A 122703-nucleotide genomic window follows, 5' to 3' on the forward strand; every position below is an offset into this window, starting at 1 on the left:
CTTAAAATATGACGGTTTATTAACAAAAACAATGATATACTCGCTATCCCGCAATATTAAATGCGCTGGAATAGCGCTGGAATAGCGCTGAATGATTATTTCAATAACGCATTCTCTATTCCGTAGTCCTATTCCGCACTATGTGATTTTACCCTTCGGGTGAATTCGAAATCCATGTGCATTTTTTCAGACAGAATAAGCTAAAATGAGGTAGAAATTGAATTCGACACATAATGGTTCCATCAAATTACAATTTTCATGCAATATATTATTTTTCATACATAATTATTCAATTACAATTTTCATATAGTATTTAATCAATTATTATTTTTAATTTACTTATTATTGTTTAATATTATTATTATTATTATTATTATTATTATTATTATTAATGTGAATATTATTTTTATATAATGAGTTCGTTAACATTATATTATTATATAATTTTTTAATTTAAAAATATACTCGCTATAAACAATTTTCATGACACGATCGAATTGTCTTTTTTTTAGAAAAATTATTCTGTAGCTTTATAAAAACTCAAATTTATAAGCGCCCTTTCCAACCCACAACATAGCAGCGAGTCATGTAACTTGGGAATCAACATCAAAGATGCTGACACTCAGTGTCCATACTGTATGTACTTATACTGTGCCACGAGTCTCACATGATATTGTAGAAAGGATTAATTATATTTTATGGGAAGGCGATCCAGCCATCTAATCTAACCTGCAATTTCAACTTACTGAAGGCACCCATATTCCCGGTTGGAAATCGACGCATGCTCACTAAAAATTGGAGACTACATAAAAAATTTAGTGTCCATACTGTACATACTTAAATTGTGTCCCGGACCCTATTGATTGGGTCTGAGCACAAGAATTGTCATACACTTACTTAGACTTATAGCGTTTTTGGCCCGACCAGATTTGCATCAACTTGGGTTAGAAAATGCTTCGCTATTGGTTGACGTTACACGCTCTACCAATAAGAGAGAGCACGAAACATCATTACTTCAACGCAAGTTAATGCAAAATGCTCGGTCGGGTCGAAAACGCTAATAAATTAAAGACATACGATTTATTGCTCTTGGAGACACGACAATAAGTTGTACGTCATACGCCAAAGCTTGTGCGTTACTTACATCTACAACTTAAGTCTCTAAGTAAGTGTTACAACAATTCTTGTGCTCAGACCCATATGCCCGTATTTATAGTCCGACCTTATACTTGGCTTCCTCAAATTTATCCTTAGATGCTCAATAGCCAATGAAATAATTCGTAAAGCATCTAAAGATAATTTAAGGAAGCCTTAAGTACAAGGTCTGACTATAAATACGGACAATAGTCAATTATTCTCTTCGCATTCGATTGTAATTGGTCAATTTCTTACGGCTTAAGACTTAAAACATCTATTGTAAATCCGGAATCCGGACTTAAAATACAATTGGTATAGTAAGTCTTAGGCCCTGCACACAATGCAAGCAGGAATAAAGAATAAACTTTCAACCTATCAGAAATTGGATACATCGTAATACACGGTTTCTGATAGGTTGAAATCGTTTATTCTTTATTCCTAATTCCTTCTATATATTGTACACAGGGCCTTACTCCCTTACGCAAAGGTCTCTACTCCAGACTTTACCTGACGTATTGTTTGCGTGATGAAAGAAATGTCATGTGTATATATATATATATCTTTTTTCTTTGATGTGTCGTCAGCTGTCACCCATGAATGCGTAGTCTATCTACAATATCTGTATAGATCTATGCATGGCATGGCTGTGACAGTTCATTCAATTGCATTTAATTCACTTTTGTGCGGACCTGTACCACTGACGTCTGCTGACGTCTGCTGGCGTCTTAGTCGTACACGTGCGCAGGTGGTCAATTAATAATGATTTGGACATGAGAGAGGAGTTTAGGATTTAAACGCTCGTTTTTCGCTCGGAAATTTGGGGCTGCGAGACAAAGCAACCGTGTACGGAGCAACGGTCGACATCGGGATTGATCGGAATTGCTGTCATGGTACGTAGACGACGCGATGCGACGCAATGTGAGGACACGATAACGTAGTTTGCAGATCAATATGCTCCAGCTCGTGTATTGTTCCTTGCCGAGCAGGAGGTAGGCGAAGCGCCGTGCGATAACGACCAGGAGACGATGGACGACGAGCGGCGACGACGACATTCGCGGGCGCTCTGCGAGAGCGACGAAGTCGAGAATTCGGACGAAAGTAGCGAGAGCAGACCATCCGGGGAGAGATGGGCCCCGGTCGGCGCGAACGACGGCGACGAGTTCGCGGACGAGTACAAATACGTCAATGCCAGCATGGAGAAGTAAGTTTGCGAAGCACCTCACAAGTCTTCCTAGTTTCTTCTCGAAACGCTTGCCGTAAAATTCAGATTAAGCAATTCTCCAAAAAACATATGCTTTGACTGAGTTACTCGAGATGTCCAATGGACATTCATTAGTTTTCCCAGATTCCTTTCAGAGAATACACTCCCTTTATGCTGAATATGAGTGTAAAAATTCAAATTAAAAAAGTATTATTTTTGCCTGCTGTTCTATATATTATATATTTATATGTTGAATCACTTTTTGATGGATATTCTCGTTAATTTTCAAAGATTACTTGAATATCTCCTTTATATGGCAAGGGTAAAAAATTAAATTTAGAAACAATTACTGTTCTTTTCTTATTGTACTGCACTTAGAGATGCTTCCTTTACATATAAATGAAGCTTGTAATTATGAACGAAATTAAAAATAATGAATGATTTAACTGAAAATTAAGTTACTTATATGTAATAAACGTGTACATTAAATTTCATAAATTTTTATGATAAATACATTAAATTTAGTGTAATGTCATGAAATTAAGTTTAAATTATGTAACTTAAAAATATATTGAATTTTTGAATATTTTTTATACTTTCAATGATATTTGCTTTAATAGAAAAAAAACTCATTATTAGTATTGTTACACATCGTGTAATGAGAAGAAAGTATAGGTACATCTATAATCAATATTTATGATATTATAAATGATTTTATTAGAAATGATTTTTGTGTCGCTAGCCTCGCATACGACATGGAGAGAGTGAAGATGCTGGAGGAAGAACAGGAGATGCTGAACTCATCTCTGATAGCCTTAACTACTCACTTTGCTCAGGTGAGAAGGTCGAGAACGAGCTCACTTTGCAATCGCCGTCTTATACTTGTGTGTTAATGAAATCCATACGTAGGTTCAGTTCCGTCTTCGACAAATCGTGGACGCGCCAGCCAGCGAGAAGGAGACGCTGCTCAAAGAGCTGGAGGAATTCGCGTTTAGGGGAATACCGGATGTGCCGAATAACTTATTGTTAGACAGCAGATCTGTCACGCCGATCTCCCCCATATCCTGTGGTCGAAGCGTAAGCCACTAGAAAGCGAACTTTTTGCAATTTTTCACTATAAGCGAATTTTCTATCGTATTATTATTACTTTTCTACCGTCTATTATTATTACTTTTTGATAGGACTGTACTTTATACAATTTTGAAAGACTCGAATTTTGAAAATTAATTGAAAGTTTGAAGCACTTTTGACTTTGAAGGTTCGGAGTTAACTTAAAAGAAATTTCTTAAAAATTTGGGACTTTTAAAACTGTAAAAAATGAGTCCTACTTTATAGTATCCTTAAAATTTTTTATTGCTTTGTTTGGTGGCATTTTTATTGTTTTGACACATTTTTTTATCGCTTTACATATATTTTCTAGTCATTTTAAAGCCATTTTTATATTTTATTCTTCTTTTATTCTATTTATTTTATATATTATGTATCTTGTTGTGTTTATATACGATATAAATCATATTTATATTTTCTACTCTTTTTATACTATCTCTGAATATGCAATAAAAGTTTTTCACATATTTTTTCTCTATTTATCCATTTTATTTTAATACCTTTACGCATCCGATCCTTCACTCCGATCAGTTGCGGATTATAGTATACTTGCGTTTCTTGTCACAATTTAAAAAATTTCTTTCAGCTGTAACACAACAAACTATAGAGGGGGATATTTTTCCACAGCTATTCATTTAATTTTAACAGCTGCTCGATCACTTAATAGCTCTTTAATTGCGTTGGATGTAACGTAACTAGGTGACTGGTGTGATTACTGACGCGGAGGTCGAATCCAAAATGGCATTGCAACGAACGAAGCAGAGAGAACTGATAAGCCAGTTGAAGTCTCAGTTGGAGGATCTGGAGAAGTACGCCTACGAGACTGGCGACGCCGATCTACCACAAAGCGTCATCCTGGAGAGGCAAAATATCATAATCAGTAAGTGCCAATTGATCGCTAATAGAAAATCTGTATTGCAGAGGAAAAGGAAATAAAGCAATTGACGATGTTTGTAGGTCATCTAAAGGAAAAGTTAAACTTCGATGTCGATGATCTATGCAAACTACCAGCGGATGATCTCAGGTGGCAAGTCGATTACGCCATAAGTCAAGTATGTGTAAAGCGATCTCGAGATCAACGCTTATTGTTAATCCCAAAACTACTTTATGTTCTTTCATCAATTTGACACATAAATTTCTCCTCAGTAACTAATAAATTTTTAATTAACATGATGAAAATAAAAAACAAAAGAGAATAGATTTCCTTCAGAAGAAAATATATAAAGTGAATATATCAAAGCGATTAAAAAAGCGATTCTCCTATTATAGAGAAATAATTTTTAAATAAGTCGATAACGAGTCAATGGTTGTTGGGACAAGCTATTGTAAGATACTATTTAAAACAACTGCATCCTTTGTATTACAGATTGTCAGCCCATTGAAAATGAAGGAGCAGCTGGTCTCTCAGTTGAAAACGCAGATCGCCGATCTGGAGCGTTTCATAAACTATCTTCAAGGAGAAGTCAGCACGGAAACTTTAGCATGCACGTGCGCGTGTCCAGTACACGCTGGTGGTTCCGGTGCATCATCAGCTTCCTACGGCTCCAAGCGGCGCTTTGAACGTGGAAGATCCATTGAGGAAGAAGCAGGTGCAGCTAATCGAACCAAAACTCTAACTGTACGCAAGGTGGTCGCGCTTCTGCACATGTTCCTGATGTCGCAGCTGGGTTGTGGCAGCGAACGGGTACGTCGGAACTTCGGCGGTAACAGCAGGAACCCGGCGCACAATTGGCGCGATCTGCGCACCAGACTGGACATCGCCGTGGAGCACGTGCTGGAGACGATCGCAGAGACGTCGCAGCAACAGCAACAGCTGCAACGTCATCCCGACGACGAGGACGATATCGACGACATCGACGACAACGAGAACGATTACACGTCCGATTCGGACTCGCCGTCGCACGCGAACGCGAAACTCACGTCCGCCGTGAGGAAACACCTTGCCACCTCGGTTAAGGATCTCATGCAGCATGGCCTGACCGCGGACGTGATGCGTTCCGGGTCCAGCGTGGTGCCATTCGGCAGCTGCTTCCCGCAACGCGACGTCACGTCGGCGAACTTCATGCACGCCTGGGAGTTGATACTAAAGTATTATGAGATCAAAAATGGACGTTGTTACAATTCCAGTCCCGCGCAGAAGTTGTCGCAGAGCTTTAATCTGGACCTTGCAGCTGGGAGAATAGCTTCTTCGAAACAGGTAGGCTATTCTCACCTCTAGGCGAGAGATTGAGTATCCAGGAAACTAACGTCAATTGGTGAGAAAAGATGAAGTAGAAAATAAATTCTTGATTATTGCAATAGAGTTTTTGAAGATCAACTTTTCTCGCCTATATAATTCCCTGGACTTTCTGAATTTTCACATTTCAAAATGTGTCTTTATATGTTTAATGTTGCTTTTCATCTTGTTTGTTTAGAGCTTACTGACGACTATAGGTAATATCATCACTTCTCATAGTCCTTACAAGAGAAGTTACGACTCGCACTTTAAGGCGTTTGTATGTGCAGCTTTGAAGTAAGTAAATAATAATACATTGCAATCAAACTATTAAATTGTCTATCATAGCTATTTATGATATAATTAACTGTTAATTATAAATAACAACTAATTTATCGAATTATCGTTGTATTTTCAGCGCGAATAAACTCGTGATATGGCTGAAGTTGATCCTGCAATGTCAGTGTCTTCTGGAAAATTATTATCTCTCGTGGAGTTACGTTGTAAAGACAGGTACATCACAATTAGAATAATTTTATCAGATCTATTCAATTTCACTTCCAGAGCTAAAAATATAAAGCCATTTATGCAAAAAAATCAATATAAATAAGATTTCGGAGACTGTAAAGTATTGATACGCATCTAAGCGACGCTTATTAACACTTTACAGTCCATAAAATCTTACTTTGAATTTTTTTACGTCGATGGCTTTGCATTTTGACTTCGAAGCTCAAATTGGACAGGCTTTAATTAGATTAAACGTAAGCGGAATTGTGTTTTTCACAACGAAACTTCCAGGTTTCCAAGATGCATTTCACACTTTGGATCGCCTTACCAGTTACAAGTTCGATCTACCGGTGGACTTAGCTGTGCGACAATTTCAGAATATCAAAGACGCGTTTTGATTGTATAATCTTATCGTTATCGTTTCGTGCAAATGACAAATGTAGGATGTAGAACATATATGTACTTTCAGGTACTTTCTGTAACACAAGCCATAATATTATAAAAGTGAGCGATAACGGTATGCAAGCCAAGTCACTAGAAATAGAACACTTGTGTGAATAGCTCTCTTGGATTTAGAAAAGTGCGAAGAAATATGATAGAATGCGATTAAATGATGCCAGAGGATATTTGAACGTAATTCTTTCAGAATTTTATTGATCATTAATATCCTCTTTAATGAAATATTTCTACGCATAAAAATAATATTTCAAGCAATTAAAATTATAAAAATCATGTTTTATACATTTTCTTCATATTTTCAATTCACGAGAGACATTTAAGTGTTTCATTTCTAATAAGTCATGCATACAGACGCGTAAAGAATCGTTTAAAGTTTAATATCACAAAAGCATTTCTTTTCTTAGATCCTTAAGTATTCACTGTATCAAATGCATATAGACAGTTGAATTGCAATAACTAATAGGTGTAACAATTATTTATTTTCTAAGGTATCATCAGTATTTGTATAGATCAGTTATCAATGTACAAATATACTTTTGTTTTTGCTTGTGAAGATAGAAAACACACACACACACAGCGCACACCACACACACACACACACACACACACACACACACACACACATATTTGCAAACTATATATATGTATGTATGTATATGTGTATATATATATATATATATATATATATATATATATATAGCTTGCAAATTTTAAAAGAGCTTAATCGGAATCTACAACGTATCGAAATATTTCCCATCGTAACATAAATTTCACAAGTTAAAGCTACAAGAACTGAATCAAGCGAAGCTAGTCACTTCAAAAGAACCATTCCATATTTTGCATTTACGCCGAGTATCACTATTTATGACATGTTTAGGAGGAAGCGTACCAAAGAGATGCAATATCATAATATTGCGACTAAAGACTTGCACTGAACACTGTTTATATCGTAAGGCGTTTTATGTATACGTACACAAATGTAAATTAGTATAAGGAATAATATAACATGTATATATGAAATATGCAAACCAAATCTGCTTTTTATAAAAAAATATAATGAATTATTTTAGATTAGTTCCGTAGATAAATAGATAAAGAAAAGCACATACGATTCCAAAAAATATACTTATGATGCAAGTAATAACGTAATCATGTACAATAATATCTCCTGTTAATTATTATAATAATTGATTTAATTCCACACTCCACAATTCGCGTTTTAATTTAGATGATAATCGATAATTTAGGTGATCATTTTTTCCTGGTATCCTGGAGGATAATCCAAAAAAAAATATATATATATATATATCTTGTATGCGACACACAAAAGACAGAGAGTATAGAGAAAGTAATCCGAAGTAATACGAAATTGGTTGTTTATTTCTTGCCAAGATTGCACACATCGGGATAGAGTTTCATACTTTCCTTCGTGGTACAATTAGACCGATTATTGGATTTCAGCGTGACACAATTAGAGTCTACAACGGAAAGAGCGATCGGAACAATAGACAATTGTTACTATGTAATACAGTAGAAATATAGGTATACAAACGGTATTGTCAGCGGTACAGAGACTCGTGATAGAGACACGTTATCGATATTTACAAAAATCATTACACCGATTATCTGTTGGAAGAATTCGCACGAGTTACGTTACAGTCATCGGGTTGCCGTATATTCACGTCGAAGAATGAGGCTTGCTGTGTCAACATCGGCACCGTTAATGTACGAACCCAACCAGTATAGGTATATACAGAGCGTTAAAAAATACTTTCAGCATTTATGTGCTGGATAGTACACATCATACTCGAAAAAGATCTTAATATAAATCGAAGATTTAACTATTTGTGAGATATGCAAACGACTAAATTTTCGACCTACGTTTAACAAGGTTTTTTTAACTCAATATGATAAAAATTGCTTGTCAATTTAATTTAATTTGTGATATTATTATAATAGTTTAATTGCATTTATAAGTCTTTGGAAAACCAATTCGGCGCGCAGTTCGAATAACCATAAATATGGTACATATGCATGCATATAATAATGGGTATCAAGATGCTTTGAATTAGTTCGAATATATCATGAAAAATTCAAATTAATTCGAATACGATTTGAAATTATACAATTTTAAAAGTTTCTTGAAGATTTTGAATGTTTTGAAGTCTTGAATATCTTCAAAAGTTTTGAATGCCTTGAAAAATTCTGAATGTTTTAATAAATTTTAAACAGTAATTTTAGTTTAATTTTAAAGAGTAAAAAATATTAAATAAATATAAATAATTATAGTACATCAAAGAAATGACGTTCAAATAAAAAAAACTTTTTTTTTAACCGTACAGCAAATTCAAATTTCTTCAATTCAAACAAATTTTTTTTAATCGAGAATTATCAAGACATCAAGACTTTCAAGATTTATCAAGACATTAATAAGAATATACATCTTCGAATAATATTCGAAATGTCATGTGTGTTTCAAAGCAAAGCAATGATTAAATTGATTAAAAATTCGCAAGAGATATGATTGAATACCCATCACTACATGTACATATAGTATATAATTATATATAGTATACACATTAAATTATTTAAGTATTAAAAATCCAGCTTTGACCGTTTAGACATTTAATTTCTAATTCATATTGATTGTGTTTTCACGGTCTAAAATAAGATTCTTATTGTTAATATGATGTGTATTATCTATATCATATAAATGATGAATAGAGCTTTTTTGACCTCTGTATAAAGGCAGTAAATTTTCTTGGTCGCGGACGCACACACGCCTATTACACCGATAAGATGATTCAGGATTTTCACAGAAAAAGCACATTTCAGAAAGTATATCAGATCGTTCGAAAGGCATTTGTTCATTTTTTTTCTTATACGATCGTTATAAACTAAGAAAACGATACAAAATAAATTCATGATCAAAATATCGATGGAATCTTCCATTCAAAATTAAATAAAGAAATTACAGCTTATTAGTTAAAGTTTAAAAAGCCCGACAACATGATTATTCAAATAATTCTATGTTCCATTGATAAAAAATTAATACTACAAAGTAAAATTAATGGAAGCTAACATTACAATAAAAAGCAGCTCAACTCAAGGTCGAACTTGATCTCTTTCTATTTTCTAGATGACTGTCTTGCTTGACACTTTCGCAATCAAAATGGATCGTCAATTTAATAATACATTACACTTTCAACTTTGAAATGTAAAATGCAATTTGAATATCAAATAGTAATTGAAGTTTCAAAAACATATAAAAGCGAAATGTATAAAATTCACAAAGATTATTGAAGATTCTATCCGATAATCGAAAATGTCAATATTTATCCATTTGCTCATTTTAAAGTATTCTCTTCCTTTTTTTGTGAAAATTCTGTACATCCACGTACGGCACTACTTACACAGAGAATACAAATATACAATATAAAAAGGCTTGTACGTGTGGTATGTGTATATGTGTGGAAGATATCATCAATCGAGGAGCTCATTTCTAGAACGTCTTGGAATCTTCTTCGGAAAAAAAGAAGCTACAACGAGTTTTTGTGATGCGTAATCTTCGAAGATACGAATCCAAGATATTCTGAAAAATGAACTCTTTGATTTTGTCCTCGGCGCGATGACACACGTGGTATTGTGAAAAAAAATTGTGATGGCAGTCTTAGCTTTATTACCGGTAAGCATATCGTATTTTCTCTCGTTTTCGACGATCAGTCGGATAACGGCGTTAACATTACTCGCTAAAATAAAAACGACGCGAACGAAGACTTACTTATTACGCGCAGTCTATATACTCTTATACGCTAAATAAAAAATACTTCAAAAAAAGAGAAAAGGAACGTTCGTTGTACACGACACTTGCAACGTGTGATATGAACAATTCCTCGCTGCTTAACAATAAACGCTTCCTGGAATGTAATCGCGGCAGTGATGAGGCGGCTATTCAGTCAGTGCATTTCGCTAAAAATCACAGCAGGTTGAACAAAACGGCGAATTATCTTTCTTTTCAAGATTCAGTCAACAAACCGAAGGTCGCGAGCTACTAAATAAGACACAATTAAATTAGCTCTTTCTGCAGGATATTCTCTTATATACGCGACGCGATAAATTCTCACTCCTTTGTATCTTTTCGCGAAGTATATTTAGACATTAAACAATAGCTTGTTCAAACAAGATTACGTGTGACGCAAACGCTGTAATTTAAAATTATGCGAATCCGCAGTAAGTCTGTCGGTAAAAGACTATCGCGATGCGCCTTTCTTCTTACTTAATTTACAACAATTCTGTAGTGTACATTCATTCAATGATTCGCTTAACATTCCTCATAATTCTCTTCTTAATTTCAGCACATTAAATATAGATATTATTTATGCCTTTCTCTGCCCTTTTTTGGTACAGCAAACGATCTAACAACCTAACACACGTCTAACAATCAAAGAGCCTCTAAATATAACGTTCGCTAAATGCGCTTTTATAGTCACATCGCTTTTATACTATTTGTACAGACTCGACAGTGCTTTTACTCGCAAAAAAGCGTTGCCTGAATTCGGACGCGGTAATTAGGACCGCCACATTTCTGCGTTATTTCAAAATTATAGGGCATTGTTAGAAAGTATTATAATGAGAGAAAACCATTCATAAAACAGAAATCTAATAATAAATATAATACGATTCGCAAACGCTTTCAAAAATCTTCCTAATAAATATTATATACTTTGATTTTTATAAATTAAAAAGGGACAATAATACTCCAAAAAATTGGAAAAGTAGCAGTCCTAATTGAGAATAATCTGAAGCTAATTAAACAGTAAATAAAAATAAACGTGGTAATCTCCTCGAGCTAATGCGATATTCATGTTAGAAAAGATCCGGGGAAGTAAATTTGCAGCATTATTCCGACAGGGACGTCCATTTCTAAAGAAATAGAAGAAAAAGTTACATACATCGTGTAATATCGCGCCTCCATTTTATACATTGGTCCTTTTCTCACTTCTCGTGACTTATTCAGTATCGAGGCGGATCCAACTAAGAAGGCAGGCAATCCACATCACACTCATGATACACAATACAAAGTTATTTAGCTGGAATCGAAGAGTAGTAAGTACACACAAAGTGACGTATCTTACTCTTGATCGTCGCGCAGAGTGAAATTTGTCTGATCCAAGAGAACAAAAATACTTTGGTTACAAATAAATATAAATGTTTAATTCCGCCTATTATTTCATGATTTTATATATATGCTTACACAATGAAAAAAGGCTAATTTTTTGTGAAGATTTAAGTCCAAGATAGAATAAGTTTTTTTATAGGAATGAAATAAAAATATAAATCTCCCTTCTCTCTTAACTTGTATAAATTTCACGCTATGCGCCTTTAAGAGAAATACCGATTATTATCATTATTATTACATTCATACGCGGATACGTAGCGGAACGCTGTCCGACTTGCATTCTGCCTCCAGGTCCTGCTTGATTCCGTCGAGAGTCTGATAGATCGTACGGAAAGTAGGCCGATCGGATGGTCGCCTGTTCCAGCAGAGCTTCATCAGATCATAAATCGACTGTGGCGTATTGTCCGGACAGCGTAGCACTTCGCCCTCCTTGATGTACTTGACTACCTCCTCATGCGTCATCCCGTAGTACGGCTGCAGCGCGAAGCTGAAGATCTCCCAGAGACACACGGCGAACGCCCACACATCTGATTCGACAGTGTATTTGTTGTACAGTATACTTTCCAGCGGCATCCATCTGACGGGGATGGCATCCTGCTCGTCCCCTGTATTATTAAAAATTACAAGTAATACGATGACAAATTTTCGTAAAAAGTACAACATTAAATTAATATAAAAGTAGAAATAATTTTGTGTGACTTCAAGAATAAATCATACATAAGTAAAATATCAATATAAGCCTTCGAAGTTGTTGATTGCCTTATAAACAATATATTTATAAGACGATAAGATACAATTCACAAACAACTGAAATGTACCAACGAAGCTAATTGCGTTTCGACTTTGGAATCCTTTTCAGTGCGGAAGTTAAGTATAAACTCCGTATGTTGTTGCTCATATTAGCATTTTACTTGTATTTAATACAACTGTATCGTTCTCTGCAACAAGTTCTGTAAATACATTCTACACAATAAAAATAAGAAAAAAACCTTTATAATAATCCTGCAGGTATATCTTTTGCGACAGCCCGAAGTCAGCGATCTTAACGATCATCTGGTCGTTTATCAGGCAATTACGCGTCGCCAAGTCGCGATGAACAAACTTCCGGTCGGACAGGTAGACCATACCGGATGCCACTTGTAGCGCGATGTTGATCAAATCCATATGCGAGAGCCGCGAGGGCTCGCCCACTGTCGTGCCGCCGTCGTCCACGCTGGGCACACGGATGACATAATTGCTGGGCGAGCAGGAACGCAGGAACTCGTTGAGATCACCACGACCCATATATTCGAACAGCAGGCACATCGGCCGTCCGAGCGCGCAAACCCCTAGCAACTTTACGATATTCGGATGATCGAACTCGGCAAGGAGGCATGCCTCTCGCTCGAAATCCCGCAACAAGTCATCTGACGCTTCCTCTTTTAGCATCTTCACGGCGACATTTGTGAATTCCTCACCTGGGACTAGCCCCGGCGCCTTCGCCTGGAACACGCGGCCGAAGGCGCCCTGACCCAGATCCCGTACGTAAATGATATTATTCCGCGGGAACTCCAGTTTCTCCAATTTGGGATTTAGTTGCGCGCTTGTCTTGTGATACGCCTCGTTATTTGGCAGCTTGTCCAGATCGATATTCACGTCCTGCAAAAAGCGAGTAGTTTGAAAATTATAAGTCGAAAGAAGAATTAAAATAGCTATTACAAGATCATGCTAACTAGGCATAAATACTAATAAAATAAATATGAAGATACATTTGATAACATAACTTTAGAACAATTGATTTTATATGAAGAATTTTTTAAAAATTATTGTATATACAAAAGAATGAGCTTATATCAAATTGTTTTTGAGAAGAGTTTTTCTTTGATAATTTTATAAAAAGAGACTATCTTTTTTTTATTAGAAATACAAAACGATACATACTTTAAATTAGATTATCAATATATTAATATTGCAAACAATATTATTGTAATTTAAATAATTATCCAAATTTATATATACATATATCATTTTGTATCCAATAAATTTAAATTATTATTTAAATTACAATAATATATACATATAATTTTAGAAAAAATGTTTGAGTTAACATTATTTCTTTCTTTTTCATTACAGTTATATTTTATAATTAATATTTGATGAACAGATACTTGATTATCAGTCGGATTATAGCCTCGGTGACGTTTGTGCAGTCTTTGACTCAGCAGAATAGATAATAGCGCTCCAGCTACAATTACAAAGCCCAACGCTGACAGTATGAGTACCAGTGTGTTATTAAATAAAGTATCCATCATTATATTTTTTGGTTCGATCTCTACTTTAGTTGTAACATTATCTAAAAAAAATAATAAAACATTATTATACGAAATCAATCATATATCATGTTGAAACAAAAAATATTCTAATTAAAGGTATTATACAAAATACATTTCCTAAATAGTGATGCGAGTGAATGAAAAATATTTGATTTAAATGTTTCAATTAACGTAAGAGAAAAGAAATTATTAATACAAATTATACATATATTGTATTAACTAGAAATTCTTAGGCTGGCATTCATAGTCCGTTCTTATATCCAAGACCGTTTTAAGTTCTGTCTTGAGATGTCACGAATCAAAAGAGCCGCATTAGCGCCTTAAGACATTACTTAAGACGGTCTTGAAATATCGAAGAACCGACTGAATATCAGCCTTAGTATATTTTAATTGTACTTACCACATAGAGGAATATCGCAATGTTGCCAGCGTGTTGATGGATCAGTTGTGAAGCACCACGGCATCGGCTCATCGCCGCCCGCGTTTCTACAGTAATTTTCACCGTGGCGAATCTGCGGGAAGACGTCAGGCGGTTTATCGTGACTGTGTGGTATCTGAGCGCTCCACGATTGGCAATCCAGACCATATTTAGTCTTGTTTACCATCCCCATGTAGAATCTACCGTTACCTCTGATGCAATCGTCTAGAAAAGTCGATCAACGTTATCCAATTAATACTTAAAAATTCAATTACAATAGCTGCGTTCAGCAGAGAAAGCAGCTTTGCAACTGTTGTAAAATTCTTCAATATGATTGTTTTATACATTTAAATTCATAAGGAAAAATTAATCGTATTGAAAAATTTTACAACAGTTAGAAAGCTGCTTTCTCCGTTGAACATAGTCAATGTCTTTAGTATTATTTAAACGCGATAAGTGAACTCACAAGTGACGATTTCCTCGTCCATATCGGTCAAGTGTACATGCGAACAGGTAGGCGTCTCTTTGTTCACTTTGGGCAAACTCTCGCACTCTGGTAGCACAAAGTGTCCACGTGAGCGAATGTAAATGTCTCTCTGCTTGTTGTCCTCGATGATCGCCCAGTCGTTGAAGCAGAACTGCTGGCGTACAGCCATGCAGTCTTCGTAGCAGAGAGGCAGGCCAGTAGATTCGTGGCACAGTGGAAACGCATACATGCAGAGCATTTTCTACATAAAAAAAGTAAAAGAATGATAAAATTATTTCACTACAATAAGAGATTAATTTCAGAGATGTTACACACCAAGGAACAACAGAATTAACTCTTGTAGACTTTCTTTACTCTTATAAATATGTTTGCTTAGTAAAACGAGCGTAATTTATTATTAATGATAAAAACATTTTTCCTCGTCAATTCCAACTCGCCTTCTTAAAGTTATTTAACTAAAACTATCTTAAATTTTTCTCAAGGCTAATGTCCGTATTCATAGCCAGGCCTTCCATTTAAGGCTTACTAAAATTTATCTTCAGATCTCTCTACGAATTATTCCATTGGTTACTGAGCATCTAAAGACAAATTTAAGGAAGTCTCAAGTACAAGAACTAATTATAAGTCTTTTTAAAAGTAATTTTATAAATATTTGGTAAGTAAGTAGTTATTCGGTTTAGGCTTCCTCAACTCCAATATTGATAAAATTATGTTGTTTTTAAAACTTTGGGTCATCACACCTCTGCTGCTGAACGACATGGCTCCAGAAGAGTTCCTATCAGCTCTTCCCAGAGGTTCGCTGTGATCTTCTCGTTCAGCCATCCTCCAGGATTATCATTGGAGTCGTTAAACCACACCTTCCCAATTCCACTGAGATATTTCTTGCATATCTTGCCACTGTATGGAGCGCAATAACCTTGCGACTCCGGCTCTGATAAAAGACAGAGAAAAATTAAGGAATATCAAATAAGCTTACAAACACTTACATTTGTTACATCGATTATAAACGACTATTAGAGCAATATAGACATACGTACTTGCTTGTAGGGAACCAAAACGTAGGAATATCGCCAGTGAATAAATGACGGCCCAAAACACCATTATTTACAATCATCTATATATACATACATATATATACACATATATTTATTTATTTATATATATATATGTATATATGTGTGTATATGCAGATATCCTTTTCTTCGTGTATAATGTCACAAAATCCAGGGAATCCAGAAGAAGCTCACATGTTTGATAAAGGAAACAATGTTGATATGGTCCCTTGTTAGGTTTGCTTAACGGTTAACATCGAGCCATCCTGACCGATCAATGGAACTCTCGAATACGGCGATGGCCGTCTTCTTCGGGCAACGATTATACCATTCCAAGCGACGTAAACACAATCGCGTATACGAAACTCGATAATTCTTCAATACTGATACCTCGACGGCGCCGATCAGCGGGTCAGATCATGGCGGTAAACTCCCGATCTGTTTAGTAGAGGTTACGATGGAGCTATTATCTACTCGCGTTAAGAATATATACAGGGTGTCTGAAATTATCCGTATAACTTTTGGCTTTTGGTAATTATTTAGAAGATCCCCCTCAACTCCAATTTATTTCTTTATGTGTTGTATATATAAATAACGCTGAAAACTTCACTTTCGTATATTTATTTAATTCTTCAGAAAAAATTGTCGAAAAATTTCAAATAATCTGACTTGCGAAAAAATGTTATATATATGGACGTATTTTATATATAATAATATATAATTGTATGTAAAACATGTCAATTTTTTATATAATTATATGTCATTTTATATAATTTTATATAATTATATATGAAACATTTTTTCCCGGGCTTTTTGTCTTTAACTCCTTCAGACCTGATTTTATTGGACCATGTTAAAAAAAGGGTTTGAAGACCTCAAGGATTTACCGACTTGTGCAGTCAATAATTTACTGCTTTAATTCTTTAAAATCGAAATGATTATAGTTATTTACATCTTTTCAAGGCAATGGACACCTTGATTTCAGACACCCTATATATAGGTCTGTTCGCATTGCTTGAAATTTTCTCGCAATTCTGAAAAGAACAGACCGCTCTTATGAGAGATTCGAAAAAAGAAGCAGATAAACAGAAAACAGATTGCACGATTCACGTGGTTCATGCCGGGAAAAATTAATAATTTTACGATATGGATGACGTAAATTCTACGGAGGATAACGCGGTTATGGTCGCGGATAAATTATCCGAGCCACCGATAAATATGAGCAAGCGTCAATTGAAAAGATTGCTGAGGGAGAAGAAGTGGTTGGAGCGAAAAAGCGAGAAGAGGTTAGGAACTCCTGATGTCACGCGGCAGCAACGTACGAAAATCTGTAAATTGCGATGATCCCATCGCGTCATTTTATCCCAAGGCGCCTACAATAAATCTCCTTATTTATAAAAACCTGTAGGGTAAAGTAGTACAATTTCAAAAACGGTTTAATTCTGAGCAACATAAAATTAAATTTGAATCCAATTGTCGAAGTTAAATTTTTTCCCTAATTGACCAACATCCAGTGAATTTATTAACTTTGATAGTCTGCATGTCATTTCAAGATACACAACTGATACACTACAGTAAATTTGTCCACTTTTTAACTTTTACTTTGTTTCAAGATCCATAATTGATCCCCTGAGTTATCAAACTTGAACCTCAAAAATTGGGTTATTTTATTTTGTTCGGAATATCATATTTCAAATTGTATCACCCTATACATATATATGATTTTCACAACATTTATATTAACTTGTAATAGTTTGCAAGGAAGAGATTTAATATGCAGTTCCTGATTTTTATATTCATTTTCATTTGCATGGAAGGAAATTTATTTATGCAGTCTTTTCTACTAATTTTTGTATTAGTTTCTAATTGTATGTTTGTCAATGCAGATTGCGAGAGAGGATTAAAGCAAGAGAGAAACGTGCGTTTGCACGTGCAAATAACTTAAGTCTAGGTCCATCCAGAAAGTTCTTAAAAAAAAGCACCATGGCTGAAAGTGCTTGCTCGCTTACAGTAACCATCGACTTGTCATTCGATGAGTTAATGATCGATAAGGATATCGCTAAGCTAACGAAACAAATACTAAGGTGCTATACTTTGAATAGAAGAGCTACGGCACCTATGCAATTTTCCCTCACCAGTTTTACTGGCAAATCACGAACCAGCATGGAGAAGCACAATGGATATAAGCATTGGGATGTATGTGATTACATATAAGTCAACACTTTCTCTCACTTTTAATGATTAAAATTGACATTATAAACATCTGTCCATTAAAGGAAGATGTTAAAAAAGGAGTAATTGTTTCTAAAAAGATGTAAGAGCAAAATGAATGTATAGATTTTGTTTTCTTAGATACAATAAAATTATTAAAAAGTTTGTCAAATATTTAGGGAACATTAAAATTTGATAAATACATCATGCATATTAAACTTGTTAATCATTGGGCAAAAACCGACTTCTTTTTAACCTTCTATCAAATTATAAAATTGGCTATTAAATTTTATTGAATTATACTGGATTAAATTACATTGGATTACTATTTATTAAAGGACCTCGCACATTTTATAATAAAGTTTACCTGGTATAAACATTTTTCATTTTACGCGGAGAGTCCTTTTTTAAATTATTAAATTAACTGTTAAATTTCATTAAATTACAGGTGAGCTTTCATACGGAGCCGTACATAAACGTTTATCCCAAAGATAAGATCATATATCTCACGAGCGAATCAAATAACGTGATAGATTGTCTAGAACATGATTGCGTATATGTTATAGGTGGTCTCGTTGATCACAATGCGCATAAGGTGAGATTTTTGTGGCTAGTCGTCCTTTTTTACGAATTTCTATCAAAAGTTTAAATTGTAGGGTATGTGTCATAAATTAGCGAGAGAGGCGGATGTCAGACACGGCCGATTGCCATTAGATAAATTCCTACAGATGAAAGCAAGAAAAGTGTTGACTATTGATCATGGTAAGCATTATGAAAGATAAATTTTTTAAAGATTATATTATTGTTGATTTCTATAAGCATCTCCAATCTTAGTTTGATAATTAATGAGAGAAATTAAGAATATAAATATATTTTATTCTACTAATCAAATTTTAACAATAAGTGAGTCATTGAAGTTTACATTTTCAAGAAATGATTGACTTTTCCAGTTTTTGAAATACTGTTGAGAGTCTCGGAGGGTGATACCTGGCAAAAAGCATTTTTAAAGGTGTTACCGGAGAGGAAGAACGCTCGTCCGATCATTTCTGTGCAATCCAAAAGGGACGAATCACAAGATTCGAAACCTGTTGATGTAAATAATGCCATGCCGGTTGATGTAAATAATGCAGTGTCCATTACTGTAAATAATACATTGACGGTTATAAAAGATGTTAAGGAGAACGATATCAAACCTGAGTGCAAAGTAGATTCGAAAGAAATCTTAAATGAGAGTTCCTGCATAACGTAGAATCGCAAATGTGTGATTAAAAGATGCAAGTAAAATATTCAAAAAAAATTCGCGACGTGCAAAAGGGAAAATAAAAAAATTTTAAATATAAAAATATGTACACAATATTTATGCGTACAAGAAATCAAAGTATAAAAGATTTAATCAAATCAGATTTTTTACGTAAATATAATGTTAATAACATTTTTAAAAATTTTATTTCATTTTGACGTTATTCCTTTTTGCTATTTCGCGAATACTGCAGAAATCAAAGAGAATCTATTTTATTGTATTATTTTTAAGGCCGTGTATATAATAACAGCGTATTTTTGTATCATCTGTCGTGTATTTTCAAATATATGAGATGCGTAGACAAGAGAAAAACGGCAAACATCAATTATAAACGGGCTACAAAAACGCGTCAGACTCGACAAACACTTCATCGATATTTCACGCGCATTTGTTTTTTTTTTTACACATCTCACAGATACATGTTACAATATAATACATTCTTACATCTAAAATGTTGTTTGCGCTACCAGAGTGCAGCTTTTTATTGATCGTATTTAGGTACCTTTCGCATCCTTACTGTCGTACAACGCCGTCGCAATTGCTTAATTGTAGCAATTAGGTCAAACTGACTCTTCAGGTTAAAACGTTTGTACACAGGTGCATATTTATTACATTGCAAATGTACATACGCCTATTTAATCATCCAAAGACATTAAATACAATACCAGTGGTATTGTACATATATATGTATCTACAGTTGAGTCCCCTTATTCTTTAAATCCCTGCCTTTCTACTCTTCGTTACCTTTCTTACAATGAAAGAGTAGCGCAAGACTAGATGCGGTAGAGAACAAAGAATACAGGCTTTCGACTGAATTCGTCTAAATAAATAAATTTTGCTTTCTTCGCATCTTCGACCAAGACCGATATTTTGTACGCGCGCGAGTACAACGTTGCGCTCGGGAGACAATTATATAACTTAAATGATATATTATTTTCTTTATCTCAATTTACCATCACATTCGGCCGAGACGATTGTACTTCAAGCGAAGTCGCTATTGATTATCGTTACTGGATTAAATTTTTTATCTCGTTCGCGGCCGGTTACAGAGATCAGAGATGATTTTCTTTCAGCTTTACATCATAACTTAATGTCGCGCGCGATAATCCCTCCATATTTTTTTGCACCTCCGAATTTCATCACATTTCTATCTTTGCTATTTCCTCCTTATCGATTATCTCAAAGTCGCTATCACCGTTGCTCTCATCGCTGCTGGCCGCGATTTTCTTCGCGTCGAAGACTTCTTCCTCTGAAGAGGACGAGGAACTCTTCTCGAAGTGACCGCTCTGAAACTTTATACCATCCTCTTCGGCGTCGTTCTCGCCGACACTGAGCTCCAGTTCCGATAGTTCGACACCGTCAGTGCTACCCTCTCCATGGGAGGGCATATTGAACGCTATCTCCTGAAGACCCTCTATAAAATCCTCGTCGTAAAAAGAATCTGCAGGCAATGCGATGAGATGTAAAGATGTAGAGAAAATTGAACGATGGAGATTAAAAATTTTATTTTGCTTTAGATTATCGAGCAAATAAAGCAATAAATATGAAAAAATGCGGAATCGATAATCTCTCTAAAAGTTACATCGAAAATATTTAAAATTCAATATCTGAATCGCGAGTTTTTTTTAGGATTTATACTCGAGTGAAAAGTAACTCATCAAACACATACCATTCTGAGTATCCGACTGCACACTCGTCGGTGTTGGCGAATGATCGCCCGTCTCCCCCACCCGAGTTAATACTAGCAGACTCGCCTCTGTTACCACAGGTAAAAACTCATCCTCGATTTCACTGTCACATTGCCAGTCTGAAAAATAAGTGAGATTAATCAAAAATGTTTCCTCATGTAAATGTTAATATGACGAAATATTGTATTAAATTGTGTGTAAAAAAAGTTTAATAAAGATTTGAGTTCAATGTCGAAGTTCAATGAATGAGAGATATAAGAGAAAATTTTTTCAATAAATTTAATTCTGCTTTCAAAACTAACAAATAATCGACTCGTAGTTTGCTTAAACTGGAATTTATAAAAATTTACATAAAACTATTATTAGGTAATAAGATTCGCTTTGATCTCTCGAATATGTTCTTCGGTTATTTGTGTTGAAATTAATAATTCTCTTAATTAAAGATTAATACGATTCCTTAATTACATCTCCCAATCAAGTGTTAAAGTTAGATAATTATACATTGTACATAATTGTATTGTTAAATAGTTCAAAATTGAAGTTAATTAAGTTAGATCTAAAAACTAAATCATTTATGTTTAATCGTTTACATTAAAAGTATTAACATTTCTTATCATTAAAAGGATGAAGCGAATAAATTATTGTGAAGATAAAGAAAGTGATGAAAAACCAAATATTTCGTCATTATAAAAAAATATATAATTATAAAAATAAAAAAATTAAAAGCTATTTTTATACAAGAAATATAATACTGCTATAATACTAATCTACAATAAAAAATCTAGCTATCAATAATGATCCTTGGTACTTCTAGAGTCAATCTTTAAGATTTAAGATTCGAGTCTTCTGTTCTGTCAGGAAAATTTCGACGTTTTCGATTACCTTTGTGTGACAAGAGGTACTCCCGTGCTTTGTCAAACAGTTTTAGGGGAAATCGCAGTAGCATACATGCCAGTAACATGCCGTAGTACATGAAGCAAAGGGTTGACGTATGGACGTGGTCGAGGAACCATAGGAAGAAGGCCACGAGACAAAGGACGATGCAATGCTGAAAAATTGTAAACGGAATATTAAGATTAGAAACAGAAGATTAGAATTTTCGATCTTTTCAAGATTCCCTCCTTGTGAGAAGACAAAGAGAATTTTACCAATCCTGGTTTTTCGCTCCGCAACTTCTTCAAGGTCTGCCATACCCAGTGAAGTCCACAGCACTCCCTTTGCTCCCTACATTTATAAAAGATCAAGATTACTATTGTTTTTTTTTGTTTTTTATTCAAGTCCTTTTCAATTGAGAGCGAGATTGTACGAGCGAATACTGAAATATCTTCGAGTTCTATTAATATGTAATTTTACTATTAATAAGCAGATAATTGACAAGTACAACCACATCGGAGATAATTTGACGATGGAAATATTATAAACGTTATTCAGCGATTTATCTCAACTAGTATTATTCAGCGAATTATCTCGACTATTATTTTTCCACGAAATAAATATAAGTACAACGTAATGAGCGTGTGATGCAATAATGCGAGCAATAACTTTCTTTCGATAACTTACACTGCAGGGGCTAAGGTGTCCATGAATTTGTAAGCGATTATCAATTGGCTAATACAATACACGGCGACAAGTTTATATGGAAATAATGGTGACGTCATTCCCATTAAGGTATAGATCCTGTAACAAGCAGCACGTGTTACAATTAGGGTTATTTTGTGTGTACAAAATGCATTAAGCATAGTATAGCATAAGACTGTTTGGATCAATGAGCAATCAGAAAGAATCGTGATACTAATTTATTTAATACAATGAAAAAATAAGGATAAGTCGGTCGCATGTCGTTTTATTTCTTTTACCATACATTTTTCCAAAATTTAATTTAATGTTATTTATGTAATTTATGCATATTTATTTAATATTTGTGTTTACATTGGTTAGAGAATAGAAAATTTTCTGGCAACTCAAGAATTTCTTAGCCTCAATCGACACATACACACATACATATAAAAATTTGTCGTATAACAAAGGAAATAATACCATAAAAAAAAGGAAGATCTATCTGCTTGTAGCTAAAATAACGGAGAATTTTATTTGTTTCTCCTGAAAAAAAAATTCTCAATACATCTTACATTTTTAAGAATTTCTTTTATTTTAAATTTATGAATGTTTCTGAAAATATCTTAAACTTCTTCAGAAATTATAGAATAAGAAATCTTTGAATATTTCGGAATTTATATGTATAAAAAATTCTAAAAAAAATCCAAACTGTCTCAGCATATTTGAAAAGTATGCTAACTCGTATAAAAAATTAGAGAAGTTTTTTAAAATATTTATAAAATTTTTATAGAAATTTTGAAAAATTATATAAAGAATTTGAAAATTTTTTACTGAGGTTTCTTTAAGTACTCTGTTTTCGAAAAGACGTTTCTCTCAACAAAATTTAACAAAGATTTGATTAATGAATGTCTCGAAATCTTGCAACGATCAAAAATATCGAGTGTAAAAAGATCTAAAACAATCCATTGATACACAAATTCTGTAAAAAGTTCGAAATTTAGCAGTCATTCTCGTCAATGGGCTTCCTGCATCTATTTCTATTTTATCTCGACTGAAAAAGGCATCAGGTTTCTCTGTATTTGTGAGACACGGATTCTTCATTTATTTCTATATTATTATTAAGTATGTATTATGCATATATATTATGTATTACGTATATAACTCATTACAAAATCATTTCTGTCAATCTTATCCAATGAACAATTCGCACACTGGCACGATAAAAATCAACACGCGAAATAAAAGATTTGATGTATCAAGAGATTTCGATGCGTAGCAGGTGTCACCTTCACTTTATTTAAATTTATAAATTGTATCGAGAGGAAAACAAATTGTACGTGCCGCTCTTAATGATATTTACATTCAGATCATTTTCCAATCTTTCGTAAACATTTATGCTTAACTGGATTAATCGCGTCTCATTGAAAATTGAACTGAGAAAAACCGCTCAAGAAAATATCTATACTAGAAAAAAATTATTTATTTGATTAAATTAACTTAAATTAACCCTTAGTACATACCTTAGTTTTGGGTATCCTTACTACACACGTTCGGTCATTCGTATTCTGGATTAATTTTCATCACTTTTACAAATATACAAAAATTATTAAACGATTTTTACATATATTTTGATATCTTGTATTAGTACAGTTGTATATATTCATAATAAATTATAAATAAATTGTTATAACTAAATGTTGTATAATTAACAAAATGAGAAAAATGTACTGTTTCATACAAAAATGTAAAACTGAAACAAAAGGAAAAGTAGTTTAAAGGAAAATGTTTAAAGGAAAAATATGATTCAATATTTTAAAATTAACATTGCAAGCTGCAAAAAAAATAGTTTAAGTGTCGACTGTTCAAAAAATTTAGTTATTGAATAACCTGAAAATTATGTTTTTTTTTTAATATGCATGAATGGCTACAAATTGAAGATATATAGCATTTACATTTTAAATAATGCATTTTATGACTGCTATTATGTTAAAAAAACTTATAATTTATTAGGAAAATGTTCTTTATAACATTACAGACAACATTTAGCACAAGGGTGCTAAAAATAGTGTTTATTAATATGTTCTTTTGAGATTCTTTTTTTAATAAAAATCTTAAATTCTTTTTTTAATTATTCGTGAAATATTCCCGCAATACAACCGAGAATTAGTTGGATATAAAGAAAAAAATAAAAATTTTTTAGTTACAAAAAATGTACACTCTGTACACACGTTGAGTCATTTGTAACCCAGAAGTGAACTTCGGAATTATGCCAGTTACAGGATACGCATGAATTGAGGTCGGCAACGCACAAAACTTGTTCTCTAGAGATGCCAAACTTTCTTTAGGAATAGAAAAGAGACCAGAGAGAGATATTTAATCAGATAATATTTAAAAAAAAAATACACAGGACATGAATGACCCAAAGATGTGTGTATTAAGGATTAATTTAGCTTGTCTTTGTTACTTTTGTTGGAGAATATTATATCCACACAGCACAAATTAAAACTGTAAAAAAACAAACTTTATATTTGCGAGCGTAACTTTTTATATTATTCTTTTATCTAATCGAACAAAAATTCGGAGAAAGATTAAAAAAATTACGCACATACGTCGCAAACGCGTTTTTCGCGAGAAACAACATATTATCTAGGAAGGAAGCGAGATAAAATAAAAACGTAAATAAAAAATGAAAACTTAAATCAAATATAAGAGATATAAATTAAAACCGTAAATTGGATGGAAGTCATAAAAGAAGCTTTAAAACGCAAGTATGAAAGAAGTAAGCGTGTAGATAGGAGAACTCGCATATCGGAAGTGAAGCGTGCGTCAACATATGTACGTAAACAGCGGACGATGAAGTACGTCTTGTTGACGCTGATCGTCATTCCAAATAACACCGCGCATTTACGCGCTTTACTACGAATAATCGGACACGCGATTACGACACTACACACTTGTCCGATTACGCGTGCGTGTGCGTGTGCGTGTGCGCTGGTGTGCGCGCGTATCGCGCCAATTCCCCACGAGCGTCCGTTCGGAAAGGGGGCCTTGACCTAGAAGGCGAAGTTACTCTTGTGCACACGAAACGTAAAACAGCTGTAATGCCGCGCCGCGCGCCGTGACGTCACGGACGGCCGGAGGCGCGTCGCACCAACGTGCACACCGTGCACGTGAAGACGGGAAAGACGCAACGAAGACGATAACCGTCAACGTAATAACACGCCGTAGTGTCGATCGCCTAGAGTGCCGACGACTAGAGGAGAGTGAATGGGAGAAACCGTGTCCTTTAAACGCATAGCTCTTTAAATGGAAAGAAACGCTCTCTCGCGAATTACTGCGTAATTCTCCGAATCTTCCTGCGAGTTCCCTTTTTCTCCAACTAAATCATTCCTGCAATATTGCAGTAATGTTGCAGGAATAGCAATGATGCAAGTTTCTGTGCTGTATGAATAAAAAACAAAAGTTGACAAAATTGAAAGTATCATAAAATAGATTACTCGAGCAATATTGCAGTAACAAATGATTGCGTTTAGAAAATAATACCTTTGCAACGGTTATAAAATACCTCGATGTAATTTATACATTTAGATTTCTCGTAAGGAACTGAAGGCAGAAATCAATCGTATTGAAGAATTTTAGAAAAGCTGCTGTCTCTGCTGAACGCAGCTAATATTACAGTAACGTTTCTGTAAGCTTAATTCTATGCTACAAGAAATAGGCAGTCGACCTATCTGAAATTTCTGCACGTGACTTCTAAGGTTGAAATTTAGTGCTTGTTTCATTTTGTGCTTTATTCTAATTATATTGAACCTTTTGTCTGGATATACCAATGACAAAGAAAAACTAGTACAGATATAAAAGACCTGAGCTTAAAGACCTGACCTATTCTTAAAAAGGAACGTATACGAAAACCTATGTAATAGTATATTTAACGTATATTTATACTAATACCCGTATTCATAGTTAGACCTTATATTTAAGGCTTCCCTAAAATTATCCTTAGATGCTCAGTAGCCAATAAAATAATTTATAGCATCTGAAGATAAATTTAAGGAAACCTTAAATACAACAGGCATTATATTCTACAATAAGCCACTAGTCAGAAGCTAAAGATTGACGATTGTGATTGATCAATTTCCAGCTTTTAACTTCTGATTTATGACTAATAAGGTTTATTGTAGAAGACCCATAAGGCTTGATGATTACGAAATACAGGCATAAGTATTTCCTTAGTTTTTCATGTAACTCCATTTCAAGAATAGAGGTCTAGCGGAAGCAATGCTTTGTTGAAAAACAAAGGATAAGAGACAAATCAGAAGTAAGAAGCTGAAAATTGACCAATCACAGTCGTTAATTTTTAGCTTCTGGCTTCTAATTTATGACTAATGGCTTATTGTAGAAGGCCCCCATTACGAGAGAGATCTTCTTTGACGTGAACGTCGCGAACAAGTGAGCGAAACTGTCGGTGCGACCAGCAGATGAAAAACGAGTTGACGAGCGCGGGAGTGCTCGAAAGAATGTTTCCTTTGTCCGCTTTTTACAACGTAGGTCGAAGGAAGCGGCTTTGGAACAACAGAAGGAACAACGCACGCGCATCAAGACCGGACTGGACCGACTGACGACTGGCGACTGGCGACTGGACTCACCAGAATGTCGCGATGAGCACGATAAAGAGGTAGAGGTTGACGAAGAAGGCGCTGTTCTCCCAGAGCAGCGTCTTCTCGCCGGCGGCGATATACCGGCACACCTCGCTCTTGCATCCCACGGATGCTGGATCGGTGGGGCCGTCCGACGACGCGGACGTCTCCTGGGACAGCAACGACGATGACGCCGCTACGTTGCCGTCGACGTTCTCGCGTTCGATTCCCATTGCTCGCCGATACATCCAGCACCACACATCCAAGAAAATCCACTCCATGACACGTTCCATGACCCGGCGACCGGCCAGAACTCGATCCCACGCCCAGAGTCGCTCCATCATCTCCGGATCGGGGTGCATCATCGGATCTCGTGCACGTCGATCGACGTCGTCGTCGTAGTAGTATCAGTCGTCGGCGGCGTCGACGGCGCTCCACGACGTCCAGCGTGCACGAGCGCGCCTTCTTCCTTCCTCACTCTCTCTCTCTCTCTCTCTCTCTCTCTCCTAGTCTCCTTGACGGCGCGGGCGATACGTTTCCCGGTGCAGGCGTCTCTCCTCCGCTGATTCGCTTCGTCCTACACGGCTCCTACTCGCCGTGCATGGCACAGATACTCCCCCGCTACCGTCCGCGCTCGAAAGACGCTCGTGGACGACTGCCGTGCGCCACGGAGGGGTATATTAATAGCGCGCGTGACAACCTCTAGGGCGAGTGCGACGCGACGCGACGCGGCGCGACGCGACGACGACGTGCGCCCCGCCGAGAATCTTCCTCTCAGCTGCTGTTGCTGCTGTTGCTGCTGCTGCTGCTGCTGCTGCTGCTGCTGCTGCTGTCGTCGCCACCACCGCCGTCTACGGCGGGGGGAAGGGGAAAGGATGGAGCGTAGAAGCGAGACGGAGAAAAAACGGAGCCACAGCTACAGCTGTTGGCCGAGGAGCAACACACCCCTTCACTCTGATGGGCCACCCTTGTCCATCTATATGTCACTATTGTCACTCGACAATGTTGCCTCCTTTCTCTTTCTCTCTCCCTCTCTCTCCCTCTAGTTGCCTTTTAATAGGCTGTGTACCTGCTCCAGTACGCACGCACGCAATTCGATCTCTTTGTCGCCGCGCACGTCGTCGTTTCTTGGGGAACGAAGTCGCGTTCCGTTGATGTCGACGATGTTTGATGACGATCGCACTAATGATGATGACTGGATAAATAAATCCGAGGCCGACACGGATCTTTCGCGCGGAATCTATGCGAAATTATGCGCTTTGTGCGCCGTTTTACACGACCCGATGATGACGCGCGCGCGCGATGGAGGCCGACTGACGTATACGCTCTACGAGTCTAGTATTATTTCGTTCATATATATGTGTATATACGTCGCGCTCTCTCCACCGCCTGATCTCCCACTCTCTCTCTCCCTTTCTCTCTCTCGCATTCTTTTTTTCTCGCTCCTGTCCCCACTTTGCATGTAAACATAACACGTGACAGTCGCACGCGAGTCGCGCTTATCACGATCGCGTGATTTTACGTATGAAAAGAAGAAAGGATCTCGGAAAGTATCTTGGGCAAATATCGACGTGAAATCCTCCCTTCTCCTTTCTTTTTATGCGTACTTATATGGATTGGCAAGAGAGGGACAGATATATGAAGTAGGTACTTTGCCTAGATAGCATACAATAATTAAAAAATATTTACGAAATATTTATAAATATTTATTTAGATTTAAGGCTTATTTTAAATATTTTTGTAAATATTTTTGTGGTCTTAGATTGCATAAATCATAAATAATTTATTATAAATATTATAAAATATAATATTTGGACATTTCGTTATTTGACATCGTGCAAATCAGATGCTTGTTACCTTTGAAAATTTGCTTATAATAACTTATTAAATAAAAAGACTATTATATTGTACCACGCGAAATGGACTACAATCTACATGCGTTTTTTTCTCGTTGTTTACTAATGGACTCTTAACACCTATTTTTTTATTTACTAAGAATTTTCTTATGATTTTATTAATTCTTCATAAAAATGACTCGCAGCGTACTACACAAAATGAAAAATTTGATATTAAGGAATTATAATAATATTGTAAGAACCATGTGCATATTTTTTATTTAGAACGATGTTTACATATTTTAAAATTGCATTGAAAATAATTCGATTAGAATTGAAACGTTTATTTATTATAATTGTTTTGTATTAATTTTTTTTATTTAAATTAAAATTCTTTTATACGTTATTGGCTCTTTGCCCTTCTTGCATACTTTTTTATTATGAAATACTTATTGTGTAAATCTTACTGTAAATGCTATGGAAATATTTAATAAGATAATTATAATTCAAATAAAAAATACTTTGAAATATTTATACTTATTATAAATATTACATTAAATATTTAGCTTTTTAATAATATTTCGAATAAAGTTTTATAATATGTGTAACATATTTATATAACATTTATATATTTATACAACATTTCAAAAAAGGAATAATAAATATTTATCATAAATATTCTGTGCTATCTAAGTAATTTAAAACATAATATTAATTTGCAATACAAGTATATTTTGTATTTAAAATCAAAAGGTTTAAAGTTTTTATATTGTATATATTTTGTAATTTAAATAATATTATGATTGTCAATTTTAGTATTTGAAATACAAAATACTTTTATATGCTCCCATAAAATATAAAATGTAATTGTCTTGCAAATACTGTTTTTCAAATGAAAGTATTTCAAACAGTTCTCTACATTTATAAAGTCATTAGAAGATCTGTTCGTGTTGCTCAAAATCCTTACAAATTTTTTTGTAATTATAAAACGAGATAAATATATATTTGTATGAGGGAGAGGGAAGGTGAAGATTCTGAAAGTAAAAATTGCATGTCAAAACGAATTTAATGTCATAAATTCTATCATCGCATTAATCTTATATGATGATAGAATTTATGACATTAAATTACAATACATACAAATGTAAGATTAATTTTAATCTCGATTCAATTTATGCCTGGTTTATGCTTTGCACTTAATCTTAGTCTTAGAATTAGTCCTAACTTAATGTTAAGGACTAAAGTTAAAAGATAGAAACTGTCTTGAGACTAAGATTAAAACTACGGTTAAGACTGGGGAAGCATAAATGATCTTATGGCATTCTATATTGCCAACTTTTAAGATTAAGATTAAGACCGAAGCATAAACCAGCCATTATTCTTTATTTTTTCGTAAATCTAAAAATTAGAAGAAGATAAAGAATAAATTGAACCGAGATTAACATTAATCTTATATTTATGAGATCGGGCCTAAGCAGGATTAACTTTAATCTCAGTTTAACTTACTGTTTATCTTCTAATTCTTATTTATGTTTCGGTCAATTTTGATCTCAATTTAACTTACTCTCTTCATCGTTTTTTAATTCTATAAAAATAGAAAAAAAAATGAAGAGTTTTCCTTATTCGATTTTTTTACTATTAGTCTCTTATGAATTTTTATGTACATATATCGAAACACTTCTTTTATCTTCACGTTTTGATAAATGCCTAAATTTAAGTATAAACGCACGTCATTTATTTTTCTCCGATGTCGAAAACAAATTTCTCATGCATAAAAGAAATATATGTCTAATATAGACATGTCAAGAAAAAAAATTTTTTTTTTTTAATCGATTAAACCATTTAGCTCAAAAGTTTCCATTTCATGCCAAAAAAACATCCTTAAATTTTTATTAAAAGAAAAAAATTAAGATTTAGAGATCGCTAGTGAACGATTTTTAAATCAAAGTTTCGATTTTCCTTAATAGATGTTTGATTTGATGCAAAATTAGCTTAATCTGGATTTCAAATATGGTATGTTTTTTTGATCACTGAACATGATGCAAAAACGGTTCATTTAATTCTACGATATACGCTTTAAGAAATATAACCTGATTAATGTGAAAAAATACAAAAAAACATGATTTAATAAATTGAAATAAACTACATATTATATATATATATGTGTATGTAGCATATATTTTTATTATGTATTCATTTCATTTACTAATAAAGAGTTTTTTATTATCAAATTGAGACATTTGATTTGAGGATGTCAAAATTATAAAGCGATATACTTTAGAACTTGTAAAAAAAATTTTTCTATCTTTAAAAACGTTTTATAATTCAGTTAAATGCAATTTTTAAAGGCCCTATAGGAGGTCCGGGAAAATTTCAACTCTTATTCTGGGTGAACAGACTTACAATTTGAAGTAATGAACCCATTTGAACGCTTGGAATCTTGTTAAAATCGACCTTGAACTCGAAATTTGATCATTTTTTCACATTAATCGGGCTGCATTTCTTAAACCATATATAGAGTTAAATGAATGAATTATTGCATCGTGTTCAGCGACCAAAAAAATATACAGTATTTTATTAGGGGGACCGGAAAGTAATGTCGTTTTTTTACATTAAATTCAAACAGATAAATTTTTAACAAATTTTTTATTTTTAATCAATGATGTAATCACCCTCGTTATCAACAATCTTTTGCCATCTAGTGTGCAAATTTTCAATGCCGAATCGATAAAAATCAATTGATTTTTGAGCAAAATATCTGGAGATGGCATTTTGGACGTCATCCAAATTTTCAAATTTTTTGTCACTTAGAAAATGTTGTAGCGATCGGAATAAATGGAAATTCGATGGCGCAATATCGGGCGAGTATGGTGGGTGAGGCAATACCTCCCACCCCAATTCATTAATTTTTTCCAGGGTTCGTCTTGCGCAGTGCGGTCTTGCATTATCGTGTTGCAGAATAACGCCTTTTTTGTTGACAATCGCTGGGCACTTTTCAATTAAAGATTGATTTACTCGATTCAATTGTTCACAATAAAGATCTGCATTCACAGTTTGTCCAGGTTTCAGCAGTTCAAAATGAACGACCCCGCGAATACTCCACCAAACACACAAAAGCGCCTTTTTGGGGTGTAAACCTGGCTTAGCTGTACTTCGTGGCGATTCATTCGGAGAGAGCCACTGCCTTTTGCGTTTTGGATTATCATAGAGGACCCATTTTTTATCTCCAGTGATCAAGCGATCAAAAAACGCTTCTGTATTGTGTCACTGAAGCAATAAGTTGCATATGGTGGACCGGTTAGCTTTGTTTTCTTCGGACAGATTATGCGGGACCCAAACACCTGCTCTGCTTGCTTTACCAATCTGCTGCAAATGTTCTTGGATGGTCGACCAAGGTTGGTTAAGAGCGTTTGACAATTCCTCGATTGTCTGACACGGACTTCCACTTCCGCCCTTAACATGTCATTGTCTAAAGTTGTTGGTCTTCCTGATCGATACGAGTCGAAAAGATCAAAATTACCGGATTTGAACTTAGAAAACCACCTTTGGCATTTACGAACGTCTAATGCACTTGGATAAACATCGCAAATGTTTTTGGTAGCAACTGTTGCGTTACTACCCTTGTGAAACTCAAAAAGCATACAATGTCGGATATGTACCTCTTCTGGTATTTGGCTGGCCATTTCACTATAAATTATTTAAAAAAATTTAAGATTTAATTATTTACGAGTAAACAAGTCATTCTAACCTTAAAATGTCTTTGGCACTACTTTGTGCACAATGAGCTGATAAATGACAAACGAATATCATGCGCAGAAACGACATTACTTTCCGGTCCCCCTAATAAAAATCTGGTTTTTCATTTTTGCATCAAATCAAACATGTATTAAGGAAAATCGAAACTTTGATTTAAAAATCACTATATATAGCAATTTCTAAATCTTAATATTTTTTGATAAAAATTTAAAAGTGTTCTTTTATGGCATAAAATGGAAGCTTTTGACCTAAGTCAATTAAAAAAAATTTTTTTTTTTTTGACAGTCTAATATATTATATATATTTAATAAAATCTATATAAAATAATTTTTTTCTTGTCTCTTCTTCCAAACAACAAACTCAGTTGCGTAATCCAAACAGCACAGAATATTTATGATAAAATATTTATTATTATTCGTTTTTTGTGAAATGTTATATAAATATTGTATATAAAGCTTTATTCGAAATATTATTAAAAGATAGTTTATTAAGTATTTAATGTAATATTTTTGATAAATATAATTAATATTCTGTAAGTATTTTTTATTTGAATTATAATGTCTTATTAAGACTGCGGGTTACAAATGCTTCGAAACATTTTTTGATTTGCCAATTAGTAAAATTCTTTCTTCTGATTGGTCAATCAAACGCTTCGAAACATTTGTAGCAAGTAGACCCTAAGTATTTCCATAGCATTTATTACAAGATTTACAATAAATATTTCATAACATTTATTAATGTTTATAATCTATACAATCTAAAACCGCAAAAATATTTACAACATATTTAAAATAAGCCTTATAAATATTTATAAATATTTGTAAATATTTTATAAATATAGTGTGCTGTCTGGGAAATATTTACTTTTTTTATGATCCAGCAAACACAAATATAATTGCTATGTAACATATATATAAATTAATATATATTATTCACATCTACGATATGTAGCATTATATTCATAGTTTGCTGGGATTTTTTGAGATCATATTTACCAATCTAGATAAACTTTAATCTCGGTTTAATTTATTGTAATTGTTTCTTTTTTACTTCTTACAGAATAAGAAAAAAATAAAAAATGAGTACAATTGAGATTAATATATTAATCTACATTGACAGGAATGAATTACATAAGTCGATTATCTTTCTCAGTAGTCTTGGTATGTATTGTTTAATCATTCTCGATTATCTAATTCTTATTATTACTTAATTCTCAAGAAGTACGCGTTATGATATGCGTTTCTTAATGACACATATACACCTGTCGGTATGTTACAAACTGAGTAAGCTTTAAAATATCGATAAACCGGTTTCCTGTCTCCCTTCTCTTTCATATCCGCGACACTTTAATCGAGTTAAAATATTCCGACAGCTGCGACAGGTTTTCCGACACGTTTCCTTAAACGAGCGCATTCGTTGATTTAATGCTAAATGTTCAAGTTAATTAATCGCATGTAGTTGAAGCCATGATGTAAGAAGACAAAGTATATCGTTCCTGAGGATGCGCAGAAGAATGAATTTGAGATCAAAATTTGATTGGCTGTTCCAATATGCCAGCGCTATTATACACAGGAAAATGTATAGAGGCCAAAATTTGATTGGTTGTTTCCAGTATTGCTATCGTTATTATGCGCAATATGGGAGACCTTGTATTCTTACATCGTGGTTGAAGTTACATTGAAATAATAAGAGAGAGATATATCGATCAATCGCGAGTCGAGTGCTGCACTACGCCATTGAAGTCTCGCGTATCGTGCACGCGATTGGTCAATTCCACTCCGTGCACTTTAAGTTTAAAAGGAGACAGTGGAGTAGGTCAGTTTTCTTCAGCTCTTTATAAAGACTCGTCCCCTTCCTCTTTCTAACGTTATCATGAGCCTCTTTTTTTCTCTTCTTCATCTTATCTTGTTCTTTCTCCGATTTTATGGTACTTTATTCTGGCAAGGACAAAAATTCGTAAAAGAAGAATAAATAAGACAGTATAATATCGGAACATAAGACGTCCCAATTTTGGATATTGTCTGAATACTTTTTCTCTATTTCTCTTCTTGAGCTTAAAAGCCTCAATTCTAATTTGGTCTCAGTTTATTTCCCCTAAATAAATTCCTGGCTACGCTTATGGATCTAACCGGATCTAACCATTAATTTACACAATCTCCCGCACCGATACTCACGAAATTCCTGTTAACTTTAATTATACAAAAAGGAATAAAGGTACATACTTTCGCTCGTTGTGCCAAAACATCTAATTCACAGCTTATTGTTCGCTTTATTCGATTTTTATTCGAAGAACGTAGTACAGCTATTGAAGTAAACACAGGATGAGTCATCGACTATACGCGTCATTATATTAAATATACATCTCTCTATCCTCTATATCAGATAAACAAATTTGATGAGATAACAAAATATGACGCAGTTCAGATATTTTTAATATCTCAAAATGCATCTTGTGTGTTCATAAATATTTAAAAAATGTATCTTAATTATTCACAAATACTTTACTCGATTTTGAAATTTCTTTTTCGGGATATTGAGACAGCGATATAATGATGTAAAGATAAATTCCTATAAACATAAAAAAAGTAGAAGGTAGTTTATTTATTTCCAAAACGCGTTTCTATTATTTCTAAAGATATGCGATACCTATGAAAAAGATTTCCAAATTCAAAATCCTATTCTAAAAATAAAATAAGATCAATAAGGACAATCCTATTTATTATTAACAGAGGAATATTTTACTTTTAAATAGAAAATTCTTAAATTTAGAATAAATAATAATTTTGGATATCGATTTCAAATCAAATTGGTGTCAGCACAAAGTTTACAACATTATTGCAATGTTTGCAATTTGACACCAATTTGGTTTGAAATTGATATCCAAAATTATTATTTATTCTAAATTTAGGAATATACAGGGTGTCCCGAAATTCGCGAATCAAAATACACAGGAAGGAAGTTTTTAAAAAATTGAGTAAAAAGTTATATATAACATTTTTATTTCAAGCAATAGTTTTTTCAGATATAAAGGTTTAAATATAGCTAATTACGAAGATTATACGTTTAGACGGTCACCTATCCAATCGCGCGTACAATAGTATCAGTAAGTGCATACTTCAGCATTTAAATGCAGTCTGTAATTGGCTATATTTAAACACTTATATTTTTCACAAATTATCGCTTAAAATAAAAATTTACAAATAACTTCTTACTTAATTTTTTGAAAAAAAATTGTTTATTGTATTTTTATTTGCAAATTTCGGAACATTCTGTATATTGCTGAAATGATCTGTGCTGTATAGATTGTGTTATAACATCAGATACGGATTTATTACATAAACGTAGAAATATGTATAAACTTAAATTTAACAACAATAAAAGGTAAAAAGAGCTAAGAAAACTTAAACTTACTTAAATTTATATTTGTTACTCTTGTTTTAACGCAATAAATTGATCTTATATTAATTATTAATTCAAAAGAATAATTGATCTGATGTTAATATTGTATTATTAGGTGTTGGAATTAATTCGTAGCGTTTTTTAATGAAAGAATGTTATTTATTTCACATGAGCATTAAAAAATACATTAATGAAAGTAATTCCCATCACTTGTAAAACGCTACGAATTAATTCCAACACCTAATATTATTTCTGTATACTGCATAAGGTTGCGATAAGATTAATACGTCAAAGATATTTTTTATTTCGTTATCAGAAATTTTTTCTGATAACAAAACAAAATATACTCTTAACGTGTTAAGAGGGGACAGCTTATGGTAGACAAAGAATTTGTAGATACAAATAATACTATTCTAATCTATTGGATAATACTATTCTAATCTATTAGACCTTGACGTTTTAATCAAAGTAATACACACAGTAGCACTAATTGATAAGAGAAATATTTCCGTCTAGAATGGAAATGTTTTTTTGGAGAATTAGGTTATAATTTTAGAGATGATACTTATTCTTCTCCTCACGTATACGATAAACGATTTTTTATTACGGAAAATAAACAGAAAATAGACAATATAACACAGAGAATTTTGAAATCAATTTTGATCATTAAATTCGAAATTTTATCGCCTACAAATACAATATATTGCTAGTGTTTTCTCCTTCAAATCGAAGCATGCAATGCTCCGTCTCGGCACACAACGAATACAAACAGGCCCGGCAATTGTAGTGTGGAATCGTGGAGCATTCTGCACCCAAAATTTAGCTTAATGTGAAAATCCACATCAAAGGAATTTAAGAATTGAATTAAAAACTGTGAACTTTTTAAAATGTATACGCGAATGCCGACCGATATTTGTGATGACAGCTGCATAGCAGAGAGTCAACTTTTAGGCACGTGGATTCAACTTTTATACTGTAAGAATTAACACTCGTAATAAATGATTCCTTACCGACTGTTAGACAGATTATCGCAATTCGTAATTGTAAAAAAGGGAACAAATAGCACACAAAATAAATAAAGAGTAAAAAAATAAATAGAGTCGACATTTTGTAACAACTCCTCCTCCTTCCTCCCTCCTTCTTTCGTTAGTTAACAATTCTATATTCACGGGCAAGATAAGTTGCCAGCCCTGTATACAAACTACAATACAAGCACCAGTTGTACAATCTTCGTCGACACGTGCGTGATGATCTATTCTACGAAACGTCCTAAATTAAACTAAAAAACATATTGATTCTCCGTTCTTTAGCATAACACCTCTTTTGTTTATCCACAAGACTGACTTTCCAGATTGACTTTCATTCGAAAGCAAGTGCTATAAAAGAAGAAGAAGACTGCGAATACATGACTACATAATTAGACGGGCCAAATCAGAACTATGGATAAGCGAATCAAGTATCTTATATCCAAAAATATGAACAAAATACTTGCACTAGAAGATACATCTACGCGGAATAACGCGCAGCGTGCTAGTTCATCTCGCAAAGCAGAGTGTAAACAATTATATGATACGTTTGATAATTCTGTAAGTTTTGTCTCTATCTGTCTAAGTATATTCTCATTTTTAATGGATATTTCTGATTATCAATTAGAATTGTAGTACTTATGTTTTTAAATTCTTAAGTAATTCAAAATACTTTCGAAATTCTCAGGCTTGTAACTGGTAACTTGATTAATAGAAGTTCTGGTCAAGTCATTCAAGAAAATCTGTTTGCTTTTTTTTACATCGAAATTAATTAAATTATTCTAATTCTTTCCTTTAGCCTCTTTATAGATTTTCAGCATATATCTCTTAAAAAAAAATATATATATATATATATATATATAATAAACTTATAAATAAATATAATAAATTTCAACTAACATTCGTGTTCTTACACGTGTTTTTTTTTATGCCTTTGACGCAGATTCCCACCGATCTTGTGATAAAAGTCGGAATGCGATCTATTTATGTCAATAAGTTTGTGTTACAAAAGAGTTCTTTATATTTCAGAAATATAGATCGATTTATAACATCCGAAAACGGTCAAGAGTGAGTATTGTGAAAATAAGTAAATGTTATTCTTATTAAGAATATTTTATATTTGATTCGTATGCTTCTCTCTTTATAGCGTTATCAGGTTCGATCAGTTTTCGTATATCATTGTTTACAGCTATTTAAAATATATATATACCGGCGAGATTAATCTTGTATCTTTGGACAAGAAATTTGGTGAATTTCAGTTAAATACGCATAATTATATACGTTGTTGTTTAAAGTTCACGACTAAAATTATTTCATTGCAGATCTCTTAATAATGGCTGAGAAGTTCAGAGAAATTCATTTGATAAAAAGTTGCTATAAGAAAATAAAGGAAGAAATAACTAAAGAAAATATGATCTCTGTTTATAGAATAGCGCAAATATATAATAACAAGGTTATTTGACAGTCTCGAATTTTCCTTTTTTTTTCCTGTTACTTTTTTGGAAGAAAGTATCATGATCTATATTTTATAATAAAATTGATGTATTAATATTTAGTTCGATTGCAATTTGTTTTTATTTTTGTTTTTAATGTAGAATATTTTTTCAAATTCTTTTGTCATTTACGAGTTAGGAGGATGCAAAATTGGAGATTAGTTCCGAAAATATCGTTAAACAATTTTTCTATTCTTAGTTTGTTTTTTAAATTGCTTTAGAATTCATTAACTGCAGAAATGTATCTTTATTCCTTATTTATTTATATCTTCAATACAAATGAACGCCGTATTTTAATAATATTTATGTATATTCTCTATAATTTTCAGGTAGTGCAGGAATATTGTTTTGAATTCTACATAGAAAATACTACAGATGTAATCAACACAGACAGTTTTAAAAAGTTGGATGAATATACGAGAAGCACTTTTATAAATGAAGCAAAAAAAACTTATGGTTATTACAAGCTATGATTCTATTTGTTTTAAGAAAGTAAAATTTTGATAGAAGTAATCACATCAAACTTTAATATTAATATTAATTCATATTTATATTAATATTACTATTATTTAATATTAATATTTCTATATTTTATAATATTAATTTCTACATAAGTAAAACAAAATTATTACGATACTATTTTATAGTAAAAAGTTTTTTTTGACACCGTATACTAATTATTAACAATGTAACTGACAAAAATTTTACTGAAATTGTGAATTCAAATAAAAACTTTCTCATTAAAAAATGATTGATCGTGTACTGCTATAATTAATTTTATCGATATGTATATTGATATCGATACATCCTCACGTATCCCCATGTAAGAGTAGCAAATAAAGAAAGTCCTTTCAGCAATATATGGAATCGAGACATCATAAAGAGACTTACAGCGGATAATTGATCAAAACAGATAGAGCATGTAGGAGAGATAATCCATGTTCTCTCTTTCCTTTTCTTTCTTCCTCGTATTCTTTACGTTCTCGTTGCATGAATACACACACACGTATGACGTTATTCAATATTCTTACATTAATTTAGCCATAAATCAATTTTTCGTGCCCTTCTGCCATTCTAGCTGACACAATGATCTGTGATATCCCCTGGTAGTTCCCAGAGCTCCTTCAGATAGAATACAAATCATGAAATTGCAAATCTATTCTTTTTCCATATCCTAAGATTGAACTTGCACAGTTCATCTCTCTTCTTTTTTTTCACATTAGAGAGAAAAAGATAAAAGATGAACTGTGCAAGAAGTTCAGTTCTGGGATATGTAAAAAGAACAGGCCTATCTTAAGAGCTACCTGGGCAATCTCCTGTAAATTAAAAAACGACGGCGTTTTACTAACACATCGATTTTATTAGTCCTCGGACAGGATTTTACATATAACGAGTCTTGCGAACTATCGCACGTGGAGTAACATCGATTATAATTAATTCTCGTTGGAGTTATACAATATATATAAGTATATAAAAGAAAGAAAAAACGCGATTAATGTCGCGAGGACGCGGTTAGCGATATTATAAAATTAGCCATCAAAACATCATAAAAAAAGAAAGAATAAAACAGTTTAGCAAACAACACGATAAATGTGTACATAATGATCGCGCGGCGAACTTGATATTTCGCGTCTACCGCGTCTATTGTTATTAGTCTCTTTTTCGTGGCACAGTGAAGAAAAGGCCACTTCTGTGCTCCTAATCCTTCCAGATCAATCTGACTCCTTCGTGAGATTCACGAAAAGAGATAAGACTGAAAATAAATAATTCAGCTGTCACACACGTAACTGTTTACTTTCAGAATTATTTATACTTTACGTATTCCGGAAAATTCTCGGTATACTCCTCTACGTTAGAAATATCAGTCGTAACTGATTACAACTGACTACGTGACGTACGGAGGGGGGGGGGGTAACAATCCTTAATTGTATGTCAATTTCCTTGGGGAGAATTTGCAGTTTGAGAGAAACACTTCATGCCAATCATTCAGGCTTTATAATTGAAAAAGTGTCTGTCTTTCATTACAATAGTTTCTTTTTCAAAATGAAATTAAATGAGAGTTGAAACTTGAGTTTTTCAACAATCAGAGTTAAATTTATAGAAAAATATATATAAATTTATAGAAATATCTCAATTCTTCTTTTACTCGATTCTGAGAAATTACAATGAAAATGTAAGGCATTCATAAGATTTTCTTTAATTTAGTATTCGATTAATAAAATTTTATCCGATATTTTTTCTTGCACTTCTAGATTCTTCTTCCCATAAAGAATTAACATTTAATTAAGGCGCATCCTACATATGTATATATATATATATTTTTACGAAATAATACGCGAGTCACATAATCGTGCAGTTATCATCATCGAGCTAACGTTATAACACGGAGTAAACTTATTTCTACTCGGGTCGGGCAGTACTTTATACATTTATACAATTTCCTATAAACACTTTCGAGTCTCCTTAGTTGCGCAAAAATATACTCTAACGATTAAAACAATTACATTACAGGATATAAAGTTCGCAGATAAATGCAATTCGTCGAATTTCGCTGCGTGAAGTATCTTTAGTATACATTACAGATTGCACTAGTAAAAAAAATAGTATAAAACTTTCAAGATTCGTTTCTAGTCAAAGAAACAATGTTTTCTTTCCATGTGTAGCCAACATAACGTAGTACGAGATATAATTTAATATGCGACATGTATTATGAATTGAACTAACGATGAAGAATAAAATAAAAAATTTATACGACCTATTTCGCTTCATCTCGGAATTACAACTACTTTTGCATCTCAAACTATTACAACTAATTGTCTCGAAATGGTTACGAATGCTCAGTTTCGTATCTGCATAATTTTGCTGACTAAGAACGATGTTCGTAGCATTTTATAAGTCATTCTACAGTTTGCTTTTTTGAAAAAAAAAAAAAAAAACATTATATAACACTCGAAATTCTAGTAGTTTGCCGCTTTCCAATATTTGCCAAGATTTTCTTTATCTTGAAAGTGACATCGGAAATTTATCGCAATACAGAAATAGCAAACTTGCATATAATGTATCTAAACAGCTGATATAACAAAGCGAAATAGATCCATGTATAGATTTCTCTCTTGTTTCTGCACGGGTTTTAAATTCATCTCTAAATTATATCTCACATATCAACTAACATCCCGTACATTGTTATATAAATAATATTGTAAAAAAGGTAAAAAAAGAAAAAAAAAACAGAAGTTAATGCAAGCGTATTACGATACTGACGTTAAAGGCACTTGAGTTTCGGAATTAGTCTAACTAGCATGGTTCTTAAAACATATGATTGCGATAAAATTACGACTTCGTAAACAATTAGCGCGTTTCACACGCGGATGCATCCGAAATGCAGTCTATGTTATATGGCAGTATTAAGTCGTTCTTTACAAATATCTCAACAAAAAATAGAGCATACCGTGTATATATATATATACATATATATATATATATATATATATATATATATATATATATATATATTTAAATATTAGTTCCTTTAAATAATTATATACGCTAAAACATTAACTTTAGATCTTGTTATGCCGTTTGAAGCTTTCGTGTAGTTCAAACTCTTGCTAAGTTTCGAAACAAGATGCCGAATCGCATGCGATCGGCATTCACGATTATTTGAAATCGCATTCTGTCGCAGTGACGATGCGATTCTTTTTTTTAAATCTCACGTTATCCTTTTTTTCATTTCGAGACACGTTATTTCCCGGCATAGGTCGGATTCTTGAAGGTGGAAGTCGCTTGCTTATAGATTGGATTCTCTCCCTATAAAGCGAGCAAAACGAATATTTTATACTAATTTGTACAGAATAAATCTTACAAAAAGTAGTACTTGAGAGTTTGATAATTAATTTCATTGTATTATCTTTTTATTAAATTATATATTTTACTTTATTTTTTTATATTTTATTGCATTACGAGTTCTTTAATGCCTTTTAATTTTTTAATTATACAATACTTTTTCAAAAAAATAATTGCAAACTTATTCTGGTACTCAAGATTTCCCTCTATTTTTGATAAAAATTGATTTGAGAAGTTTAATTCTTAAAAGCTCGATCTGATTATAGTTTATAATATTAGAAATACGAACCGTATCCCATTTTGCCATCATTCTCTCCTTTTCAAATCGGGCGAATTCTCGTCTATCGTGTATAGTCGTCAGCAGCTTCCACAGCAGTAGTAATGCGAGACCGATCAAGACTACCGCCGCGATCACGCCTAGCACGATGCCTAGCATGTAGACTTGCGGCGGGCATTCACGCTCGTTCTGAGCGCGCACTTGCAGGCAATTGGTCTCATTGTAGTAATAGACGAAGTTATACTTGCAGTCATCCTCGTCCGTGCCGAAGCATGGCACCTCATCATTGTCCACATCGACGATCACTGTTTCGACTCCCTCAGGTACAAATTCCTTGCAATTCCTCGCGCATTCCTCCGGAACGCTGTAGTTTCCGGTGCCGTACATCTGGCACTGTACACAGGGCTTCAGCTCTTCACAGCGACTTGGGCAGGTCGGGCACTTATTGCAGTGTTTACCGGAATATCGAATGCTGCCTTCCTCGTGACAGATGCACTCTCCGCAAATACAGTCACCCTTTATAAAGAAAAAGATGAGATCTTATAAAATCTCTTAATTTTTGTAATATTTCCAAATTTATAACTAAATATCCTCTTCTTTGATTATTAAAATAATGTGTAAATATAAATATAATTATTATATTTCACTGTAACTAAAATTATATCAGAAAAGAAGGATTAAATAATAACTGTAGTTTTCTGTCATCATATACAGGGTTGGCCATATTCGACGGAAAGATGTTTTTTTTTCAATCATGGGAAACGTCGTTACTCGATCTAACAATCTCTGTCAAAAGTTACAGTGTTGCCAGATCTTTCCGTCGAATATGGCCAACCCTGTACTTTCAATCACTTACATGACCTGAGCAGAGTACACCGTTCGTGGTCCCTGGCGCGATGCAGGAATCATTAGAAGACCTACAGTTGCAGGATGGTCCAGTCCAGCCAGAATTACAGACACACTGACCGCATTCGCAAGTGCCATGATCAGAGCAGAGCTTACCTTGATCACGATCACAAGAGAAATTGTCGCACTCGCAGAAATGTCCCGATATTATCTATAAGAATATAAATCTACATCGCAAATATTCTCCACGTGAATATTGTTAATTACGTTTATCTATTCCATTTTGTTTCACTTCTAATTATATATCTATTTTCTTTTCTTTGCATTTTCTTATATATTTCTTGTATATGTTCCGCTGTGTGTAACTATTGTTACTTGAGATAATAATTAATAAGCTATTAAAAATTAATAAATAAATTTTGCAATTATAGATGCAAAGGTTAAAGAAGGTCATATCAATCGATGGAGACTCCAAAAAAAAGGTTAAAGAAAAATGTCTGTCATACAAGAATTTATCTGCTAGAGAATTCAGGAAATACCTCGTCCGGATTCTCCCGCTCCTCGCACTCGCATTGACCGCAAGCACACGTGCCACGGCCGGAGCAATCAACGAGGGAGGTGTTGTCAGGACGACAGGACTGGAAGTGCTTGTCGAAGCCAGTAAGTTCCTGGTGTGAGCTACACTCGCAATGTTTGCCGAAAAATCCATCGTAACACTCGCAAACACCGCATTTGAGTGTGCCCATGCCATTGCACTCTGGTGCATGCTCCTCATACATGTGACCTTGACGCTCGCACTCGCAGTCGCACAGCATCTCCAGATTCACGGTGAGGGTCTCGTTGATACCGACCTAGAAAAAGTCCGATTAATTACAACAATGCTAAAGTAAAAAATATAAAAATAAGATAAATATACAGGGCGTCCAACGTAACTGTAATCACAATTTTTCCGGCAAAAATTATTTTGAATAAAAGTTAGTCAGTTTTCAATTGACTACAAATTGCAATATTAAAAATATTTGCAAAATTCTTTTTAGGAAAAAAGTCAAGGTCACCCTAATTTTTTTAAATGGCATAACATATATTTTACTTTATAATATTGTAATTGATGTCAAGATGAGTTCAATGACCTACTATACTATGACCTTGAGATGACCTTGAAGTTCAATGAACGGAAACGTTTTCGTGAAAAATTATTTTATATTAAATTTTACATGTTTTTCATTACATTGGTATCAGTAGTAAAAATGTACCTGTAGACAAATTGAAGAACCGACGTAGCCATTTCTGAATTCGTAGTATTCTCGAATATAGTTCACAATTTATTACACACGTGTATGTATGTAGTATGTATAGAAAAAAATGTTAACATAATTTGTAGTACTTGTAGTATAGCTCGAATGTTGTCACAATAGTTCTTTGTGTTCAGTCTTAATTTGTCATTAGAGCAAATCATAGTTCAGTCTCAGTTTGTCGAAAATGTATTCCTACAATAAGAAAGTTGATATGCTGCTAATAAAAATCTTTTTCTACTGTAGAATATGTCCGTATAAAATTTAATACAAATAAAATAATTTTTCACGAAAACGTTTCCATTCATTGATCCCACATATCTGATTTTAAGGTCATCTCAAGGTCATAGTACAGCAGGTCATTGACTCGTCTTGACATCAGTTGTAACATTATGAAATAAAAAATATGTGCTATTTAAAAAAAATTAGGGTGACCTTGACTTTTTTTCCTAAAAAAGAATATTTTGCAAATTTTTAATATTGCAATTTATAGCCAATTAAAAACTAATTTTTAGACATCGGAAAAATCGTGATCATTTTACGTGGGACATCCTATATAAATGTAGAAAACAAAAATAAAACAATAAACTAACTGAGACATTTTTCCAATTGACCAATTAAGTTTGCATAATGATTCGATTTACCGGATAAATATCAAACTTCTGTTTCCATTCCGATCTGTTGGCCGGACAGCTGGTAACCTCGATCTCCGCGATGAATTCCACTTTCGTGCCGACTTTCAATCCGTCACATTTCGACGTCTCAACCACCGGTCCAGTGCCCAAGCAGCTTGAGAAATATTTTACCTTGATTGCACTGCTGGCTGTGTCTTTCATCTCCACCGAGCTTGAGATAGCGTCGTATTGTTCGCGGATCAGTTCCACAACGTTACTGGAATCGTCCGAGAGTTTGCCAGCAAAGGAACCTTCCACCTGCTTTGTCAGTCGCTTGTAGACATTGATCTGTTCCTCGGTGACTGCCCATATGACGTTTATCGCGTTCTGCTTCACCTTCAGATTGATCTGCGAGATGCTCGGATAGTCTTGCAGAGACGAGTGGGTATACATGCCACTGGTATCCAAGTGGCAGAAACCATCATTCGGTTTGATAATACCACCCAGCTTGCCATCGCCCGCGTAATGAAAACCGGCGTCTGTTGAGAATACCAACAGCCGGCGCGCCTTCTCGCGCCAACCGATCTGATTTCGGCAAACTATCGCCTGCATGATCGCATCAAAGCCACCTTCTGGGGCATCAAGGTTACCGGATACTGATGCGTTACGTACTAATCCCTGTAAACAAGAACGTCTCACTAGAAAAGGTAGAGAATAAGATTTTTTTATTAATTTCAATCCAGAATTAATGAAAGTTTTTCTAAATCTAGAGAATTAAATTGTAAAAATAAACTACATTAATAGAAACGAATTAAAGTTAGATTTATTAAGTCAGTTAGATTTGTATGTATGATTAAAAATTTGTATATTATGCTAAGGTACGGATATTTATGTACCGCAAATTTGCTTGTGTCCTGAGAAAGCCTCATGATGTTCTTGTATCCGTAAGGCGCCGCGCAACCGTCACACGGTTCGATAAGACTGAGAGATTAAAGATTTAAAAAATGAGTAATGGCACATTGGACAGCATGGTATACTTTCTTCGGTTTATCTCGAGACTTACGATTTCGGCACCGTATTGACGTATGGCATCACGACTTTGTCGACAAAGCTACCGAAACCCAGACGAAAATTGCTCGTAATCTTGCTCATACTCTCGACCAATAACTGGCCCAAGTCAGACAGTTTTTTCTTGTCGTCCTCCATAGATTTGCTCAGATCCATAAGATAGTAGAGATCGACAGGATAATCCTCTGCTTGCGAATAAGCGAAATGCATTCCGTAAGCTTCATCTAAAATAAAAAATGTATCAAGTTAATAAAATAAAATATTCACAATTTTAGTTTTATTTTTTATTTTCAAATAATAATAATAATAATTTACTTATTCTAAGCTTCAGATTGACTTCTTGCGGCCACATTTGCACAGCTTCTTGTCTTCTGCTCCCACTACCGCCCCAACTCTCTTTATGAGAATGCGAAGAAGATGAGCTGGAAGATGAAAAATTGGAATATGAACTTTCGATGCTACCGTATCCTCCTCCTCCTCCGCCACCAATGGCGTAACCACCCTTCGTCAAGTTTCGATGTCGCAGTCTGATGAAGACGATATCTGGATTCCATATGGACTCAGGAGGACACGTCGCAGATATCTTAGTATTGATATTCGGCAGGAAGCACCTCTTCTCCGAAAATTTCTATGAAAGCCAAGCCACTTTAGAATCCATATTAATAAAATATCAAATTACAAATTTATTCATCTTTCTGTCAGTGAAAGAACTACATAAAGAGAAGATATAAGAATTTTTGATCAAACTAATATAGACTTACTGGCGCTGCGCACCAAGCGCAATGCGGAGTCTGTATGCATTCATGACATGTCTGTTTACTGATACATGGATTCATGCCAGTTAATCTTTCTGGAGGAGGAAGAGGATAGTTTGCTTGCGCAAACGAGGCCGATAGGCTCGTCGCTAGCACCCCCAACACGAGGATCCATCTTGAGCTGCCGAACATTCTGCAAAATCATAGATAAGCAATTAATCTTTTAATTTGAACATTTACATAAACAAATATTTAAAATAAGAAAAGGTAAGAAATTTAAACATTCTGCAAAATCGCAGGTATATAATATTGTACCAATACACACTAATGCATCCAACCAATTTTGTTATAAGAGGGATCTGTGTCAAAAAGAGTTTCCAGGCTGACGGAGTAACATGACTCAGATTACATTAAGATAACTATCTCAAATTAGAAGACAGTCTCAAATTTTAATTCTTCGTTCTATTTTAAATTAATTCCGGAGTTAAGAATGTAATTATAAATTTTTCCTCTTTTGTCAAAATTACGTTATTTGTCAAAATTAATATATACGTAATAATATTATATAGTACAATAATATAATTTTCAAATAAAAAGTCTGAAGAATTTTGATTTATTTAAAAGAACCCAAAATCATTCATAAAATACACTCAGTAGAATTAAGAAAAAAAAAAACAAAATGTAATCTCGTAACTTAATGTAATTTTTCTTATGATCTGATGTAATGTTATACTTGTGTTAATTAGTTATTTACAAATATAATATTATTCACAAGGTTCATTAACAATTATAAAAACGTTTATCCATTAAAATTTAATTACGACACCACTGATTTTTGCTTAATGTTCCACTCTCCCGTATTAAGGAGTTGGTCATCTTAGATTACATACGATTTCGCTTCCATTTCCAGGGAACCGTTTCGACGCGAAACGGAAGGATTGCGATCAAGTCTTACGATCGGCCGGGAACTGCTTAGTCGTGCACGACATGCACCCTCTGCTTATTCATACGACGGGGACGATGCCGTCATCTTTATATTTGCCAAGCATCATCACTCCAATGTCTGCTCACGCGTGCAACCGAAGCGGACGATAAGCGGCGGAGTTCGTGTCGTAAGATGCAGTCAAGAGTCAAGAGAGGCAAAGAGGAAGCGTGCTTACTTATTTCCGTGAGACGGAGTGTCTTTCCTCCTTCCTTTTTTATCCTCCTCCGTGTTGTTCTACAGCATTACAAGCGTAATGTTTGGTTTGATGTTTCCCTCGTCGTCACTCGGGATCACCATAAATGGCAATCCATCGAACGAACGCACCGACGCGCACGCAACACTCCGTAGGGAGTGTTCGCTTCTCTCGTTTCTCGCGTCGCGTCGCGCGTCGCGCAGTTAGCGCTGCGTCCGGTCCATTGTGAGCGCGGCTACGTTCACGCGGCAACGCGGATTGGTCTGTTACCCGCCGCGCAATTAGCTGCGTTCAGCTCGTTGCGAACGCGCCTCGAAGCTTTCTAAAAAATGCAGAGTATTTCATTTTATTCTTTTATTCTTTTATTTTTTTTATTATATTCGAATATTTCAAACATACGCAGAAAAGTCTATGATATAGATGGAAACGTACAATCGTGACGTTGCTATATTATAACTTTACATATTTTCAAAATATTTAATTAATTGCCTAGTTAAGATTAAAATAAACCACTGTATATATTTAGATGAATTTTTAGTCAATATTAATTTAAATTATTAAAATTCACTATAAAATTTTTTAAATTATAGCGTTGTATGTAATTATAATTTAAAATTCTTCAAAATACAAAGGATTTTTACAAAAATTTTGTTTAATTTTTTTATTTGTTTTCGATTAATAAATTATAAATAATCTATACGAAAAATTAACGATTTCATAAAAATTACTAATTTTCAACAATAGTTCATAATAAATGTAAATAATTAGAAATCTTTTAGAGATAAACATCACACATATTACTCTTTTTAAAGTAATTTGATCGAGCTCAGAATTATTTAAATGATAATAATCGAATAAATATATACTATATAAACGCGCCGGATGTAATTACGAATTTTTCATTGTTTAATAATTTAATTATTTAATAATAATTAATGATTTGCAGGATTTATGCTTATAGATGCAATATTAAATTTTTTCGTATTTTTTAATTCAACTTAATTTGATTCCATTAACGTCATGTTGCGCGGCATCGGAGTGAAGTTAGCGTCACTTTCAAATTAGTGGGTCAGTAAACATACATAAAAATACTTTAGTAAAAAGGCCAAATCAAGCTGCAGATTGATTTATAGCATTCCGATGCTATAAATCAGTAAGTATAATTTGTAATTACAATACAGGTGAGATTCATTAATCATATGGTACAAATTAGGAATTCGAGCATCGGCGATTTATCAAGCATGCATCTCGCAAAATTTATTCCATCGTGCGAAAGGAGGATGAGAAAAGGGCGTAGCAGCCATTTCGCGATGTTTTCATGGAGCTGTTCTCGTTTTTATTTCTCGTTTATTCATTCATTCCTATTACAGTGGAAGATGCTAATTGTTTTGGAAAATGCATCAACTTAGCAAGTGTGCATGCACGCTAATCGTAATCTCTTTTACATACTAAAATGTACACGTATCGATGAGTGTATACGAAATCATCTCACATTTCAATTAGTCCTTTAGATACAATCAGATTTTTCAAAAAATTGCATGGATCGACCAAGAAAAAATTTTTCATGCATGAATATATATAAGTATGTATAAACATACATAAACATGTATAAATATTTATAATATGAATAATTATATAAGGTATCCTTAAATTTCAGCATCATTCGTCCTGAGCAGGTAAAGCGGACTAAATTGAGTCGAAAAGTCCTTTACCATTTTGCGATTTTCGCATTGGTTAATGAGATATTAATTACTAAAAATCGCTAAATATTGGTTTTCAATAATTTTTCACTCTAATACTATCAATTTTACAGAAAAATTGCAAAAGACAAAAATCATTAATTTTCTTCTCATAGAACTTTACAAATTTTTTCAGAATTTTTTATCAACTTTTTATTATTGCATTTTCTTATTTTTACTACCATAAGAAAATATAGTATTAAAAAATTCTAAAAAAATTCTGAAAAAATTCTTAAAACTTTATGAGAAGAAAATAAATCATTTTTTGTCTCTTGCTGTTTTTCTGTAAAGTTGATAGTATTTGAGTAAAAAAAATATTACAAACCAATATTCAGCAATTTTTAATTAATAATTTTATAATATATAATTTAATAATTAATTATTTAATTTTTAATAATTTAATAATTAACTATTGTGAAAATTGTAAAATGGCAGAGGACTTTTCAACTCAATTTAATCCATTCTGCTGCTATGCGAGAGTTTTGTCATTAATTAACAAAGTATTAAAAAATTTAATCTAAATTCACGCTCGTGATGATTGCAAAGCAATAAACAAAACAAATACAAAAATCATAGATTTAAACGAGCATACCAGATGATGATTAATTTATAATTTATTCTATTATTTCGCTTATAATAAATATAAAGCATGCACGTACGTTTCGCACTTAGCCTTCCTTAGCCACTCCAAAAAATTTTTACATTAATTTAATATAAATATAAAGGACTTTATTTTATACATACAAATAAAAGTAGAAATGCAGATATCACATAGTGCTCTTGTATGTCAGTAAGAAGTCAAAATGTATGATGATGTCTATATTATAAAATTTATGTTGCAAATCAATTTTTTGATCCGTGGTGAGAACTGAAGTAACGTCAAATTATAAAATCCTTTATGTGTCACCAAAAATTTACGGATGCACACAATGTCAGAAAATTAGTTATAGTCATAGGAGATTATGAACAAGAAATGTTGAAAAACATATTTAGAGCTAAGAATATAAATTGTGAGATCAATTTATTACACCGTGTATATGTTTATGAATATTTATACATGTTTTACAGTGACGGACTAATGCATAGAATGTATAAGCAAACAAGGCACTTACCTAGAGCGGCAAATTTGAGGGGGCGACAAATTTTTCAAGACAGAGTTTTCACACAGTTGAGATAAATTTTTAATAAGGAATAGAAGTAATTCATTACTTGTAATTGAAGTTACAGTTATAAATTACTTTTTTTTTGTTAACTTTATTGATAATTGCGTTACTCTTGTTTTCTTTGGTAACTGTATAATGGTAAGGAAGTTACATTTTTTGGAAACGAATTTTACAGTTACTTTTATCACGATTGTTATTTTGCACACTATTGAACACAAGCCAGTCATAGCGCTTGAGACTAGAAAGCCCCTCTGTTGTGAATGGTGGTCATCGATTTTAAAAAAGTAACGGAAAAGTAACAAATGTTACTTTCTCAAGTAATGGTAACTATAACTTTTAAAAATCAATAACTAATAACGGTAATAACTTGTTACTTTTTCTATTAATGAGTAATTTGTTACTTTTAAAAAGTAACATTCCGTGATTTTTAATTTGTTAATCCAGTTAATCTAATGTTTTTGCACGAGTTATACGGGGGTGTATATCATTTGCTCGCATTATTAATTGGCTAATTTAAAATAATATAATCTCATTGGTAAAGCAGTAAAAAAAATATTAGGAACCAGCCTATATGAATAGTATAAAATGTGTAATAAAACTGTGCAAGTGCATTGCTTCCGTTACATCGAGCATATTTTATTAGAATGACATTTTACCCTTATTATTTATTAGAATTAGAACATTTCTCAGAAAATCTATATCTATATCTAATCTTTTTTCAGAATTTTATATATATATTAATTATGAAATATCATAAGATTTCTAAGATTTTTTTTGTAAGTATAATTTCTGATGAAATGTTATAAAATCTAAAAAATTTAAAAATATTTTTTAAAAATTATGGGATGAAAAATTTCAGAATATTTCAGAATTCACTTGAAAAATTTTGAGAGAAGATGTAAATTTTTTGAATATTTCTGAATATTTCTGAAAAATGTTCCAATTTGTATAAAAATTATGAGAAAAATTTTCACCAGGATAAATATACAGTTAAAAATGTATATTTATTATATTTATATTACTTATTAAAGATTATTGAATATTTTTGTCAGCTGATGCGGGGATATAAATCATTTTTTTAAATCCATTTTTCCTTTTATTTTTATAAATTAATAGTCACCTAGCAAACGAGAATGGATTGAAATAAATTGAAATGGATTCAGATTTTCAGAAATATTAATTCATGAATATTAAAATAAATGGTTTTCAATCCTGAATGCATTTTTATTCATTTATAGGAAATTGCATGGAGCATATCTCTATGCTTTTCAATCTAAAAATAATATTAGCTTTTTCTGTGTACAACACACATTGTGAATACTGTTCAATTCAAAATTTTGAATAGGAAATGTAGTTTTCAATCAAATTGCATCCAATTGAATCTAATTAAATCTAATTAAATCCAATTAAATCCAAAAAAATATTCGCTATTTAATACGCATTCGGATAGAAAAAAATTTCAATCCATTTTAATTTCAATCCATTCTCGTTTGCTGGGTATTCATGCATGAAAAATTTTTTACCATGTTATATCTACGTAAGATATATCTATGTAAGAGTTTTTATTAGAACTTACTTATTTGTGTGTGTATGTGGACGCAATGTGACCACTACAAGACGTTGGTAAACAGTTTGCGCGAGACCGGTATTTTCATTATATAAAATGTAAACGCGCGCGCATGTTTTATAACGTTTTCATAACGATTCGTAATCTTCTTGTGCCATAGTGTACGTAAAATAGTGCAAAACCCGCAAAACCGTTTTGTCATAGAACGGCATAGAAACTATATTTTATTTCGATGAGTGTTCACTTGTCATTCACGAATTTTTACGGACAGAAATTGTAGACGAGGAGATTCGAGACAAACAGCGCAGTGCGTAAACACGTCAGTCGAAGAGGTTATTTTGCCTGACTAGGGAAAAACGTCGGCCTGAAGGTTTCCTGCATTTAGTTAGTACTCTAGTTCTTTTTGATATTATATTTAGTATTACTCCATATTGGCTCATGTTATATTATTCTATTATAGACGTCCTGCGAGCTAATATATGGTATATATTATATTTGAAAATCTCAATGTTTGTTAATAATTTTTTTCAGACTGTTATATTGGGTCATCTAAAAAGTATCTGCGGTTTTTTGTCACTAGATGTGTGTTGATGGTCATATATCTAGTGACAAAGTACCGCGGATACTTTTTAGATGACCCAATATTTTAATTTTTTAGAATTTTTTCAGAATTTATGAATAATTTTTTAAACTTTTCAGATTTTTTATACAAATAGGAACACTTTTTAGAAATGTCGAGAAAATCTACACGTCTCACAGAATTCGTATGCAGAAAAATTTTAAGAAAAGATATAGACTTTCTCAGTATTTCTGGGATGCATTCCAAAACTTAACTCTGTCAACTCTGAGTATCCTTTATCTTTATTTAACATTCAGTGACCAACAAAGATAAAATGATACTCGGAGTTGACAGAGTTGAATTTTGGAACGCAATTCTGAACAGTAGGTAAGTTATGAACCAATGACCAAAGGACGATTATGGTATATGTATCTTCGATATGATAGCTATATGTTTATCATACACACTTTAAGTCAGTTCTATATTAGTTGCAAGCTAATCGCAAGTTTGTTGCGATAGCCAATATGAAGCATTGATTTCAAAATGCAAGTTTCAGATTGGCTATCGTAATAAACTTGCGATCGACTTGCAATTAATGTTGAACCGGTTTTAGGAGTTCCGCACAATAAAAGGAACAGGGAACAAAATAAGAATTTCAACCTATCAGAAACTGTGTATTCCACAATACATGATTTCTGATAGGTTGAAATTCTTATTCTCTGTTCTCTGTTTCTTTTAGATGCGTTCGGCAATGTAAATCTGAGATGCAAACTAGCAGTGCGAGCTTGATCACGTGATCTTCGAGTAATCCGAGTGCCAAGAATTAATTCCGAATATACAGAGCTGTAAACTGTCCTTTAAGGTTAAATTATAAAATAAAATGTTTATTTTTATGAATAAATAAAAAATATCCTATTAATTGAAAATTTTTTTCACTTTACTGGGAACTGATAATAGTCTTATATATTAAAAATAGATCGTTACACATGAATGTAGCAGACTCATATGCAAGGTATGTTTTCTTAAAAGAAAATACTACATTGCAAAATAAATTTTTGCAATTTATAAGTTATATCACTTGATTTACATTCGTTAGTCTTTAATATATTATAAAGAGGAAAAAAATTAAAAACTTACTTTCCTCATTAAATATTGTACATAATGTACTCCATCAATTTCTATTTGATAGCATTATTATAAATATACAGGTTATGAATTTAATTTAGGCGCGAAAATCTGCATTAGCTCTGCGAGCTCGGTCTTTGAATCCGGAGTGGATCGAGCAGTTCGATTGGCTCTAGAAATGTTAATATCGAACGCAGATGAGATGACATGTAGCAGAAAGATGCGAGTTGCCGAACGATTTTCGAGATAAAAGAGCAAACGAACACCTCCGATTTGCAATGCCAAACGCATCTTTTATTGTGCGGAGATTGCGGAGCCCTTTACCTCTCCCTCTCGTTTTATTTCCTTTCTTCATGATAGATGGCGCAACGATGCACTTTCCGATTTGTTTTCTTGTGCGCTCGTTCAATTTTCCAGTTCTCGATTTCTTCTGATTCTTCAAATACCAAACGTCATTTTCAGAAATATCAATTTTATCTACCATTATTACAAAATTCGCTATTGTTGAAACGTTGTCTTTAACATCGTAAAAGAAATTGCAGCTTCGATCTCTAAAACAATCACTTTCATCACAAAACATTCATAATTGTCGCAGGTATATAAATTCCAATTCTTCTTCCGCCGCGTTTCCCGCAAAAATCGTCTCAAGCAAGCAACCTCGTTCCACATTAGAATATGTTACTTTTTGTGTGATAATATTATGTTACTTTTCGAATGAATACTGCAAGGAGAAATATTTCAAACATTCAAACCGACCATCCATGATGTAATGAGAATGTCAGGTATAACTAATAATAGCTGAATATAATTTGGCAGGATTGAATTAATATAATTTCAATTCCACAAATAAATACTTTTAATCAAACTACTTAAATTTCTTTAATTGTTATAACGTACAAATATAAGTAAAGTTAATGAAAAAATTGTTAAAGGAAAAAATGTATAATTAAAACTACAATATTTTTTATTATGCAATTATATCTTATTTTCATAATAAACATTTTTTCCATGATAAACGTAAGAAAATAAATATTTATAATTGATATTAAATAGATTATTATATTTAAATCTCAATTTAAAATCAAAATTAATATTAACATTTTGTGTCGTTCCTATGCAACTCGTTGCCGTTCTTATTCAAATCTTAAAAATAATTGAATCTAAGTTAATCAGATTCTATAATATATTCTGTTGGTTATCAAAATATGTAAAACGCGTGTCAATAAAACTATTTGGCTTAAAATTTTAATTAAAAAATGCCGTCTTTGGAGCCAATTTCTGGTTGGTCATAATTGTTTTACGGACTTTGGTGATTCATAAATAACGAAGGAATATGGATGTCCTCCTTCATCATTTCCTCCATTGATTATTCTCGCGAAATATACTCGAAATGCATCGGCAAATTCAAGTAAAGGCGAGTTACTGATAAATTCAATTGATTGATTACATCGCGTAGAACCCTACTTCAGCAAACACCATTACTTTGAACAACTATGCTTTCACCAGAATGTTACACCTAATATTTTTACATCATGGAGTCATCTAGATGCATATAAATAAAAACAGGATAAATAAACGAGGAGAATTATGATGATACAGTTTATTATCGTTAGCATTGTTTGAGGTACATGCGTCGATTTGCGCGTTGTATATCGCGTTGTATATCTTTCCTTTTTCTACTTATTTTTGTTATTTTTTTTCTTTCTCATTTGTGTCCCTATTCGAATTTAATTAACGAATTGGACCTGGAAAGGCGCGTTCAATTGATAAATATATAAAGGTGGAAGTAGAAGGAAGCGTCATCGATAGATTATGAATTAAGCGCAAAAGCATTAATTTACAGATAAGAGGGGAGGGAGATAATACCACAAAGCTCTACGAGATAATTGTTAGTTAAAATAAATAAAGAAGCGATTGCGTTTCTCTCGAAGAAACGGTCGGACTTCGCCGATTCATAAATAACGAAGGAATGCGGGTGCCCTCCTTCATCACCTCCTCCATTGATTATTTTTGCCAAATATACTCGAAATGCATCGGCGAATTCAAGTAATGGCGAGTTATTGATAAATTGAATTGATTGATTACATCGTGTAGAGCATTACTCCAGCAAACAACACCAACTAACAGCAACGTTTGCTAGTTATATTTTCCTCATTATATAATTCAGCAATCACTAACTAATATTAACTAATAATAATTGAGGAGCAGATTTTCAAAATGCGTTTTGTCCAAAATTTCATTTTTTTTAATTGGAAATGGCGTTTCCAAGCATTCAGTGTTGAGTCATATTATAAGCTACTCTGAAATGTTCAGAAAGCATTTTTTCATCGTTAATTTATATGCTGAAAATTCATAGACATTTCAAAGTGCATTATATTTTTTAATTAGAAACAAACAAAATACATTTAACGTTTTTAGCAATTGTTTAGCAATTTTGTTTAATATTTTACATCCTACTGACGTATTGTTATTTTCTGTAAAGTGCGTAATATTCTTGTATGCAGAATTCTTTCTTTCTCGTTTCTTAAAAATTACAAATTTTGAAAGTCAAAACACTATTTGAAAGTCTGCTCCTCAATTATTAATGTAATTTCTTACTCAACATATGTGTTATATATTACAGTTATATTGTTGAGGCAAATTAGAACTAACAGTTATGTTAATTTTAGTTGCTATCTGCTGAGAACTGTGATATGTGCTCTTTTACAAGAATTACTTAATTTTCGCTCTTTAAAGTAAGATTCCATTCCAAAAATTTAGAGAGCACAGTTATATTATTAAGTGGAAAATTATAATTAACAGTTATGTTAGTGTTAGTTGGTCTTTGCTGGGAGTTTGACGCTCGACACTATTTAGATAACATAAAATCTAAAATTGAGACATAAGATTTTTTTTACGAGCATCATCTAAAACTCGTGTCACATTACATTGGAAATTGAGGATTGCGAATTGAAGATTCAGCCAATCAGAATAAAATAAAAATAAAAATGATCTGGCTCGAATTCTTGTCTTTAATTCGCAATCCTTAGTCTTCAATGCGTATTCCCTAAAACTTTCAATGTGGATTTTACTCTAAAAAGTGAAATCTCGCTCTTAAAATTGAAAATTGAGCCACTCTTTTACAAGACTGGCTCAATTTTCATTCTTTAGAGTGAATTTCATTTTTAAAAAATTCAGAAAGCAATGTGACACCAAAGTGCTTAAAAGACGTCTTTTATTCCAATTTTAGAGTTTGTATTGTCAGATTAGATCCGTCCGCGTTGCTCGTGTTTTTTGCACTTTACATCTTCACTTTCTCTCTCTTCAACATCTGAATAAATATATAATATATTTATCTCCTTTTTTAAGTACAAACATTTTTCCAGAATTCAGGCAACGTGGACAGATCTCATGTCTCTTGATTGTCTCGAGAACGGATTCGGCACGCGCGTTCCTTCGGCTTAACTCAACTAATTATAGTAACAATATTTGGCGACAGTAGTAATAACAATGATAATAATAAATATAGACGAGGCCAAGTCAATAGTTTTCGTATTCTAACTTGGATCGCGCGCGATCGAGATCGTCTTTCAGTCGCTTGTTGTTCGTGATTTCTTGCCGACGATTTTCCATTTTAAACGCGATATATTTCGTCCCTCTATTGCATACTTTCCTCACGAAATCTTCGCGCGTAGTCCATTAGTGCTAGATAAATTTTTTTACGTCACAAGAGCATCTGCGACGCAAGCGAGGAGGAGAGCTTTTTCTTCGAATCTTTTTTTTTGTTACTCTTTCTTTCTGCCTACTTGTGTCTTTTGTTGCTGCTTTATTATTCGATCTGTCAAGCACGACCGAGAAAATGGTTCGATTGGTGTCAATTAAATAATTGGCGCACAGCTGGTCAAGTTCTTCCACTTCTTTTCTTTCTTTTTTCTCATTGATTGATATATATGTAAGTGTCTATATATGTATAATCGTCCAGCATAGCAGAAATCTTGCACATTATTCACTCTCATCAATTTTCCAATAGCGACGGTTGTCTCTGTCACGTTTGGTCAAGCAAAAGATCTATCTGAATAATTTTCCCTCAGAATTTATTTGTAAAATTAATTGTAAAAATATATACATATTTTCTTTCAAATAATAAAATCTATCATTCTACTCTCTAAATTCTTTGAAGTGAGCTCTCACTCTAAAGAGTGAAAATTAAGCCAGTCTTGAAAAAGAATGGCTCCATTTTCAAGTTTTAGGAGTGAGATTTCACTTTACAAGTTGTAAAAGTGTACAAAGTAAAATTGAAATGAATCGAGATATTTTTTCATATCAGAATATTGAAACTCTTTTTAAATCCATTAATGATCATCGAGATGAACTCTTCTCGGGAATTATTTTTATTGTGATCATTCAGAAATTGTTAATTTGATAGCTTGTTATGCTGAGAACGATTTCTAAAGCTTACTACTCTCTAAAGCTCTCTAAAACTCTAAAGAGAGAGTGAAATCTCACTCTTAAAGATTGAAAATTGAACCACAAGGCTGGCTCGAGAATTTTCACTTTGTAGAATGAGATTCCACTCCAAAGAATTTAGAGAGTAGAACTTGTAATAGGGGGAAGAAAGTTCGGGACCAAATGGTTAGCGTATCCATAATATTAGAGGAACATTTAAATATTCGATAAATACATAAACCATTTATTTTCGGCATAAATCGTATTTATTTTTATATCATAAATTTTCTAATTCTTTTGTTACAATAATATATATTATTTCTCGCCGAAAATATTAATTGCTTACTTAATCAAGTCCAATCTTACTCAATTATTTAATTGACACCATTTTTCCAAACGGTCGATATTTTGCAAAAAAAAAGAGAAACTATCTAATCACTCTCTCTCTCTCGTGTTTTACCATCGATGAGGTACTTTTAAGTAAGATTTTGATTTTCATGTATCGATCGATTTAATCGGTTATTTATATAAAATCCGAGCAACGTTTTTATATTTTTTTTCTTGTAAAGAGAAATATATAACAGATTTTCCTCTTTTATCATTAAATCGAGATACTCTTAAATCGAGTTATTAATTCAAATTTTAGTTGTGATTTAAATTCACACATGATTTTCTTTGCCCTTTCGTTTTTTAATTCGTCAGCAAATTATACAGCTACAGTAATATCATAATTGGCTGCTTTTTTCCTCGTATATATTTCTCATAGTTTAAAAATCAGCACTAAAAGTCAGAATCTGTTAAGACTTCTACCCTACTTTCTCTATTTTAAAGACAACAATCCTTTATAATTATTAACATTATTAACATTATTAACTTTTGAAGAATTTAATTGATTTTTTTGTTGCTACCTTTACTCTTTTCTTATCCTATTTTCTCCTGGAACTTTTCATTACATTTTTTATAACAAGCTCTTTTTCAAGAATGGCTCAATTTTTATTCTTTAGAGTGAGATTTCACTCCAAGGAATTTAAAGAGTACCCAGGACAGTATCCTGGACTAGCGCATCTCTCGCGTGCATCATTCTCGGAGTGGTGCGAATCCTTACTTAACTGTACCTCGTCGTTGATCTTTCGGTAATCTCAGTAAGTAGTTTCAGACAACCGTAGTCAGGCAGCTCGCGCAGCTCTCGTCCGAACCAGTCAGACGGTGTGCCTTCGTTCCGGCGGCCGAGGACGGTTTTTTTCGACATTAATTCGAACGAGTATAACGTTTTTTTTTTACGTTAATTTTTTTTTTCTACACACGCACGTTGTTTTGTACGACGATGCTTTGTTACAAACAGGAAGGAGGAGGGACTCGATGAGGCTCGACGTTCGTTAATAGAAACGCTCGTCGAGCTACTTGCGTGATTCACGCTTTTCACGCTGTAACTTTTCCGCACGTATAGATCCAACGTGACGTGTGTATATGTGTGTAATACTGGTAACAATCATTATCCCGAAGGGATAGCAAGGAGGAGCGATAATTTTTCTGTAACGATGTATCACGTTTTTCTCGTCGCAAATATCTATCTTTCTCTGCTTTTACATTTTTTATCGTATCTTTCAATAAAAAAGAATTGAGTACTTTTGTTTATATACTGAAAAAAAATTTACTCAATTTTAATAAATATTTTTATCTGTAATACTAATATAATACTAACTAAATATTTAGGTACTAAATGTAAATATATACTTATTCGGTACAGGGAAAACTATTAATTTGATTTATCATTTTTATTGAGTAAATATTTATTGTAAGTAAATACTTTGTTAGTACGATTTAAATAAATATTTATTAAAATTTAAGTAAACTTTTTTTAATGGATTCAATTATTGAATATTTTTATAGAATTTAGTTTTCAGAAACTCGATTTTAGAGATGACAAGTTTTCGACTTTTTTCTTTCTTTTTTTAAATGAAAAGTCGGATGGAGAAGAAGCATTGAAACAACTAAAGACCGCTCGTCGTTGCTATCTTCTTCACTTCGATTTTTAATTGATTGTAGCAAGATGTGTTTTTTTTATTGATCTGTTACTTAATGTTTTTCTTAAAGCACAATGAGGTCCCCTCCCAGCTCCTCAGCTCCTCGCCGCATCCGCCGTCCGTTTCGAACTTCTCGCGACTGCCTTTTACGGAGATTTATTTTGATTGCCTCTTACGTCCCATATTGCAGATCTTGAAGTGGCACAGGGACATATCTGAAATATAAATCGCATCTGTTACTCGCCGTTACTGTAGCTGCATCTTGGCGAATGCCATATCGCTCTAATAACGAGCAATAGCACTCGACAATGATTTTGTTTAAATGGGTAATTTTGGAGAAAGATGAATCTTATGTATTTGTGATGTTAAAAATGAGATAAAATTTATCTTACAGGCTCCAATTTTTTGTTGTAAAAGATCAGATATGTCCAACCGACAAATCTGATCTTTTTACAAAACTTATACATTTTATTAGCACTTTATTGTATCTTGGGATCTTTTTCTCATTTATTTTTGTGTGAAGTCTTTTGTAATGAGTAGAAAATTATGTAGGTTAAATTCAGTAGGTATTCCCTGCGAATCATTTTATTGTTTGTTGAAGGGATAAGTACAGGAATTTTTTAATGCATGATACTCAAAAAGCTTTTCTCACATGTGACAAACACATTTAAAATTAGCGCAAAAAGTTCAGTAAAATCATTCTTTTTTTGCACTCGTGCTTATCAACAAATAAATATAATTATTAATCGTCACGAGTTAATCTATCTATATATTGTTCTTCTGATTATGATTATTTGTTAATATATATATATTTCTATTAAATTTTTAAATTTAGTTAAATTTAATTTTTTAATTTATTATTTATTTAATTTTTTAAAATTTATATATATTAACAAAAATAACGATTTTATTGAAATGTCTAAAAATTTAATTAAGTCAGATCTGAAAATAATTTTATTGAAGCATCAAAATAATTAAGGATCTTCAAGCTAGTTGCTGAAATATTAAAATTTATTGCAGCATTGTTTATTATGCTTGAGTCTCTTACATAATTATTCTAATGGTCCAATAAAATTATTTTCTACCTAGCTTAATTTTTATATATTTTGACAAAATCGTTTCCATCACTTTTCACATGTCGTATGTTTTCACTATTCAAGAGCAGCACAGATCGTCTCGGTTGCTTAAACTGCATTCTTTTTTAACTGAAATGTGAAAAGAATACAACATCTAATGTGCCTTTATATTAGTGGTCGCTTTTTTAGATTATTATTAGATCGCTTGCACTACTGTATCACGTGACGTATTGTAAACGCAACGAATGACATTCGAGGCCGCGGTGAGAAAATATTTGAATTAAAAATGCTTTCTTTGTAAGATTAAAACTAAAAGCAAAACTTAATTTCTACACCTACTCACTTCAAATGAAATTAAAGGCTCTTAAAATTATTACTTGTATTAAATACATCAATATTTTCGAAGTTGCATTTATACATTTAAAAAAATATTCTTAATTTTTAGTTGTCACAAACTATTCCTGCTGTAAATGAGAAGACAAAAAGTTGCTTTCGTTTTCTTAACGAACATAATTGTCAAAAATATCGCTTGTTTAAATGAAAAATTTACGATCGGTGATCTCCCTTTCGAACTCGAATCAAGGAATCAATTTCAAGGAATCAATCAAGAAAGACACGCAGACGAGAGAAAGAGAGATAAAAAGAGAACGAAAGATATGTAATGGCGTCACGCGCCAATTGTTTCAATCAATTGTCATCGATCGCCTTCGATCAAATCAAACGCGGCGCAGATTGCCATGTATACGTGTATGTAATACGTATTATACATTTATTGTCGAGAAGAATTTATTCGTGAAATTATCGATAGTCGAGAAACGATCTTTCGGTTTTTCTATATAGTCTCCCTCTGATACTTATCGCCGAAATAAAGAGGAACATTATTCTCGATCGTCTTCACCAAAAATGAAAAAAAATTCTCTCGAGATTTCCTGAAACGTGAGCGGCATAAGCTTCCAATTTTCGGGATCCAGTTAACTAATCCTGGAAGAAACGATAATTCCGAGTCATTTCACGTGGCTACGGAAAATCCGCGAGAAATACCACGAAAATGATCCCGAATGTCCCAGACGTATCTTCTTGACGGATATCATCGGTATATCGCAATGTTACTAGAACGTTTTCGTGTAAGATTCTTCTTGTGACTCTCGCTTTATTCTCGTTTTTTATTTATTGTATTTTTCTTCATGTTGTTTCTTCCATTGTTTTTTTTTTCATCATTTCGCGATGTGAGACTTAATTTTTTGTCTCATAAATTTTGATTAGTTTAAATCAAATTTTGATTGAGAACGACACAATTTTTTAATAAAAAAATAAGAAAGTTTTATAATTCATATATCAACTAAATTATGGTTATTCATACAAATCTATTTTTTAATGTAAAAACAGATTTAAAAATAATTGTGGATCATCAAAATAATTATGTAGGAAAATCAAATATAATGAGTAATGCTGTCAAAAATGTTGATATTCTAACACTCAACTTACGTTCTATATAATTATTCTGATAAAATTATTTTCAGATCTGTATGTAGCTAAACTTTTAGATATTTTAATTAAATCGTTCTTTTTGTATGCACATATATTTCTATAAAATTGTAATAATTATAAAAATCAGAAGTAAATGGATTAACTCATGACGGTTGATAATTAAATTTATATGCTTATAAGCAGGAATGAGAAAGATTGGTTTTGCTGAAGTACCTAAATATTTAGCTAGATCTAAAAACAAATTAAAATTATTTTGTTAAATTATCAAAATAATTATTAAGTAGGACACTCAAACTTTTTATGTCCTCATCTCTTGTGTGTATATATAATTATTTTGATAACAAAATAATTTTCAGAACAAGCTAAATATTTAGATACTGTAGCAAAACCGTTCTTTTTGTATATCGAGATTCGTATTCACGTGATTTATCGGTTCTCTTCTATAAAAAACAGAACAGATACTTATCACAAATAATTTTCGCTTTATCCTCTTTCACGCGAGATGTGTCTCAAGAATATTACGACGTTCTGATGTGATTCTATTGACTCAAACCTGCATCTTCCCTTTGCAACAAAAATAAAGACTGTCAGAAATACTCACAACTGACTGCATTCACACCTTGTCGTTTGCCTGGATGTTGATGATCGTGGATCATAGCCGCGGGTACTGGCAGCGCTTCCGGTTCCGCTTCTCCAGAGGAGTAGTCCGGTGGCGGTTGTTCCATTAACATCGCACGCTCTCGTTCCCTCGCCTTCGCCTCCAGGAGTGCCTGGATCTCGATCTGCTCGTCGGTGATCTCGTTCTCCTGCTCGACTACTCGATGCTTTTTCTCGATCAACTGCTTCAGGTGGTTCACCAACATCTGTGCGCAACCGAGTACAATAAGATTCGAGAGATATGATACAAAATAATTAAATTAATAATATTTTCTTGAATTTATGCACCATACAAGGTGAAATCTGTTATGAATCCTCGGCAATGCTGGACTTTAAAGGCACAGTCAATTTTTAACTGTAAATAAATATTCTAAAGGATTTTAAAAAACAAGAAGAGAATTTTCCACATTGATTTAAAAAACGAAAACTTCATATGAATAATGTCCGAAATGGCTTAATTTCAGGAATAAAAGATGGCAAAGATTTAAAAAGAAAAATTTCGTTCTTTCTCAAAAATTTCAAAAATTACTTTAATTACTTATAAAATTTTGTGTCTATGTTAAGAATGTCTATTTGAAGCCTTATCTTTTTAAAGACGTCAGTGAAAAAGTAAATCAGTAACTTGTTAAAACTTTATAAAAACTAGATATAACTTGTGAGTTAGACTTGAGATTTGACTTGTGATTTGACTTTTAATCTCACTTTTTTATACTCAATGATAATATAATATAAAAATAATTTTCTAGCTATGATTAATCATTAAACTAATGGTTTCAAAAGATGAAAAACTGTTAACGTTACCACTACAAAAGCATCAGTTTAGCAATTAATAGATATAAAAATAGAATTATTATATTATCATCAGGTAGCTCAACTATTATAATTAACCAGAAATTAAATGAAAAGAGCATAAGAGTATATACTCACGATATCCGCCTCATCCGCGGAATCGGCGATGAAGATACCTGGCGATTCTGCTCGCGGAATCGTGTAAGCCCTGTTGCCACTTGTGATACAGGACAGCACGAGTGCCGCCAGCAGACACAAGCTTGTCCTAGCGGCGGCTCGTCGGCTACCTCTTTTCGTCATTCCCTTGTATCTCGTGCTCTCTGCGGAAATGAGAAAAAAAACGCGCTTGTACAGATAAGGATAACGTGGAGAATTAATATATAAGATATCGGGATTTGTTGCAAGAATTCATACTCGTACGATCGTAATGACGATTGATAGAGATATTCGTATTATGAAAGAATTATGAAACGTTTATTACGGTAATTTACGAGTTAAGAGTTTTATCTAGTTGAGTTTTATCACTCCCAACTTCCTTTCCTTACAGAAATCTAATTTACTAGATGCATACGTTAATATTATAGATTATTTACTTTGAAACTATCATAGAAATGAATTGATTTACATTTTGACATGTAAATTAAAAATGACAAAAGTTATTTGATTCAAGGACTTCGGTTATCTTCTCTGATACACTAAACCAAAAATTTATTAAATTTTAATAAATATTTCTTTGAATAATACTAGTTGAATATTTACTTACAATAAATAAATATTTAGATAAATAAAGAAATGATAATTAAAAACTAATGGTCCTTGTTTTTTTTTTAAATATGTGTTTAAATAAGTAAATATTCAGCTAGTATTCAAAGAAATATTTATTAAAATTAGTAAATTTAGTAAATTTTTTTCTACAATAAGTCATTACCTAAACCAAACCTGTCTAATTTGAGCACCGCAGCCAAACGTAAAGCTATCGACGTAAAAAAATTCAATGTAAGATTTCATGGACTGTAAAGTGTTAATAAGTCTCATTCAATACTTTACAGTCTCCGAAATCTTATCTATATTGATTTTTTTACGTAGATGGCTTTGCAAGCTTTAAATTTCAAACCGTAAGAAATTGACCAATATCGGCCAATTTATATAAGAAAAATATGTAACAAAGTAGGGAGCACAAATAAGTTTAGAAAAACAACTTAGTACACCCGGGAAGAATTTTCGCTACGTTGGTACCTCGCAAACAGTGAGGCTGAGAAAATTAAGAGAAAACACAACCATTGACGATTATATCACATATGACTCTGATGTTCCTCTCATCTCCGGTCGAAAGATAAAAAGTTCTCGCGGGTTATCCGTGTATTCAAGTTGCGTGGGAGGTTCAAGTAGAAGGCATTTGTGTCGGCGATGATTAAATCTCGTATTGGTCTAATTGATTTTTGCCCCGTCGTGGACCGAATCTTAGGAGCAAGCAGGCGAGAACGGGCGGGAGTTTTGATACGATCCGCGAACGAGGGTCAAGGATTATCGCGGATTATCCTCTTGACCGATACGGCATTATCGCGTGACGGGCTGCGTGTCACGTGATAACGAAGTAAAATCTAGTGCGCGAGAGAGCGGGATCGTCGGACACGAAATTGCGCGATATCGCGCGTCACGTACGGATGGTGATAGCGAGAAAGCGATAGCGACAGATGTGCGGGAACACGTCGCGCGTCACGGCGGTAATCATAACAATGATAGAGGAAAATAATGAATGTACTCTAAATTGCTTGAGATCTCAGTGAAATCTCACTCCAAGAGAGTGAAAATGCAGCCATTCTTTAAAAAAAAAAGTGACGATCTTCACTCTTTTTAGAGTGAAACCTCAATTTTTTTTTTTTTCGAGTGAGATTTCACTCCTTTGAAGTGAAAATTCACTGAAAAGAGTGAAAACTGTCATTCTTTTTCAAGAAGTGAAATATTTTCACTTTTTTTTTCAAGGGTAATTGTATTTTCACTTTCTTGGAGTGAGATTTCACTGTAAGAAATTTAGAGTGCACCAGAAATCAGTGGTCACAACGGGAGCAATTGCCACTGTTTGAAAAATGAAAGAGAGAGAGAGAGAGAAGCGCCTCGTTTAACTATTATTTATAGATTCTAGATGGATTTCGCGCTATTATTCGCTGGTCGCGAGGACGAGTGCATTGCGATGCTCGCGTTGCAAACAAAACGATTAGAAATCAATTCGCTCGCGTTCGACGCAGATGATCTGGCGGTTTATTTACTAGAACACAGAAAGGACGGTTTTGCTAAAGTGTCCGAAAATTTGGATACAGATTTAAAAATAATATTGTCGGACCATCAAAATAATTATAACGATAATTGGCTTTATTGACAAGCTCTGAGAGAAATGTTTTGTACTTTTTAATTAAAAAATTTTATTGTTCTAGCGAAAATCTAATATTTTGAAAATATTCTATCACCATTTTGGAGGCTGTTCTATTCCTTGAATTTGAAATTGAGACTTTATAAAAAAATATGTATGTTAGACTTGTGTTCAACGAACATTTCAGAGAGATCAAGATCAACTTTGGCCGAAATTTAAAAAATGTTTAAACAGCAGTATATCCAAAATCAGGATATGAGACATCATAAAACATCTCTGTGCTGACTTATTTAAATTTACTATCTTATCATTTGAATTAATATGATTATAAAAAACTCTAAAAAGTAAAAAATTTCACAGAAATAAACATCGTACATTAAGAAACGAAATCATCAATACTAGAGAAAAAAATTTAAGTTTTTAAATAAAATATTAGTAAGATAAAAAAGAAAATAAATTTGGGATCAAATAAACCCGAACAGATCAGCAGAGATTAATGCTCGTTTTTATTAATATATGTAATTTAATTTTAATCTCAGTTAATTAACTCTTCTTCTTTTCCTAGTTCTAAAAATGAGAAAAGAATGAAGAGCAAGTTAAACCGACATTACAGTTAATCTACAATGATAGAAACGAAGACGCCTTAAGCTCTGAATTTTGACATACATGCTACCTGGGCATTTTATCAAAATTCGGATCAAAATCACTCCATTTTACGGTATCGTTTAATTGAAACGCGTCGAGGGATACAAGCCGTAGACGGAAATACCGCGCGCGGAAGTTCTGCCAGGACTTCAGTTGAGATCGCGCGAACGTAACTTACTGTGGTCGAACCTCGCCGAGAACTCGCGCTCTATCTCGCCGACGATACGACACGCAGTGGTAGAATGAGCTACGAAGGGCTGTTGCACCCTCTATTATACCCGCGCAGGTGTCCTCCTCCGCATCCCTCCTGCCGCCCTCCGCCCTCCGGGCAGATCTCACCTAACCGCCCTGTAGTAGGTGTCCGACACGACGCAGAAAAAGAAGAAGGATTATTCGCAACCCCCGCCTTCGCGTGCACCCTCGTTTCTTCCTCGACAAACGTCAAACAGCGAATATACGCGACGTGCACCCCAAGCACGTTTACTGTTTACAAACAGTTCTCCTTGACCGCGTCGTTAGAATTTCATAGCACTTGGTATTCTAGTCGGTTTCTTCGAATCCGAGGAAAATCTGGTATCGTGTGAACGGAATTATATACATATAGGATGACGTTGTTGCATCGAATAGTTTTCGATTTTTCTTTGGTGAGACGTTTCTTTACGTCGAATCGCATTTGTGATTTGTAATTTCTTACGATCTACAGTTATCATATCTAAATCGCAAGAAAAAAGTACATATGTGTATCTTAAAAAAAAAAAGATAATTCGGGGGCGAAAGAAGGAAGTACAATTTCTTAAGCATTAATTACTGGTAATCCTACTTAACAGTAGGAAAAATATTTCGTTCTATGATCCAAAATTTTGCTATACTTAATAACAAAAAGTTGAACTAATTTTTTGCAAATTAAATTGTTTAGCTAGTATAAACAAATATTTTTGTTATTTGCATAGCAGAAAAATGTATTTTGTACAAAACAGAATATTTGTGTTAAAAAATGCTACAACTAAGTTTTACTGAAAATAAATTTGCTGATACTAAATTTTTCCCTAATAAATTTTGAAGCATCTAATACTAAATACATAATAAACGCAAATAAAAAATAAAAGAACAATTTTTAGACTTTGTAGATCAAAAGTAAAAAATAATAAAAGAGAAATCTTTTTTGTTATCTATGGCAAATAAAAAAAAAATTAAAGTGATAATCTTTATAAAGATATAAAGCGACTTTCGGTGTAATATTTATATTTGTTTTTTTGTACGAATTGTGTCATTTCGGTTCTTTGAAATTAATTAGTCTTTTAATTAATATAAATTAAATTGGTTTTTTTAATGAATCAGCTTTTAATTAACGTAAATTAAATGCGTTTTATAGACTCAGTATCAGTAACTTTATTACAAATTTTGGCATGTATTAATTTGCTTAATTTCGCATTTCCCTGGAATCACAAATTCGTTTCCTCATTATTCTGTACATGAAAGAAAGTATTCGGATAAGATAGTAGAAAATGAATGTCTTACAAGAAAAAATTTTTATCTCATATTTTTTGTCCAAACGAGATAACATATCGCGTGGATAAAATATTTCAAAGTTTTTCTTTCGATAAATCTTCCTTTAATAACTTCGCGTATGAAATGAATACAAGAATGTACATAAACAAAAAGTTATGAATGTATGCAAAAGTACAAGTGAATTATCTACTTTAAGAACAAAAATTTTTATTTGACTAGAATAATTTAGTTTATCTTTATATTTCTTTCGTTGGAGAATTATTCAATCACTCAAATATATGTTTTTCAACGAAAGATATAAAGATGAATACATTATTCAAATGAACAATTTTTTCTTAGTGTAATTATCAAAATGGAAAATCATTTCTATCTTTGACTTTAATTGTTTGCTGTGACGCAAAAGTTTGTAGTACAATTATTGACACTGAATTTGTAAGATCCATTTAACTTGTTAATTAAAAGGCACTGATTAATTTCAAAGAACCAATTTAATGTATGTTGATTAAAAGACTCTTATTAATTAAAAAAAATCAAAATGACGTAATATAAAGAATGAATAAATATTCATAAAAAAATAATAAATATTATTATAAGTAAGTATATTTTAATAAAAATAATCCAAATTTGCAGATGTAGCATAAAAAATTGTATGTTTTATATTTTTTACAAACAGATTTATAATATTTAGTTTAATATATCTACCATCATCGAAGAATTAAGTGCTTTTTTTCTTAGTGAATATATATATTAAAGATTTTATTAATCACTGATTTGATCGTCACGTATTACAATTCGTTATTAGCAAAATCTCGCGTGTTTATTACTCCATCGGAGATAGAGTTACCAGATTTTTAAAACTTTTTTTAAGGTCACAAAATTTCTGCTCATTAGTTAACATATGCATTTATAAAATTATATCGAAAAGAATTGATAATAAAAATTATGTTTTAGAAATTATTTTATTTTATTAAATACTTCAATTTTAATTTAACGTGTAAAACAATTATATTCCCTTCCCCTCCATTCCCAGATTATCATTTTTTTAAAAGTATATATATATATATATGTATTCTTTTTTGTAATTCAGATATAGTAATCCTAATCGGGGATTGTTCGAATCCAGTTCGGATATTTCCGCTTTAATTGTCTGTCTCGTGAATTTTTTACTTCATTTATTTAACTGCGACGAGTTGATTACAATGGTGACGAGGAAAATGATGCGCATTATAAGGCTACCGATAATCTCGACGCAATGAAAACAAACCAACGTCAGGCGGACTGGATAGCTCGTCTTCGACGCGCAAATTCTCCGAAGTCTGAATTCTGTCTAGGAAATTTAGGCATTCAAGCGTGGGAAGACGAAGGTTGCGTTTTATACGAAATCCGGTCACAAATCAGTACTGATGATCGAATGTTTATAATTAGACGTTTAGCAACATTCGGTGAACGCACACCGAGAACAACATCAGTCTATGATTGAGAAAAGTGATTATTCAATTTACTTTCTTTTTAAGTTATCTTTAATAAACTTTAATAATAATCTACTTGATAATAATCTTATAAAATACATTTATTAGAAATTTTAGAAAAACTCATTATTACCTAGAAGTCAGAATAAGAATTTATTTTCTTTTGAAGAATATTATAAAATTTATTTTAATTTAATAATTTTGACTGAAGCATGAAACTTACTAGGACTTTTTCAGAATATAATAATATTTTGAATGATGCTTGAGATGAACTTTAATAGATTTGCGGATATAAATGAACTTTCGAAATACTTGAAACAAGTAATAATTATTACTTGCGCATATGTATTTTTCTATGTGTATATACATCTCGGACAGATGGTGACACTCGTGATCGTTCCTTATCGCAACACAGAGTGGAAGGGATGGAGAGTACACGCGATTACGGAGAGGAAGAGTATTATCGAGATTTTCAATGAGGAGATTTCTCCTCCTCTCTCTCCTTCTTCACCTTCCGTCCCTTTCCTCTCTTCCTCCTTGTGCGAAATCTCGCGTCTGACGAAATTCTTAGAGTTCTGTGAATAAATAAATCCAAGTATCCTCGATCTCGATCAGCCTCGATGGACGATCGGGATCGTCCAGTATCTGCCGACAGATAAGACGCAACGAGAATCGTCCCACTCGCGATATCGGCTTCTCAATGAGAGTCAGAAGATAAAGAAATGCTATTTAAAGCGTGTCTATGCTGATCTGTGCTACTCCGAGGATTATTGTACTCGAGTTGCTCCCTAATGAGAGCTTAATATAATTATTGATTATTGTGCGAAGGCTTTCGACATTGTGAACTGCGTCAGGAGTCAAAGTTAGGAGTCAATGCACGATACGTATTTTTTTTAATACATTTAATTATTATTACTAGTTTTAAGCAGATTAACAAAATTTAATGTTGCTAATGAAGGAGCAACTGAAGCCGAAACGTATACATATCATTATCAAAACTAATTAAATATATTAAATATATTGAAGAAAATACGCATAGTTTTCTGCGTTAATTTTTAGTGTTTACTTTCAGTGTTTGTTTTCATCAGATAAAGACCACTCTTAGGTATAGTCGATTTTTAGGAATATTTGAGACTGTCTTAACTACAATCAAGATGTCGTAAGTCAATCAGAGGGCTGCATTAGCGTTTTAAAATATTATTTAATATTACTTAAGGCTTCTTAAAATAAGAACAGATTATGAAAACCTCGATTGTCGTCTATATCCACGTGTATTAATGGAGAATCCCGCGCCGTGCGTCTGTTTGGGCTTTATTACCTAATACCCCATTGCACGTGCACGATATTTGCGACTGTATATAGTACGATAGTGGCTTGCGCAACTACAGTTTACACCCTCGCTTTGTTCGCTCCACCTTTACGAACGAGCTGCTTAGCTTGCATGCGGAATTAATGTAGAGCTATCTGGAAGGCAGTGTACCCGTGATAGATTTGTAATTGATCCTTATTACCTCAGTTACTCGAATCGATTCGAACGTTGTAATGCACAAAACAATGATAGGGAGGAAGGGAGGGAGGGAGGGGGAGAGAGAGAGAGAGAGAGCCACGTGTAGAAACCTTGCAAGAGTAGTCAAGAGTACTTATTAACACGACATGCACATAAATTTTACACAAGGGTCCTGTAATTGTATGTGCGTGACGGGTCAATAATGATTCTGTGCGAAGAAACAAGTTAAGAATATGAAATAAGGCTTTATTTTCTAATTTAAAAATTAGTAATCTTATTCTAATTTGTGTGTGATGTATTTTTCTCGTCATCATATCATAAATAAATTCTCTGCTATCAATAAATTAATTAATGACCCGAATCATATTAACTTGAACTGGTTTCAATATTCTATTCGAACGAATAAATTTTATTCCGATTCAATATTCATGTAACTTTTTTTTATTTATTATAGAGTTTCCTTCGTTCTGCCTAAATTCGCCCAATCGCGTTGAACATCATGCCGACTGACGACGAGGATCAACAGCAGCAGGGGGAAGAGAAACCGTTCACCGTGGAGCGCGCGAAAACCGGCCGCGCGAAATGCAAGAGGTGCAAATGTCCGATTGAGAAGGACGAGATACGGATCGCCAAGTATGTGGCAAGCTTCTTCTCGGACGGCAAACTGATGCCAGCCTGGCACCACGTCACCTGCCTGTTCGAGGCGTTCGCGAAACAACGCGCCAGCACAAAGAGGATCGAGGATCCCGCGGAGGATGTCAAGGGCTGGGAGCAATTGTCCGACGATGACAAGAAGGTCATCCTGGACAGGTTGAAGGAATTTGAAAAATCCTGTAATTATCGAGAGAAAATAGCTCTTTCCTCCCACATGATTTATTTCATCACAGAAAAAACGGTTTTGCTGAAGTATTTAAAAATTAGAACTTACACAAAAAGAGATTTTGCTTGAAGATTTAAAATGGATACAGATGTGAAAATAGTTTGGTTGGGCTATTAAAATAATTATTTTGGAAATTAAAAAATGATAAGCAAGCTGCAAAAAAGTTTTATATTCTAGCAACCAGTTTAAGTTTTCAACGAAATTATTTTTAGATCTTTCAACAAAATTGTTTTTTCCGTGAATAATTCCAAGAATAGATCCAAGAATAATTCTGTTTGAATCAAAATAGTTACGTTCCTTCCATGCAGCATCACGATTTTTATCCTCGTATTTCTATATTTATATTATCTTAAATTAAGATCCCATTAACTGCAGATAAGATTAGCTAGAAGTATAAAAGTTTGCTTTGATTTCCTAAAGTACAGTTTGTAAAGTTTTTCCTTACCAATCGCATACGATTCGTAAATTATTATTATATATTTTTAAGAAAAAAATTAATTTCGAATTGAAAGAATGTACGATTAAAGGAACATCTGATCTTTTTGAGACGTCCTACGTATCTTATAAGACTTGAGCTTCATTCTTATCTGTAGATCCGTCATTCCGTCTAGAGATTTCATGGAATGAATTAATGATCGAACGTAGTCGATCATATTCTTTGCATCATCTCGAAGCGAAGTTGCGCGATGTTATATGAAGAGATGAGTCAAAGGTTTTCCTCCTCGAAACTTTCGCGATTTCTAATAAATTTTCTCCCTTACAATTCGAGCTTTGTGACGGTAAGTTTCAAGAAGTTCGACGCTTATGAGACAGTCATTTGCGAGATTGCCATTCTCGAAGATGGAAAAGTTCGATATTGAGATACAAAATTACAATGTGTTATATTATGTAACTTCATTCTGTAATTAGAAATCGGTTTGCGAAGGTGGATATTATTTCCAATGTACGTAGGAAGATTTGTTGAGAAATTTCGTCACACAGTAAATTTAATCGATTAATGCTTATCTTCGAAATTAAATTTATTAGCACTTTATTAATTTTATTACGATTATAATATAATTTTAATAATAAATATGTCAAATTTTTTTCATTTAAATTTCAAAAATACAAATCAAATTTTTTAGAAAGATTACAAAATATGCAAAATTTGTGAAGTAAAATAATGAGCAAAATAAAATTAGAATAAACGAGACAATTATGGCTTAGCCAATAAATTTCACAATTTTAATTTTTTTTTCACAATTTTAATTTAAAATTATAGAAATTATTGCTTTGTATTATAATAAATTAATAATACTAAAAAAAATGTGTTAATTTTTCCTTCTAGTTCCGGCTAAGACATCGAAGAAAACAGCAACGCCACGTAAAGCGGCTGCCTCTAATAATTCTTCGGGAGAAACAGCGAAGAAAACTTCAGATCAGAAGAGGGTTGCAACAGATGATAAAGAAAAAGATAAGCAGAAGGATGATAAGCAGGGAAAGAGCAAAGTTCCATCGAAGGATGACTCCTTTCGCGAATTTCGGCGCGTGTGCAGCAACGTCACCGACGTCGACGCCTACACTGACAAAACCGCGATTATTAAGAGGATGTTCACGAAAGGATCACTCGGAGGTAAGTACCTCTCTTCCTCATTATACAAGATCAAGATATAATACGTACAGTGTATAAACGTTCTAACTAACGCTCGCTAAATTAAGGTATCCGGTTTTCGGAGGTTTTCGACAGCAGAGAAATTGTATGCTATTAACGTTCATTCGAGAATTGAACGATAAATAATTAATAATATTGACGGCTGAATGATTGACGCCGGATAGCGAAGTACAATTTAATCGAGACAATTATTAATGTGTGCAGATGAATCATTTTCACTTACATACATTATTTCAGAGTTGGGAAGTGTTACTTTTTCCATTATTTTTTATAATAAATATAATGTTGCAATTTTTTATAATTAAACGCTAAGATTCTGCGAAGGTTAGGAAAATGGACTTTTCCAACCTTAGCACAACCTTAGCGTTTAGTTGTAAAAAATTGCAAATTATTATTATTAAATTATTTATTAGAAAAGTAATGGAAAAGTAATGAAAAAAGTAACGCTTCCCAACTCTGCATTATTTGTACATTCGGTAATAAGATTGCAATAACTTTCGAGATTAGAGATGTTTAGATGATTTCAATAAGTCGACAGAAAATTGCAAATTAGCAAATTTTCAAAATTTTGGCCTTGTTTTTTACAAAATCGGTCGATTTCTCTTTTTCTCGTGATAGCATTACGAGATTTGCATGTATTGTTGCCTATTGTGCTTTTTCATAAAATACAGAGTGTCTTTGCCAATCGCTTTTGTGTAGATATAACGAATTAAACTGAGTCGAAAAGTCTACTATTTTACAATTTTCGCAATAGTTAACAAGATATTAATTATTAAAAATTGATCTTAAATAATTTTTTACTCAAATATTATCAACTTTACAGAAAAACTGCAAGAGACAAAAATCATTTATTTTCTTCTCATAGAACTCTTTTTATCAACTTTTTAGTACATTTTCTTATTTTTACCAACATGAGAAAATACGGTATTAAAAAATTCTGAAAAAATTCTGAAAAAATTCTCAGAACTTTATGAGATGAAAATAAATGATTGATCCGTCCAAACGATGAGTGTCTTATTAATCAAAATTCTTATCATAATATTTTTACGAAGGTGAAAGTGTTTATTAAGTGATTTCTCTTACCGTTCTTGCGTTAAATACAAATCTTCCCGCAGAGAAGAATTCTAAAGAATTTATACCTACTTCATTGTAACGTAATAGATATATTGTAATTAGACAAACAAAGTAAGGGATAAACAAAAGTTTTTTAACAATTTTTCTTGGAATAATTTTGGACACGCAAATAGAAAATGTTTGCTGCAAAATTTTTTTGCAAAATAATTACGTGTAAAAGTAAAGGATAATATTAGTATAGATGTATAAACTACATACAGAGATGCAAATGTTCGAAAGTTTCCAAGAATTAAAAATTCTTCCCACGCAACGCAGTACTAAATACAGATTTAGACAACCTAACCTAACCACTTTGCTGATATGCCATTAATACTTATCATGACTTATCGTAAGATATACGATTTTGACCGGATACGAGTTTATATTATGAGTGCGATTTGATAGGGATATCGGATTTATTTTTGAGCAAAAAAATGTATCTATTTCGAAATTGACATATCATGCCTTTCTTTAATTAAATGATATTACAAAACAAAAGTGATTTGCCGTTTGGAGGTCATCAGATAAAAAGTTGTTCTCTTATTTAAGCAGATAATCCAATATCTATTGCAAAACATTAAAGATATTACAAAAAAAAGATAACAATAAAGATCTAAATGCTCCCGAGATTTTTATAAACTTTTTTCTTTTTTTTGCTGATTTCTTTCCTCCAACAGAAAAAAGTAAACAAAATAGTGATTAAACAACCCGATATAAATATATATATATATATATATATATATATATATTCCCGGAAAAAAATGTTTCATATATAATTATATATAATTATATAAAAAATTGACATATTTTATATATATATATACAACATATATATAACATTTTTTCCCGGGTTTTTTATATTGTGTGTCGTGCGTTGTAATTTTAATTAATTAAGAAAATATTAAAATCATCTGCCGTGTTTAATGAAAGGTTTGATTTTTAAACTTCTTTTTTTTAACTAAAATTCGACTTATTTTTCAACATAATCATTTTTAAAAAGTTACTGACTTATCAAACTGTCCACATAGCTAAATTTTTACATATTTCAGCAAAATAATTTTTGTCCATGTCATTTATTACGCGATACGTCCTTCTCCTCATCTTATGTGTTTGTGAGTTGGTTCATCCAATAAATAGAAAGATGCGAAGGCAGGTCATGATTCGTACGAGACAGAGGAATGAAACCAGAATGAATCACGAGGCCTCGTACGTCGTAGGTCGCGTATTTACGACGCGACCGCGACAGCGGCGAAGATGAAGAAGAAGCGAAAAACGAGGGCGAAGTTAGCGAGCGAGTCGATGATATTGAGAATATTTAGCCGATTCCATCAATGGGGATATCAATGCGGCGCTTTTCTCTCCTCCGCGTAAACACCACGAGGTCTATCTCGTCGCCACCCCCGTCCCGCCGCCACCCCGAAACCACGAAGCCTCTCCCGCCTTTTGCGTTGCTTTATTTCTCATTCCATTACGATCTTCTCTTCTCGCATTGTTATCACTCTTCCCCGCGAGAACCTCGTCTTCTTTTCGCGCAGTTTTCTCCCTTCCCCTTTATTTCTCTCTTTCTTTCCACGCTTTTCTCAGAGACGAAGGGGCGAGACTCGGAGCGGCGGTTAGTAAATATGATATCCGGAATCGGATACAAGGAAACCATTAATCATCCAAGCAGGCGCGAATGGGACCTGGGCACGCTAAGTGGAAGATTTTTACCGGGGTTATCTGCAAACGGACGAAAAGAAAGAGAGGCCGCGCGAAACCACCGTTTAAAGCTCTCGTCGAAATTCTCCGAGAAATTCCGTACTTACGAGCGCGTCATTCGAATTACTTTGCACTAAAGCTCTGATGAACTGCACCGGTTCATCTTTCTTCCTCTACTTTCCTTCTGAAGAGAAAAGGAAGAAAGATGAACTGGTGCGAAAGTTCAGCTAAAAAGAAAGAGGCCTCCTGATAGCACAGAGAGAAAGTTCAAAAGAATTCAGTCGTACGTCTTTAATTTTGAATTCATTTTCAGATGCAAGAATTCTTTTTCGGAGAAGTTCTGAAAAAACTTTTTTTTCGCATCTGTGTGTGAAAATGAATCCAGAATTGACGACTAGACACCGGCGCCGATGTGAGAGGGGTATGCAATTGGGAATGTAGGTTAAGGGATGAGAGATCCAATCACATGCGCGGATTGTCAGATTTACCTCAGGTAAAATTTACCAAAAAGTGGAACAACCAGCCCTAAGTCTCATAAATCTAAATACAGATCTAAATACAGAAAATAATTTTGTTGGCACTTTGATGCCAATTTTTACAACAACGGTATCAAAATAATGATGTACCCTGAAAAAATTTACTAAATCTCGATACATATTTCTTACAGTAAATAAATATTTACTCAATAAAAAAAAGATAATTAAATCAAATTGATTTTTATTATCAAATAAATACACGTTTTATATTTAATATTTTTTTAAATGTTACAACTCCAAGCATGATGATCTATGCTGCAAAATGTTTTAACTTTGTTAGCTTGTTCTAGCGACTTTGAGTGCCCTACACAATTATTGTATTTTGATGGTCCAACAAAATTATATTTTCAGTTCTGTATAGTTCAGGATACTCACTATCGTTGTCGTAAGGGTTGACGAGATTCTTTACGTAGCCAATATGAATCTTCGCTAAAATTCCTGCTCCCGTAAACCTCCCTGCTTGATGATCGCTCGGGCTTACCGCAACACGCACAGCTCAAAGAAAGATTCGTCGCTTTATATAAGTCTGTCCTTATATATACGTCCGATTCGCGGGTGATCGCGATTACTTTAAGTCATCGCCAAGTCCACTTTCATTCGGATATTTTCGCGTATCTCTATATATATTGTATCTATCTCTCTCTCTCTCTTTCTTTCTCTCTCCTCCGTTCGCCTTTTCGTACTTCTTCAATGATCTCACTTGTCCCGTGGTTTTGCAAACTATCGATTCTCGGTCTCTTGCAGCGGGATCATCGTGTCTTATAAGCACTCTGACGTCCCCACCTCTAATCGCGAGGGGAATCTCTTCCTCTCCGCAAACATGGTTCAGTTGAACTATGGCTGCGACGATGGCGAGCCCCTTCTCGCGTTAGCCAGCTTGGCTCCAGACAATCGTCTCCTCTCTCACACTCGTGTCCTCCTTTATCTCTTTCCTCCTTCTCATCTTCTCCTCCTTCGTTTCCACCGCCTTTACTTCTCGCGCGGGAGTCCGCGGGCTCTTTATCTCGGTTCCGCCCCGGCATTCTTCGCCGTCGTTGTCCATCGACGAGGCTGAATGATCGTGTTTTTCACAACTCGGCGCAATTACGATATCCATTCGTGATAGATATTACGACGTTACAATATCGTGAGGCAATATTACGACATTTCCGGACAGTACATGGCTAGGCAAGGAGAAAGAGAGAGAAAGAGAAAGCGAGAAGGGAGGCTTTTTGTTATTACATGCATTACGTGTAATGTTTTTTTATTGCTTAACGAGGATTTCGATTTATTTTTTATAATTTTGGAATTGTACACACTCGACTCGTTTCTATATCCGTGCGGTTATTTTTTTCTTTGTGCACTGGAAAAAGTCTTGTGCATCAATTGGGATTCTGGTTGAAATGGACAAATCAGAATTTTCTGGTTGAATTTATAATTTTTGAAATTATAAAGATAATTAGAATTCATAATCATACAGTTAGAATTTTCTGGTTCGTTCATTTTCAACCAAAATTTCTATGCCAGATTCTTTTTTCGGCGTGGATACATATACAGTTCTCAGAAGTTATATTTTAAGTAAGTGAAGCGAGAAAGTGTTCTAAGAAATTTAAAAAATTTATAATATCTATTACCTCTTATAAATATCTATTAATAAATACTGAGTTCAACAAAATTTGGTATAACTCGAATATCTCATAAAAGAAGAGTTAAATTTTTTTTTATAATATAGAAATATTAAGAAAAATACGCATTTATAAAAAATGTGTGTATAATTTTATAATATTTATAAATCGCATTTGGATATCTTTGGTTTTCTTTTTTATTCTTTATTCATATTTTAACAGAAAATCATAAGCTATTTTAATCTCGTTCTCTAATAAACAACGTATTCCAGGTTAAAAGTTTGGAAATACTTTTTAAAAATTGATCTTTTTAGGATTTTTTTATGCTGAGAGTGTTATATAGTTTATTTCTCAATGAACTATGCTTTATTAAATATCTTTACATTGTTTCTTACATCATCTATTTATGATTTGCTTTATTACGTTTACAATTTTTAGATCTTTCATATATAATTAGTTTGTAATTGTTTTATTACAAATTATTTTATATACATTCCGCATTAAAAGCTTGGAATTATTTTAAAAATTGACATTGATAACAATTATTGAATCTAAAGAATTATTATTTAAAAAATATTATATTTGAATAAGTAATCTCAAAAATGTCAATTTTTTAAGTGTTTTAAAAAAATTGTCAAACTTTTGACCTGGATTATACATAAAATGAATATTTTGCAATGAAATAATTATAAACTAACTTATAAAATAGCAAAAAATTGTAAATATAACATAATTTTTTAAAGCGAATTATTAAAAAATTATTTTCAAAATTGATGTAAGGATATATAAAGCTTAATTCATTGGAAATAATCTAAATGACACATTTTCGAGGATTTTTCACTTTAGTGAACGAAAGTATTATTTCATATCGACAAACATGGGTTAATTTCTCGACGGTCGAAACGGCGTAAAAAAAATGTGAATTAATTTATCTTTCGTTCTTTTCGAAGAATATATTCACGCAACATCATATTCCGACCTGACGCAATCGTGGCAGCGAAAAAAATCACGCGAATGCGTGAGAGAGAAAAGGAGAGAAAAATTACGATGGAAAAAGAGGTCTCTCGTATCATGAATGATATACGCGATAACGCGTTTCGGAGCTGATGATTGGCAATAACCAATAACGACGGGTGTCGGATTGTGGTGCGATCGATCGATCAATCTGGTGGCGCCTATGCAATTGCGATTGTCAAGCTTTCTGATTACGACGTGTCACGGCGGGATATATTTCACGCGAGGCTCAAAGGAGAGCTTATCGTCGCGATGAGGTGAGATGAGGGACAGTCTAACTAAAGTTCCTATATCAGGGTCGGTATTCAAAGTCCGTTCTTATATTTAAAACCGTTTTAACTACAGTCTTAAGATTTAAGATGTCATAAATCAAATGAATGTATTTACGTTTAATAAATATTTAGTTAGTACTATTCCAATTTATTTATTTATTAAAATTTAGTACATTTTTCTATTACACTGCATCACAAGGATGTATCTTTTAATCAGTAAAAAGTCAATAAAAATCATAATTTCTTGTAAATAAATATGTTTACATTTAGTATATTATTTATATATTCGGTTAGTACTATTCAAATATTTATTAAAGTTAATTTAATAATTTTTCTATTACCATAAGAGTGTATCTTTTCATCAGTAAAATAAAAATTCCATACCTGGATCTTATTTTAAATAAAATTATTTAAAATATGTATTTAAAATAAAAAGAAATAAAAAAGTTAATCAGTACTTATTATTTTAAATAATTTCTTCTGACCTATTTTTTATTTAATATTTTAAATAAGTCGTATCAGTTTTTTACTGATCCCTATTTAATATTTTAAATAAAACAATAGTTTTTAGAAGTCGCTCAATAACATAAATAAGAAAGAGCGTACAATCACATACGCAAGATGTTTTTTACACAAGTTATATATTGCATTTAAAATAAAAAATGTAAATGTTTCGGTCAATGTTTTGACCATTATCAGTACATTAAGAGAATGCGAGATGTTACATAATAAAAACGCTATTTATAGAAGTGCACATAAAATCCGAAAATTTATTCTGTTTCCTCGATCTTCATTGATTAAGATTTTCTTATTAATTATTATTTCTTGATCGCTGTATAATAACACGGGATTATCAGATTCTAACAAACAATTTTATATAGAATAAGTTATTATCTTTATTTAAATTATTAAAGTAAATTTATTTAAGTAAAAACTTATACCCGTATTTCCACAACGATTAATTACAACTATTGTAATGCGGTGTTGTTCGATGTGAAGAATATTACGAAGACGGAAGAATTTTCTGATAATGACAGTAACATTGTCAGCAAGTTTCGAAATGATATATATATATATATTGGGTCATCTAAAAAGTATCCGCGGTACTTTGTAGGTTGTCACTAGATATATGACCATCAACACATATCTAGTGACAAAAAACCGCGGATACTTTTTAGATGATCCAATATATATAGAAGGAAAGAAAGGAAAGAGTACTAAGAGGGAGTGATGTATTAGTGAAGGGGGAACTATTTTTTAATTATAGGCAAAAAGATGTCAAGAAAGCATAATATATTACTTTGTTTATTTAATCTAGATATTTGTTTCTTTATGTGTATAATTTTTACCATTCTTTTATAGTTTGATATTGGAGCAGAAAGGTTATTGGGCAATTCTGATTTTTGTATGGTAATTAAACAGCAAAAGTATTCAGAATACCAATTAAGATGTAACGCTTTTTTCAGAATTACTGCACAATAAAGAAGTGCAAAATCTGAATACAGTTACTAAGTAGTAAGAGAACAATAAATAGATAAAAAATTGTAATATAAATTATATATACGAAATAATTGCTCCTTGCATAATTGGAGGAAACAATGATAGAAATAATACACGAAAAACCTATTAGAAATGTGTATACTAGAAGCTGTAGAATGTACGTCTTTATTAGGCTCTGACTTGAAGACTTTCATGCAGTCTTTCTTCATTTATGTCATCCACATAATCTGAATTATTCTACGCAATAAAATTAATATTATATTAATAAGTAAAATAAATATAAGTAACTGTACTATACTATAACTGTACTATAAAATTCTTCACTATACTTACATATATTTCTGTGTAACTATTGCTCATTCGTCACTTATAATCTTTGATATTTGCTGCTTCTAACTTCATCTTTTGAAATCTTTGTGACAGTACATGCTGCAAACTTTAAATTTTTCAAGTTTTTTTCTTCGCTTTATATTTTTTTACGCGTTCACGATGTTTAAACATATTTAATTATACAATTTTACATATAATTATAACATATAAAAATAAGTATATTCAGTACGAGACATACACGTATCATAATATGTTACACATAGATATGAGCATTACATTATTATTAACTGATCGAAAAATGGACAATTACTTTTTTTTAGTATTGATACAAAATTTCTTGTAAATAATTGACCCAGATATTGCCTAGTAAACTGCTTTAACTAATTTTGCCAGTTGCTACGCAATATTTTTGTATTATAAAGAGAGATCAGTAGTACTAGATAGTAACTGACTCAGTCAAACTGCACAAATTTCTACCAGGGTATTTTTTAAAACAAATTACATTACTGATTACCGAGTAAAAAAAATAACAAATTACTATTACCAGTTACCGATTTTTAAAAGTTACTCGTTATTGTTATCGTTACTTGAGAAAGTAACTTTTCATTACTTTTTTATTACTTTTTTAAAATCGACGATTGCCAATCTAGAGACTTTCTAATCTCAAACGCTATGCAAAAAATTTTTGTGTGAAATTACTATTATAATTATTAATTTGAGATAATAATTTATTGAGATAATAATTTATAATTATTAATTTGGGTAATTTTGAGACCCACTATAATAGATGTAAACGATCACGCGTTTGTAAATATTCAAATAAAAATAATTTCTTGATTTGTAACTAAAATCGTGGAAATACAATGTGTAGTTATAGAAACGATACATATGACAATACATTTTGCATTATATATTATATATTTAACAGCAATACGCGAAAAATTACTGTTATATTACGTAATATTACTAAAATATATTAGGTGTTGAAATTAATTCGTAGCGTTTTTTAATGAAAGAATGTTATTTATTTCACATGAGCATTAAAAAATACATTAATGAAAGTACTTCCCATCACTTGTAAAACGCTACGAATTAATTCCAACACCTAATAATATTACTAAAATTTGAATAATTATAGAAAATATTCTGTACTATCTACGTAATTTTCCATATAAAATAGGATATATTTATACAATATAAGTAAATTTACATAATTTTTGTGGAATTATATAATTTCTGTAAAATTGCATGAATTTTTTATATTTACAGGACTAATCATGTAATTTTTATATTTATTATATGTATAATTTTGCGAAATTTTTTTACAGTGTAAGTACTTTGTATCGTATCGTGTCCAATTTTATGTAAAGTAATAATAAAAGTAACTGTAAAATTCGTTATCGTTACTAAAAAAATGTAACTTCGTTACCATTATAGTTACCAAGGAAAAAAAGTAATACAGTTACTAAAAAAATAATTTGTAATTGTAACTTCGTTACGACAACATTTAAACGATCTTCTTTTTTTATTTTATCTTTTCTAGTTTTTATGAAAAAGTTTAGAGAATTCATAGGTTTATAAGCAATTTTAAAATTGAATTTGTGTGTTATAATTTTAAATTTTTCTGGAAACATTTTAAAAGTATGAGACAGTAAAAAACTTTCTATTTTCTATGGAATCAGAGATGGAAACATCAGTATAAATTTTGAAGTTATTGAAATTATTTTTAAGTGACAGTTTTTTTATTCTGTTATTGATAGTGGAAAAAAGGAATTCCAATGGATATCCATTATTTAAAAAAATTTTGATTAAAGAAGAAATATTTCTTTCGTGTAATTTTGGATGTACATAGAATAAAATTCTGTCTAGCTGTCCGATGACTACGCCTTTTTTTTGTTCAATCGGATGATTTGAATTAAAGTTCAAATACTTACTTGAATTTGTAGATTTTTTTTTATAATTGTCAAAAATAATCATTCCATTATTTATTAATAATTTAATATCAAGGAAATTAATTCCTCCATCATCATTATATTCAACAGTGAATTGTATTTTTTCGTGGTAAGAGTTGAACGTGCATAGAATTGTTTCAATTTGATTTTTTTTAGGTGCTAATATAATATCGACAACATAGCGATAATAAAATGGAATGGAAACGTTTTAAAAATGTCATTTTCTAAATCTTCTATTATGCAGTTGGCTAAAATAGAAGAGAGAGGAGATTTCAAACCAAAACTTGGCAAACCAAAGATTGTTTGAAAATTAATTCATTGAATTTAAGAAATGTAGAATTTAGAACAGTTGAAACTGTTTTTAAAAACTTATTTAATGATATTGTTGTATTATTAGGTATTGATTCTCACCTTTTTTCTGTACTTTTTAAGGCTAAGCCATTGGGAATATTTGTACATAGATATTACATCAAAAGAAACAATTTGATAGTTTTGTTCAAGTAGCACCATTAATTCTTTTTACTAGATCAAAACAAATTTAAAATATATGACTTGTGCAAAAACACACGCAAACATCTTGCGTATGTGGCTGTATGCTTTTTATTTATATTTGAAAATAAATTTCTGAAATCTATTTTATATTTTTTATTTTGAATAAGTCATATCGGTTATTTTAGAGCTCATCAAAATTTAATTAATCTGATGATGATGAAATATGATAAAATGATGTTTCATAATGCGATAAAGCGATGAAATAAATATCATTTTATCACAAAAAAATTTTAATGGCCAGATTATGCCACTCCCATAGGGATTTTAGGTCTAGCTAGGTGGAACAGCCGTTCGTCAGAAATTCGGCGGTCCGAATTGATCAGTCCCTCTATTCTTAGGTACCATTATTTACGAATCGCTCAATCACACCTTGTTTCGATCGGGATCCGGTACAGTGACGGATCCAGGGGGGAGGCGGAGGGCACCGCCCCCCACCCTCCCAGAGTTTTTCACCAAACAGAAAGTTAGAATTTATTATATATAACAAAATTTTGTTTTTAAATAACATTTTATATTATGTTAATGTATATATAAAAATATGTCTGGCTAATAAAATGCTGAATACTAGACATGTATAATTCATATTTCATGATCATGATATTGGGTTGGACGAAAAGCTTCTGCGATATTTTTTGTTAGCTCAAAATTATATATAAAATATCTTAGAAATGCTCAAAATTTAAGTTTAAAAAAGGCGCTTTAAAGCTTAAATCTGTACTTTCGAATGATTACTATATTTTTTGAATTTATGTGAGTTTTGTAATTTTTATATATAGAAAACTATGAGCTGAAAAAAAAGGGAAATTTTTCTTCTCATTTTGGGTCTGTCATGTACCAAAAAAATCTGCGAAAATTTTCGACTATCTATATATCGTGAAAGTTTGGAGTTTTCCTTACAAAATCGTTTTTTAAAAATGTTTCTACGATTTTTTGTTCTTGAATTATTCGCCAGTTAAGTAAAAATTCTGACTTTGATCATAACTTTGCTCATAACTTCATTAAAAATCATCGTACTGCAATTAAAAAAACAGATTCTTAAAGCTGAAACGTTGCTCTATCGAATAGCATCATGCTAATTTTTTAAATTATATAGAAATTTGAGTTAAAAATGTAATATTACTATCCTTATATACAACCATTGCGTAATGAAAAAAAGAAAAGTAATATCACATTTTTAGCTCAAATGTACGTATATTCTATTTTTTTTTAAATTGGCAATTACACTTGATAGAGCAACGTTTTAGCTTTAAGAATCTGTTTTATTAATTACAGTACAATGATTTTTAACGAAGTTATGAGCAGTTAAAATCAGAATGCTCTTTTATTTAATCCGCGTGTAACTTAGTCACGTCAGATAGTCGAAAATTTCGCAACAAACATATTGTGTATGTAATTTTGAGCTAACAAAATTCCGCAGAACTTTTTCTCCAACTCAATAGTAATAGTAATAATAATAATAATAATAATAATAGTAAATATAATAAAACAATAAAGAAATAAAAATAATTTAAAAAATATTAAAAATAACAATGATGAAAATAACATCAATAATAAGTCAATATTTACATTTCGTCATACCGCCCACCCCCCCTCCACTTCCCCCCGCCCTTAGAATAACGAAGTTGCGAAGTTGAATACCGTGGGTGACGGAATTTATCGCTGCGCATCTGAAAGACGTCGCAGAGCACGGAGAGGATCCGCGTCGATATTACGCAGTAATGGAACTGCGATGCGCACATGTGACGGCTTAAAAGCCATCGTTTTACTTTGTGGCTGGCGGCCGCTCTATTTTCGCCGATGATGAGGAATTCCGCGGACGGGTGTGAATTCTAAACGCGCGCGTCATTTCTTCCATGCTTCGATCTCGCTTGATTTGTCCTCATTGAGGGGAAGGTAGCTGGTTACATATATATTGCGTCGGTTTGATTGAGAGTATTGTTACAACCACACATGCAGTTATTACAAATACGTATTTGCTTTGGCGGCAAGCCTTTGCTCTTGCACCTGAAACTGATTGAGTTATGCTGAAAGAGCAATTTTGCCGAAGAATCTAAAAATTTAGCTAGATACAGATCTGAAAATAATTTTACTGGACCATCAAAATAATTTTGTAGGAATCTTTAGCGTGATGAGTGATGCTGTAAAAAGTTTTGACATTCCAACAATTGTTTGAGCATTCTACATATATATTGATGATCCAACAAAGTACCGAGGTTTCTGTAGTCTAAAGACTTAGAACGCTCGTACGAAATACAAGAGATTCGGGTTCGACTCCTGATAATATTTTTCGCAAAATTTACAATATTTTTCAGCAAATTAATATCTTTCTAATATAATGCCTAATTGAGCATCGAATTATTAAAAATTATTTATCAATTTAATTTAATTTGTGATATTATTACAGTAGTTTAATTGCGTTTATAAAGTTTAAGTCTGGAAAAACAATTAGGCGCGCAGATCAAATGATTGCAAATATGTGTAAGGTCGGTAAGTTAACTAAGTTTTTTTTTTAACTATGTTAAGTTAAAGTTAACAGCCTTAAAAATTTAACTTAATTAAAGTACAAGTTAATCTATAATAAAATTAATTGGATTAAAAGTTAAAAAGTAAAATAAAAAAGTAATTAAAAAGTTAAAAGTTAAATTTGGTTCGAACGAACAACCAAAAAAAAAAAAAAGAAAAAGTTTGATTATTTTACATAATTTTTCATATTTTTCATTTCTCACAGTTTATTTATTAAAGAATCTGGTTATTTTTGTATACAAGTAACGATTATACAATATAAAATTACTAAATTATATACTCATTAGTTTCTCGGATTGTATTTAAGGATTGACTGAAAAAAAATCAAATTAAAAGTTAATAGTTACCGATAAAATGTAACTAAATTAAGTTAAAAAGTTAAGAATCTAAAATGTAACTAAGTTAAGTTAAAATTAATTAACTTTTTAACTTTTTAACTTAACTTTTATCTTTTTAACTTAGCACTACCCAATCTTGCAAATGTGATACATATGCGTGTACATATAATAGTATATATATATTCACATTGAATTATTTAAGCATTAAAGATCCAGTTTCGACCGGTAGGTTTCTAAGTTTATCGTGTTTATTCTATTTTTTTATTTTGAAGATAACGTTAATATGAACACATTGTATAAATATTGTATTATACAAACAACAGCAACAATTATATGATCAATTGCAAAATGATGAAATAACAAGTAATTAGTCAATTAATTTTGAAATTATTATTATTCGCAAATTCATTTAAATTAGGCAAATATTCGAGATAAAGTAAACGTTGGTGGCGAAATTAGTCAATTTCGTAATTTTTTTAAAATTAGTTTTCTGATTGCCGCGCAATTTTTATCTTTTCTTCTGCGCGATGTACACGCGTTGATTTCACGACTGAGATTTTTTATTTTTTTTTTAAATTAATTTTATGTAATTCATCATTCTGTAAATGTAAAAAATTTATACGCACAGATAAAGATATCAAGCGCACACAAGCGAGAAATTCGTATTAATCATTGAAGACTGATTTTTAATTGGATAAAAAATTTCTATTATCTTAATTTTTGTTTAAATATATTTATCTTATGAATTGCTTCGTATCTTGCTTCTCTTTATTGAAAAATCTTCATAGGATGCTTAAGAAGACGAGATTATTCTATAAACGTTCGTATTTTAATCTTTGTAGTGAAACGCTTAACTTTTTCCGTATGTCATTTTTTTCTGAGTCTATATTGAAGCAAAAAAATGTTTATATTATTTATACGATCTTCAAGTGTAGAAGAATATTTTTATTTGGCAACTGAATGTGGAACGTTTCCGATTTTATGAAAAAAGAGACATTAAAAATGTCGCGAATATTGAAGTTGTAAACATTGGATTCACAGGAGGGATATGGTTCCCTCTTAGAGTCTCCTTTTTAACAAAATTTATAACAAAATGTTATACGTATTTTTAATATTTCTAAAATGCTTAATCACAATTTTGATAGTTCAAAATATTTTTTAGTTTAAAAAATTTTTTTAAATATTTATATTATAGAAAATATAGATTCCATTATACTTTTTTTATACTAATGTAATTTTAAATAAAATGTTTTACGAATTATACATTTGTTAAATAACATACCTTTACAATGTAATAATTTAAATAATAATTTTTAGTATTCTATGTTTCCATATTTGATCTTCAAAAAATTTTGCGGCGCTAATGTCAGATTTTCTCCCTTTGACAGATTTCTAAATCCGCCAATGATTGTGGAAGTTAATTTTATTGAAAAATGACAACTATACTAGATATTTCTGGTTATATTATTTTCTCTTTTTTTTATTCCATTTATTTTGTAGACGGTTTTAAGGGCGATATCGTGCTCTGGTGCAAACTGTTGCTGCCTGGCGCCATGAAGAGAATTTACAATCTGCAAAGTAAACAACTGATAAAGTTGTTCGCGCGATTGCTGCTCCAGGACGAGGACGCGATGCTGGAGCATTTGGAACAAGGCGATGTGGCCGAGACGATCAGCGTGTTCTTTGAAAATAGCGCTGCCGCGTCGCCTTGCGCCGCAAGCGTATTGACTATCCAAGACGTAAGTCGGCACATTTTCGCGAATTTCGAAGATTAGAACAAATCACAGTGAGAAACCGATGAACTAAATAAAAAGAAATTAAAATAATAAATCGTTCGACTAATTAAAATTAATTTTTCTTACCATTCTCACGTTAAAAGACGAATTTATTTGTTTTTGAATAATTTATTTGAAAAAAAATTATTTGAAAAAAAAACAACGCGCAGAGCGAGTTGAGCCTTATGTCTTTATAATCTATTAAGTCTTTGATAAAAGCGTAACCGATTTATATATATTTATAAATATTAACATATCCGTGTCTTATCGCCGTTCAGAAGATTATCAGTATTATTTGTCGTTTTCATATCGTTTTTTTTCTACTTTACAAAATTTACAAACATCTTAGACCTTTTGATGTAATCTTTGATGTAATCTTTTCACTGGTATCTTCGGTTTTTTCGAGTGCGAAATAAAATAGTTTCTTCTAGCGATATTTATCGTTAAATAAGTCGCTCTTTAATAAAATCGCACAGTAACTAAGACTCTCTGTTTAAGAAGGTTGTAAGGTAAATGCAATGTGTTAAGGGGATCCTAAAGCCGTCTGTATTACCGAATCTAAATCATATAATTTTTTTATAACAAATACTTTTTTTCTCTTTTACAGATTCGAAAATCCTTTTTCAAGATTAAAGTATACGCATTAATACATTTGTGAGATGGAGTTTATGTCGAGAACGACCAAAAATTTCGAAATTGATATATTTTTTCCATTGCTTAGTGTAACATGGCGTTTCAAGGCTATCAAATTTACTTGATACGAAAGTTTTGCAATTTGTACTTACGAAATAGTAATTCATAAATACGTTTGCATGAAATAACATCGAGAATATTCTTAGTAGTATTCTTAGACGCTTTATCGTGAATCGAATTTGTCATACGACACAAACGTGCGACTGCGTGAGATATTGGTATAGTAGTGTATATTGTCGATACGCTGAAAAAAACTGCAATCTCTGGTGACTTCGTCGGAGGTCATTCACTTTTGGATCCCCTTATAAGCATGCGATTTAAGTTGTGTGAAATTAGTCCTCCCTTTTTTTTGAAAATTAAAATTTTGACAATTGTTCCAGATTGTTCCGAGTTTGTTCTATTTATATTGTTCCAAAGCGATATTATTTTTTCCAAATCGTTCTCCAATAAAATGGAAAAAAAAACGATTTTTTTTGCTAGCCCCTAGATTTTTTGAAAAATAATTTCTTCTCATTACAAATTGTTCCAAACATTGTTCCAAAAGGACAATTTCCTATGACGAACGGAAATAGCAGAAAAAATAAACATTTTCTTATTCGGCATCCCTTTTTTTAATAATAGAACAATTCATTATCGCCATAGATTGTTTTAGTTGTTCCAAACATTGTTCTAAAAGGACAATTCCGTAAGTCGAACGCTTCGACCAAAAGTAAAGGTACACTCTCTTTATTCCAACACAAAATTTTATATTTTCAATTGTTCTAATCCTATGAAAAATAATTCTGCAGTGTGAATTTAGCAACGCTACCGGTTCTTCCAAAAATTGAAAAAATTGATCCTATTAACTACAGCAACAAGAGTAAACGTACACTTCCTGTTCCAATCGAGAACTTTTTGTTCGAAAATCATTTTTTCTATTCTATTGGAGAATGATTTGGAATAAGATAATATCGCTTTGAAACAATATAGAACAAACTCGGAACAATCTGGAACAATTGTCAAAATTTTAATTTTCCAAAAAAGGGAGACTAACTTCATACACAGCGATTTACCCTCATTTTGAGTTCTATAATGATTAACCGACTGACCAACGTTCTACCAACTGAAAATGATTGGATTTGGTTTCTCACATTATTCTGCGAAAGAAACATCTATATATATTTTATTTTTTTGTGGCCGTTGAAAAGTTATAAACAATTTTTTGTTTAAAAAATCTAAACTTCGAATAAAAATTCTGAAAAAATTACGTAAGTTTAATTAAATCAAAATGAACATTTTTTGTCTCTTAGATTTTTTTTTTAAATAATAATTTTCGAGATAAAAAATATCGAAACTTGAAAAATAACTACCTTTATAATTTTTTTTCTTGCAAACTAATCATCTAATCAGTGCGAATAAAAAACGAAAATATTTGATCAATCTTAAATTATAATGAAAATTTTATTTTATTTTGATTTGTACTATTATTGACAGTGAAAACGTTATTATAATAAAGGTGCATCTGCGGCGTATAAACGGTCTCGACTCTCGACTCTCGACGCGACGGCGCGGCGTATTTGCATGCACGAGTTCGTTTTGTTTTCGCTAGCATTTTTTTCATACTAATTCAGTCAGTGGTGTAGTCCTAAAAATAAAAGTATCCTGGCGGTGCTTTAAACCAAGGTTTATCAGATTTTTTTAAAACATCAATCTGCAACGTGTGAAAGAAACAAGTTAAAAAAAAAGGAAAATGTAATCTTGTCATATAGGATTCGCACCGCGTGGCGTCACCGCGCATTGGCTTAGACGTTTTATTTTTTTATTTTAAAACTACAGCGAATATCTCAAAATGTTATAAGACTTTTTTGTTGCCCTTAACCCTTTCTGTGTCCTCAAAGTGACGCGTACATTATTTCTGAGACACCTTGTATGTTTGGATTCTTTGGTTAACTACAATTATATCATGTTATCATGTCGCAATTCAGATTTCAATAAATACTTCTCTTTCTTCTTACCGTCTTATTACACAAACATAAAAAATTAGTTTTAAATAATTATAGAAAGAATCTTGTGTGCGCGCGCGCGTGTGTGTGTGTGAGACGTCGCACCCCCAGGCTTAGCTTCCGAAAAAAATAAAGCGTCGCCAGATTCCGCCAGGGCTCGATTACACTACTGCATTCAATCCGTTGTGTTTGCATTTCAGTGAAAACTACAATTGCGTATGTATTAATTATATAATATTATTGAAACTTTTATTAAAATTAATTTTTTAATTATTGGTAAGTATTATTATTTTTATCTCTGGATATTGTTGGTTTAATTGTAAAATATCAACAAAACTCGCACGAGCTCGTGCATGCAAATACGCTTGGCGTGCCGCTCACGCGCCGCGGACGCACCTTCATAATAACGTTTTCACTTCATTATAATAACAGTACACATCAAAATAAAATAAAATTCTCGTTATAAATTGACCGAAAATTTTTGTTTTTTTATTCGCACTGATTGGATGATTAGTTTGCGAGAAAAAAAATCGTAAAGATAGTCATTTTTCAAGTTTTGACATTTTTTATCTCGAAAATTACTGCTTTAAAAAAAAAGTCTAAAAGATAAAAAATGTTCATTTTTTATCTTCCAATTAAACTTATGTAATTTTTTCAGAATTTTTTTCGAAGTTTAAATTTTTTAAACAAAAAAATTGTTTATAATTTTTCGACCACTTAAAAAAATAAAGTGTATATAGATATTTTTTTTCTCAAAATAATATAAGAAATCGAATCCAATCATTTTCAATCGATAGAACGTTGATCGGTCGGTTAATGCATTTTCTAAGCGACTTTTTTGGGGATAAACCGCTCGCCTATTAAGAATTACTTGAAAAAATTACAGATTATTCTAAATTGCATTTAAAAGTAATACCAAAAAATTAGAAACAATTGACCATCTGTATCAAAAGTTACTTCAATAAAAAGTAATATTTTTTAAATTTGCACTCTAATAAAAATATATGAAAATGTATTATAAAATAATGGTAAAATCTCAATTTTTTTATATAAGTACTTTATGAATTCAAAAATATTTATATAAAGTTACATTGAGATACAGACATTAATTGTTCAGTTAATAAACAAAATATTTATTTGTTATAAACTAATTGGTGAATCTCAATGAAACTTTACATAAGTCATTTTCAATACTTAAAATATTTATATAAAAATTTAGATTTTTGTTATTATTTTTTAAATTTTTGTTTATAACAATAAAACTAATATCAAATAAAATAATCTATAAAAATGTGTTACTCGATAAAAATAATGTTATGAACACAACTTTCATATGTAGTTTGTTTAAAGCGTAAATATTAATATATATAGTTTACGCCCTTACAACCTCCTTAATGCATTATAAGAAAAATTTTTACCTGCTTGTTTAAAAATTTCTGATTAGCGATTCCTAAATAAAAGCTTACTCGTTCATAAAAATTGAAATAGAAAATGTCTCAAAGATATGAGCAGTAAAATTGATAATTGCAATAATTAAATCACTTATTAAGCGTTGTAGTATCGATTGCGTAATACATATATAATTATATAATAAAAAAATAATAAAGATTATATATATATAATCTTTTTTATTTTTTAAAAATAGATCATTTAAAAGTTATGTAGATTACGTTCTTGAACTGTGAAATACATATATAATATTTCGTCACACACATCAGTTAAATTTTTTGTAACTAGTAATTATCGAAGATAACATCATGTGTAACATTTGCTTGCGAAAATTTCGATTTTTTTTCAGTATAATTTATCTAATAAAACAAAATATATGAACACGCGCGAAGTGATTTATCGAAGTTTTATTTACTTTGATGTATCAACTACGTCGATGTAATTAGGAGCAATCTAGTTGTGGCAACCAAAACTTGATTAGGAGATCATTTTCTATGGATAAGTTTTATGTCTTTATTAATGAATTTTATCGGACAGGTTGATCTCTTTTTGGAAAACCTATCGCGTTTGACCAAGGAAGAGGAACAGATCCAGCATTTTCGATCTATCCTTGATAAGTAAGTTCATTGATCGATCGTTCTTCTTGTTAATCTTTCAACTGCAACATGTAAAGAGATCTTGAAATTTTTATTAGTGCAACAAATATACTAACTGCGATTACATTCATACCGTTTCGATGTTTCCAATTAACAAAGTAGTGATATAATTTTATTATCACTTCACTTTGTCAATTAACGCCGATTTATCGCTAATTAATTAATATAAAATATCGTAAAAATTTTATCGTCGTTCTTTTAGCATTTAACATATTTAATTTAGGTTATAGCTTACATTTTTATTTAGTTTTATCGTTATTTACATGAAAAAGAAATATATAGTTCACGCAATTAAAAATATTTGGTTGGGAGAAATATAGAAACATCATTCTAATTATCTTTATGTGATAGGAATATGTATGGTTGATACGATTTATTTATTTTGATGTGTCAACTACGTCGATATAATTAGGAGCAATCTAGTTGTGGCAACCAAAACTTGATTAGGAGATCATTTTTTATGGATAAGTTATATATTTGTATTGTTGCATCAATCGTGACATTATAAAATATAATATTGTAAGATGTATAATATTGTAATAAGTATTAAATTATTAATAAGAATTAATTTCTTGTTATATCATGCTATAAATTAAGTTGCAATTTTAAAAAGCAAAAGCGACTCACCACGCTTACAATTAAAAGTATGTATATGTGAAATGCCACACTGCAACATAAGTCATTCAACCATTGTACTGGTTCAAGCAACCATATAAATAGTTGTTCCATTTTTTATTATTTAATCTGGTTGACATCACCAGATTTTTGTGTAGATCAATCATACTGTTTTTTCTGTGTATGTTTATTAATATTACTCCTTGTCATTTTTTTCTTAAATTTCACATTTGTTTTAAATTGCACTTATTTTTATATTACGAAAGGCATATCATATAAATTACAAACGATGCTCGCAGTTGAATGCTATCGTTTATCGTTTTATTTTTATGTTCACTTGAATATTTAATAAAAATTTTAGATGTACTGCCAACGATCTGAAGATGATCATACGTCTGATCAAGCATGATCTGAGGATTAACGCCGGACCGAAACATATGTAAGTGCGCTTTTAATGTTTTTTTTTTCTGTCAGTTTCAAAATATGGATGAGTGCGAAAGTGTCCGAGTCCAAAAAAATTTGTATAACATGTAAGTCCACAACGCAATATCTTATTTAAATTGATAATTATACTTACTTTAAGAAATCTGTTTTTTGAGTTACGATACAATTATAAAGAGAGAAATAAAATTTTCCATTTTGTCCAACTTGTTTCCTATATATAATATAAAAATTATCAAATTCATAGAAAAAAACTTAAAAAACATAGTGACCTTTTGAAAGTAAAAATTTTAAATAGAAAATTTAAAATCCTCTTTTAAAATTTAAATTTCGTTTATTTTCAATGAAATTGCATTTTAAATAATAAATCGCGCATGAATTTTTGCACTCAATTCAATAATAATTAAAATATATACATATGTGTTGTACATACTTAGTCTCGAGGCAGTCCACGCAGACGCCTACAAGGCCTTCCAGATGTCCCGAGATTTAGAAACGGTGGTGCGACGTTTCTTGTCGAACTTGGAAGAAAAACTGAGCGCTTCAGGCTCATCACTAAGCCGGAATAAAGTGGCCATCTCGCTGATGACGCCTGTTTTACCGATGCTGGTATATCGAAATAAATCTGCGAAAATTATGTAGTTTTTTTTATTAGTTTTAATAAAATTACATATATATACACGAGAGTAAGTCAATAAGTTCTTAGAAAATCTGTCAGAGGGCACTTGCAGTGTCATGTCACATTACTGTTTGACAAGTAGCATCTTTCAGCTGATTATTGTCAAATTTTGAGCGAAATTCATCGCGTGGTTTCATTTCTGTAGACGATTAAAGCGAACCTTTGTATTTTTTGCAAAATGAAAAAAAAAACGAGTTCGTGCAGTGATCACATGGCACAGATTTCAATTTTGCACGAACAATTGGGTATGAAAAAGCTATCGGCAAGATGAGTGTCGCGTTTGTTCACTGCGGACCATAAGCGTGATCGTGTGACGATTTCAAAACAATATTTGGAGATGTTTCAATGTAATCCAGATGAATTTCTGCGTCGATTCATTACTGTGGACGAAACATAGATCCATTACTTCACACCTGAGACGAAGGAATGTCAAAACAATGGACTTCACTGAGTGAACCAGCTCCGAAGAAGGCGAAGACCGTGAAGTCGGCTGGAAAGGTGATGGCCACAGTTTTTTGAGATGCGGTATAATTCATATCGATTATCTTCCGTCGAAGCAAACGATCAATGGCGATTACTACGCAGCCTTATTGGATCGTTTCAATAACATTTTAAAGAAAAAAAACGTCCCTATTTGGCGAAGAAGAAAGTGCTTTTCCATCAAGACAATGCACGGGTTCACACGTGCCCGACACCGATGGCCAAATTCAACGAATTCCGCTACGAATTGCTTCCCCATATTCGGCAGATTTAGCGACTATTTCCTGTTTCCAAACCTGCGACTATTTCCTGTTTCCAAACCTGAAGAAATGCTTCGGAGGAAAGAGATTCACTACTAAAGAGCAGCCAAAACAGAAGCTTATTTTGAAGAGTTAGACAAATTATATTATTCGGACGGCTTGAAAAGTCGACGGTTGGAAAATCGTTGGATCAAGTGTATCGAGCTGAAAGGAGACTATGTTGAGAAATAAAAATGAATCGATAAAAAAAAATGTGTTTCACTATGTTTTTCTAAAAACTTATTGACTTGCCCTCGTGTTTGTGTGTGTGTGTGTGTGTGTGTGTATATATATATATATATAGGGTAACTCCGGTATATACGCCGCACCTATCAAAAATTTAATTTATTAAATATTATTTACTATGTTTATAGTAAATGAACTATATCAGTAGAAACTTAGTACTGTTTACTATTATGAAAAAAATATTAGAAATTCAAAATATTTATTTTTCATATTAAAAAATAAACTTTTTGAAACCCTTGCATTTTTGCCATATATCCCAAAAGGGTGGGGTATATAGGCTACTCATAGGAGAGATAGGGGAGGAGAAATATGTATGGCTCATGAAAAATTTACAAATAATGCATATATAAATAAAACATATAATGACATAACTTATAAAACGTGTTATAAAACATGACATAACTTATATACTATTTATAAAGTTTTCTTAAGGAATAAGAATGGTAAATATGTATAATATGAAGTAATAAATAATTACAATCTTCCTACATATATTACAAGTGTTATGACATGAGGTACATATTATATATAATGCGTTTATTGCATTTAGTTCATTGAATTCAATCTGCGCATTTTGTATGCTTTGGGCGTAAATCCCGCTCGCTGTCGTATATCCTAAACAGATGGGATATACAAGAGAGTAGACAAAGAATACAAAAGCAAAACACTTGTATTTTGCTACACAATATGTTTTACTATTCCATTACACATATGTATAACTATTAAGTCTTTTACACGTCCTACATAATCATTTTATGTAGATTATAATTTATGATGGTGTTACTTATTACAGTGACAAATCGATTAAACTCACAATAATTTCATTAATATTAACAGTAAGAAGCTGAAATCATAACATAGTACTAATATAACATAAAGACATGTAACAGAGTAGTTGCGTGAAAATTACCCTCACTTCTTCTATTTTTTCTAACTTCTGCAGCGTAAATCCCAGCGCGGCATATTTGTCGAAGTTACTCTATGTAGGATGTCCTATTTTAATCGATCATTTCAAATATCTCTTGAACAGTACATTTTAGAACAAAATGTTTCAGATAAAAGTTTTGGAAATTTGAGGGGAATATAAGATAGTACCATTGATTTGATCTTGGGTGGCGTTGATGAGGGCAAGGTCACTTTGAATTTTTTTAATGGAACTCCCATTTTTCATTACGTATTCTTGTAATTTATCTTGAGAGCTTTTCAAAATTCACTATAATTAAGTTCATTTTCATTAAGTACTTTACAAGTTACAACACCGCCGGCATTAGCATTATCTAAGATATCCGACGACTAAAAAATTTCTTAAATGTTGTTTAGGATCATCACCTGGATAATATTTGTCAAGATCAAAGCCATTAAAGATTGGTTATACATCTTATTTTAATTTTTCGTAAAAGTGAATTTTTAGTGCAAAAATGAAAATAAGAGGAGCAATCTCCAATAACCTTGATCTTGACAAATGTTATCCACATAATCCTGAACAACATTCAAGAGATTTTAGTCGTCGGTCAGACTTGGGTAATGCTAATGCCGGTACTGTAACTTTCAAGCCTTATAACTTGCAAAGTACTTAATAAAAAAATATTTTATTATAGCGTTTTGAAAAGCTCTCGAGGTAAATACAATATGTAATGAAAAATGGAGATTTCCGTTAAAAAAATTCAAAGTGATCTTACCCTGATCTTGATGACGCCACTCAAAACCAAATCAATGGCACCGTCTTGTGCTCCTCTCGAAGTTCCAAAACCTTTATCTGAAATATTTTTCCCTAAAATGCACTGTTCAAGAGATATTTGAGGTAATCTATTAAAATGGGACATTCTATGTATACATACATATGTATATATAGTGTGCGTGCGTGCGTGTGTGCGTGTGTGTGTGTGTGTGTGTGTGTGTGTGTGTGCGTGTGCGTGTGTGTGTGCGTGTGTGTATGTGTAGAGAGAGAGAGAGAGCTTCTTTGCGAATCACAATACTATAACAATAATTTTTCGAAAAATTAAGTAAAAAATTATTCATAAATTTTTATTTTAAGCAATTTAAGTTTTTGGGTTATAAGGATTTTAATTGCCCATATTTTTCACTTGTATATATTATCGATATTTGCATTATCTGCATATAGATATATTGTATTTCATTGTTCAATTTTAAAGTGAACGTTGCAAAATTGCAACATCGTCTCTTTATTCAGAACGTTCATAAGTTATACATTGAGAGAATTAAATAATCGAACGCTGTTATTAGTTATTTATTATTAGCTGATTACCATCTACAATTAATTAATCAACCGTATTTAATTAATTAATTACACTTATCCGGTTGATTAATTAATTGAAGGCAGAGGCGTGCACGTCCGTGGAAATGGCGATGCGAAAGTGCCCGAACGGGATGTTGTCGGAAGTCAAGTACGACGGCGAGCGCGTGCAGGTGCACAAAAGCGGAAACGACTTTCGATACTTCAGCAGATCTCTCAAGCCGGTCCTGCCGCACAAGGTAGAGACGACATATATAACTTGTAGAAACATATTACATGAAACAATTTGAAAAAATATAATATAATACCGCTTTATAATTTAAAAGTTTCACGCCACATTATAGAAACAGAAAGAATCATACTAACGTAAGAAAAAACGTGATGATTGTTATTACGAAATTTAACGATCAAGATACGAAATTAAAAGCGTGTTTTCGATTTTTTGATTTATTTGAATTTTCTGAACGGTGATCGATTGAGTATTCTATTTTTTTAGGTGAATCTCTTCAAAGATTATATAGTGCAGGCGTTTCCTGACGGTGACGATTTAATTCTCGATTCTGAAGTTCTCATGGTCGACAATGAGACCGGACAACCTTTGCCTTTTGGCACCTTAGGAATTCACAAAGTAAGAGCGATGAACCTCATCACAAATCTTTTCATTTCATTTCTCTGAAAACTTTCGAAAATTTAAATACGAGATCGCCAATGAGTAGTCAAAGTTAGATGTTTCGAATAATACAATATTCTTGGTTTTTAATTTTAAGATATTTCGCAAATTTCCTTTTGTAATATTTTTGCGTCTGTTTTTATATTGTTTAATTTAAAATTTTACGATCGATGATGAGTTTGATTATATTACCTATAGCAAAAAATATTCTATAATAATACTTTAAATCATATCTAATAATAAGACTATGTTTAATATACATTATCGAATTTGTTTTCAGAAAGCTGAATTCAAAAACGCCAATGTGTGCCTTTTTGTCTTCGACTGTTTATATTACAATGGCGACATACTTATAGACAAGTAAATATCGAAAAAATTTTCATATACAATAATATCTTATAATAATTACACAATGGTTTACTTTTTTTATTATTTTAAATCAGACAAGATGATTCTTATTGATTTTTTATGCTGAAGCTGTAAAAGATATCGTGAATCATATCAGCACGTCAAGTTTCCGAAATAATTGAGGTTTAATGATATTTTTGTGATATTAAAAATTTTTTTAATAAGAAAGAAAATTAACATTATATTGAAATTTTGATCATAAGCTATAAATGTTAAAGAACTCCTTATATTTAACAATTTAAAGACTAAAAAGTAAGGGAAGTAGAAATCAGCGTGGTACTTGCAATTTTTAATATAAAGGTATATAATGTCCGTATAAAATCTGTACGCGTTTCGACTTATTTCAAGTCATTCTCAATTAATGGAATTAATATAATTCTATTCTGTACAAATAGTGCATCAACCATGGCATCAACCATCCAATATCTCAAAGAGGTTTCTTAGCTTCGTCCCAGTTTACTGGTTAGAAAGAAACAAGTAATTTTTATCAAGTAAAGCTATAATAAGAATGTCAAAGACATATGTGAAATTATTTTTTTAAAAAGAAACAAAGAGAAAGTAGATTGACACTTATCGATTTGATGCAACTTGCACATACAGACACAATAGTCAACCAATTGAATATAATACTTATTTGAATAATAAGATAAAGTAACAAGAGTGATCCAAATAAATTTTTTCGTCGAATAAATAGAATGAAATGTAACAGTTCACTTTTCGGTTACATAGAGACAAATAACAAGTATCACCGCCGATACAAGTATCGACCCGAAACAATCAAAAGCATAATTATAAACATTAATTTTTAAATTGTATTCAGAATTGACTTAGGCATGGTCTAAAAATTCAATATCTGTTTGAACTAGTTTGGAGGTTTAAACTCCTTTTTTATGTTTTTATATGAATTTCAGATGTTAATCTTTTGTTGTAATTTCTTGCTATAATATATCCAAAACTTGCATTCTGTCCAAATCGAATTCATGGTCAAATTGTAACCTGTGGTTTGTAATGACCGAATGGGAAGACGTCTTTCTTCTAATGTGATTTCGATATTTAGAAATGCATGTATGTAATTGACGATTAGTTTGTCCTACATAAGAAGTATCGCAGTCTTCGCAGGCAACGTCTTATAGACAACGATTCTCTGTGCACTGGTTGGTAAAGGATCTTTCTGCACTTTCTTTAGACTGCGAAGTTTATTGATACTATAAAATGTAATTTTTAATACTATATTGTTTATAATCCTTTTAAATTTATCTGAGATGTTGTTAACAAAGGGTAAACCATATAATTTTATTATTAGTCACGTTTTTTTTATTATTTTTATCATGTTCATGTTACTATTTTTTATAAGATATTTTATTCTCTGAGACATAGTATTAAAAATAAATTCAAGATAATAGTCATTATTTGATAAAATACTAACGATAAGTTCAAAATTTTTTTGATGAAATTTTGAATCAGAAAGAAAAAACACTTTATCAATCATGCCTCAATCACTTTTTTTTTGTGAGAGAGAATGTCTGGATAAAAAATTTAGGTATCTATTTGAAGAAATCGGTTTTTGATATCAGTTAAATATCAGTCTTTCGTTATGAATTAAAATGATTGTCAAAAAAATTAATTTTGTCGCTACTTTAATTGTAAACTGTAACCTTGAATGTACAGAGTTAAACATATTTAAAAAGTTATCGATTTGTGTACTAGGGTGCCACGATATCATTAACGTAACGATAAAAAAATAATCCTAAGAATGATTTTTGTTAGCAGTTCAGTTTATTCTTGAGTCTACTTTTTTTATGTTTGATGACCAAATTTATAAGTAGAACTTTGGGACACCTACGGATTTCCCGGTTATCGCTGATATTGTAATGATTTGTATTGTATTATAATTAACTGACCTTGAAGAAAGTATACTTGATAACATGGGTTTTCGGATTAATTTTTTTTTATCACAATCGAAATTTATTTTTATCACATTCGATACACAAATCGATAAATATGTTTAACTCTGTACATTCAAGGTTACAGATTACAATTGAAGTAGCGTATAATAAAATTAATTTTCTTGACAATCATTTTAATTCATAACGAAAGACTAATATTAATTGGTATCAAAAATCGATTTTTTCAGATACCTAAATTTTTTATCCAGACATCCTCTCTCACAGAAAAAAAGGCGCGATTATATATAGGCATATTATAGGCGTGATTATAGGTTGATAAAGTGTTTTTCCTTTCTGATCCAAAATTTCATCAAAAAAATTTTGAACTTATCGTTAGTATTTTATTAAATAATGACTCCTCTTGAATTTATTTTTAATACTATGTCTCAGAGAATAAAATATGTATGTATATCTATAAAAAATAATAACATGGTGAACAAAGATTATAAAAAGAACGCGACAACAATAAAATTATATGGTTTACGATCTCCTTTGTTAACTACGTCTCAGATAAATTTAAAAGGATTATAAACAAAATACGGTATCAAAAATTGCATTTTATAGTATCAACTTCGCAATCTAATCAAAGCACAGAAAGATCCTTTACCAACCAGTGCACAAAGAAAAGTTGTCTATAAGATTGCCTGCGAAGCTTCTTATGTACGATAAACTACTCAATTACATACACGCATTTCTGAATACTGAAATCACATTAGAAGAAAGACGTTTTCCCATTCGATCATTACAAACCACAGGTTACAATTTGTTATCAAAGAGTTTAAACCTCCAAACTAGTCTCCAAACATTCAAACAGATACTGAATTTTTAGACCAAGCCTATAAGCCAGTTCTGAATACAATTTAAAAATTAATGTTTATAATTATACTTTTGATTGTTTCGGGTCGATACTTATATCGGTGCTGACACTTGTTATTTGTCTCCGTGTAACCAAAGAGTGAACAACTGTTACATTTCATTCTATTTATTCGACGAAAAAATTTATTTGGATCACTCTTGTTACTTTATCTTATTATTCAAATAAGTATTATATTCAATTTGTTGACTACTGTGTATGTATGAGCAAATTGTATCAAATCAGTGAGTATCAATCCACTTTCTCCTTGTTTCTTTTTAAAAAAATATTTAACATATATTTTTGACATTTTTATTTTTATTATAGCTTCAGTTCATAAGAATTACTTGTTTTTTTCTGGCCAGTAAACTAGGATGAAGCTAAGGAACTTCTTTGATATATTGGATGACTGATACCATGCATTATTTATACAGAATAGAATTATATTAATTTCATTAATTGAGAATGACTTGAAATAAATACTGTCGAAACGCGACAATACAGACAATAGACATTATACACTTTTATATTAAAAATGAACTTTTAAGCATTTCCATTGTTATACTTGCACACCAAGTACCGCGTTGACTCCTATTTTCCCTTACTTTCTAGTTTTTAAATTATAATTATATTGTTTATCCTCTTTAAAATTCATTATTTTAATTTTAATGTCATACTTTTTAACCATATTGTGATGGATTTACGTACATAGTACGTAAGTTTTGATGACACTTAGATTTTCTTTCAACATCCAAAAATCTATAAAAAATATCTTTCTTAGTTTAAAATAATGTGTTTGGCTGTAAACTATAATATTATTCTATTAGGTGTTGGAATTAATTCGTAGCGTTTTACAAGTGATGGGAAGTACTTTCATTAATGTATTTTTTAATGCTCATGTGAAATAAATAACATTCTTTCATTAAAAACGCTACGAATTAATTCCAACACCTAATAATTTTACATGTTAAAGCTATTTTTCTTTTTTTCTTTTTCATCTCATTAGATCTATGTTGGAGCGCAGGAACATTTTGAAGGACAGAATGACGGAGATACCGAATAGAATAATGTTGTCGGAGGTTCATGAAGTGCATGTAAAGAAATAAAAATTTTAAAAAGCACGTTAATTACTATTTACTTACAGCGGCATCGGATTACAATTCGCGTCTGATTTCAGGATCCGCGGGATTTAGTGGGAAGAATTGTCCATGTATTGAAACTGGGTCTTGAAGGTTTGGTCCTGAAAGACATCGACGTGCGTATCGATCTTGTAAACGTATTAATTTCCCACATTATTGCTGTATTCTTTTAATAATGTTATTGATATAATTAATCGAATAATCATTGCGCAATACAATTATATATGTAATATTTATTTGATTGTTTATACAAACATGTTTTTCTTGCTTTATCTATTTTTAACTCCCTGCGATAAAGTCGATAATTTATTTAAAGATAACGTTCTTATGAAATTTGTTTTGTGGATCGTTATTTAAATTTCATACCGAAATCTCCGCATTTTATTCGAAATCTCTGCATTTTCAGAGCAAATACGAGCCAGGAAAAAGGCACTGGTTGAAGGTAAAAAAGGATTATCTGTGCGGTGGTGCGATGGCTGATAGCGCAGATCTCGTAGTGCTTGGTGCATGGTACGGCACAGGCAACAAAGGTTGGTATGAGCTACGATGCAGTGCGAAAGATAATATCGTAAAGTGAAAATGTAAATCGGATATAACGTGGGATAAATATATATTTTATTAAATAATCGCAATTGTTTAAACTCGTCGAACGATACTTGGTGGCTGTGTTCAACAGAAAGCAGTTTTGCAATTGTAAAATTTTTATTTAATATGATTGATTTATATATTTAGATTTAGTGAAGAGAGTGCAAGATCAATCGTATTAAAGAATTTTGCAACAATTGCAAAACTATTTTTTCTACTTAATGCAGGCATTGTTTCATAATGACAATTAAAAATAGTCTATTATAACTTCGCTATGCAGCTTTTAAAGCTTCTGAATAATCGCAGGTTCCTTGTTGGAATCGTGACGTCAGAAGCAAGGAATGACACGTAAATTTATGCTGCAAGCCATTTGTAAATAAAGACAATTTGGATAAATCTAAATGACAAGATTGCTTTAAAATACTTGTAAAAATGGGCAGAAACTGTACTTTTCTCCCTTAATAGTCACTAAATGGTTGTAAAAGGTAAAGTAAACCTAATGTCCTTCGGGCAGAAACACGATTTGAACAGTTGTTAAAATGAATGAAATATACGCTTTTACGTATAAAATTCCAGGATAATTATGGTTTCTGCCCATTTTTAAGACTTTCATAAGTATGAGACATGTCACATTTTCACAATTAAGCAAATAATAACGAAATGGCACGCAGCACAAATTTTGTCGTCAAAATGTCACTTTTCCACGCCTATAAGTTCAATCATTTATCGTGGCGAGGCGCTGTAACACACACAAAAGTATGTGTACATGTGCTCGCTTTCAGCGCGCGAGAGCACATGTACAATGGGCTTGTGCTCGTGTGTGTGACTACGATTTCGCCACATTTCAGCAAGCCGCCGACTGATTTTGAATCGCATACTGACTACTCGGGAGCCTTAAATTGTTCAAATTTGGTAATACGGTGATAGACAAAAAATGAAATAGATAAAACGGAATTTACATGTCTAAAATGAAATTTATTTCGTAGAAAAGCGGCCGATCTTTCGCACTGACTCGATCTCCAAACTTGCTATTTCCACGTATTTTTCTTCTTTTTACAGGCGGCATGCTGTCGGTTTTCTTAATGGGCTGCTATGACGAGAGGCGCGACAAGTGGTTAACTGTTACTAAAGTAAAATATTTAATGAATTTTAAATGTTAATTCGAATTAAAGTGGGAGATTACACTCTCCTGTCATCGTAGGTACACACGGGGCACGACGATGCCACCCTGACGATGCTGCAGGATCAGCTGGACATGGTAAAAATCGGCAAGGATGTGGAGAAGCTACCGAACTGGTTGCATGCCAAGAAACCCATGGTGCCGGATTTCGTAGCGAAGGATCCCAAGGTAAGATCCAGTGAGTCGATTTACCGATCAACGTGTGAAATATTTTATTAAAATATTTAAAAAAATTATTCACATAAATATTTCATGCTGTGAACAATCAACCCATTATTGAAACTGCTCAGCGTTATTAAGGCTTCTGAGTAGTCAGCATGCGATTTAAAATCAGTCGGCGAAATGTGGCGAAATCGGTAGCCACACTCGGCGCATCGAAAGCGAACATATATACATGGGCTCGTGCTTGTATGTGTGTTTCAGTGCCTCGCCTCGACAAATGGCTGAACTTATAGGTATGGAAAAGTGACGTTTTAATGACGAAATTTGTGCTATATGCCATTTTATTATTATTTGCTTAATTGAAAATGTGATGTGTCTCGTACTTATAAAAGTCCTAAAAATGGGCAGAAACTATAGTTATCCTGGAATTTTATACGTAAAAGCGTATATTTCATTCATTTCAACAACATGTTCAGACCGTGTGTTTCTGCCTGAAATTAGGCTCACTTTATCTGCCTTTTACGACCATTTACTGACTATTAAGGGAGAAAAGGACAATTTCTGTCCATTTTTACAGGTATTTTAAAGCAATCTCGTCATTTATATTTATCCAAATTGTCTTTATTTACAAATGGTTTGTAGCAATTAACGTGTTATTCTTCGCTTCTGACGTCACGATCCCAACATGGCCGCCGCAACTACTCAGGAGCCTTAAGATTGGTATCCATAGTCGATTCTTACATTAAAACCGTTTTAAGTACACAATCATAAAAAGCCATAACCCAATCATAGAGCCGTTAGCATTTTAAAACATTAGATATTACGTAAGACAGTCTTAAAATAGACTAAGAATAGACTATGAATATCAGGCTAAGATCGCTTTTAATTCCAACATAATTGGTAGGTGTAATAAGCCTTAAACCTTATATCTTTTAAGAAATTGATCAATCACAAGCGAATATGAGAAGAATAATCGATTATAATTGATCAATTTCTTAAAGTTTAAAGCTTGCTACATTTATTGTGTTTCGAGAGACTTAAACATCATATAATATTAAAACATCTTTATTTATTACATAGTGTATGGGGGAATCTTATTATTTTAACAATATATGAAGAACAGAATTTCAAAATGCATTTTGTCCAAAATTTCATTTTTTAAATTAGAGATGGTGTCGTGTTGAAAAACTCATATTATAAGCTATTCTGAGATGTTCAGAAAGCATTTGTTTTATCATTAATTTATATGCTGAAAAATAGACATTTCGAAGTACTTTAATAAAGAAGTATAAAGCCAATGAGAGCCGACACAGTTGTAACCAAAAATAATATATATGTATGTCAATCACCAATTACAGACGTTTCGACCATAAGATTAGGTCTTCTTCAGTGTAATAATAAAATTATCGAAGTTGATACATTGTAAAACAATAATAATAATGTCAGTGAATCATCCTTAGGCTGTTGTCCAAAATTAAGAATTTCAGCCTAACGATGATTCATTGATAGCATTCGCCTATTGTTTTTATTTATAACGTATTAATTTGACTCTGATAATTTTATTGTTATACTAAAGAGAACTTAATCTTATGGTCGAAACGTCTGTAATTGGTAATTGATATATATATTATTTTTTATTACACACTGTACAACTGTATCGGCTCTCATTGGCTTTATTGATTTGATCTTTGTAGCCTTTTTCAATTTTAATTGTTATTTCGAAACACATTATGTTTTTTAACTACAGACAAATAAAATGTAATTGTTTAACATTTTTAGCAATTGTTTAGCAATTTTGTTTAATATTTCACATCCTACTGATTGGCACATTGTTACTTTCCGTAAAATGCGTAATTTTCTTGTGCGCGGAGTTTCTTTTTTTCTCATTTTCTGAAAATTACAAATTTTAAACGCATTTTGGAAGTTTCATATAAGAAATCTTGCGTTGTATCTTTCGATACTTAACTTCTAATTTTCTTTTTAAATTATTTTATTACTTGAAGTCGATGTTACATTGAGATTTTTATGAAAACGATTTAATTAAAATCCTTTATATTGTATAATAATTACTTTAAAAACTTAAAATATTTTCCCCACTTTTAAGTTTTTTTTTAAATATTACTCTCTTTCCGCTTCTTTCTATAATTAATGGACTAATTAATGATCTGTCACTGTTCGCTCTTCATTCAGCTTTTTCAAACGCAAACTACGGAACCCGTTATACTGTAGAGTTAATATACTTCGCCATTAGTCCGTCGTAACCACTAATCGTTATTTCGATGTCGGGGGGAATAAACAGAAGCAGCCGGTATGGGAGATAACGGGCGCCGAGTTTACGAACCAGGGGATGCACACCGCGGACGGCATCAGCATCCGATTTCCGCGTGTCACGCGGATCCGCCACGACAAGGACTGGTCGACGGCCACCACCCTGGACGAGTTGCGTGTTCTCTTCAAAAGGAAGCCCGAGACTGTTGATTTCGGCCGTTTGCTCGATACGTTAACTGATGTAAAGACTTCTCCAAGGAAGAAACCGTTCGATCCCATAAGGAACACATCACCGAAGAAGATCGAGAGCTCGAGAACGAACTTCTGGGATGAGCCATCGACGAGCTCTAAGGCTAAGAAGGAGCTGCCGGAAGACATCAAGGAGGAAGTCAAGGAAATACCGCTTCAGGAAGGAATCCTCAAAAGACGAAAAGGGAATAACTGCGACGAAGAATCGTCCGATAAAGTCCGGTCGGAGAGGAAGAGATTGAAACGTGAGATTAAGGGAAAAAGGGAGAATTTCTCGTCAACAAAATTAAAAAAAGAAGAAAAATCGAATTCGAGGACGGAAGGATCTTTCGAATCCTCGTTCGATGCGAGTTCTGTTGATTCGGACGTTGAAGTTACCGTAAGTGATATCGTTTATTTCTTCGATAGAAATTATTTCTCGACTTCTGCAAAATTTTATAAATTTCTTTCTTTTCAGAAAATATCGCGAATCTGTTTAATAAACATTTGTCATATTCTGTCATTTCTTCTACACGATTTGTATAAAAGTTTCCGAACTTTTTTTTCTACGAGTACGAAATGTTTTCTATTGTAAGAGTACTTATTCATCTGATATAACTTTCCTTTGATTATTTCTTTTCTAAAGTTAAAAATGAAGCTGAAAGAACACATTTTACATGGAAATTGTAAGATATAGAAGACTTGAATTGAGGTCATTTTCTCCATTTTAAAAGAAGTTTGTTAAAAATGTTTCTAGAATTTATACGATTGTTATATAGATTATAACTGTATTACAGATAGAATAATAAATAAATAAAAGTAAAAATTATATAAGAAATTAGATTTTTAAACAAAATTCGGAAATTTTTTAAACAGATTGTGTATCCCCTGTTGATTTGTCTTTACTCAATTAATTAATTTCTCATCTAAATTTCTTAAATTCTTCTTGTGAAAAAATAAGAAAATGTCCATCTCACTAATTTCTTTTAATCAGCCAACGTGTCCTACCAACGATCTTTCACAAACTTATTCTCGCTATTCGCTCAATTAGCAATGTTGAATCATCATGCCGCCGAAGTCGGTCTCCTCCATTTGTCTTCTTAGAAGTTATCTAACTGCCCCTTAAATTTAGCTACTAATATTTACAGCAAGTTCGTCACACATGTATCCACTTTTAACTTTGTTGCATTTATTTAATTGAGGTCAGCTTCGTAGTTATATATTACTTTTGCACATTAAATTTATTTATATAAAATTATTTATGTACTATAAATAATCATATATGTGCACTTTAAATTTTTTCTAGTGAAATCTCACTCTAAGAAAGTGAAAATACAACCACCTTTGAAAAAAAGTGAAAATACTTCACTTCTTGAAAAAGAGTGAATTTTCACTTTTTTTAGAATGAATTTTCACTTCAAAGGAAATCTTATTTCAAAAAGGTAAAATTTCATTCTAAAAAGAGTAAAGATCGTCATTTTTTTCCAAGAAGTGAAATATTTTCATTTTTTTTCAAGGATGGTTGCATATTTACTCTCTTGAAGTGAATTTCACTGCGAGAAATTTAGAGTATAATTATTATATTTTATTATGTAATTACGTATTATTATATATTACAATATTATAAAAAATTTTATATACTTATCATATAGACATTTATATTGATTTATTTGATACTGTTTTTCTGCATGAATTTACATTTTTTTTCTTCTTTAGCCTGTATCTCCTTTAGCTTCACGTATTATTAGATATTTCTCTCGAGTGCATTATTTTGCTTTTTTTCACTCTGTCACAACTTTTTTCTTTCAGAAATTCAGTAATGTGCTGCAAGAGGTGCGAGTGAGTCTCGCGCCTGGTTTCGACACGAGCAGAAAGAAGGACACGCGAAGGATGCTTAAAACGTATCCTTTTTCTCATAATTATTTCGATAATTCGCGGATCGCTATACTCACGGTAATTACGTTATCTTTACACTCGTATTACATTCGCAATTTCATAAAAGCTCGATGATCTTATGACGACGTGCTCGCCCCTGGTAATTTCATAAATTTTTACCACTCCCGTTCTCCCTTTCTCGCCCTTTCTCTCCTTCAATCCTCTAATCTATTTTCGAAGTAACGCAATGTTGGCCTCGTATTGACGAGGAAGTTGCATTATTGGAACTTGTAACACGCGTTCTCTATCTATGCCAAGGTTAACTTTTTTGTCTAGCCTTGCCATTATATGGAGGTTGTTATAAGGAAATCTTCGGTGTGCCACTCTGCTACAGAATTAAGCAAAACAAAACCATAACTTTATTTACACTTTCTTCTCTTGCATTGAAAGCAAAAATATTTTTTTCTTTATTTTAACAAAGTTTAATTCTTTTATTGTATTCTGTTTTACATTTGATTTAAAATAAATCATTATAAACCAAAGTATACATTAAAAAAAACATTCATTTATTTGTGTTAGAAACATTTTTATGCATTTATGAATAAAAATGTTTATTTTACTAATTTTTATTACAATATTTATATCTGGATATTTTACTATATTAATATTTGAAATTATTATAATGTACATATATAATGTACATTATAATATTATTATAATGTACGGTACATTTTTTATGTTTGAAAACTATCATATATGATTATTTTATTATTAACATTATTATTAACATTAACAGCAATAAAAATGGAGTTCCTAATAGAGATGGGATCAAATTCAATATGTACTTAAAAGCTCATAATTTAGCTTCATTTTCTAAGATTTGAATAATATTCATAAGAAATAATATTTCGTATTTTATATTTGCAAAGTAATCGATTCCAACTTGTTAGTTTCAAATCTTACAAACGAATACCTACAAGATTCAAAATATACTTACAAAATATATCGTATAGAATCGAATCTTTTACAAGTAATACTTGTAATATTTGAACTCTAACAGGGCTGTTAGCGAAATACAGAAGAAAATTTTCCTTATTTTTCTTGATTTTCCCGGTCATTTTTTTGAAAAAATTTCCTGACTAAAAATTTGAAAAAGAAAAACTTTCAATTAAAACAAAGAAATATGTCAAAATATTTTATTTTACAAACAGTACTATAAAATATAAATAGAAAATGAAATAAAGTACTTTTATTATTAATTTTAAAAACTTTAAACGTTTTTAATAAAAATTTCGTTTTGAACAAATTCATATGATATGTATGCATTTTTACTTTCGAGCATTTCGAACGTTTTCAAGGCATTTCGAACGTTTACATTTTAGCATTTAATTATAGTATAGAGTCTCTTTCATTCTTCTTAATCTTGAACGTGTTATTACACGAATATATGTACATTTGAATGTTTTATTCACTATTTGAAGAAAATGCCGGACATTTTCGTGGCATCCGATTGTAATGTCTTTATTAATACTCTTTCTTGAGGTTTTTATATTGAAATAATTATTTCATAAGTCGATTATAGTTCTACTAATCTCTTTATGCGAATCGATAAATGTCGATTCATAGTAGATACATAATTGCAAGTCCGAATATGTATTAATCTCAAAAGTGAGAAAGCATTTGTCACAAAATGTTTTTTTGCATGATTATAATTTTCATAAGTTTCGATTATACATATTTGATTTAGGTCGAATATACTTGGAAGTACTGCTACTATTTTTCTGAGTAATCATAGAGAACTTGAAACTGCTTCAACAGATTCGAACCTACTTGTAAGATACTTAATCCCATCGCTAGCTCCTAACTATAATTACTTTATAATGTAATTATAGTTACAAATACTTTTCTGTCAATGAAGGAAATATGTAATTCACGAACTATCAAGAAACAAAACACTCGACGATACAATGCGATGCAATGTGCATTATAAATCAGATTCTCGATGCGTTACAATTGCTAGAGATGTGCAGACTCGTGTACTTAGGATTATTCCCGAAAGGATCGTCTGGTTCATCTCCGCAGTAACGTCGCTGGAATCGTCCCCGCGACGTTACTGCGACGCGATCCCAGATCCATTTTCTTTGTTCATACGAGAAATACACCTCCAGGGGCGAGTTTAAAGCCACGCTGACGTCTTCAGACTACAATCTTCCTTGACAACATTCATATGTTAGACTCGGCGCCACGATAGTTACGCTGATGAACGGACACGATTCGACGGTAACCCACGTCATCCACACCCGCGCGGAAATTCCGTCCTCGGCTATCCTCGAGGTAAGTGCGAACTAGTTTAAACGGCACAATGTGTTCCCGAAGATTGTATTCGGTGTACAAATAAGTTTCCGCCGTTTGACAAAAGACGGTACCACTAGCAAGCTATGCTTAAAATTGTCTGATGTAAAACATTATATCGTAAGGTTGGACATCTGTCAACAACATAACCTTGAAATACTAGCGATTTTGTATCAGCATCATATATTTTTTTTGTGCGAAAATGCCGAGTTTTGAGCCGAATAAGCGTCATTTGCGGGAACTTTTGATTTATTTCTTTAATTTGAAGAAATCTGCAGTTGAGGCTCATCGATTGCTTGTAGAAGCATATGGTAAGGCTGTCTTAAGTGAGAAAAGTTGTCGTGAATGGTTTCAAAAATTTAAGAACGGTGAATTTGACGTCGAAGACAAAGAACGTAGCGGAAGGCCGAAAGTGTACGAAGACGCGGAATTGGAAGCATTATTGAATGAAGATTCGTGTCAAACAAAGAACTTGCACTTACATTTTGACTTACATCAATAAAACATTATGTATCGTTCTTTCACAATAAATGCTTAATTTTTGATAAAAAACGGCGGAAACTTATTTGTACACCTAATAATATGTGATTGCGTGGAGGGTACGACGAAAGGATCGGCGAGAAATTTAATTTTGAGCAGAACGACTTCGAGAAAAATCTGTTGAATAAATTTCAGAATAAAAATACTCATCTCTTACGTGTGAAAATCTGCAAATGTTTGAGTTAAAAAATATTTGAGATATAAATATCATTGGTAAGTAATACGTATAGACGTAGCAGATAAAAATTTCATGTACAGTGGTGAGTCAATAAGCAATTTTAATTTTGTCCCTAATAATCAAAATGGCATATATTAATTCCTTCAGATACAGAATAATGTTAAAAAATTTTTTCTTTTAATTAAATTAGGGGCCACTTTAATAAGTATAATAATTCATACTAATAGAAAAATAATTTTTTTCTAAATTTTGACTATTTTCCAACATGTTTATTTATTATACATCTAATCTCAGATGATGTCGATAGAAGTAAATAATGTCTCCAAATTTGTTATACATTACAATGTATACAGAATCTAAAGGAGTTAAATTAAAGTTGATTTGTGTATTATTAATATAAACTATAATTTTAAATAAAAAATAAAATCGATTCAGTATTGAATGACGAGTTATTTTAAAAGGCAAAGGTTTTATTCTTTTTTGTTTAAAATTATAGTTTATATATTGATAATATATGAATGTTAATTATTGTAGTTTAAAATCAAATAAATGAAGTATTATTTATATAAAAGATTTCTATTAATTTTTAAATATTTTTTAAATAAACTTCTATTTTTATGACATTTAGTCTAAATGTTTTTCTCTATTAATAGATAAATAATCGTTAACTTTATTTAACTTTTCCTTAGTATTTGCAATTCTCTCTCTCTCTCTTAATTACTGACTCACCCACGTATAATATTTTAGTACAATACAATATTTTTTCCCTTTAACTCTCCCCTAATACTTATTGACTTACTCATAATATATAATATAATATATTATGTTATATATCCTATAATGTAGGTATGTAATTTCATACAGTAAAAATTTATCCCCTTCAAATATACGTTTGTTGCAAAATTTTTACCGAAGGGATTACATTTTTGTTTTCATTTTTCCCTATTTATTAGCTCACCTACGTATTATACATTATATGGTTGGTATATAATTGCATATAAGTTAATTATACTTTGAGTAAAACTACTGTTTTCAAACATATATCGTCGCAATATTTTCACTGAGGGTTGCACTTTTCTCGTTCAGTCCTAAACCTAAGCGTCTCTCCGTTCGCGATAACAGTCCACTGATCCATTATCTGACGGTCGCCAGGCGGTTTTATTGTTTTTATCAGCGAAAAATCGCAGCAGCGTAGAAATTTAACACCCATACGACGGGAACAGAAAAAGTTAAAGGACCATAATCGGATTAATTGCGGTTAATACTTACTGCGGCCATTACTGTCTACGACCCCCGATGTTGAGCATTTTCCGTTTTCCTGGTAGCAAGTTTCCGGGTTTGCTCGATTAATCATCAGAGCCGATTATCGGCTGTCGCCGTTAATTTTCCATTGTTCAACTCTGGCGGTTGCGGAAAACATATATTTGCATGTCGCAAGCGGAACGTGACATGAGAACATCATGGAAATTCGCGTCGCCGTTCCACGATTTTTGCATTGAAGAACTTTTTATTCTTCCACTTTGCCCTCTCCCTCTTTTTATATCGTATTCTTTGATACAATATACAATGCTTGCACCATCAGTGCTTATCGGATTTATCAGAAGGTTTATTCGTTCTTTTCTCGTTTATTAATGGCGAGAGTCGTATGGGCGAAAACGAATAAATTCCAGCGATTGTGATTGAAAAATATATCTTGTTTTATTTAATTTAAAACCTGAGAAACGTGAATAATCATTTTCTGAGACACTTGACACATCGCTCGGAAAAGAACACGGAAAGACGAGAAAAGGATATTCCTGTAATCGGAACATTACGTTAATTAAATTCTTTCGAAATCCATTTTTGCACTTTGGCTCTCTCGCGAAGGAAAAGGCAAAATGAACGAACTTTCCGATAATAACGTGAGACATTATCGTGAAATATTGCTCTTTTCATTTGCAAGGAGTACGCGGTCTTTCCGCGGACCGTCAGGCACGTGAACGTCTCCTGGCTGGAGAAAACCGCCGCGCAGTCCAGAAGGCAGGAAGAAATCCAACACGCAGTCCAGCTGGTCGGCGATTACTGTGATTGCCCATGCACGCATCGTTAACGCAACAAATACATACACACGCATTCCGTATACGATTTATGTACAACTCGTGTTTTGTAAATGTCTTTAATAATAAAATTTGTAAATGTTAATTAAGTATGTGAAGCTGTAACAAAGCAAAATTTAAGTGTCTTTTGATGAAAATAAGAAATAAAATTAGGCAGCAAGGAAAAAGTACAGAGACTTTTTGATTGAGAATGAAATTACCTTCTTATTGTAGTTTATCCCTTTAATTCTCTGTTCCCTTTCAAGTAAGTTTCTTCGCACATTTAACACTTATATAAACACACACACACGCATGTTTTATATAGTTAAGTACGTAGAGAAAAGACTTCTGAAATACCGAGTTCATTTTGGGTAAATATTGGACAGAATTTTAAAAAATAATAAATCATTTTGAAGAGAATTTAATAAGTTTTAAGATAATGTATAAAATTTAATTCAAATTCCATTCTTTTTTTTTTTATTTAACAAAAATTTTATTTAATTAAAGAAATATAAAAAGTGAGCAAACCACAAAGTCAAAAAATTGTGCTCCTAATACGAGATGTCCCGAGAAATCGATAATAAAAAGTAAGTACAGTATTGGAATAAAAAAAAAACTTTATTTAATGTTTCTAAAATACAAACAAACACAGCCAGCGTGCGTGCAAAATGAACATGCGATGCACTGTACCCAAGACTCCTCTTCAGGTAATTGGAACCAAGCATCGCAGAAATAGGCACTCGATGTTCATTCCGGTTATCCTTTTTATTTTTGTACAATAACATTTTTACTTTTTCACTATACATAGCATAGATTATTTTAAATTAGAAATACTTTCGACATCTCGTATTACGATTTCCACGCCTTACAGTTTTATAATCATCAAGTCTAACTTCTGTAATTAAACAATTCAACATATCTCATATTTTTCTATTAATACGATCTTACTCTATCATTGCATGAAGAATTTATTCCCAAATATTTACTTATTAAATAATAAACAAGGTTTAAAGGCTCATCTCAATAAAACTTGAAGATATCCAAATTATAAAATCTTTTTTTACAACGACTGCGGGCATGATTTAATAATGAATTTTCCACTAAACAGTTTTCTATCTAAGAGCAATAAATTCATAGTGGAACCATAATACATAGTGTTTATTAGTTTAGCAGAACGCCGCTATCTCGTATTAGGCGCCTAAGGGGCTTTCCTCTACTATGTAAAAATAAAAATGAATGAATAAATAAACGAAAATCTCACGCAGGTTTTTGCAGCAAACGAGTCGCGTTTTTAGGGAATAAAATAATCTCGTTAAAAATAATTAATTCATATAAAAGAAATTGTAAATTAAGCGACAGTAGTGTCGCCAAGTGCCGTTGCATTGCCAAATTCGCGACGCTAGCTTTTTTGGAGTTATGATATCAACAAACTTTACATTAAAATTACTTCAGAAACTAAAACCGCAATCAAAAATCTAAAAATAATATTATTATGTAATGTCATCGGTATCTTTCGATTGCAACCAATTCGAATAAAATTGATGCAGCCTATACCGAGATCTGGAGATCGAGTGTGTGTGTGCGTGTGTGTGTGTGTCTGTGTGTGTGTCTGTGTTCCGAAAAGAAACTATTTCAGATTTTCAAATTTTTTTCAGTCGTACGTGGGACGCATGCATGTAAAGCATCCATTAAGCTCTTTTTCACAATGCCTTCATTCAAATAATATTATATTAAAATTAGAGTGAGAAAGAAAAAAAGAGAAGAGGGATATCAATAAAAGTTGACAGCATGATCTTGCCTTTTTTCTTAATTTACATCTTACGCTATCAACTTTTACTGATATTAGGTGATTTACATACTAACTTCTTGTACAAATCGAGATCCTTTGTTAGTTAAATGCATTTATTTCGATTTCGTTTTGTATTAAAAGGAATGTGATATTTGGTACCTTTTTCATGTACACACACATTTGATATATTTTTTCTTCTTTTAAAGAGGTTTTTTGTAGAGATCATTTTAAATCTTATCTTTATGGTACATTAAATGCAAAAAGAAAAAAAATCTTCATTGTTGGACGTGTAAAATATATTTTAATCTGAATTCTCTTGATTTCGATGATTGAATTGTAAAGCGAACTTATTTGATTGTTAAACTTTGTGTCCACGATACTAGTAATCGTTCCGAGATCTTGGGCAGAAAAAGAAATAACAAGTCACATTTGATAAATTTGGTCTGAAAAATTCTTTCTTCGTCCGAGATATCGGAGAGATTTCTATATTAGACACAAGGCAAATTAAGAGCACAAACATATAATGCATAAGAAATTGAATCAATCAAAGTCTTTTATTTCCTTTCTTTCCAATTTAAATAAAGGATTCTGATTAGATTTTCTTATATACTTTAAGCGTTATACTTTAGTCCGATTCTACAATAGGTTAGGTTTAAGCTTTCAGGTTAGGTTTAAGCCGTTCATAAGAAATGAACGAATCACAGTCGATTATTTTCCTCGACTGTAATTGGTCAATTTCTTACGGCTTAAGGCTTAAATTACCTATTGTAGATCTGGACTTATGTAAGAGTCTGTTCTCTTGAATTCAAATTTGATCAATATTTATATTGTAACTAAATTCACTCTTCGACCTCCGTCGAATATTTCTCTATGATATAGATATTATCATATTTAGTAATACACCCTCTAAGATGCTGTGTAGACATGACTACAAAAGAATATGACAAATAATTGGATACGGCATTATTATAATAATTTAGGAAATTATAAACTCCAATGCAAGATTGGTTCTTATACTACAACTGCATATTAAAATTAAAAGTACACTTATTTCGTGTTCATAAAATATTTCAAGATGAAGATATGAATTGCAGAAACGGTCCGATATGGTTATTTCACAGAAGAAGAAAGATTTTAAAATGTAAGATTTGCGATACATCTCTTTTGACTGGATATTTAGTACATCAGTTAAAGGATCATCTTAAATGTAAACATCCACATATAATAGAAGAAATACAAAAAGAATTTGAACATTCTTAAATATCGGCACGTTTCGTTATTAAACACATCAAATGATTAATGTGAAACTGCAAGATTTGTTCTTACACGTTTAATGTATTGCAAAATGATATAAATGATAATTTAGCATGTCAAGCATAGCTTAAATAAAAAAAACTAAAGGAAGCAAATAACATACAAATGCGAAAGGTAAAAGTTGGATATGACAACATTATAATAAATTTCAGAATCGTGGAATACAATGCAAACGTTTGCCGTAAAAATTATTGCAAAAATTAGTGCAAAATTTTGATAGACTGGGAAATTTTGATAGGACACATTTATTTTATGCTCATCAAATATGTAATGACAAAGAAATAAACAAACAAAATAACCAAAAGAACTTAATATGGCAATATTTCACAAAAGAAGGAAGATACGCTTCAAAATGTAGAATTTGTAATTCTTCTATTTTATATGGATTTGATACAATCAACTTAAGGAGACATATGAAAACATCCATTAATAATCAAATGATTAATGCATCAAATGCTAAAGTACAATGTAAGATTTGTTGTAAGAAGTTTAACATGTTTAAAGTAGTGATTTAGCGAACCACTTGTCCAAACATGGCATAAATAAAAAAATTAAAAAAAAAGGAAATGATATGAATACGAATCAATTAGAAGAAAATAACGAGTAACTTCTCGTCAGACCGATAGACATATTCGCATTCGAAAAAATAAAAAAAAATGACAATGATAAATATTACAAATACTTGTGTTTTATCCTCCTTTAATCGCTCATTATTAATATGCACTCATATATATATAACGAATACATAAGAAATTAAATATTTAATATTTGTTTATCGTAAAAATTATAAACATTTGAGTCTGATATTAAAAATGTGTGTTTTATAAATTTTATCAATATTTCAATTAAGTAATTTCATTTAATCGATATCAAAATCAAATAATACAAATTTACTATAATATACTTAGTATTTAAATATTTAATAACTGAATTAATAGCTATTCGGGCAGTTTATCTATTGGAGTAATTTTGGATTCAAGCATTTTTTATTTCCAATAATATTTTAAATATTTAAATAATAAGAATTCTTTGATGCGATTATAAAATAATGTATTTGAGTGAGAAACGTTGTAGTACTAATCACAACTATATTCCAACTTTTTATAATCTAATATTTATTTCGTCTTATTTGCAGATTTACTTTTGAATAGGATACAGAGATTCCAATAAATTTTGAAAACAATACATGAAGCAGCAATAAACAAATTTAAGTGGCTAAAATGCACGTGCGTGCGTGCGCGCGTGCATATATATATTATACATGTAGGATAATGATTTTGGATTGTCTAAGGGTTTGATTACACGAGGCGTGGTGTTGAGAATAAAGAGAAGCGTTTATTACACACGGCAAGAATTAACTGTTAGATTAACAAAGATTTCATATATGCAGTAACGACACACTCGCTTGCTCGTTCTCGACTGCTGCGTTTCCTTTTTCCCCACTTTTCCTTCCAAGATTGCCAGATGACTAAAGCTGAATTTCCCTATATTCGGCATGAGTTTTTCTCAAATTTCCGCAAGTATAGCAAAATTTATTCTCAAATTTTCCTCAAAAAATTAAACTCAACGAATGGAAGGAAGGAGTGAGGGGAAGCACAAAAAATGGTATTCGCATTGAAATTCCCAACAATTTTTGTATCTCAAATAACATGAATATTCGAATTGAAAAAGGAAAAAAGGATGATGATGATTGCATAAAGCGCAAACAATGCGAATAACCTTTTTATAATGTTTAAAAATTATATATTAATAAAATTATTTCTAAAAATTATATATTATATATTTTTACATATATATATATATATATATATATACATATATATATAAAGTTTATTGCACATACAATTTATTTGTAACGTCTTATGTATAACATGAAAATATATCTATTATTTTTTTTCTTGACCAGTTCTTATATCATCAACATACATATTTTCTGAATTAAACTTTTTTAACATATTTTCTGTTGGCTCAAAATTAACTCATCTACTTTGTGGCATGTTGCATCTTACCCGCGTAATTGCATTTGTTTTTTTACAGCTATTCTGTTAATTTCCTTAATTTATTTTTTATTATATTCATCATAAAAAAAGGCGCTCGACTGAAGCATTTGAAAAAGGCAAGCATAGCATTAGCCAAAGCAAATCTTACAATACTGCCAAATTATTTTTGGCCAGCAGAATTCTGATATTCAAAAACTTCCAAAATTCCTCTGGAGTTAGATAATTGATTCCACTTTTTCATATGAAGAAAATTCTACTCATCTATAGTTGTATCAATAGCTTTATACATATGTTTTTAAATGCTGCAACTAGTTCAGTAATGTTTGGCTTTATTTGTGATGTTGCTAATTGTGGCGAAAGCAAATTTATTTTTTCTAATAATGTGATATTGTTGGGAATTCTGAACTGCAGTTGTTCATAAACTGATCAAGAAGTCACATCTTCTTTTGATTACTTTGAGCTTGTGATTATTTAAGCCAGAAATTGCTTGTTCAAAAGAATATCCAAAATCGATAGTCTTAACTCTTATTACATAATCTTTGAATTTAAAGTTAGCAAGATCGGTTTTTTTCATTTTGTAATCTTGCCGGTGGTAAAATAATATTCATATAGTGATATAAAAAAAATACACAAATCATTCAAGACTTTAAG

General features: G+C 31.9%; 9 protein-coding genes and 1 long non-coding RNA gene across 22 annotated transcripts; 4 read left to right on the forward strand and 6 right to left on the reverse strand.

The window, feature by feature from the left end:
* Window positions 1-1694: 1694 nt before the first annotated feature.
* On the forward strand, window positions 1695-7837 carry LOC105150732 (RUN domain-containing protein 1). 3 transcript variants are annotated; one of them, XM_011064002.2, is made up of 10 exons: window positions 1695-2027; window positions 2083-2338; window positions 3081-3174; window positions 3248-3415; window positions 4145-4325; window positions 4403-4497; window positions 4812-5642; window positions 5860-5957; window positions 6079-6173; window positions 6459-7837. In XM_011064002.2, exons 2-10 carry the CDS (start codon window positions 2163-2165, stop codon window positions 6563-6565), a joined length of 1845 nt encoding a protein of 614 aa, XP_011062304.1. In that variant the 5' UTR covers window positions 1695-2027; window positions 2083-2162; the 3' UTR covers window positions 6566-7837. The 3 variants fall into 3 exon arrangements, with proteins under 3 accessions (XP_011062304.1, XP_011062305.1, XP_011062303.1); XM_011064003.2 differs by having other exon boundaries at window positions 2098-2338; XM_011064001.2 differs by having other exon boundaries at window positions 1696-2027; window positions 2124-2338.
* A 148-nt stretch (window positions 7838-7985) lies between these two features.
* Window positions 7986-16620, reverse strand: Nrk (Neurospecific receptor kinase). Of its 2 annotated transcripts, XR_015547907.1 has the most exons (8): window positions 16060-16620; window positions 15763-15953; window positions 15002-15263; window positions 14518-14760; window positions 13953-14137; window positions 12795-13443; window positions 11626-12410; window positions 7986-11549 (listed from the first exon to the last, which is right to left on the reverse strand). XR_015547907.1 is itself a non-coding variant. In XM_011064000.2 (7 exons), the coding sequence occupies exons 1-7, from the start codon at window positions 16121-16123 to the stop codon at window positions 12046-12048; spliced, it is 1959 nt and encodes a 652-aa protein (XP_011062302.1). In that variant the 5' UTR covers window positions 16124-16620; the 3' UTR covers window positions 7986-12045. The 2 variants fall into 2 exon arrangements, 1 of the variants encoding a protein (XP_011062302.1); XM_011064000.2 differs by having other exon boundaries at window positions 7986-12410.
* Window positions 16621-17113: 493 nt separating this feature from the next.
* LOC105150729 (tRNA methyltransferase 10 homolog A) lies at window positions 17114-19897 on the forward strand. Of its 2 annotated transcripts, none has more exons than XM_011063997.2 (5): window positions 17114-17360; window positions 17961-18270; window positions 18734-18880; window positions 18942-19047; window positions 19236-19897. In XM_011063997.2, exons 1-5 carry the CDS (start codon window positions 17221-17223, stop codon window positions 19532-19534), a joined length of 1002 nt encoding a protein of 333 aa, XP_011062299.1. In that variant the 5' UTR covers window positions 17114-17220; the 3' UTR covers window positions 19535-19897. The 2 variants fall into 2 exon arrangements, with proteins under 2 accessions (XP_011062299.1, XP_087271435.1); XM_087415309.1 differs by having other exon boundaries at window positions 17223-17478.
* Window positions 19840-28764, reverse strand: LOC105150730 (hypothetical protein). The gene is made up of 6 exons (XM_011063998.2): window positions 27477-28764; window positions 22834-22950; window positions 22422-22497; window positions 22156-22321; window positions 21255-21392; window positions 19840-21026 (listed from the first exon to the last, which is right to left on the reverse strand). Exons 1-6 carry the CDS (start codon window positions 27830-27832, stop codon window positions 20725-20727), a joined length of 1155 nt encoding a protein of 384 aa, XP_011062300.1. The 5' UTR covers window positions 27833-28764; the 3' UTR covers window positions 19840-20724.
* Window positions 28765-28935: 171 nt separating this feature from the next.
* Window positions 28936-39723, forward strand: LOC105150728 (RCC1 and BTB domain-containing protein 2-like). Of its 6 annotated transcripts, none has more exons than XM_011063994.2 (7): window positions 28938-29110; window positions 34118-34218; window positions 37809-38043; window positions 38426-38550; window positions 38630-38730; window positions 38805-38935; window positions 39305-39723. In XM_011063994.2, the coding sequence occupies exons 3-7, from the start codon at window positions 37897-37899 to the stop codon at window positions 39446-39448; spliced, it is 648 nt and encodes a 215-aa protein (XP_011062296.1). In that variant the 5' UTR covers window positions 28938-29110; window positions 34118-34218; window positions 37809-37896; the 3' UTR covers window positions 39449-39723. The 6 variants fall into 6 exon arrangements, with proteins under 6 accessions (XP_011062298.1, XP_011062296.1, XP_087271437.1 ...); XM_087415310.1 differs by lacking the exon at window positions 28938-29110 and adding an exon at window positions 32559-32697; XM_011063996.2 differs by lacking the exon at window positions 34118-34218 and having other exon boundaries at window positions 28936-29110.
* LOC105150727 (histone-lysine N-methyltransferase SETMAR-like) lies at window positions 31932-34088 on the reverse strand. The gene is made up of 2 exons (XM_011063992.2): window positions 33051-34088; window positions 31932-32989 (listed from the first exon to the last, which is right to left on the reverse strand). The coding sequence occupies exons 1-2, from the start codon at window positions 33125-33127 to the stop codon at window positions 32536-32538; spliced, it is 531 nt and encodes a 176-aa protein (XP_011062294.1). The 5' UTR covers window positions 33128-34088; the 3' UTR covers window positions 31932-32535.
* On the reverse strand, window positions 37044-37764 carry LOC147906800 (uncharacterized). The gene is made up of 2 exons (XR_015548053.1): window positions 37468-37764; window positions 37044-37263 (listed from the first exon to the last, which is right to left on the reverse strand). It is a non-coding gene; the product is annotated as an uncharacterized LOC147906800 (long non-coding RNA).
* Window positions 39724-40314: 591 nt separating the features above from the next.
* Window positions 40315-53436, reverse strand: mys (position-specific antigen beta subunit myospheroid). Of its 2 annotated transcripts, XM_011063988.2 has the most exons (12): window positions 53327-53436; window positions 48831-49170; window positions 48561-48733; window positions 47677-47863; window positions 47231-47543; window positions 46911-47139; window positions 46744-46828; window positions 45878-46525; window positions 44481-44792; window positions 43952-44152; window positions 43108-43611; window positions 40315-42782 (listed from the first exon to the last, which is right to left on the reverse strand). In XM_011063988.2, exons 3-12 carry the CDS (start codon window positions 48572-48574, stop codon window positions 42717-42719), a joined length of 2559 nt encoding a protein of 852 aa, XP_011062290.2. In that variant the 5' UTR covers window positions 48575-48733; window positions 48831-49170; window positions 53327-53436; the 3' UTR covers window positions 40315-42716. The 2 variants fall into 2 exon arrangements, with proteins under 2 accessions (XP_011062290.2, XP_087271434.1); XM_087415308.1 differs by lacking the exon at window positions 48561-48733.
* A 124-nt stretch (window positions 53437-53560) lies between these two features.
* DNAlig3 (DNA ligase 3) lies at window positions 53561-117140 on the forward strand. The gene is made up of 19 exons (XM_011063991.2): window positions 53561-53701; window positions 73413-73791; window positions 75166-75450; window positions 90422-90660; window positions 95358-95437; window positions 96453-96530; window positions 96970-97141; window positions 100574-100729; window positions 100987-101118; window positions 101441-101520; window positions 105374-105461; window positions 105545-105622; window positions 105913-106036; window positions 107151-107221; window positions 107293-107439; window positions 109733-110329; window positions 111739-111830; window positions 114039-114138; window positions 116817-117140. The coding sequence occupies exons 2-19, from the start codon at window positions 73458-73460 to the stop codon at window positions 116961-116963; spliced, it is 3000 nt and encodes a 999-aa protein (XP_011062293.2). The 5' UTR covers window positions 53561-53701; window positions 73413-73457; the 3' UTR covers window positions 116964-117140.
* LOC105150725 (hypothetical protein) lies at window positions 56587-79715 on the reverse strand. Of its 3 annotated transcripts, none has more exons than XM_087415314.1 (4): window positions 79212-79715; window positions 65599-65780; window positions 64634-64877; window positions 56587-61665 (listed from the first exon to the last, which is right to left on the reverse strand). In XM_087415314.1, the coding sequence occupies exons 2-4, from the start codon at window positions 65758-65760 to the stop codon at window positions 61607-61609; spliced, it is 465 nt and encodes a 154-aa protein (XP_087271440.1). In that variant the 5' UTR covers window positions 65761-65780; window positions 79212-79715; the 3' UTR covers window positions 56587-61606. The 3 variants fall into 3 exon arrangements, with proteins under 3 accessions (XP_087271440.1, XP_087271439.1, XP_011062291.1); XM_087415313.1 differs by having other exon boundaries at window positions 64616-64877; window positions 79212-79709; XM_011063989.2 differs by lacking the exon at window positions 79212-79715 and adding an exon at window positions 68652-68798 and having other exon boundaries at window positions 64616-64877.
* Window positions 117141-122703: the final 5563 nt, after the last annotated feature.

Source organism: Acromyrmex echinatior, chromosome 17, assembly GCF_024713525.1.
Source record: "Acromyrmex echinatior isolate Ae372 chromosome 17, ASM2471352v2, whole genome shotgun sequence".
Classification (NCBI taxonomy): domain Eukaryota; kingdom Metazoa; phylum Arthropoda; class Insecta; order Hymenoptera; family Formicidae; genus Acromyrmex; species Acromyrmex echinatior.

Excerpts from the sequence above, each read along its gene's own strand:
- DNAlig3 (XM_011063991.2), top strand. The coding sequence starts at position 73,458 with ATGCCGACTGACGACGAGGATCAACAGCAGCAGGGGGAAGAGAAACCG. Across the intron at positions 100,730-100,986 it reads AGCCGGTCCTGCCGCACAAG|GTGAATCTCTTCAAAGATTA; the intron begins GTAGAGACGACA and ends CTATTTTTTTAG. Across the intron at positions 111,831-114,038 it reads ACGCGAAGGATGCTTAAAAC|ACTCGGCGCCACGATAGTTA; the intron begins GTATCCTTTTTC and ends TTCATATGTTAG.
- LOC105150732 (XM_011064001.2), top strand. Across the intron at positions 4,498-4,811 it reads TCGATTACGCCATAAGTCAA|ATTGTCAGCCCATTGAAAAT; the intron begins GTATGTGTAAAG and ends TTTGTATTACAG. Across the intron at positions 6,174-6,458 it reads GAGTTACGTTGTAAAGACAG|GTTTCCAAGATGCATTTCAC; the intron begins GTACATCACAAT and ends CGAAACTTCCAG.
- LOC105150730 (XM_011063998.2), bottom strand. The coding sequence starts at position 27,832 with ATGATGCACCCCGATCCGGAGATGATGGAGCGACTCTGGGCGTGGGAT. Across the intron at positions 22,498-22,833 it reads GACACCTTAGCCCCTGCAGT|GGAGCAAAGGGAGTGCTGTG; the intron begins GTAAGTTATCGA and ends TTATAAATGTAG. Across the intron at positions 22,322-22,421 it reads GGAGCGAAAAACCAGGATTG|CATTGCATCGTCCTTTGTCT; the intron begins GTAAAATTCTCT and ends ACAATTTTTCAG.
- Nrk (XM_011064000.2), bottom strand. The coding sequence starts at position 16,123 with ATGGTGTTTTGGGCCGTCATTTATTCACTGGCGATATTCCTACGTTTT. Across the intron at positions 14,761-15,001 it reads GGACGAGGAAATCGTCACTT|ACGATTGCATCAGAGGTAAC; the intron begins GTGAGTTCACTT and ends CGACTTTTCTAG. Across the intron at positions 14,138-14,517 it reads TTGCGATATTCCTCTATGTG|ATAATGTTACAACTAAAGTA; the intron begins GTAAGTACAATT and ends TATTTTTTTTAG.
- mys (XM_011063988.2), bottom strand. Across the intron at positions 44,153-44,480 it reads AGCGGGAGAATCCGGACGAG|ATAATATCGGGACATTTCTG; the intron begins GTATTTCCTGAA and ends ATATTCTTATAG. Across the intron at positions 42,783-43,107 it reads TGATGGCAAAATGGGATACG|GGAGAGAATCCAATCTATAA; the intron begins GTTCGTATTTCT and ends CTCGCTTTATAG.
- LOC105150729 (XM_011063997.2), top strand. The coding sequence starts at position 17,221 with ATGGATGACGTAAATTCTACGGAGGATAACGCGGTTATGGTCGCGGAT. Across the intron at positions 17,361-17,960 it reads GAGCGAAAAAGCGAGAAGAG|ATTGCGAGAGAGGATTAAAG; the intron begins GTTAGGAACTCC and ends TTGTCAATGCAG. Across the intron at positions 18,881-18,941 it reads TTGATCACAATGCGCATAAG|GGTATGTGTCATAAATTAGC; the intron begins GTGAGATTTTTG and ends TTTAAATTGTAG.
- LOC105150728 (XM_011063996.2), top strand. The coding sequence starts at position 37,897 with ATGGATAAGCGAATCAAGTATCTTATATCCAAAAATATGAACAAAATA. Across the intron at positions 38,044-38,425 it reads ATGATACGTTTGATAATTCT|ATTCCCACCGATCTTGTGAT; the intron begins GTAAGTTTTGTC and ends CCTTTGACGCAG. Across the intron at positions 38,936-39,304 it reads CGCAAATATATAATAACAAG|GTAGTGCAGGAATATTGTTT; the intron begins GTTATTTGACAG and ends TATAATTTTCAG.
- LOC105150725 (XM_087415313.1), bottom strand. The coding sequence starts at position 65,760 with ATGACGAAAAGAGGTAGCCGACGAGCCGCCGCTAGGACAAGCTTGTGT. Across the intron at positions 64,878-65,598 it reads CCGCGGATGAGGCGGATATC|ATGTTGGTGAACCACCTGAA; the intron begins GTGAGTATATAC and ends GGTTGCGCACAG. Across the intron at positions 61,666-64,615 it reads AGGTGTGAATGCAGTCAGTT|ATATGTCCCTGTGCCACTTC; the intron begins GTGAGTATTTCT and ends TTTATATTTCAG.
- LOC105150727 (XM_011063992.2), bottom strand. The coding sequence starts at position 33,127 with ATGTCGTTTCTGCGCATGATATTCGTTTGTCATTTATCAGCTCATTGT. Across the intron at positions 32,990-33,050 it reads AGTGCCAAAGACATTTTAAG|TGAAATGGCCAGCCAAATAC; the intron begins GTTAGAATGACT and ends AATAATTTATAG.